Below are 144,179 nucleotides of genomic sequence, written 5' to 3'. Positions count from 1 at the left end.
AGAGTTCGCACTCTGTTTAACCATCCAAAGCGCTTGTTTACATTGTACCCTAAAGCGCCAAAGAAGCTTGCATAGGTATGCATATTCAGATACAGAGATGAGTCAAAAGGCAGAATACGGCGCTGCGATTGGCAACGCCTATATAGGACAACAAGTGTCTGGTGCAGTTGTTAGATCGGTTACAGCTGCTACAGTGGCAGGTTATCAAGATTTAAGTGAGATTGATCGTGGTGTTATAGTTGGCGCACGAGCGATGGAACACACCTTCTCCGAGGTAGCTATGAAATGGTGAGTTTCTTGTGCGACCATTTCACGAGTGTGCCGTGAATATCATGGACCCGAAAAAATATCAAATCTCCGACATTGCTGCGCCCGGAAAAAGATCCTACAAGGACGGGAAGAACGACGACTGAAGAGAATCGTTCAACGTGACAGACGTGCAACCCGTCCACAAATTCCTGCAGATTTCAATGCACCCTTGATGAATGCACGACACAAAGCTTAACACCTTGCTTGGGTCCTTCATCACCGACATGGACTGTTGATGACTGGAAACATGTTATGTGACCGGACGAGTCTCGTTTCAAATTGTATCGAGCGGATGGACGTGTATGGGTATGGAGACAACCTCATAAATCCATGGACCCTGCATGTCAGCACGGGACTGTTCAAGTTGGTGGAGGCTCTGTAATGGTATGGGGCATATGCAGTCGGAGTGATATGGGACCCCTGATATGTCTAAATATGACTCTTGTCAGGTGACACATACGTAAGCTACCTGTCTGACCATCTGCATCCATTCATGTCCATTGTGCATTCCGACGGACTTGGACAGTTCCAGTAGGACAATGCGACGCCCCACACGCCAAGAATTGCTACAGAGTGGTTCCAGGAACACTCTTCTGAGTTTAAACATTTCCGCTGGCCACCAGACTCCCCAGACATGAACATTATTGAGCATATCTGGGTTGCCCTGCAACCTGCTGTTTCGAAGAGATCTCCAGCTCCTCGTACTCTTACAGATTTATGGACGGCCCGGCTGGATTCATGGCGTCAATCCCCTCCAGCAGTACTTGAGACATTAGTCGAGTCCATGCCACTTCATGTTGCGGCACTTCTGCGTCCTCGAGAGGGCCCTACACGATATTAGGTAGGTGTACCAGGTTTTTGGCTCTTCAGTGTAAACTCCTTGTTACAGCTTTAAAAGCTCGAACTGTCGCAAATTTTCCCCACAGTTAATTTTTAACAAATAGCGTCATAAGTAAAATAGACATTTTTGTGATACATAGAAGCGACAAATAAAAATTTGTACAAGGGTGGCATTTGGATCGGATCCCCTGCTCACAAGGCAGATGTGTTAATTACACCTCCCTGATACAGTGGCTTCGGATAACCACAAAATCTGGCTACTGCGCTTCCCTTCTAAATCTAAATTCCCATTCATGTCTCAACATCTTGTTGAACGCGGTCCTCCAAAACTGGTGTACGCATTGTCCGATGCCTCCCTACACGTTTGTATGTCTGAAAGGACCTATATTCAAACAAACATCCAAAAAGGGTTCAAATGGTTCAAATGGCTCTGAGCACTATGGGACTTAACATCTGAGGTCATCAGTCCCCTATAACTTAGAACTACTTGAACCTAACTAACCTAAGGACATCACACACATCCATGTCCGAGGCAGGATTCGGACCTGCGACCGTAGTGGTTGCGCGGTTCTAGACTGAAGCGCCTAGAACCGCTGGACCACACCGGCCGGCTCCAAAAAGGGAATGAAATGTGGTGGTTGGTGTATTTAGTGGTACTTGTTTTGGTATTAGCCGTGCTGCCTCTCGACCGTTTACATCTGCTTGGTCGTACACAAACACAATCTCGGCTTGTTCCCGACATGAATACCGGACCATTCTGCCGCATACAGTTCGTTGCGTCAGTCACACAGCCTGCAACGCACAAGGAACACACGGCACGTGGTCAGAGAAACTTTCATTCGTCAGCGCCATTTACTGTGACAACGATGCATTTCAGGAAGCATTTCAAGGAGCTCCAGAATGAGATGTTCACTCTGCAGCGGAGTGTATGCTGACATGAAACTTCCTGGCAGATTAAAACTGTGTGCCGGACCGAGACTCGAACTCGGGACCTCTGCCTTTCGCGGGCAAGTGCTCTACCAAGCACGACTCACGCCCCGTGCTCACAGCTTTACTTCTGCCAGTACCTCGTCTCCTACCTTCCAAACATTACAGAAGCTCGCAGGAGAGTCGTGCTTGAGCAGCTCAGTTGGAGCCGGCACGGTAGCTCAGCGTGTTCGGTCAGAGGGTTAGCTGCCCTCTGTAACAAAAAAAACTGAATGAAAGGATCAACCACCGAACTTGAACTGGATGTCTTGCGACATCCGCAACGACCAAACACAACGATCAACAACGAACAAAATGCAAAAGAAAAAAAAAAATGGTAGAGCACTTGCCCGCGAAAGGCAAAAGTCCCGAGTTGGAGTCTCCGTCCGGCACACATTTTTAATCTGCCAGGAAGTTTCATTTCAAGAAGCTTTTTTCCTCTGCTTCCAGTCAGGAATCCGTTCCTGCAGTTTGTCGCTTTTATTGATGTTCACCCTGTATAATTATCGAGCAAGTTTTAAGAAACTTCCGTTGGAAGTAAAGAGACCTAGAATGGCAGAAATCGATGACTGGTTACATGAGAACAAGAAGTTCAGGGTTCCAAACGCACGTTCTTTTAAATATAACTTGTGGAACGGGACGAAGGAAGAAGAGCTCTGTCTCTATGCATTTATCTCATCTCTTGCTGTAAACATTAAGCGAGTAGGGGTGTTGCGTGCTTTGAAGATACCTGGCAATACACTGCACCGACAGAGCGAGGTGACGAGGTTAGCACAAAGGACTCGCATTCGGGAGGACGACGCCTGGCCGTCCTGACTTAGGTTTCCCTTGATTTCCCTAAACTGCCTCAGGCAAATGCCGGGATGGTTCCTCTGAAAGGGCACGGCCGACTTCTTTCCCCATCCTTCCCTAAGCCGATGGGACCGGTGACCTCGCTGTCTGGTCCCCTCCCACAAATCAACCCACCAACCATCTACACCGGCTGTCCAAAAAGTTCCGAGACTGATTTTTTTCGTCAGCGCAGTAACTATGGCGGCTGCTTGTACTAACAATTGTAAACAACATATTTGCATTGGACCAGTCAGTTGTGAGTGGGCAGTGTTGAGCAGTGGACGAGCGAACGTAGTGCGCGTACGTAGACTTGGTGTTATCTATACGACCCTACCACAAAACGACGTTCAGAAATTCGCATGCAGTGTCGATGCTCTGACGATATAACCGACATTCGAGCCAATGCGATGTGCTGGTTGAACATCGTCGCAAAGAAACTTTGACGTGGCTGGATCAAAGTTCTTTGTGTCGTACTCAAGGGAGGTGGTGAGATTTGGGAGGGAGGGGGGGGGGGGGAAGGGGGGAGCGTCTCCTCTACGAAGCACACCCGAAGCACTAAAACCATTATCTTAACATATTTGGAAAGCGACTACTAACAGCCGTCAAGTCATGTATAAAATGCATGTTTGTTAAAAGCTAAATATCGACCGGTTTCAGTCACAGAGCAGGACTATGTTTACGTATGTTATTAGTATGTTTGTCTTTCAAAGTCCTGTGTGTTACACTGTGTCGCGTCATCGCCACCGCGCTTTTGACCTGATATGCAGTTTATATGGCATAATATTTTAATAAACAGTATATAGTTTATTGTTGCGAGACAGATAAAATGCGATTCTCACTATTAGCTTCTGCAGTTGAAAATATTTTAACTTTGTGGACCTTGATCTATTACGTGGGGATGCGCACAACACTAAAAGATTTCCTGCTGTGCACGTATGATCTTTAATTTGCAAACTATTTTTATATAATCCTGACGTGGCTTGTTAGAAATGAACACGGTATCATTAGTGTAACTAATTAGGAATTTAAATATGCCCTTCACTACATTCATCTCTGAAATGCACTGAAAATTACTCTTATTACACGTACAGAAGTTACAGTATGCTGTGTTCGCAAAAACGTAAAAGCTGCAGTGGATTTTTTAAAATATGAACACTGTTGATTGCCACGACTAACAGGAGAGCATGAAACTAAAAATGAAATTTGACTTTTGTATTACTAGCCAGAACAGGTTTTATCAGAGCAGTCTTTGATATCATACAAGAAAAATTGTATTACTCTTATTTACGTCAGTGATATTGTAATAGCACCAGCCCAAGTCCCCCTGAAAATGATATAATAAAATCCACCATTCACCCCTGAGGTCTCCGGGAATTTGAAAGAAATAATTTTAATGTACCATTAGCTGCACGCTTAACTGCGGTAAAACTACTTTCATTCAATTTAATTTGATTTTGCCGCGGCAGCGGCTCCCGCGATCGCTGCACAGCTCTGCGTCATGAAAAATTCTAAATATGCTGAAAACGGCTAAAAAATGTGGAATGAAATACTGCGCAAGCCAGCAATAAATTATTAAAAGTATTTCTAACAGTTTCTATATTCGAAAATCAACATAAATTTAAAGTACTTTTTCATTCATCAGCCTCCAATGGCGTCTTTCTCCAACAAGCAACAAAAGAAAGCTAACCAAGCATTCAGTCGAGCGTGACAGGCTATTACAACTTTAACGGCTACAAGAAGACAGAGAGAGTAATTTTTTAATCTCCACTATTTATAGGCAGTTTAATATGGATCTTTGTTATCTTTTTAATTATCATTGTCTGCTTCGATTTCTATACTTGCTGACCAGAGATGTTATTTGCGAAATATAGATGTATAATTATTGCACAAACATAAAAATTAAAAAAGATTATTTCTTTTTTTTACAGAGTCCTCATAATCGACAATCGTTATATACATAAATGAAATAATAATAATAATAATAATAATAATAATAATAATAATAACAATAATAATACAGACAAATGTTTCTTTTTTTCACACAAATTACAACGATTTTGTGAATGTCTTTCCAGGAGACGTCACAACTGTAAATCATGGCATGCTCTACATAAGAGACTTGGCCGTTTTTTTAAGTAAAGGCAGATGTGATGTTGTAGCCTAAACTGTTAGAACTTTTATCCATGAATATGGTCTGTGACTGAAACCGCTCGATATTTGACGGTCAAATACGCATTTCATACATTGTCTTGACGTTTGTCCATCGTTTAGTAATCTAGTCTCGAGACTCTTTGGACTTACGGGGTAATTCAGGATATACTGAATGCCTATTGTTTCCATAAACACAGCGAAATATTTCTCAAAAATGAAAAACTGTCGGATAAAAACAGGTTCTGGGTGTAGCAACTCTCCGTTGCCCTGTACGATCTACTACGTCGGAGACAACAGTGAGAACATATGTGGCAGACTCATCACTTTGGGGCCGACTGCTCACATAGCGGCGGACACACCTATATAGCTGGTGACGCCTCTGTCCTCGCTGTCGACACGAATCCGACCTCGTGAGGGCTCACGCCCACGCCCCACGCAACTGAGGCATGGTGATGGCGACCGCCTGTCTCTCTCTCTCTCACACACACACACACACACTCTCTCTTTCTCTCTCTCTCTCTCGGCAGCTGCTTGTTCCTCGCGGCAAACACACCTCTCGTGTGCCCCTATCTCGCTGTTTACGATGCCCGGCAGACGACATAAATGTGGTCTTCCTAGGCTGACAGGCTCTTACGACGAGAGAGGAGAAATAAATTCTCTCCACAGGAGATAGACTAGGGAACTGTTTTTGTAGGGCTTTTTTTTCATGTCACTAGCGGGTTCATTAAGGACTCACCACAAGCCCAGAGTTGACAATGAGCGGGATACGAGCCAGTGGCTGATGACTACGAACCCAGGTCAGCATGCATACGAGGTCTGTTTAAAAAATTCTGGAACTTTTCCACAAAATATTTCTGCACTTACCTTTTACTTATTGTGAACGGTCTCCTTCGAAATACTCTCCTCCACAATTGTTACACTGCTCCCATCGTCGTTTTCACTTCCGGAAGCAATCTTGGTACGCCTCTTGCTGGATCGCGCGAAGCACCGTCTGCGAATTTTCTTTTATCTCGTCTATCGTTGCAAATCTTCGTCCTTTAAACGGGGGTTTCTACAATAAAAGAGTCCGCAGGGGTCAGGTCCGGAGAGTACGCAGAATGAGGCAGCGCAGTGATATCTTTTTTTTTTTTTTTTTTTTTCTATAGTCACGCACCAAAAGGGATGAATGTGCGATTGCGTTACCCTGATGGGAGAGCCATGAATTGCCTCACCACATTTTAGACCGTTTCCTCCTCTCATTTCCTCGCAGGTGTAGCAACACGTCGTAGAGGCAAGATAATCAAGGACGATCAAGAAAGTTAATATGACAACACTACTTCTGAACTGTAGTAACCAAAAGAATCCAGGCACCTTAAAAAAAAGGTTTTATGGCCAACCTGTCTCAGCCGCTACGAAGCACCTTTAAAAAAATACAAAAAATAAAAGAAACTCTAAACGTGCGTCATTGATACGCGGCAATGCGACATCTCATCTATCTGAAGATCAGCTTTAGGACCAAGAGGTCACTGAGTGCTTAAAGAGGGAATTAGGTGAAAATACGTTGGACCAATTTAGAGAGGGCACAGAAAGGCAGCAGCTTGTTTCGAATGGTGAAATCAATAAATGGGAGAATGTAACTCATACTGTTGCTGAAGCTTGGGAAGAAATGACAGCATCAACACTTGAAAAATTTTGGCGGAGTCCATATCAAAATCACTGTAGTAGTTCTAAGGGTAGCCTGAACGTAGAGACAGAAATCGCGGGGGCAGACTAATTTATAATCTGTATGATAGAAGTAATTGATTGTAGGGCCATATTGCAAAGAAATGTCAAGAAACCAGGAAGCAGAAGAGAATGTCCCACTGGTTGCGTTCTTGGAGAGCACACATCGAAAATATACGCCTTAGATAAAGACGGTCAAATAATTCTATCCCTTCAAAGCCGTTGGAGATTTGCCCAAGACCAAGTGGAGAAGCTAAGGACCTACTCTCTAAGACATTTGTTTTATTTATTTAGCATATGGCTAATACGGACATTTCATGAAATTAAATTACATATACATATGTACATATTGACATACAAGAAGCCGGCCGCGGTGGTCTCGCGGTTCTAGGCACGCAGTCCGGAACCGTGCGACTACTACGGTCGCAGGTTCGAATCCTGCCTCGGGCATGGATGTGTGTGTGTCCTTAGGTTAGTTAGGTTTAAGTAGTTCTAAGTTCTAGGGGACTAATGACCACAGCAGTTGAGTCCCATAGTGCTCAGAGCCATTTGAACCATTTGAACATACAAGAAACTTAAGTTCGTCTTTACAACTGAATATTCAGTCCTTCAATCCAGCGCACTGCATCTGGAGTTGCTAGCAGGAAGTCCTCTTTGGCGGCGTGATGGGCTCGAATCCTGCATTCACTGACGATGGGGAGAACAGTCTGGTATGGAGCCCCGCAGTCACAGGCTAGATCAGGCAGCTTCTTCCACTTAAAGAGAGCATCCCTGCATCGGCCATGGCCGGTACGGATTCTGTTGAAAGTAGTCCAGGTCTTGCGTGGTAGGTCGAATCCACTTGGAAGTTCAGCACCTGAGAAGATGTTACGCAGGTGCACATCTGTCTCTGCTTCCCACCGACGTTTCCATTCTTGAAGAGGTTTGAAATCCTTAGCTACCATATCAGCAGAATCGCACAGAGTTGGATGGCGTGATTTCAGTCTCTTACGGTTTAAAATTGACAGGTTGCTATGCACAGGTAGGTTGGAATTCCTGGAGATCTTGTGGAATTCACTCATAAGGGCAGTACATCTATGTAGATCGGGAGGCATTATACCGGTTAACAGTGGAAGTCAATGAATTACCTGAACGGGACGGAAATCGACAGATGTGATATGTATATGCACAGACAAACAAACGTTTACAGTTTCAGAAATACTGGATAATTTCTTCAAGGTAAAGTGCACCACAAATTGAGCAGGTACTGATTGACTGAGTCGCTGAATGTCGTCCTGAGTGATATCGTGCCAAATTCTGTCCAATTGGCGCGTTAGGTTGTCCAAATCCCAAGCTTGATGGAAGGCCCCGTCCATAATGCTCTAAACGTTCTCGGGGAGAGATCCGGCCAAGGCAGGGTCTGCAAAGCGTGAAAACAAGGCAGAGTAAACTGTCGTCGTGTGCAGGCCGGCATTATCTTGCTGAAATGTGAGCCCAGGATGACTTGCCATGAAGGGCAAAGCAATGAGGCGTAGACTATCGTCGACGTACTGCTGTGTGTTACAGACCATAGAGGTCCTGATGTGGTATCCCACCGCTGCCTGGGGTGTCTCCAGGTACATCATTGTTGGTCATTGGAGCTCAGTTCCAAGCGGGACACAGCACTGGAGACAATTCTACTCCAGTGAATGACATTCCAGGTCGAAGACGTGTTCAAACGTCCCCTTAGAAAAATTTATACACGACTGTGCTTAAACTGACACACAATATTTTTAGCGCAACGCAATCTGACTTCCAAAAATCCCTACGAAAGAATGGCCCTGACTAACATTAACCTATACGTTTCACAAATCACTTACCTCACAAAAATCTTCGTTACTCAAGCTACTGCAATACAGCGAGCGCCACTACTGCCAGCTAAATAAAAGATTCAAACTACGGAAGTCACTAACTACTGATAGGTATAGTTAGCAAATGAAAGATTTTAATAGAGAACAAACATTGTATTTACCTTAATAGTCAAAATATATATGATAGTTCATGACATCCAGTCTTACAAATTACAAAACTCCGCCATCTCTCTCCCCACGTCCACCACTGCTGGCGGCTCACCTCCAACTGCTCAACGCTACCCGATGTTAGCATCCAGCTGCCGCTGCCCAACACTACAATGGCAGACAACAATGCAAACCAGCCACAGACTGCACACGGCACAGCCAGTGATTTTTATACAGAGCGCTACGTGGCGGCGGCGTTACCAATAAAAAAACCTAAACAGCCTACTTACAGTGTCTGCAGACGCCCCGGAGAGCCGTGGAATACCAACCTCACTGCCATCCACCCTGAGGCCTGACAGATGGGAGAGACGGAGTGGGATGACATTTCTTTCATATTTAGACTCCTTTTGGTTGTCATCGACGGCTCCCTAGCACCGAGGTACGTTGACGGTATTCTGCGCCTCGCTTACTTGCCCTTCATGGCCAAGCTTCATGGGCTTAGATTCCAGCAAGATAAAGGTCGTCAGCACAGGGCGAGAGTCTCTATTCCCTTGCCTTCGTGCTTTCCAAACGCTACCCTGACCAGGCAGGTCGCCGAATCTCTCGCTAATTGAGAAAGTTTGGAGAATTATGGCCCAGGCCCTGCAAACATCTCGCTATTTTGACGATCTAATGCGCCATTCAGACAGAATTATATACCTCTCAGGAGGCCGTCCAGCAACTTTGTTAATGCCAAGCCGAACAAATGCTTACATAAGGGCCAGAGGCCGGACCTACGCGTTATTGACTCGCTCCGTATGTTGAAAATGGTTCAAATGGCGGTGAGCACTATGGGACTCAATTTCTGAGGTCATTAGTCCCCTAGAACTTAGAACTAGGTAAACCTAACTAACCTAAGGCTATCACACACATCCATGCCCGAGGCTGGATTCGAACCTGCGCCTAGAACCGCACGGCCACTTCGGCCGGCGCGTCGTCTGTGAAACCCTTTATCTTGAAACAGTAATCATCCAGTATTTGAAACATTTGTCTGTCTGTACATGTACGTCACACCTAACGATTACCGACCCATTCGGATAATTTCTTCGTGACGCGGCGTTTGTCTTAGAGTGTAGTTGCATAACAAATAATGTGGGAGGTGATGAAAGGAAGTGCAACATATTCCTGTCCAGTATCTGTTATGAGCTTTTCGGTCTGGAGAATCCAGATGTGGGTGGGTAACGGCAAAAGATCTTTCAGCTGCTGAAGGCTAGTGGTTTCATGGATCAGAACTTCAGGAAAAAAATCCTCCGCGTGAAGACTGCTTGTGTCGCAGTCATATGTTATTCGACACCTTCTATGAGTTGTCAAGGCTGTACTCCTGGTTGGTTAGGAAGGAATTGAAGTTTGTGTTCTCTGAAGATGGGTGTAATACCGAAACGGGTAACATGTTCCAATAAAAGAGTCAATTGAACATCTCATGACTTTATTGCGATCCTCTAAAAGTTTCGCGTGATAATATGCATGAGCGGACCCAGCACGAAGGAAACTTTTTCCATTTGGTTTTGCCCGGCTTTCACAAGTGAGCCCCTCCAGTTTTTCCCATACTGCGCCTTCCTAGCCCACACGCGATGCTGTTCGCGGGGTGGTCTGCTGCACAAGGACGCGCTAATAGCGCCCAGCAAGTCACTCCCCGGAATGAGCGTCCGCCTTCGTTCCAGCGGCCCTCCAGCGCCGCGGACGCGGGCCGGATGCGCGGACCAGTGGCGAATGTAACGAGCGGCCGGCGGCTCCGGATTGGCACAAATTGGAGGCAGCAGAGGGCAGGGCGAAGCGAAGCGCCGGTCCCTCTGTCTGCCTGTCTGGAGCCCCGCCAGGTGGCCAGCCGCCCAGCTAACGAACTGCCGACTGACACGGCTGCTGCGTTCCGTCTCACTGCCTGCCACGCATCGCACACGCCTCCGACAAACAGACGTAATGTCCCCCATCCCCCCTTACTCTCTGTCGCCTCTGTGCGTTCTATTCCTGGACTGGCATTCGTCAGGTATAGCGCCCCCGATGAGTTTTTGCCTCAGATTACTTGAGTGCCAAGGTATGGCAGTGTCGGAGCCATTCGCATGGAGGCATGTTGGTACACGACATATCAAGATGAGACTGACAAGAGCAAAAACAGCTGACAGCATCTAACGAATAATATTGTTGAGACTACCTGCTAAAATGACAATTATTCAAACCGGTAATTGGTAATAAAAGAAAAATTTGAACATCGACAGTATTAAAATAAACTAACCTTGTCGTGCAAATGCTCACACACAGAAACTATACATTACTTGTCGAGAATGTGTTCACGTCGAATTTATTTCATTTCGCGTCACAAGGTAATCTACTTCCAAATGATTTCTACACTACTGTCCATTAAAATTGCTACACCACGAAGTTGATGTGCTACAGACACGAATTATGACAGGAACAAGAAGCTGTGATATGCAAATGATTAGCTTTTCAGAGGATTCACACAAGGTTGGCGCTGGTGGCGACACCTACAAAGTGCTGTCATGAGGAAAGTTTCCAACCAATTTCAAATACATACAGACAGCAGTTGACCGGCGTTGCCTGGTGAAACGTTGTTGTGATGCCTCGTGTATGGAGGAGAAATGCGTACCATCACGTTTTCGACTTTGATAAAGGTCGGATTGTAGGCTATCGCGATTGCGGTTTATAGTACCGCAACATTCCTGCTCGCGTTGGTCGAGATCCAATGACTGTTAGCAGAATATGGAATCGGTGGGTTCAGGAGGGTAATACAAAACGCCGTGCTGGATCCCAAAGGCCTCGTAATCACTAGCAGTCGAGATGACAGGCAGCTTATCCGCATGGCTGTAACGGATCGTGCAGCCACAACTCGATCCCTGAGTCAACAGATAGGGACGTATGCAAGACAACAACCATCGACACGAACAGTTCGACGACGTTTGTAGCAGCATGGGCTATCAGCTCGGAGACCGTGGCTGCGTTTACCCCTGACGCTGCATCTCAGACAGGAGCGCGTGCGATGGTGTACTCAACGACGAACCTGGGTGCACAAATGTCAAAACATCATTTTTTCGGATGAATCCAGGTTCTGTTTACAGCATCCGTATTTGGCGACATCGCGGTGAACGCACATTGGAAGCGTGTATTCTTCATTGCCATACTGTCATATCACCCGGCGCTATGGTATGGGGTGCCATTGGTTACACGTCTCGGTCACCTCTTGTTCGCACTGACGGCACTTTGAACAGTGGACGTTGCATTTCAGATGTGTTAAGACCCGTGGCTCTACCCTTCATTCGATGCCTGCGAAACCCTACATTTCAGCAGGATAATGCACAACCGCATGTTGCAGGTCCTGTACGGGCCTTTCTGGATACAGAAAATGTTCGACTGCTGCCCTGGTCAGCACATTCTCCAGATCTCTCACCAATTGAAAACGTCGAGTCAATGGTGACCGAGCAACTGGCTCGTCACAATACGCCAGTCGCTACTCTTGATGAACTGTGGTATAGTGTTGAAGCTGCATGGTCAGCTGTACCTGTACACGCCATCCGAGCTCTGTTTGACTCAATGCCCAGGCGTATCAAAGCCGTTATTACGCCCAGAGGTGGTTGTTTTGGGTACTGATTTCTCAGGATCCATGCACCCAAATTGCGTGAAAATATAATCACGTGTCTCCGGCCGCGGTTGCCGTGCGGTTCTGGCGCTGCAGTCCGGAACCGCGGGGCTGCTACGGTCGCAGGTTCGAATCCTGCCTCGGGCATGGGTGTGTGTGATGTCCTTAGGTTAGTTAGGTTTAAGTAGTTCTAAGTTCTAGGGGACTTATGACCTAAGATGTTGAGTCCCATAGTGCTCAGAGCCATTTGAACCATTTTTTATAGTCACGTGTAAGTTCTAGTATAATATATTTGTCCAATGAATGCCCGTTTATCATCTGAATTTCTTCTTGGTGTAGCAATTTTAATGGCCAGTAGTCTATAATTAGGCCCTGATAATGTTTTACCTGCAACGGACGCTCAGTGCTGCTCGGTATCACCTTTGCTGCCGATTACAACGCTGTTGCGACTTAGAGGGAGAGGATGATTGTAATCCAAAAGTAAAATTATATAAGTACTGATTTCATTTTATTTTTCGTTTAGAATCATTCTCTTCTTTTTCTTAAATGAGACCCGTTTTGAATGCAATGACACTAAAAGCACTGTCTATGGGGTGTTGTCTTCCTTGACAAGGTGTAAACTGTAGCATGCAAGTGTAGCGCTTTACTCCTTCAGCTCTTTAAGTCGCAACAGCTCTGTAATTGGCAGCAACGGTGATAACGGAGCAACACTGAGCGTCCGTTTCAGGTAAAACATTATCAGGGCCTAATTATAGAAATTATTTGGAAGTAGATCAGAACTTAATTTTCTCGGAATTGCTAATGTAGCATTTAAACTCCTTTTAACAAAATTCTTTTTAAACCTATCGCAGACACCAGGCACTATCGAAGTATAAAATTGCTATTAGTTATACTTTCAAATTATTAAATCAGAATTACGTTCTAATTAAAATAAATGGATGACACTTGCTAACAGGCCGGCCGCTGTGGCCGAGCGTTTCTCCGCGCTTCAGTCCGGAACCGCGCTGCCGCTACGGTCGCAGGTTCGAATCCTGCTTCGGGCGTGGATGTGTGTGGTATCCTTAGGTTTGTTAAGTTTAAGTAGTTCTAAGTCTAGAGGACTGATGACCTCAGATGTTAAGTCCCATAGTGCTCAGAGGCATTTGAACCACTTGCTAACACCTTGGACGTATGATTGATAAATCATCTCCTTTGCCTAACACTCGAAATCACTGAACAACGAAAATTAACCAACTACAGTAATCACTAAATGCACGGAATGCAGTGCGACAAATACATTTTGGTTTTCTAGGCGTTTCTGCGTCAAAATCAAATTCCAAAAAACTTTCCTCCAATAATATTCAGTTCTTAGCTATTCTCTACTTTTTAAAATTTCTCGTCTTCAAAAGGGAACGACTTACTCTGACTCAGAGCTCCTCTGCTAAGCCAACCGATCACCGTTTCATTTCGTCCAAGACTCAACTTCAATTCGCTCTCCCCGCTACTGCTGTTCCGCTTACTGCGCGGTATTTTGCTCAACAGCGCTTTTCTTAATACTCAAAGACAATACATTCTTTCATGTGTGTAAGCTTTACAAATGCATATATGAAAGTTAATGACGTACCAGTAGCTCTGTTACACAAATGACTGGAAAACTAGCGCAGAGGAAAATTATGTCTCAAGAAATCGACATAAAGCAAATACAGTCAAGAAACTACTCCCATAAATAAAATTTCTTCATGATATAAGTGGCATCAATGTGTTTCTCTAAGATGCTGCTATAGTACAGTCAAACTGGTCTATAAGTTGTTCCTATTTCATGCAAAGTTCATTATTAATAGACAGTAAGTGGTGGACTACCTGTGGCAGCAGCTGCTAGGTTAGGGATGTATTTTATTCATAACATCTCGTCTTTGGTCACAGTATTTTTATTTCCTGATTACTTTCCAATGCATTTCGTAGCTGCAACTCAATTTTCAAGAACTGTATAGACATATTGGGCATAACGTATGCCTCAGTTATTCATGAAACTCTAACAGACCGCTTGTGGGAGACGCACCTTTGAAATTATTATTCAGCCAGGAATCGAACTAAGGCACCGAAGTGAAAGGCCAGCACTCTACTGCAGCGCGACGCGACTCATCGAAGAAGTTAGGCTGATCTGATGTATTAAAGATTCTCGGAAAACTTCAGAGTAGGCTTTCTCAAGAATTTTTGAGAGTTGCACCTAACGATCGATAGTTGCGGTCTGAACTTTACGTACCTCAAATATAAAAAAGTTATAAAAATCCGATTGGCATGTGGTCTCTTCGTGAGATGTTTCTCAGATTGAAGAATGACACAGATGTAACGCTTACAATTGGGCCATGATTACTAAGAAGAGTGCCTTTCAGGTATACAGTGGTCAAAATAAATGTTGCGTACTGTCTTATTGTCAACACTGGACACAATAGAAAACAAAACTGATTTTGTTCTGCCAGGTACAATCATCATAAAACAATCAAATGGAAATATGTTTAACAAAAAATGCAAAAACAAAACGTTAGAAAAAAAATCCACTGCAGAAGCTACAGTTTCCTCTCGCCGTCATGTTGCATAACGCATTGTTTATGAATAAAAAAAAAAAGGTTTAAATGGCTCTGAGCACTATGGGACTTAACTTCTGAGGTCATCAGTCCCCTAGAACTTAGAACTAATTAAACCTAACTAACCTAAGGACATCACACACATCCATGCCCGAGGCAGGATTCGAACCTGCGACCGTAGCAGTCGCGCGGCTCCGGACTGAGCGCCTAGAACCGCTAGACCACCGTGGCCGGCGTTTATGAAACAGTTGGCCCTCCTTGTGACTGGAGATACTTCTGAATGCGGTTAGGCATACTCGTTACCAAATGGTCCATATACAAATAGGCCTGTGGGATATTGTCGAACCCTCAACAGCAGCCTCTATGATGCCCTGCAAGACCTTTGGTGGGACAGGACAATGCGAACCGCTCGCTTTAGCTGCTCCGCTAGGCATATGTTGACAAGATTCTGACGATGGGTTTATGTCACGTCGTCCATCAGGCCTAATCCCGCTCCAATGTGTTCACCAAATGGAGCCACAATGCGCGCAAGCGTGACTTTCCGATTCTTCACACTTGTCATCCTTCCATACATTGTCACAAGGCGTGCCGAGCGCCGATACATGATTCCGCCCCAAAACATGACTAAACTACCTCGATAAGTGTCGCAAACTACGACACGGGGTGTAAACGTTATCTTCGCTGCCTCCACACAAGAACATCAGTATTGTCATGGTGGAGACTGATACGAGTCTCACCAGGAAAGAACGTTGTCTTCCACCGCTGCCAAGTCCACAAAGGCCGGCCGCGGTGGTCTCGCGTTTCTAGGCGCGCAGTCCGGAACTGTGCGACTGCTACGGTCGCAGGTTCGAATCCTGCCTCGGGCATGGATGTGTGTGATGTCCTTAGGTTAGTTAGGTTGAAGTAGTTGTAAGTTCTAGGGGACTAATGACCACAGCAGTTGAGTCCCATAGTGCTCAGAGCCATTTGAGCCAAGTCCACAAAGAGTGGTTTAGTGCCCATTGGACACGAGTCCCTCTCCGAACAAGATTTAAAGGAGGAGCCTAGAGAGGTTTTCTGGTATGTAATCCCTTCTCATGGAGCCTTTTTCGTATCGTTTGTGCTGACGCCTGCACTCCTATAGCTGTTTGTAACTGCCGCCTTAGTCGTGTAGCACCGTGCTGAGGGTTTCTGCTTGCTGTTATATGTAGATGTGCGTCCTGCACAGCAGTTGTTTTCCTTTCGCGGCGACTTCTCAGCTGACTCTGTCACCAGAAGGTTTTCCCAAAGTCTAGGGACATCACTTTGATTGACTGCGACGCCCACCTGTCTCATTCCTTACTATACGGAGCCTAAGATTGTACGTTATTATTGTCTGAACCAACCTGAAGCAATGCAACTCGTAATGACATACAGCACAAGTACTGCAATGTTTGCAGATGAGACGGTTGGCATAGATTGCATGTACTGCCCCCTCAAATGCACAGATGTATTGATATCATAATGTATTTCTGGATAGTTTTGTGTTGATGACGAGATGAGTCTTGTATATACTATTATTTATATATATTTGACGATGAGGTTACCCTCCATTCAGAGGCTGTTGCAGGCAGCGACCGTTATTTTGATTTGTAAATAATAGATTTCAGTATCAGCCGTCCTTTGGAATTTTTATTTGCAGATGTAGATTTCAGCTAGAAAGTAGCCATTCTCAATGCACTATCCTTTTTTGGACAATGCATGTAATGCCTGTTGGTCTGACTTTGTGCACAGTTCATTGAATACTGGCTAGTTTCTAGCTGAAATCTACATCTGCTAACAAAAATTCCGAAGGACGACTGATAGCTGAAATCTATTATTTACAAATATTTGACGATGCTGGCGCCCATTTTGTGTTTGGCAATGGATTATGCCACTATGGATCCAGCATATTAGGTATGCCTCTTCATACTTAAAGAGCAGAGATGCACATGTATGTCAGTAATACTTTAAATTATGGTCTATTTTATTGTTTTATGCTGTAGACATTCTGCTAGTGCATTTGTGTTTTTCCTATATTTTGTTACAGATCAGAGGACGGTCATTATAGACCGAAACCGGTAGTTTGATGCGGTAGTTTGATGACAAAAAATAAAGTTTCGGCAATATGCAACGTTTATTTTGACCAGTGTATTTTGAAATGAAAATGAATGTATTAATTAGTGTAACCAAATGCGCGCACCTCACTAAGAACGCGTCGAAGGTGTTTACACATTTCAGTTTGAATGATCTAGCTTGTCATTGCATTACGTCGGCTGTAAGTTGATCAACGACTCTCAGTTTTGACACGGTGAAAGGGAGATGGCACACTCCGTGTAGAGGCCCTGCCAGACTTGATGCAATGTTTAGACAATTTCCTACCCAAAAGAAAATCCGCTGAGGCCGAAATGTCGGAGTACCTTAGCCCGCCCACTGTTTGCGCCCCTGCAAAAGTTTGCCTCGCAATCCATCAGGGTGTATCTTACCGAAAAGTACAGCACCACGGGCATCATCGCCACGACGATCACTGTCACCGCCACACGTGCTTCGTGGCTAGCACTGCGGGCCTTTGCCGGCCCATTGGCCTGCCTCTCCCTTGATATTCCGAAAAATCTTTTGTTTGTTGGTCGGTAGCGAGAGGTACCAGAGCCACAGTTTCATTGCACACCGTTCTGCAGCGGGATGCTCAACGTTCCCAGCCCTTTGTATGGCCCCAGTGTATCGCCTACTTTGTTGACTCATCGATTTAACTGGACTGCTTAATGGGGGCCCTCGAGACGGGCTGTCTGTCACGGGAGCAGCGCGGCCGAGCGGCCCACAGGTAGGGGGGACAATTATGTAAGCAGCTCGTCCATCATTCGCCCCACTCGATAGCGGCCGCAGCCCGCTAACACAGGGGCCTGCTGTCTGCTGAGAAATTAGTCTGCCGCATCTGATACGACGGGCACAGCCGCTGGCCGACTGAGCACTCTCACCGAGGAGCCAGTGGAGCCGCGAAGTGCAAACACGGCGAAACAGACGCGAAAGGCACCAGGCTGCATCCAAGTATCCATCACTGTGGCGCAGCGCAAGGCATCTGAGTCGCATTCGAGACGACCGGAACTGATGTTCCGGTACGGCTGTTACTTTTTATGTTTCCTGCCGTCTTTCTAAACCAGTAAGGTGATTTTTTAATAAATGCTGGTGCAGATCGCAAATTTTTTTTGTTTTTAATTCTGGTTGCCATTTTCGGTTTTAAGTCCATCTTCAGACCAAGGCTCCACATAACAAGCGGAACCCGTGCACGGACCCTGTGTGTAGTCCCGACTGGTGCTGTCACGGACTGCTTCAAAAATCAAAAACGTTCAAATGGCTCTAAGCAGTATGGAACGTAACATCTGAGGCCATCAGTCCCCCAGATTTAGAACCACTGAAACGTAACTTGGTTCAAATGGCTCTGAGCACTATGGGACTTAACTTCTGAGGTCATCAGTCGCCTAGAACTTAGAACTAATTAAACCTAACTAACCTAAGGAAATCACACACATCCATGCCCGAGGCAGGATTCGAACCTGCGACCGTAGCGGTCGCTCGGCTCCAGACTGTAGCGCCTAGAACCGCACGGCCACTCCGGCCGGCGAAACGTAACTAGTCTAAGGACATCACTCACATCCATGCCCGAGGCAGGATTCGAATCTGCGACCGTAGCAGCAGCGCGGCTCCGGATTGAAGTGCCTAGAACCGCTCGGTCACAGCGGCCGGCCTGACTGCTTCCTGTTCACTCGCTTTGCAGTTCGGGAAACTGAGCCATCCTCTGAGGATGGCGCTTTATCTTCTGAACTACGTGTCATACAGTGATGCAATGTTGCAAGTATTGTGGTACATGTACACTGAAGCGCCAAAGAAACTGGTATAGGTATGCGTATTAAATTACAGAGGCATGTAAACAGGCAGAATACGGCGCTGGGTCGGCAACACCTATATAAGACAATAAGTGTGTGGCGCAGTTGTTAGATCGGCTGCTGCTGCTACAATGATGCGATATCAAGATTGAAGTGAGTTTGAACGTAGTGACATAGTCGGCGCACGAGCGATTAGACACGGCATCTCCGAGGTAGTGATGAAGTGGGGATTTTGCCGCACGACCACTTCACGAGTGTAACGTGAATATCGGGAATCTGGTAAAACATCAAATCTCTGACATCGATGCGGCCTGAAAAGCATCCTGCAAGAACGGGACCAACGACGACTGAAGACAATCGTTCAACGTGACGGAAGTGCAACCCTTCCGCAAACTGCTGCAGATTTCAGTGCTGGGTCATCAACAAGTGTCAGCGAGCGAACCATTCAACGAAAAATCCTCGATGTGGGCTTTTGAAGGCCCACTCGTCTATCCTTGATCACTGCACGACACAAAGCTTCACGCCTCGCCTTGGCCCGTCAGCACGACATTTGACTGTTTATAGATGGAAACATGTTGCCTGGTCGGACAAGTCTCGTTTCAAATTGTGTCTAGCGGTTGGACGTGTACAAGTATGAAGACAACCTCATGAATCCATGGACCCTGAATGTTAGAAGGGGACTGGGGACTGTTCAAGCTGGTGGAGACACATTAATACTGTGGGGCGTGTGCAACTGCAGTGATATGGGACCCATAATACGTCTAGATACGACTCTGCCAGGTGATACTTACGTAAGGATCCTGTCTGATGACCTGCATCCATTCATGTCTATCGTGCGTTGTGCAATCCGACGGACTTGGGCAATTCCAGCAGGACAATGCGACACCCCACACGTGCAGAATTGCTACAGAGTGGCTCCGGTCACACTCTCCTGAATTTGAACACTTCCGCTGGCCAACAAACTCTTCGGATATGAACATATTGAACATATCTGGGATGCCTTGGAGCATGCTATTCAGAAGAGATCTGCACCCCCTCGTTCTCTTACATATTTATGGAAAGCCCTGCAGGATTCATGGAGTCAGTTCCTTCCAGCACTACTTCAAACATTAGTCGAGTCCTTACAACGTCGTGCTGCGGCACTTCTGCGTGCTCGCGGGGGTCCTACACGATATTAGGCAGGTGTACCAGTTTATTTGGCTCTTCAGTTTATATGTCAATAATGTCTGCGAAACATGTTGTGACTGCAATTAGTTGTAAGGAAGTAATAAACTGATACGGCATTTAAGATGAGACAGTTTCTCACGCATCTCATTGTTTCTGACGTCATATCTACTGAACTATCCAACGTACAATGATATATTTTTGCAATTAAATTAAGTGGTATATGTGAATACTATGTTCAAAATAATTTTTTAATCAAATAGTAGTAAAGAATAGCTATTTTTTTCGTTTCTTCATTTTGTGCAACTTGTCAGGGAGGAAAAGCTTCGAAAATATTTGAAATTATGTGCAAAGTTTGTTGCAAGTCACTAAGTTCTCTCATTCTCAAGTAAGGAATCAATAGTCTGGCTCTTTGTACTTCGTGACCTACATTTCTTTTTCTTTCCCACCCGTTAGAGAGGTAGTAGGTTCTTACCATCACAGCCGTTCTTTCCAGGCAGTAAGTGATTTGTATACCAAGTTTGGTTCAAATCGATCCAGTCGTTTATGGAAAATGCGGACCATACATCCATGCATACATCCACTTTTGCAATACGTTCTAGCTGAGAAAACTGGAGTTGCGCAGGTATTTATTTATTCCAGTCTCCACCTGCCTCCTCTCTCTGTCCATCTCTTCCTCCCCCCCCCCCCCCTCTCTGTCCATCTCCTGCTCCTACTCTCTCTGTCAATCTCCTCCTCTCTCCACTTAATCCAGCTCCACCCCCATCTTTGTTAATCTTCTTCTTCCCCTCTCTCTGTGTGTGTCCTCCTCAGTCTCTCTGTCCATCTCCTGCTCTCACCTCTCTTTCCACCTCTTCCTCCCTCTCTTCCTAGCGCACTGGACTTGCATTTAGGAGGATGACAGTACAGTCCCGCGTCCGTGATTTCCCTAAATCGCTACAGGCAAATGCCGGGATGATTCCTTTGAAAGGGCACGGCCGACTTCCCCGTCCTTCCCTAATCCGGTGAGACCGATGACCTTGTAGGTTGGTCTCTTCCCCCCCCCCCCCCCCCCAAACAATGCAACCCTCTCTTCCTGTTCATTCCTTCCCCTTTCTTTTCTATGCCCATCTTCTCCTGTCCTTCATCTCTGTCCTTCCCTTATCTCTCTCTGTCCATATCCTCTTTCCTCTCTCTATCCATCTCCTCCTCTACCCCCCCCCCCTCTATCCATTTTCTCTTCCTTCCCTATCTCTCTACCTGCCTCCTTATCCGCTGCCCATATCTTCCTCTTTCCTTTCTGTCAATCTCCTCACCCCCTCTCTCTGTCCATCCCCCCCCTCTCTCTGCCCATGTATTCCTCCTCCTATTTGTGTCTATCTGTCTATCTCCTCCTTTCCCTTCGCTGCCTGTCTGTCTCTTTCCCCTTTTATGTTTGTCCACCTCCTTGTCTTGCCTTCTCTCTCCACGTTATCACACTCGCCGCAATAGGAGGCTGGTGTTTCTTACCTCTACAGTATTTCTTTCCAGTTGGTAACTAAGATGTATGCCATATTTGCTTGAAATTGTTACAGGGGTTTAGGATGAACTGTTTACCCATGGCTTTGCACATGTAAAATATATTTCACAATTATTTAACATATTTCACACGTATCAGTACACACATCTCACCGGCACGTCTACCGAATTTCACGTTGCAATTTCACTTTCACTCAGCTTAATGTTTATCTCCTGAACTATGTGTCGTATGATATGTTTTTGCATGTATATCCATCGGCAAATGTGGGTAGTGTGTGCAAAAAGTGTTGCGAATAGAGTTAGTAGCAACGAAGTAATAAATTTAAACGCCTTGCATGATGCGGTTGTTTTTCACGCATTTAGTGTTCGTGACGTCATATCACCTGAACTGAGTGACATAAAATGATGTAATTTTTCTGGCACATTCAGTAGTATATGTGAATACTGTGAGCAAAATGTGCCACATATACAGGATGTTACAAAAGAGTACGGCCAAACTCTCAGGAAACGTTCCTCACACACAAATAAAGAAAAGATGTTACGTGGACATGTGTCCGGAAACGCTTAATTTCCATTTTAGAGCTCATTTCAGTTTCGTCAGTATGCTCTTCCATCTACGCTCAATGGAGCACGTTATCATGATTTCATACGGGATACTCTACCTGTGCTGCTAGAACATGTGCCTTTACAAGTACGACACAACATGTGGATCACGCACGATGGAGCTCCTGCACATTTCAGTCGAAGTGTTCGTACACTTCTCAACAACAGATTCGGTGACCGATGGATTGGTAGAGGCGGACCAATTCCATGGCCTCCACGCTCTCCTGACCTCAAACCTCTTGACTTTCACTTATGGGGGCATTTGAAAGCTCTTGTCTACGCAACCCCGGTACCAAATGTAGAGACTCTTCGTGCTCGTATTGTGGACGGCTGTGATACAATACGCCATTCTCCAGGGCTGCATCAGGGATTCCATGCGACGGAGGGTGGATGCATGTATCCCCGCTAACGGAGGACATTTTGAACATTTCCTGTAACAAAGTGTTTGAAGCCACGCTGGTACGTTCTGTTGCTGTGTGTTTCCATTCCATGATTAATGTGATTTGAAAAGAAGTAATAAAATGCACTCTAACATGGAAAGTAAGCGTTTCCGGACACATGTCCACATAACATATTTTCTTTCTTTGTGTGTGAGGAATGTTTCCTGAAGGTTTGGGCGTACCTATTTGTAACACCCTGTATAGTCAGCAGTAGAGAAGTAATAAATTAAAATGTCATACTTCATACGACAATTTTACTGCTCGAACAGCGTAAATATAGAAGTAACATACTTTTCTTCTTTCATTATTAATTGGGGGGTCGTCAGCTAAAAAATCTTTCGTAATGGTTTTGAATTATGTGGTTAGTTTGTTGCAAGTCTCTATGTGCTCTCATTCCCCAAAAACTGGATGACTAAAGCGTGAGTATTCTCGCGTCGTGAGCTACACTGCTTTTTCACTCCAACCCATTTGATGGGTGGGTGATTCTTTCCCAACAGGACATGACACTTTTAAAGATTATTTGAATAAAAATTTGAGATGTAATGCTCTGAGCGTCAAGTATCGGGTAAAAAGTCTCCCATAAAATCACTGCAAATAAAAAGTTAACTCACGAAATAGGAAAACAGAGAAGAAGAACGCTACAAATTTGTGAAAGGTACATATGAAAACTGTGTACGAATATTCATGTTGGAGCGACTGAATAGCATAACATTTGAAGAGACTAATATCTGAACAAAAGGAGAGACGGGGTAGGTGGTGTTCCTCATCAAACTACTAGAGATTGATGATGCAAAAAATACAAAATTTGAAAACAGAACCTTCGTTCTAGTGGTTTATAGGGTGTGTGTATGGAGCACGAGGATGTTAACCTACACGTAATCTCCTTCGGCTGAAGTTATGTAAAAGACTTTTTATAAAATAAAATACATATGAGTCAATTTACCTTCACAGAACAACTAAGAACCTCCCTTAAGCATTTCTCAGTTTCAGTATTCATGAGTGAAATGATTTGTTTCGAAATGCGAAATAAATATCTCAAAGTGGTATCTAAGTCCGCAGCTGCCAGCTGACGAAATGTTATTGCCAGCTTTATCGCGGCAGTTTCCCAAACAGAAAATACGAAATCTCGCTGCGTCGTAATTCTGAAATTTGGAAACACATTGTCACCATCACTTTGTATTTCTCGTACTTCTGTTTCACCCAGAGTCTCTAGTGTTTTCTTCTTCTTTTACCTTTCAGCACAAGAAAGGTAGCACATACTAACGGGCAAGGAAATGGACAGATGGGAGACGGTTCGAACAATGAGGCAACGTATGGATACGAGAATACGCATGCATACGTGCGTTCTTTCTATTAATTTTTGTTAGCTTTTGTTCCCATGCATCAGCGATTGCGAACGAGGAAAGAGGCATCGTATGGACATACCTGAAGTGAACGATTTCCTAGGAGAGGGAAGGAATGAGGAGCGAAAGAACGGATTTTCGTGACATTAGAATACAATTATGTATTAAGAATGTGAGTTGGGAGTCCTCGTAATTGGTTGGGTAGTTGTTTGATCTGGGGGAGGGAACTAAACACCGAGGCTATAGGTCCCATAGAATTAGGGAAGGTTGGGGGAGGAATTCAGCCGTGCCCTTTCAAAGGAACCATACTAGCATTTGCCCAGAGTGATTTAGGGAAACCATGAAAAACTTGAATCAGGACGACCAGACGCAGGTTTGAACCGTCATCCTGGCCAAGATAGATACGAAGCCCACACCTACTACAGTAGTACAAGTTTATATGCCAACTAGCTCTGCAGATGACGAAGAAATTGAAGAAATGTATGATGAAATAAAAGAAATTACCCAGATAGTGAAGGGTGACGAAAATTTAATAGTCATGGGTGACTGGAATTCGGTAGTAGGAAAAGGGAGAGAAGGAAACGTAGTAGGTGAATATGGACTGGGGCAAAGAAACGAAAGAGGAAGCCGCCTGGTAGAATTTTGCACAGAGCACAACTTAATCATAGCTAACACTTGGTTCAAGAATCATAAAAGAAGGCTGTATACATGGAACAAGCCTGGAGATACTGACAGGTTTCAGATAGATTATATAATGGTAAGACGAGATTTAGGAACCAGGTTTTAAGTTGTAAGACATTTCCAGGGGCAGATGTGGACTCTGACCACAATCTATTGGTTATGACATGTAGATTAAAACTGAAGGAACTGCAAAAAGGTGGGGATTTAAGGAGATGGGACCTGGATATACTAAAAGAACCAGAGGTTGTACAGAGTTTCAGGGAGAGCATAAGGGAGCAATTGACAGGAATGGGGGAAAGAGATACAGTAGAAGAAGAATGGGTAGCTTTGAGGGATGAAGTAGTGAAGGCAGCAGAGGATCAAGTAGGTAAAAAGACGAAGGCTAGTAGAAATCCTTGGGTAACAGAAGAAATATTGAATTTAATTGATGAAATGAGAAAATACAAAAATGCAGTAAATGAAGCAGACAAAAGGGAATACAAACGTCTCAAAAATGAGATCGACAGGAAGTGCAAAATGGCTAAGCAGGCATGGCTAGAGGACAAATGTAAGGATGTAAAGGCTTATCTCACTAGGGGTAAGATAGATACTGCCTACAGGAAAATTAAAGAGACCTTTGGAGATAAGAGAACCACTTGTATGAACATCAAGAGCTCAGTTGGAAACCCAGTTCTAAGCAAAGAAGGGAAAGCAGAAAGGTGGAAGGAGTATATAGAGGGTTTATACAAGGACGAAGTACTTGAGGACAATATTATGGAAATGAAAGAGGATGCAGATGAAGATGAAATGGGAGATACAATACTGCGTGAAGAGTTTGACAGAGCACTGAAAGACCTGAGTCGAAACAAGGCCCCTGGAGTAGACAACATTCCATTGGAACTACTGACGGCCTTGGGAGAGCCAGTCCTGACAAAACTCTAGCATCTGGTGAGCAAGATGTATGAGACAGGCGAAATACCCTCAGACTTCAAGAAGAATATAATAATTCCAATCCCAAAGAAAGCAGGTGTTGACAGATGTGAAAATTACCGTACTATCAGTTTAATAAGTCACAGCTGCAAAATACTAATACGAATTCTTTACAGACGAATGGAAAAACTAGTAGAAGCCGACCTCGGGGAAGAACAGTTTGGATTCCGTAGAAATGTTGGAACACGTGAGGCAATACTGACCCTACGACTTATCTTAGAAGCTAGATTTAGGAAGGGCAAACATACGTTTCTAGCATTTGTAGACTTAGAGAAAGCTTTTGACAATGTTGACTGGAATACTCTCTTTCAAATTCTAAAGGTGGCAGGGGTAAAATACAGGGAGCGAAAGGCTATTTACAATTTGTACAGAAATCAGATCGAGGGACATGAAAGGGAAGCAAGGGTTGGGAAGGGAGTGAGACAGGGTTGTAGTGTGTCCCCGATGTTATTCAATCTGTATATTGAGCAAGCAGTGAAGGAAACAAAAGAAAAATTCGGAGTAGGCATTAAAATCCATGGAGAAGAAATAAAAACTTTGAGGTTCGCCAATGACATCGTAATTCTGTCAGAGACAGCAAAGGACTTGGAAGAGCAGTTGAACGGAATGGACAGTGTCTTGAAAGGAGGGTATAAGATGAACATCAACAAAAGTATAACGAGGATAATGGAATGTAGTCGAATGAAGTCGCGTGATGCTGAATGAATTAGATTAGGAAATGAGACACTTAAAGTAGTAAAGGAATTTTGCTATTTGGGGTGCAAAATAACTGATGATGGTCGAAGTAAAGAGGATATAAAAGGTACACTGGCAATGGCAAGGAAAGCGTTTCTGAAGAAGAGAAATTTGTTAACATCGAGTATAGATTTAAGTGTCAGGAAGTCATTTCTGAAAGTATTTGTATGGAGTGTAGCCATGTATGGAAGTGAATCATGGACAATAAATAGTTTGGACAAGAAGAGAATAGAAGCTTTCGAAATGTGGTGCTACAGAGGAACGCTGAAGATTAGATGGGTAGATCACATAACTAATGAGGAAGTATTGAATCGGATTGGGGAGAAGAGTAGTTTGTGGCACAATTTGACCAGAAGAAGGGATCAGTTGGTAGGACATGTACTGAGGCGTCAAGGGATCACCAATTTCGTATTGGAGGGCAGCGTGGAGAGTAAAAATCGTAGTGGGAGACCAAGAGATGACTACACTAAACAGATTCAGAAGGATGTAGGTTTGCAGTAGGTACTGGGAGATGAAGAAGCTTGCACAGGGTAGAGTAGCATGGAGAGCTGCATCAAACCAGTCTCAGGACTAAAGACCACAATAACAACAACCTCCCGAATGTGCTAGCCCTTGAGTCACCTCACCGAGAATGAGAGGAATGAGCCATGATATGTAGAAAGGAGATTATGTGAAGTGGGATTGCAACGTATAAGAGAAAATGTCAGAGTGTGGAGAGTGTGTTGGTATACTGTTCGGAGAGAGAGAGAGAGAAAGAGAGAGAGAGAGAGAGAGAGAGAGAGAGAGAGAGAGAGAGAGAAGAGATATGTTGGCAAAGGCATAGGCCCATCTTAAGTAAAAAAGGAAAAGGCGTACGTAGATGTTCAATCGCCAAGAAGCGGATTGCAAAGAGTGTAATGACACTGATCGTCTATAACGTAGCTCATATGGACGCGGCGTTGTACTCGAAGAGAAGATACGTTCGTGCCTTCTCCTCTTCACCGCTAGAACATCGCTCTTTCGATCAGTGAAGCGACAAGTGCGACGATCTACGGCTTGACGTCATCGTGTGAAACAGACAGAGACCTGTCTGTGTTCTGCACAGATCGATTTGACCCCACTAGCCATTCCCTCCCGAATGACGTCAGCTCTGAGCAGAGCTAACGCGAAGGGCGAGTGGCCAATTCACGCTACACCACTCACACACAATCCGGCGTATCGCCTTCTTCGCGACGCCATACGCATTACCGAATTTCCATTGCGTCAGCTACTGAATATCAAAAGGCGTGTTACAGGCTCAGTTTTCCATAGAGGAATTCGGCGAACACTCGCAGCGAGCTGGAGTTATGCTTTCGACATGAGCTAGAGTATACAAGACGGCATCAGCATATTTTTAAAGAATTCCGATGAATGAATGAGACCTAACTCTACGAAATCATAAAATTAATGGTTAAATGAATAACAGTAAAAACAAAATTTTGTCACTAAGTTAAAAAAAGAATGGGCCAATATGTTTAGCAACAGATATTGGCGAAGCAATAAAGGTAAAAAAGTTTAGTATCTAGGAGCGAAGAACGAATACATTTAAAGGGCATATGGGATAATGAAGAGTATTTAGAGCAGGAACTGCGTCTCTGCGTCTCCAGAGGCGCTAGAGTAGCACATGATAATGTGGCAGTAAAAGCATTGCTTCAGAACTCGTTAGTACAGAGAATTAAAATGTGATAAGGAAACAGTCACTGTAAGCTAGAGTAGAACTCGCGCAATGTGGGTTTCGTACAAAATTATTTATATAGATAGTTCATCGATCCCGGGAATCTAAAATTCCGATGATTTTTGCCTGTTACCGATATCAGTATTGGCAACATATCAAAATGCGTGATATAAATGGCCGTATCTGTTGAATGCATTGACTTAGTAGCTTACATTTTTTACACCGCCAAGGAACCAAGGAATTTAGTATATAGCATAAATTTCTAGCTGTTACATATACCCCTTCCTGAGGAGAAGGAGTTAACAGACTCTCGGACAACATGATCAATATTTTTTTCTTGTGAAATAATTGCAAATTAACAATTTTCGTATTTTTTGCTTTATTTGTACTGTGAAACTTCGCTTCTTGCCAAATTTAATGATTCTAGATTGATACGTCCGCTAAACCCGCTGGGCACAACATGTGATTAGGATTGTGGAAAGGGCCAAATAAGGTTCCGATTAGTTTGACTCAAAACTGTATTTTATTGTAATTTAATAGCACCTTTAAACCAAGGCGGCACATAGCCGAACCTTTACAACTACGAGTTTCAAAATCCAATTCTTTCACGACTGAACGCCGCCAGACAAGAAATCTCAAAAATCAACAAGATAAATTTCAAGTGACTGAAGACATGAAGTTAAATTTGCAAATAAAATAATATATATCAGAGCTAGGCAAAAGTGGATACAACAAACATATACAAGGTGCAATACAAACTGCTGAAGGCCACAATCAAATTTCAAAATTTTAAAATATGTTAACATATTCTTTTATGCCATAAGGCCGCAATGTTTTCTCTTAAGGGGAAATTTTGAGAATAAGGCTTTAAGTGACTGAAGGCCCACAGTTGATTTTCCAAAAATTCAAAAAGACGTTAACCTTTAAGTTTTAATGGTCGAACGCACACTAAATGCAAAAGCAACGAAGCGACAATAACTAAATGTAAGAATTAGGTTTTGAGTGGCTGAAGACCCACAATTGATTTACATAAAACACAATAAAAAATTTTCTTTTAAAGCATTGGCTATAATAGATGACCAACAGACCATTAAACACTCATGAAAAGGACAGTGTAGACAACGGCACTCAGACGCCTCCTGGATGGAGTGGGCCTGCCCTCGAAACATTAACGTTCAGTTACGTTAGACAGGTGGTGGGCGCAACTACATTTGATCCGTCGGTGACCAAGCCAAGAGACAGTCACGGACAGACTGTCCAAACGTCTTGCTAGCCACCAATAGGTACATAAAAGCTGAAAGACCAAACTTTTACGGACGTGATTATCCACAGTGAAATATGTATTAAGCGGTCCAAACTACACACCGTGTTTTACAGCGACAACAGGTGAGGAAAGGACGCTGCCTGAAATTACGTCAGTGGCCAGGGCCCGTAACCGGAACGCTAATGGCCACAAGGCAGAAAATTCCGCTGGTGTACTTCAATTGCAGTGACGTAAATGGCTATATTTTTTTATTACCTGGATTTAGAAGTTTACTTATATTACAACACCAATGGACTATAGACCTTAGTATAAAATTTGACTTGATATGTCTACCCGTTCCTGAGGGAAAGGGATCTTAACAGACAGACAGTCGAATGAGAGCTCCATGGCGGCCAAGTTAATGCTGATATAAATTGAAAGGGTTCCAGCCTTCAGACAACTTAATCCTCTTATTAAATGTATGCGATTACTTCGTTTTCGTGGTTCCACCACCTAAACTGGCTGGGACAGGGAGATCTTTAAACATATGTTATAGCGACGCCAAATTGCTATTCAGAGTGCATTAATCTTGTGGTATACTGCTGCATCATTTTTCAATGACCTGCCACTCGAATTCAAAAATCTTAGCAATGATCCACGCGCTTTCAAATCGAAACTCAAGAGTTTCCTCATGGATCACTCCTTCTATTCTGTCGAGGAGTTCCTTGAAAATGGAAGCCGATTCTTGTTGTATTCTTGGTTGCGTTTACTTCAACCTATGGACTGACTTTTTTCGAGTTCATAAATATTTTATTCTTACCTGTTATTACACTACTGGCCATTAAAATTGCTACACCACGAAGATGACGTGCTACAGACGCAAAATTTAACTGACAGGAAGAAGATGCTGTGATATGCAAATGATTAGCTTTTCAGAGCATTCACACAAGGTTGGCGCCGGTGGCGATACCTACTAACGTGCTGACATGAGGAAAATTTCCAACCGAGTTCTCATACACAAACAGCAGTTGGCCGGTGTTGCCTGGTGAAACGTTGTTGTGATGCCTCGTCTAACGAGGAGAAATGCGTACCATCACGTTTCCGACTTTCATAAAGGTCGGATTGTAGCCTATCGCGATAGCGGTTTATCGTATCGCGACATTGCTGCTCGCGTTGGTCGAGATCCAACGACTGTCAGCAGAATATGGAATCGGTGGGTTCAGGAGGGTTATACGGAACGCCGTGCTGGATCCCAACGGCCTCATATCACTAGCAGTCGAGATGACAGACATCTTATCCGCCTGGCTATAACTGAACGTGCAGCCATGTCTCGATCCCTGAGTCAACAGATAGGGACGTTTGCAAGACAACAACCATCTGCACGAACAGTTCGACGACGTATGCAGCCGCATGGACTACAAGCTCAGAGACCATGGCTGCGGTTACCCTTGACGCTGCATCACAGACAGGAGCGCCTGCGATGGTGTACTCAACGACGAACCTGGGTGCACGAATGGCAAAACGTCATATTTTCGGATGAATCCAGGTTCTGTTTACAGCATCATGATGGTTGCATCCGTGTTTGGCGACATCGCGGTGAACGCACATTGGAAGCGTGTATTCGTCCACGCCATACTGTCGTATCACCCGGCGTGATGGTATGGGGTGCCATTGGTTACACGTCTCTGTCACATGTTGTTAGCATTGACGGCGCTTTGAACAGTGGACGTTACACTTCAGATGTGTTACGACCCGTGGCTCTACCCTTTATTCGATATCTGCGAAACCCTACATTTTAGCAAAATAATTCACGACCGCATGTTGCAGGTCCTGTACGGGCCTTTCTGGATACAGAAAATGTTCGACTGCTGCCCTGGTTTGCACATTCTCCAGATCTTTCACCTATTGAAAAGTCTGGTCAATGGTGGCCGAGCAACTGGCTCGTCACAATGCGCCAGTCACTACTCTTGGTGAACTGCGGTACCGTGTTGAAGCTACATGGTCAGCTGTACCTGTACACGCCATCCAAGCTGTGTTTTACTCAATGCCCAGGCGTATCAAGGCCATTATTACGGCTAGAGGTGGTTGTTCTGGGTACTGATTTCTCAGGATCTATGCACCCAAATTGCGTGAAAATGTAATCACATGTCAGTTCTAGTATAATATATTTGTCCAACGAATAACCGTTTATCATCTGCATTTCTTCTTTCATGTTGTAATTTCATGTACTGACACGTTCCATGACATTGGAGTTTTGCTCCTCAATTTGGCCCTACGGAACTTGACGTGTAAATAAATAAATCGTCGTCCGGGCAAATCCCCACTACATCTCTGCCTCGGAGATGCTGTGTCCTATCGCTCGTGCGCGGACTATAACACCACGTTCAAACTTACTTAAATCTTACCAGTCTGCCATTGTAGCAGAAGTACCCCATCTAACAAATGCGTTAGACACTTGTTGTCTTACATAGGTGATGAGGACCGCAGGACCGTATTCTGCCTCTTTATATATCTCTTTATTTGAATACGCATGTCTATGCCAGTTTCTTTGGCTCTTCAGTGTATACGACGTTGCCACAGCTGTTTCTTATTCTATTATTATTATTATTATTATTATTATTATTATTATTTTACGGTCTCTTCTGTCGCTGACGTGGCGCACTTCCACAACTAACCAAGCTCTTTGTTGTTAATCACAGGCACGCAAGATACTCCGTGCTGCGGTTTTCTTTCGCCGGGATCGAGCTGTACTGGGGATCTAGCGCCTATGGACGTTCTGCTACCATGTCTGCCAGGGCGCTGTACCCAAGTTAGCGAGGAACGTCCTGCTGAGGTCAGTAACCTTCTGAAAACAGTCACCTATTGCGTGAAGCAGAGCTGGAATATTTTTAAAAACATTTCACGCAAAAGCTAATATTTGTTTGCATATTCTGTATTATACCGTCCTTGTGGCTGCTAGTAAAATTTAACGGATTTGGCAACTGTAGTATTTTTGAAGTTTATCCCTAATTAAAATAGGCTGTAACGACTGCTTTTCGTTTTACTTCGATAACCTATCGTTAAGTGTGATGCTAATAGCTTTGTAGTTCCCGTGCACAAGTCTTCACTTTTCTGTTCTCGGTTAGTGTTCTGTCCTTAAAATGAGCTGCCAACTTGTCGTCAAGAACTAATGTGCAAATATCTTGGAGTATGTTAATGTAGAAATAAGTTCATTGTGCATTTAGTTTCAGTGTAGGATTATTATTTGTCATCTTTTTCGCTTACTGTGTTGTTTAGGATGCTGAAACTGAGGTCGAAAGTTTGCGTAGATTGCTCAGCTCTGTAGAAACAAACTAGACTGTTATTGTTTCATAACAAGTTGCCTCCACGAGTGACCACTTTTACCTTGGAAAGATTGGAAGACCACCTTGTCGGATGGCCATTTAGAGTCAAACACTTTTACATAATTACTGGATGAACAGAAGTCAACGGCAAAATTGCCTCGTACGACACCATTTGTCCAATTGTAAGGCACTCGTGGCACATTAGTGACGAACGACCCTCGCATAACACATTCATGCTACGTAATTGTCTTTCTTGGTGATTATGGAATTTGCCAGAAGAGTATGCTCGTTACAAAATGACTAGAAGTGTACATTAATGCAGACAGGACTTTTTTAAGTTCTTTCTTGCCATCATATTCGTCGGATTTTGCGGTCATTTCGACCGCGACCGTGTTTCCTGCATAACGCCCCTTCCACGCACATTTCAGGGTTTGAAGCATTGCTTCCACCACCTGTGCAGAACCATCAGCATGAACTTGTCTTAGTTCCGACTACTCTCGCAACTGAAGCAAAGTATTCATTAATCCGAAGACTGTTTTGAACAGGACTGTTCTTTACTAGCCATGGAGGTGCTATGGCCTTGTCTTCCTCCGAACTTTGAACTGACTCACCCAGCGTGTTACAGGACATTTGCGTTTTAACGTGAGTTTCGAACGACGGCGGAACTCAGCGTTTTTTACATCAACAAACATCGTCAGAAGGGAAAGGAATGATATAAATCCTAGAAGTGAGCGGGGATCGAACCCGAGGCCAGTGGATGTATAGCCTGGCACTTTACGATTGGGACACCGGTTTACACGCTACTATGAAAGGCCATCATTCGGGATGATGATATGACACAACAATGTAGTGAGCTTGCAATTGTCGGAAGATGGAAAACAAAAGCTGTCAATGCCATCAATCATTATGTCTATGTGTCTCCTCCACAGAATCAATACACAGTGAGGCGACGTGCTCAGAACGAAGTAGGAGCCATTTAGTCAGCGTGAACTCCTGAGGAGCACCATCGTGCAAAACTGAATGAATCTGAATCAGATATGGAACTGAAACTGTCTTACAAGCACTTAAGAAAATCTCATAGGTTTTATCGGCGTGATTGTTTGAGGACGTGCTTCCGAGTGTTCTGCCAAGTTGTTGTTTCCATTCTATGCAGTCTTTAATAGCTCGACGACCGACCTAGCGGACTTCTTCAGGTGCTGCGATTTTGCTGTTATGTGTACTCGCGGCCTGGACTCGAACCACGTTGCGAACAGTTATTGGTCTCGCGCCGCTATCTGAGATGAGTTCGATTCTCGTCACGCACTTCTCGTTGGTGTTCTTTTGTTTTTTAGGGCCAGTGAAACGCAAATTCTTTCAGCGTTCTCCAGCTGTGTTGCCCAGCGAGTTAGTAAACTGAGTACCGGATCCCAAGCGTTCTTTAAATCTAAACCTGTGTTTCTGTTTATTAGGTTTGGTGGCATGTTTATATCGATATGCTCATTAGTTATGCTGTCAAAGAGACTTGGTGTTTGCAGTACGATGGGTGGATGATCGTATTCGAGGCACTGCTCGACAACATACGATTTGTTTCGTTAATTCAGTTGGGCGAGTTGTGCATCTCTCCTCGACTGTTCTGACAGTCTGCCCCAGGTCGGACACGCCGCATTCGCACGGGATTGGGTACACACACACACACGCACACACACACACACACACACACACACACACACACACACACACACACACAGCTTTCGGAGACCTAGATCGTGTGCAACATTACGAAAAAGACTTTTATCTTAGTTGAAGGGAGCGAAAAGCACTGTATACCTTGTTTCTTTAGATATTTAACTATCTTTACCGATGTTGGGCCAGCATAAGGAGGAATAAGCGCTTTTTTGCTTCTCTTCCTCTCAACCACGTTGGCCGGTCGGGGTGGCCGAGTGGTTCTAGGCGCTACAGTCTGGAACCGCTACGGTCGCAGGTTCGAATCCTGCCTCGGGCATGGATGTGTGTGATGTCCTTAGGCTAGTTAGGTTTAAGTAGTTCTAAGTTCTAGGGGACGGATGACCTCAGAAGTTAAGTCCCATAGTGCTCAGAGCCATTTGAACCAACCACTTGCTCTGGCAATTTTAGTTGCAACGTTCATTCAATTTGACGATCTGAGTACCAGTTCCTTTTGAACACTATTCGCAGGTGTCGTAATTCTTCGACGAAGCTTTCGTTGTCTTAAACTCTTAGAGCTCTATCGACCAGTGTCTTTAGGGCCTAATTTCTTCGTGAGCGTTACTGGTTGGTGGCTTGAGGTATGGAGGCAGAGGTGAGTTAGTGTGCCTAGGTTTCTATTTAAACTGTCACCCAGGAATCAGACCGTTCTTCTCTTAACTGAGAAGTCTAGGAAAGGTAGTTGGCCCTCTTTTTCTATTATTTTGTGATGCGATGGACAGAGTTTAAATGTTTCAGGAACTTTCGAAGTTTTGCCACTTCACGCCGCCATACCACAGAAGTCTTATCCGCTTATCGATAGAAATACGTTGGTTTCAACTTAGCGGATGGTAGCGACTTTGCTTCTAAGTGTTCCCTGTATGCTTTCGCCATGACAGCCGATAACTCGCAAGCCATGTCGACGCTAAAGAGTTGTTCATAATTTTGGGGTAGATCCTCGCTTACAGGGTGATTTTGCTAAGTGGGGACCAACTGCAGAGAATTATTTCTGAGACGGTAAGGTGGTGCTGGTGGTTAGTGTTTAACGTCCCGTCGACAACGAGGTCATTAGAGACGGAGCGCAAGCTCGGGTTAGGGAAGTATTGGGAAGGAAATCGGCCGTGCCCTGTCGAAGGAACCATCCCGGCATTTGCCTGAAACGATTTAAGGAAATCACGGAAAACCTAAATCGGGATGGCCGGAGAGGGGATTGAACAGTCGTCCTCCCGAATGCGAGTCCAGTGTGCTAACTACTGCGCCACCTCGCTCGGTTGAGACGGTAAGAAGCAAACTAGGTCATATGGACAGATGACCGGAAATGCATGGTGTCTACACAAATGGCTATTTGTTAATGCACGATGCCTATATAGTACTATGCAGTGCACAACATGCTGTGATGATGGCACCGTTAGACAAGGTGTTCGAAGCGAAACATGCGTGACGACGGTGCAGTACCGAATGACACACGCAATCACATTGCGTCACAGGCATCTGCATGACTGGGATGGGCTCCACATACACGACTTCTTGCAGGTACTTCCAGAGGTGGAAATAAAATAACAGGCAGCCGGGCGGGATAAGGCACGGGACCCCCTCGTGCGCTCCATCCGTAGGGGGAGTAGTCGAGGCGCTTCCTCACGGAAATGCTGGAGTGAGCTGGAGCACCACGATGTGGTAGCTACGTTAGTCTTTGTATCAGCAAAGGCACGTCTACCAGCAGGGGTGGCGGAGTAACCCGCAAAAGTGCAGACATGCCTCGCCAATGAGGCATAGTGGAAGTATGACTGGTCCCATGAGACGGTCGCCAATAATCTCCACCCACACATTGAGGCTGACCGCTGCAGACGCTTCGCTGCTTCCATTCAGGGTGATTCTCTGCAGTTGGTGTTGTCCCTCGTACGGGTAGTCTCATCTGTGAATATCACGGGCAAATCCCTGAATCGTTTTGGCTTATACAACGAACAAGCGCCAAAACTATTGCCACGGAGACAAGTCCGTAAATAATAAGACCACCACGCCTTGTAAGTGATACGGATAGAGGCGGTTGTGGACAATGCTTCACACGGTCGTCTGCCTTATTCCATGCTGGCGAGCCACCTATCAGGTGCTGATAATGGAATTTTGTTCTGAATTGCCGGCCGCGGTGGACGAGCGGTTCTAGGCGCTTCAGTCTGGATCCGCGCGACTGCTACGGTCGCAGGTTCGAATCCTGCCTCGGGCATGATTGTTTGTGATGTCCTTAGGTTAGTTAGGTTTAAGTAGTTCTCAGTTCTAGGGGACTGATGACCTCAGCAGTGAGGTTTGTTCTGAATTATTCGACACCTTTTTCTCCAAGCCTTGTGCTATCCTTTGTTCTACGTTCCACCAGTTTAGTAATAGTTTTATAGTAGATGTGACACATGATCTGTGTTGTATCAACACCTGCAATGGTGTGAATCAACAATAAATGTAAATAAAAAATTACGAATGCGCCTGGTGCTGATGCAGTTACATACAGAACGGTGTAAAAATTCAGTCTCCATCCTCTGAGTTTGTCCGCTGTCGGGACGACGGGAAGCTCACGACAAGTTCACGAAGGAGAGGGCTGTGAACCCCACCATTCATAGTTACCACCGCCCGTAAACAAGCCTGTCATACAATCACACATACGATGAAACACTATTGCAAACAATTCATGGTGCGCTTGCTGTCTCGGCAGTGGTACTCATCCCAGTGCAACAGTGCTGCCGCCTCACTCCGTCTGCTCCCATTCTCCATTTTCTGGTCCATATGCGAGTACCAAGTCCACCAGGTCCTGGTAGGTATACCGGGCCATGGTCTCGCACTGCTTAGCTACACACGTCTGCATCAGAGTGAGTCGACAACAGCAACGAAGCGAATGCCCTAGTACCAATGTGTGAGCACTTTGCCGTCCTGTAGAACATTACTCGTCTTTAGAGTGTTGAGCCGGGCGTTGTGGCAGAGCGGTTCTAGACGCTTCTGTCTGGAACCGCGCTGGTGCTACGGTCGCAGGTACGAATCCTTCCTCTGGCACGGATGTGTGTGATGTTCTTAGTTAGGTTTAAGTAGTTCTAAGTCTACGGAACCGATGGCCTCAGATGTTAAGTCCCATAGTGTTTAGAGCCATTTGAATCGAGTGTTGAGCAAAACCACTATTTCAGGCAGCACATTCGTTCTTGCTTGGCCTGTTCTTGTGTGTTCTTTCAGTCACTGAAATTTACGCTGTCAGGTATCTTTTATGTAAATCTTAAAGTGAGTGTGGCTCCGGTCATATGCCCATATGCTCGTCTCAGGGATCGTCTCCTGGAGTTTATCTCCATTTAGCGAAATCATCCCGTATACTACTGCTGGCCTTGATTGTGGAAGATGTCACATTATTGCAGAATGAGGTTTTCACTCTGCAGCGGAGTGTGCGCTGAGATGAAACTTGCTGCCAGATTAAAACTGTGTGCCGTACCGAGACTCGAACTCGGGACCAAGCACTTGCCCGCGAAAGGCGAAGGTCCCGAGTTCGAGTCTCGGTCCGGCACACAGTTTTAATCTGCCAGCAAGTTTCAGTGACATTATTGTCTAAGACAGTCATCTATGTAGGTAGGATCTTCTGACTGTGCACTGTACGCAGGACATAGTGAGCTGCGCCAGTAGGTTGCCGCTGGCGGCTGGTGAAGGCAGGCCACGTGCATCGCTGTTGCCCGCACCTGGTACCAGCCTGCCGGCTCTTACCGCCGGCTATTTACTGCTGGCGCCGCGGTCGCTGACAGCCGTGCCCGACAGGAAAACGGGTCTGGCAAGGGGGCGGGGGAGGGAGGGGGGGGGGGGGGGAGCGGCACGCAGGCGGCAGCGCATCGCCTGTGATCGCATCGTGTGGAGTGCGCCACGCCCACCCCAGAACACGAGCGCCAGCGCCCGCGTTTGCCATGTCTAGGAACACGCGCGGGCCGTGCGCCTTCTCACGTTCACTGCCGAGTCCTACATGTACTTCTCGTGAGCTTGCCGGCTTCCCGACAGCGGCGAGACTCAAAGGATGGGGACTGAATTCTTATACCGTTCATTACCTCACTGCGGAAGCACCAGGCGTAGAGTGATGCATCACGAGAACTTACTCTAGCAGACAAGTTACCAAATTGTAAAAAAAATAATTGTTTATGCAATTCCTGTGAAGATAATATCTATATTAGTACATCTATTCCCGGCCGGTGTGGCCGAGCAGGTCTAGGCGCTGCGCTCTGGAACCATGCGACCACTACGGTCGCAGGTACGAATCCTGCCTCGGGCATGGATGTGTGTGATGTCCTTAGGTTAGTTAGGTTTGAGAAGTTCTAAGTTCTAGGGGACTGATGACCTCAGACGTTAAGTCCGGTCGCGCGGTTCCAGACTGTAGCGCCTAGAGCCCCTCGGCCACTCCGACCGGCTCAGCGGTACGTTGTTTACATTGTTTGGCACAACTACGGTATATTAAGTGCTGCGGAATGGCGTGCAGGCAGAACGATGGTCAGCAAATCTATGCGACGCAGTCTGGAACCGCGCGACCGCTCCAGTCGCCGGTTCGAATCCTGCCTCGGGCATGGATGTGTGTGATCCTTAGGTTAGTTGGGTTTAAATAGTTCTAAGTTCTATGGGACTGATGACCTCAGACGTTAAGTCCCATAGTGCTCAGAGCCACGAAAGTAGTGGAAATCTTCACTTATTTATGCGCAAAACGCTGCATTACGTTTAGGGTCACCTGCCAGCTCCACACGTCACCGAACGTCTACATGTCTTCCGGCAGTTCGCAACAGTGTTGGTAACCTCCTTGCAGGTAAATGCCTCATCTTCGAACAGCCTCAAGAATCTTCCGACGTTATCCACTAGACCATTTACATACAGTGTATACATTAATAGACGTATCACATGTCCCTGCGACACATGTGACATTTCAGTAAAAAAAAAATCATGAGAAAGAACTTCACAAATTGAACAGCAGGTCAAAAATGCTTTAGTCCACCACTGGCCCTAATGCAAGTTATTCGGCTTGGCTTTGATTGATATAATTGTTGGATGTCCTGAGAGATATCGTGCCAAATTATGTCCGGTTGGAGGGACCTGCCCGTAATCGTCCAAACGTTCTCCACTGGGGAGAGATCAGGCGACTTTGCTGGCCAAGGTAGAGTTCGACAAGAACGAAGACAAGCAGTAGAAATTTCCCGTGTGTGGGCAGGCATTACCTTGCTGAAATGGAAGCCCAGGATGGCTTGCCACGAAGGAGAACGAAACGGGACGTAGAATATCATCGACGTGCCGTTGTGCTCTAAGGATGCCGTGGAAACTTTCGATATAATTTAGCAAGGATTCAGAAGTTCTCCTTTTTTTCTGAATCAAAGCTGATTTTTGTACACGAGAGTTCCGCTCTGCAGAAACGTCATCATGTGATAGAACAAAAAATGTTTGATAATTCTGTCATTATATCCACCTGTCCAACTACGCGTCTCCAAATCTGTAGTGACCTGTGCCTTTCTTTTTGCAATCGCTGGGAACCCTACGTTACTTCAACGACTTACGGTAAACTACTGCTAACAGGGAAATAGTTTCTTCCGAATAATCTCTGTAGAATCTCACAGGTTTCTCATTCGATCCAGATCACTTTTCACTATGACAGTCACTCAGAATTACTGAGATCCTTGGGAGGGTAACCATTATAAAATTATTTGACATTGTATGTGAGATATGTCAGACAGATGATACAGCCTCAGAATTAAACAAGAATGTAATAACTCCTATTCGCATAAGAGCAAATTTTCAGAGTTACTGAGCCATTAGTTTAGTAAGTTATGGTTGCCAAACTATGATATGAATTATTTACGGAAGGCCGGCCGGAGTGGCCGAGCAGTTCTAGGCGCTTCAGTCTGGAACCGCGCGACCGCTACGGCCGCAGGTTCGAATCCTGCCTCGGGAATGGATGTGTGTGATGTCCTTAGGTTAGTTACGTTTAAGTACTTCTAAGTTTTAGGGGACTGATGACCTCAGATGTTAAGTCCCATAGGGCTCAGAGCCATTTGAACCATTTACGGATAGCTGCAAAAAGCTGGTGGAAGCCGATCTCGGGGAAGTTCATTTTGGGTACTAGAGAAACGCAGGAACACAGGAGACATACTGACCCTATGACTTATGTTAGAAGATATGTTAAAGAGAGCCAAACCTATGTTTGTAGCATTTGTAGATTTATACATAGCTTTTGACTGTGTTGGCTGAAATTCTCAAGGTAGCAGGGATGAAATACAGAGAGCGGAAAGTTATCCACAAGTAGCAAAGAAACGAGAGCGCAGTTCTAAGAATCGAAGGACATGAAAGGGAAGCAGTAATTGAGATGGGAGTGAGACAGGTTTCTTAGCTCTCACCAATGTTATTCAAGGAGAAATTTGGAAACCAAATTAGAATTGTGAGAACAGAAATAAAATAAACCTTAAAGTTTGCTGAGAACATTGTAATTCTTCCAGATGCGGAAAAGGTCGTGGAATATCAGTTGAATGGAATGGAAAGAAAGGATGTAAACGACGGTAATGGATTGTAGTGGCATTAAATCAGGCAATGCTGAGGAAATTAGATTATACAGTGAAAGTAGTACATGGCTTTTGCTATTTGTGCAGCAGACTAGTTGATGACGGGCGAAATAGGGAGGATGTAGCAAGAAAAGAGTTTCTCAAACTGAGAAATTTGCAAACATAAAATATAAACTGAAGTCATAGCTAGTCTTTTCCGAAAGAATTGGTCTGATGTTTTCCACATATGAATGTCAAACGTGTATAAGCAGTTCAGGCAAGAAGAGAGTAGAACATTTTGAAATGTGGTGTTACAGAAGAATGTTGAAGATTAAAGGGTTAGATCGAATAACTAACGAGGAGATACTGAGTAGAGTTGGGGGAAAACAAAGTTTGTGGCACAATTTTACTAAAGTAAGGGATCAGTTGATAGGACACATGCTACGACATAAATGAAACCGCCAAGGTAGCCTAGAGCGCTAACGCGCTGCTTCCTGGTCTCGCGTAGGCGCGCCGGCCCCGGATCAAAACCGCCCGGATTAGCGACGAGGGCCGGTATACCGGCTAGCTTACATGTGGTTTTTAGGCGGTTTTCCACAACCCGCTAGGTGAATAACGGGCTGGTCCCCAAGTTCTGCCCCAGTTACACGACACACAGGCATTTGAAAACGATCCCACTATTTCATGACTTACACTAGATGCAGACAGCTGGGGTACACTACTTCCGTCCCGGGGGGTTTGGGGTGCCGTCAGGAAGGGCATCCAGCCACTCCCTGCACTTAACACTGCCAAACCCATAATAACAAAGCCGACCCCGCGTTGGAGCGGTACAAAGGCCCTGAGAAAGAAAGAAAGAATGCTATGACATAAAGGATTCGTCAGTGTGGTAATGGTTGGGGGGGGGGGGGGGTAAAAATTGTAGAGAGAAATTAAAGCATGAGTGCAGTAAGCTGGTTCTGCTGGATTTAGGCTGTAGTAGTTATTCAGAGATGAAGAGGCATTCGGGCTGAATACCACAAGAACGACATCATCATCACGTCGTCGTGGGCGTACGGTATGAACACGCCGCACCGTTGCTGAGCACTGAGCGGCGCGGTGGAAATCCCGTCCCGTGGGAAGGCGACTGAGGCCTGCCGGGGAGGAGGAGTGCCTGTACTCGCCTGGGGCGGCTGACACGTGTTCAGCCGGCGACGGGCGCTTCATTTCTCATCCCCGCCGTCCCTCGTTCCGCATGCAGCGCGGCTCTACGCTGCCCAGCCAGCTATACAGTATGTACTGCCTGCCTGCTGCTAGGTGCTTCACTGTCCGTAGTGGCCACAGCAGCTACAGAATACTTACTGTCATCGAGATTGACGTTTCAGCGAATGTAGAGGTAGGAGGCAGCCAACAGCCTATCGTAGATATTTCTCGAGCGCCAGTGCTACCTGTATTACCTGTTTTGTACAATCTGTCAGTCACAAAGTTATTTTATTTGAGCTATAATGGATGGACCACTTGGCTCGATATTTTATTTCTCGTGATGTTTGCAATCGGCCTCAAACATAATAGCCCTCAGGTACATCTGAAGTAGATAATTCTTAACTTATCTATATACTTCGATTAATTCAATGAGGTGACAAAAGTCATGGCATAGTTCCCAATATCGCGTTAGATCTACTTTCGCCCAGCGTAGTGCAGTAAATGGACATAGTATGGACTCAACAAGTTGTTGAAAGTCCCTTGCAGAAATATTGAGCCATGCTGCCACTATAGGCGTGCACAATTGGAAAGTGTTGTCGGTGTAGGGTTTAGTGCGCGAACTGAACTTTCGATTATATCCCATAAATGTTCGTGTCCTTCGGTCTGGGTGGCCAAATCGTTGCCTCTAACTGTCGAGAATGTTCTTCAAACCAAACGCGAACAACTGTGGCCCGGTGACGTGGCTCATTTTCATCCATAAAAATTCCACTGTCGATTGGGAACATGAGGTCCATGAATGGCTGCAAATGGTCTCCCATTAAACGAACATAACCACTTCCAGCCTACTAATAACCATGTAAGCTATAGGAATAAATAAACCATGCCCAGTCAATTATCGGTTCCGTTGGAGACCCAGAATATTCCATGTAAAAACAGCTCACACCATTATAGAGCCACCACCAGCTTGCACAGTGCCTTGTCGACAACTAGGGTCCATGGCTTCGTTAGGTCTGCTTTAAACCTGAACCCTACTATCAGCTCGTACCAACTTAAAATCTGGAGTCGTTTGACCAGGCCACGGTTTTCAGTCGTGAATTCTCTAATGAATTCCGAAATGGAATGTCCCGTGCGTCTAGCTTCAACTACCATTCTGCATTCAAAGCCTGTTAATTCCCCTCATGAGGCCGTCATCACGTCAGAAACCTTCTGACATGAATCACCTCAGTGCAAAAGACGGCTCCGCCATTGCACTGCACTTTTACACCCCGTGTACGCGATTCTACTGCCCTCTGTATATGTGCACATTGCTATCCTATGACTTTCATCACCTCAGTCACTCAACAATTGTTAGGCAATGAACGTTAATAATAATAGTAATAATGGTAATGATAACAAATCGGAGATATATTTACCAGTTACATTTTCGATACTGATTCATTAGGCAATTGTACGATGGCTTCACAACAGGTATCACTCTGGGTGTACATGAGAACATTAAGCACGACGTGAATGTTATTTGTCGGTAGATGATGCAGTACAGAGGAGGTCATTTCTCGACATGCCTCCTATAAATTAACGTTCCACAAGATCTGATAAAAGCATGCAAGTCATCTGACAGTGCCTATGTATATTCAGATCGGTAACGCTACTTTTTCAGTAAAGTAAACGAACACCATATTGTGGCTGGTTGTTGCTGTATGTTACAAACATTCTGTTTCTCATAAACAGCCAAGGTTCTCCATTGTTGTTGTGGTTTCAATCTGAAGACTGGTTTGATGTTTTTTACTATGAAGACTGGTTTGATGTAGTTTACTCTGAAGACTGGTTTGATGAAGTCCTCCATTTTAGTCTATGTTGTGGAAGCCTCTTCGTCTCTAGGTAGCTACTGCAAATCATAGTTATCTGAACCTGTTTACTTCGTCTTTCTCTGCAGTTTTTACGCTCTTCACTTCTTTGCGCTACCAAACGCAAGACCCCTTCATGTCTCTGGACGTGTGCTGTCAACCGAACCCTTCGATTAGTCAGTTACTATACATTTCCCCTTTTCTCTAGTTAGATTCAGTGGCATCTAATTACTTATTCGAGCTGCCCACTAGTTTTCCACATCCTCCTATTTCACCACATTTCGAAAGCTTCTCTTCTTGCCTGCACAGTTTATCGATCATATTTCACCACTACAAGGCCACAATCCAGATAATACCTTCGGAAAAGACTTCCTAACATATTATATTCGGTGTTCACTAAATTCTCTTTCTCAGAAAATCTTTTCCTGCTACCGCCAGTCTCCATTTGTATCCTCTCTACCTATCCATCGTCTGTTACTTTGCTGAGCAAGTAGCAAAACTAATCGGAAACTTCTAGTGTCCCTAGTGCATTGTACTCGCATTCGGGAGGATGACGGTTCAAACCCGCGTCCGGCCATCCTGATTTAGGTTTTCTTTGATTTCCCTAGATCGCTTTAGAAAAATGCCGGGACGGTTCCTTTGAAAGGGCACGGCCGACTTCCTTCCCCATACTTCCCTAATCCAAGCTTGTGCTCCGCCTCTAATGACCTCGTTGTCGACGGGACGTTAAACACTAATCTCCTCCTTCTCCTTGTAATGCCCCATTTGCTAATCTAATTCTGTCAGAATCACCTGATGTAAATCGACTAAGTTCGATTACCCATGTTTTACTGTTCTTGATATCTATTTTACAACATCTCTTCGTGACTCTATCCGTGATCTTGCACGTCCTTTGCAGTTTATAACAGAATTACAGTGACATCGACAAACAGCAAATTTTAATTCATGTTTCCTGAACTTTAGCCCCTTTTCACCCACTTCTCAACTGTTGTTTGCCTTTCAAGGCTTTCGATTCGATTCTCATAACTGCAGTTTGGCTTCTGTATGAGTTGTAGATAAACTTTCTCTCCCTGTGTTTTACTTCTGCTACCTTCGGAACTTGGAAAAGTATATTGCAGTTAACATTGTCAAAAGCTTCTGCTAAATCTACAAATGCTACGAACAATGGTTTGCGTTTTTTCATTCTGTCTACCACGTTCAGCCATAGCGTGAGCATAGCTTCGTGTGTTCTTACCTTTCTCCGTAACCGAAACTGATTTTCCCCGAAATTAGCTTTCTCCTATAATGTCATTATTTGACAAAATAGAATACTGCTAAAGTTTTTATGCTGCAAGCACATACACTCTTTAGTTCTCCAAAGGTGGTTCACTCTCTGCTCTAGTTTGCGACAGAAGTTTAGGTAATTGAAAATTTCCAACACCGTAATTATCGTGACTACAGTACAAGTAAATATAAGACTGGAAAATCCAAAGTTAAGACACTGAAATGTTGGTCTGTCCAAAGATATTTTTCGAAAATTGGTGTGGTTTAACATCTATGTCAGTGAATTGTCCATGATAAAAATGACAGAATCATTATGAATCGAATTTCACGGTCAAATGTAGATTTTACAGTGTGGGACAGTTTTGAAGTCGGAAGCTCTGCCGTACCACATACAACAGAACAGCTGGCGCAATGATTAAGAGGATAGACTTATATTCGAGAGCCGGCCGAAGTGGCCGAGCGGTTCTAGGCGCTACAGTCTGCGAACCGCGAGACCGCTACGGTCGCGGGTTTAAATCTTGCCTCGGGCATGGATGTGTGTGATGTCCTTAGGTTAGTTACGTTTAAGTAGTTCTAAGTTCTAGGGGACTGGTGACCTCAGCAGTTAAGTCCCATAGTGCTTAGAGCCATTTGAACCATTTTTATTCGAGAGGAAAAAGCATTACATCTTCACACAGGCATCTCAAATTATGTTCAAGGTGTCAATGTTCTTGAAACGGCACTTCTTCCTTCCATAAACCATCCCATTCTGTTTATCTTTCCCTTTTCGTTTTCTTTCATTAATAAGTGTGATAGGGCCTGATTTATTAACTTATGTCAACGTGTATTCACCGAAAAACGTTGTTAATACTAGGCTCTGTGGTATGGCGATAGATTCTTTTTTTTCAGGGGCATCACAAGGAAAGTCGTTAGCATCCAAGAACGAAATAACAATTCTGAAGTGGAAATAAAGAGGAGCGTACTTCAGTAGTCTTCTATCCACTTCACCACATTTTCTTTAATGTCGTAAGACACCGTGGACAGAAATAAACTAGGAAGTATAAGTACATTTCGAAAGTCTATAAGTAGTGCGTCTACATGACTACCTTGAAAAGCGCAATTTGGGTTTCACACGGCCAATGTTTCCGGAACCCACGCCGGTTAATTTGGAAGAGGTGATTCTGTTCGAGATACAGCTTTGCATTTGAGGTCAGAATATGTGACCAGTGACCAGTGCTTTATGCAACTACTGAGCACAGCTTTTGGTTCAAATGGCTCTGAGCACTACGGGACTTAACTTCGGAGATCATCAATCCCCTAGAAGTTAGAACTACTTAAATCTAACTAACCTAAGGATATCACACACATCCATGCCCGAGGCAGGATTCGAACCTGCGACCGTAGCGGTTGCAGGTTCGTGTAACTGAGGCGGTTTAAATAGGCTGTTTAGGTTTTTATGTTGGTAACGTCACGTAGCTCTCTGTATGAAAATCACTGACTGTGCTGTTTGCAACCTGTGGCTGGTTTGCATTGTTGGAATATTCGCTATTTTAGTGGTGGGGAGTTGGATGTGAACAGCACGTAGCGTTGCGCAGTTGGAGGTGAGCCGCCAGCAGTGGTTGATGTGGGGAGAGAGAAAGAATAAATTTGTATTACTGGATATCAAAAACTAAGGTAAATACATTGTTTGTTCTCTATCAAAATCTTGCATTTGCTGCCTATGTCTATCAGTAGTTAGTGCCTTCAGTAGTTTGAATCTTATATTAGCTGGCAATAGTGGCGCTCGCTGTATTGCAGTAGTTAGAGTAACGAAGATTTTTGTGAGATAAGTGATTCATGAAAGGTATAGGTTATTGTTAGTCAGGGCCATTTTTTTGTAGGGATTTTTAAAAGTGAGATTGCGTTGCGCTAAAAATATTGTGTCAGTTTAGTATTGATCAGAATAAGTAAAGAGAGTAAAGTCTGAGTACGTTCAGTTTTGCTCAGCTGTTTGAAAATCAAATAACGCAGAGGTTTACCAGCACAGTAATTCATAAATTTTGGCGGGGTGAGATGTTTGATAATTTCATCTCAACTGCTCTACCCATAACACTATCACAGTAGCAGGCAGTGCACGGTCGTCTTGCTGTAACACACAGGGTGGCACGTACCAAGGCAATGTTTTGTAATAGCAAATGTGCTCGGCTGTTGTTAGCGTATGTTATTAAATGTGTGTGAAATCTTATGGGACTTAACTGCTAAGGTCATCGGTACCTAAGCTTACACACTAATTAACCTAAATTATTCTAAGGACAAACACACACATCTATGCCCGAGGGAACTCGAACCTCCGCCGGGACCACCCGCACAGTCACGCTTATGTCACGTACACTGATTGTGTACGGTCCTGATGGACTGACCAATTCATGACATGAGATTTAGACATCAACTTACCGAAACCAATATCGTCCTTTGCAGATCCTAAATGTTAGATTGTGGTCGAAAAACACTTTGCATCGTGTTTCCGCAGAATGCGGCCACTCCTGTTAGAAATGCTACCTGCGTAAGGCAGAAAGGCCATCCCGATTCACGGCAGGTCGACAAGTCAACGCGCGTCTTGTCTAAGGTGACTTCGAAGCGGGGAAGCTCAACTGACAACCTTCCAGGGTCTGAGAGGTGTGGTTACTGCGCCGCGGCTGAGAACTGCTGCGAGGAATGCGCCGCAGTCGCAGATTACGCTGCTGAGCGCGTGCCGTGTGGTCATTTGTGAGAGCGCACCAGGCACGTCGGAATCCGCGACCTCGTGTGGAAAGCACGAGCGCCGTGGGCTCGCCAGCAGCAGCCGCGAGATGTCGCCGGCCGGCCGTAAACAGCGGCTGTCCCACGGCGTGACACGGCGAGGGCGGGTCCGGCCTTGGCGCCCACGTGGCCAGCGTAACTGCTGTCCGGCCGGTGGCTGCTCTGCTGCTGGCTGGCGGCGATCACTCGGCGTGTGTGCGTGTTTGCCTGGGGCGCTCAACCGGGAGCGACCTCGCTAAAATACACTGTTGTTGTTGTTGTTGTTGTGGTCTTCAGTCCAGACACTGGTTTGATGCAGCTCTCCATGCTACTTTAGCCTGTGCAAGCTTCTTCATCTCGCAGTAACTACTTCAACCTACATCCTTCTGAATCTGTTTAGTGTATTCATCTCTTGGTCTCCCTCTACGATTTTTACCCTCCATCTGCCCTCTAATACTGATCTGGTGATCCCTTCATGCCTCAGAATATGCCCTACCAACCCGTCCCTTCTTCATGTCAAGTTGTGCCAATAACTCCTCTTCTCCCCAATTCTATTCAATACCCCCTCATTACTTATGTGATCTACCCATATAATCTTCAGCATTCTTCTGTAACACCACATTTCGAACACTTCTATTCTCTTCTTGTGTAAACTATTTATCGTCCACGTTTCACTTCCATAGATGGCTACACTCCATACAAATACTTTCTGAAACGACTTCCTGACTCTTAAATCTATACTCGATATTAACAAATTTCTCTTCTTTACAAACTCTTTCCTTGCATTGCCAGTCTACATGTTATATCCTCTCTACTTCGACCATCATCAGTTATTTTTCTCCTCAAATAGTAAAACTCCTTTACTACTTTAGGTGTCACATATCCTAGTCTAATTCCCTCAGCATCACCCGACTTAGTTCGACTACATTCCATTATCCTCGTTTTGCTTTTGTTGATGTTCATCTTACACACTCCTTTCACTGAGGAGCCAAAACATTGCGACCACTGAATCAGAGTTTCTCGATGTTGCATCCATGCATAAAATCTTCTCGGTTTTCAGATCGCGTCAAATCGGAGTTAAAACTCCAGCTTTCGAAGAATATCTTCTTCGTCAGATGATGACTGTTGCTGAGAGTGAAGTCTGCTTCCTCAATAGCCGCGCTGAAGGTTTTGTACTTGATGGTCGAAGTAATTTCGATGGACGCCTGTGTCATTCTGTCTACAGGAAGTCGACTCATCTAGATCTTTATGTCAATGAGAGCAGTTTCTATCAACCGGTTCAAAAACAGCCTCTCCTGAGCGCTTTATTATACGGAATGATTCCGTGATGATCTCACAAACTTTCGGAGGCGATGAAGAAGGTTCAAATGGTTCAAATGGCTCTCAGCACAATGGGACTTAACATCTAAGGTCATCAGTCCCATAGAACTTAGAACTACTTAAACCTAACTAACCTAAAACATCACACACATCCATGCCCGAGGCAGGAGTCGAACCTGCGACCGTAGCAGTAGTAGCGCCTAGAACCGCATGGCCACCGCGGCCGGCCATGAAGAAGGCTAAATCTATGAATTTGCGGTCAGGAACCCTGGTCCGAAAACGACAGAGTCGGATATTATCAGCGAAACTCGTTCTGATCAGTTGAATAGGTGTACCGCTACTGTTGTTGCTAAGATTCTAGATTAGGCAACTTTCAGACGTGTCAGAATGAACCAAAAAAAGAAAAAAGTGTATAGTAAATATGGGCTCTAAAATGCATACCTTAAGAGGCAATACTGACTTTACGACTTATCTTAGAATCTAGATTAAGGAAAGGCAAACGTACGTTTTAGCATTTGTAGACTGAGAAAGCTTTTGACAATGTTGATTGGAATACTGTCTTTCAAATTCTGAAGGTGGCAGGGGTAAAATACAGGGAGCGAAAGGCTATTTACAATTTATACAGAGACTAGATGGCAGTTACAAGAGTCGAGGGACATGAAAGGGAAGCAGTGGTTTGGAAGGGAGTGAGACAGGGGCCCCTCCCCGATGTTATTCAATCTGTATATTGAGCAAGCAGTAAAGGAAACAAAAGAAAAATTCGGAGTAGGTATTAAAATCCATGGAGAAGAAACAAAAGCTTTGAGGTTCGCCGATGACATTGTAATTCTGTCAGAGACAGCAATGGACTTCAAAGAGCAGTTGAACGGAATTGACAGTATCATGAAAGGTGGGTATAAGATGAACATCAACAAAAGAAAAACGAGGATAATGGAATGTAGTCGAATTAAGTCCGGTGATGCTGAGGGGATTAGATTCGGAAATGAGACACTTAAAGTAGTAAAGGAGTTTTGCTATTTGGGGAGCAAACTAACTGATGATGGTCGAAGTAGACAGGGTATCAAATGTAGACTGGCAATGGCAAGGAAAGCGTTTCTGAAGAAGAGAAATTTGTTAACATCGAGTATAGATTTAAATGTCAGGAAGTCGTTTCTGAAAGAATTTGCATGGAGCGTAGCCATGTAAGAAGAGAATAGAACTTTCGAAATGTGGTGCTACAGATGAATACTGAAGATTAGATGGGTAGATCACTTAACTAATGAGGAGGTATTGAATAGAACTGGGGAGGAGTTTGTGGCACAACTTGACTAGAAGAAGGGATCGGTTGGTAGGACATGTTCTGAGGCATCAAGGGATCACCAATTTAGTATTGGAGGGCAGAGTGGAGGATAAAAATCGTAGAGGGAGACCAAGAGATGAATACGCTGAGCAGATTCAGATGGATGTAGGTTGCAGTAGGTACTGGGAGATGAAGAAGCTTGCACAGGATAGGGTAGCATGGAGAGCTGCATCAAACCAGTCTCAGGACTGAAGACCACAACAGCAACAAGTGCAATGAGCATTTATTCATGTTCGCCACTCTTCTATTGAAAACGTGATCATAGTTCTCAAGATACGCATTTTAGAACCCATATTTATCTTACTTGTTTTCTTGTTTCATCGGTATTACCGCCTTTAAAATGTAATAACCAAGCAGTCTGCAGAGTATTTCATGGTATCGAAGGTGAAGAATTCCTCATAGCTCTTAAGGTATGCATCTGATGTGCTTTTTCAGCAGCACAATATATATCCACATACGGCTGCTGGGATGCAACTTGGTATTCGAGGTGTACTATATGTGATCAGGCAAGCAAGGGCACCAGAGTTGTTGCCAGTTGAACACGAACGAGACGTTCAACGTTCTCCAGGGACTGGGAGACCCTCTGCCAAATTGCAACAAAAGGCACCAGGTGTCTGGGACAGTCTATTGCCGAATGTCATTCGTCACCCTTATCATCGTTTACATGCGAGAGTACACCTCTGCGATATCACAGTGTTTTGATGCGACTGTTTGGACACCTTTACTGTGACGTGTGTGTTCCTTTTGTAAAGTTGTTCAACAAACAACATCTAAAAGAGTGCTATAAATGGGACAAAACCACCGAATAAAATAATTAAAAAACTCTTTTTTTGCAGAAACAATAATACATACCTAACGGGATATTACAAAACAACTTTTAAAACTGGTCTGAACTAAATACATAGACATGAGCAAACAGGACGAAGGGAAACAGGAATGAAGGAATTAGAGTGGTTTGCGCCATAAAAAGGTTTCCAACAAAGCAACTGGAGTCCCCCACGCACACAAAAAAGAGGAAAAAAGGTAGCTTCAAATGGTTCAAATGGCTCTTAGCGCTATGGGACTTAACATCTGAGGTCATCAGTCACCTAGACTTAGAACTACTTAAACCTAACTAACCTAAGGACAACACACACAGCCAAGCGCGAGGCAGGATTGGAACCTGCGACCGTAGCAGCAGCGCGGTTCCGCACTGAAGCGCCTAGAACCGCACGGTCACAGCAGGTACATTCCGTAAATATGTTTCACAGAACTGTCGGAAACCTGCATTGATGTTTCACATCTTTTTGGACATTAATTTCGGTATCGCTAACGTTTCTTGCAAATATCTGTCAAACTATCTTTGAAATAACTCGTGAGGGCATATTGAGTTGGTCGTATTTAGGAAACTGCGTCTTTATTTACAAAATGGTGTGTCAAGGATCCACGATATTTCTTCCTGTCTAAGAAAATGGAAACCGATATGCCTACTTAACAGTTACAGCACAGAACCTTTACGGCAGCTGTGGGGTAATTTCCCCGCCAGGTGAGCAAGTAAGAGGCTTTACGGAGGCGATGCATTTTTTCGGAGGCGAACATCGTTGTTGTGGCATGTGGTCTTGTTATTACAGCACGTTGATTTCCTCAGCAGCCACGGACTAGTCCGCAGTTAAGCCTTAATTAAACTCAATGAAATGCAGCGAGTTACTATCGCCCTTGGCAGGAGCACAAGCTCTTGTCAACGAGTTGTGTCTAATCAGGTAGCGCAACAGCGCTAATGAAAACCGTTTTTATTGTGAGTACGAAACTTAAAACGAAAACAGGTACAAAAATTACAAACGCTCTTATAAGGCTAGATTCAGACATTAAGATGATGCAGAGTCACTAGTAAGAGTGTGTGCCTCAGAGTCTCTTATGCTGAACAAACTCAGGAAACTACAAAAAAGGATAACAGGCCTATGAGAGAAATTTTAGTACCGCAGAAAACTATGGGTAAACCTTGTAAGAAGAGGAAAAATTTTTGTGAACTTAATGGTACACTGTGGAAACGGAAAAAATGGCTCTGAGCACTATGGGACTTAACATCTGAGGTCATCAGTCCCCTAGAACTTAAAACTACTTAAATCATTCGCTCGAATTCTCCAGAATGTTCTTCAAACTACCCGCGAACAATTGTGACAAGGCTCTTTGTCGTCCATAAAAATTTCTTCATTGTTTGGGAACATTAAAAGTCCGTGAAGGGCTGCAAATGGTCTCCAAGCAGACTAACATAACCATTTCAGTCAATGGTCGGTTCATTTGGACCAGAGGACCCAAACTACTCCATGTAAACATAGCCCACGCCATTACGGAGCCGCTACCGGCTTGTACAGTGCCCTGTTGACGACAACTTAGCTCCATGTCTTTGTGGGGTCAGCGCCACACCCAGACACTACTATCAGCTTTTATCGAATGAAATCAGGACTCATCTGACAGGCCACAGTTTTTCAGTCGTCTACGGTCCCAGGAAAGACGCTGCAGGCACTCGCGTCTTTCATCTGTTGCCATAGCCCATTAACGCCAAATTTACCATACTATCCCAACGGATACGTTCCTCGTATCGCCAACATTGATTTATGCGGTTATTTCACGCACTGTTGCTTGTCTGTTTGCACAGACAACTCTATGCTAACGCTGCTATTCTCGGTCGGCTACTGTTTTGCCCGTGGTGAGAGGCAATACCTGAAATGTGGTATTCTTGGTGCACTCTTGACACTTCGGATCTCGGAATACTGAATTTCCCAACTATTTCCTAAATGGAATGTTCCATTAGTCTAGCTCCAACTACTATTCCGCGTTCAAAACCTGTTAATTCCCGTCGTGCGGCGTTATCACATCGGAAACCTTTTCACGTCAATCACCTGAGTACAAATGAGAACTCGGCCAATGCACTGCTCTGTTACCTTGTAGACGCGATACTATCGCCAACTGAATATGTGCATATAGCTACCCCATAACTGTCATCTCAGTGTATTAATCCTGATAAAAATGTTACTCGAAGTAAAATAATGGGAGCGGATTCAGCGACGGTTAGAGGAAGGTGCATATTTTTATTTAACAAAGCCTTCCGTAAACACTTTACCGAGAATATGTATCGATATATTCGTACTACAGTGAATGTGAGACAGATGTCGACATAATTGCGCATAATGATCAGAGAAAGCGAAGTAGGTTAGAATTTCTGTGGATCAAAAGGAATTCTTCAGTTCTCAACTGGAAAATGAACTTGAGGAAAGTGAGGATCTGCAGTTTGATTCTGGTCCGCAGTTGGCACATACATTCATTGTTGTAGGCTTTACAGTCTTTTCAGACTATTACTGCAATAACTTCTTTAACATGTTGTAGAATTTTGGAACACGTATTATGTTCGAGTATAATGACTTTTCTGGAGACTAGAAATCTACTCTGTAGTAATCAGCACGGGTTTCGAAAAAGACGATCGTGTGAAACCCAGCTCGCGTTATTCGTCCACGAGACTCAGAGGGCTATAGACACGGGTTCCCAGTAGATGCCGTGTTTCTTGACTTCCGCAAGGTGTTTGATACAGTTCCCCACAGTCGTTTAATGAACAAAGCAAGAGCATATGTACTATCAGACCAATTGTGTGATTGGATTGAAGAGTTCCTACATAACAGAACCTAGCACGTCACTCTGCAATCTTCCGAAGTAAGAGTGATTTCAGGTGTGCCGCAGGGGAGTGTCGTAGGACTGTTACTATTCAGAATATACATAAATGACCTTGTGGATAACATCGGAAGTTCATTCAGCTTTTTGCGGATGATGCTGTAGTATATCGAGACGTTGTAACAATGGAAAATTGTACTGAAATGCAGGAGGATTTGCAACGAATTGACGCATGGTGCAGGGAATGGCAACTGAATATCAATGTAGACAAGAGTAATGTGCCTCTAATACATAGAAAGAAAGATCCTTTAACATTTAGCTCCAATATAGCAGGTCAGCAACTGGAAGCAGTTAATTCCATAAATTATCTGGGAGTAGTCATTAGGAGTGATTTAAAATGGAATGACCATATGAAACTAATCGTCGGTAAAGCAGATGCCAGATTGAGATTCATTGGAAGAATCCTAAGGAAATGCAGTCCGAAAACGGAGGAAGTAGGTTACAGTACACTTGCTCGTCCACTGCTTGAATACTGCTCACCGGTGTGGGATCTATACCAGATAGGAGCCATACCTTATAGGATCCATACCAGATAGAAGAGATAGAGAAGATCCAACGGAGAGCAGCGCGCTTTGTTACAGGATCATTTAGTAATCGCGAAAGTGGAAGACTGTGCAGGAGAGACGCTCAGTAGCTCGGTACGGGCTTTTGTTTAAGTTTCGAGAACATACCTTCACCGAGGAATCAAGCAGTATATTACTGCCTCCTACGTATATCTCGCGGATACTAGACTGGAATAGAAGGGAGAACCGATAGAGGTACTCAAGGTACCCTCCACCACACACCGTCAGGTGGCTTGCAGAGTATGGATTTAGATGTAGATGTAGTACATTAGTATTTACGCTTATCAGACGGTGGCAGCTCCATATTTCTCACCACATATGTCTCATGCCTTGAGAAAATTCACTAATTTCAAAAAACGAAAAGACAAGAAACAGAATGGTCCAATTTTGAGAGCAGCATCGTTTGTCTGGAGTTTAAAATTCGAAATACAGCTTTTAATTTATCATAACTTTACATAGACGGCATTTTAGGGTTTTCTACTTTTTTCCGTTTGTTTGCTCACTTCTTGGGTCTTACTGGTACTTGTTTCGAGGCCGCGGGTTGGGCATCCCTGCTCCAGTGTATGCCGCCAATTTACTAGGCTTTGCATCAAAGTTCATCGTGTCGCGCTTGGAGGAGTCTTTGGACCTATTCGTGGGACTCATCATTGGTTTATTTGCGTGCATAGTACGCGGGTTGGGCATCCCTGCTCCAGTGTATGCCGCCAATTTACTAGGCTTTGCATCAAAGTTCATCGTGTCGCGCTTGGAGGAGTCTTTGGACCTATTCGTGGGACTCATCATTGGTTTATTTGCGTGCATAGTACGTCATAGAATCTCACGTTGTAAACCTCTAGCTCCATTTTGAAGACGTATCCCAACCCAAACGGCCGGCCGCTGTGGCAGAGCGGTTGTAGGCGCTTTAGTCTGGAACCGCGCGACCGCTACGGTCGCAGGTTCCAATCCTGCCTCGGGCATGGATGAGTGTGATGTCCTTAGGTTACTTAGGTTTAAGTAGTTCTAAGTTCTAGGGGACTGATGACCTCAGATGTTATGTCGCATAGTGCTCAGGGCCATTTGAACCATGTGACATTTGAACCAACCCAAAGAGTCGTCTTTCTTGCACAATTCCTGTGTTAGACTGTACAGGGTCTGTGGTATCCTTTTCTTGCCCGCCACAACCTTCCACGAGACCCTTGGGAAACTGTAAATAACTCAAGGGGAAAATAGAATTGTAAGAGGCGATGGAAAAGTTTTAGTTCGAAGACCGTGGAGTCCAAAACTGGGATGCCAATCAGGCATAAAGAGCAACTGAGTTGGAGCCTGGATGCCTCAAAACGAATAATTAAACACATCATAACGAGTCAGCCCTGCGAAATCTGTAAATAAAATATTATTGTCAAACGTAGGGTTGCGTACAGCGTGTTATTGCATCAGCTGACGGAACGTTGGTCTAGGATCAAAGTCCGCCTCACTAAGTACCTGAATTCGTTGATTGTGATACGGTCACACTGAAGTGCATGCATTATTCTCCAAACACTAGTACGGCTCATTCTAGAAATTTGTGTGACAAGTTTCCTGTCGAGATTCCTGGAGAGTGTGCGACTGCTTCCACATATTCAGGCATAAGTTTAATTCGGGCAGGCCCATCCATTCCTGCAGCATGTGCAAAGCTCCCGTGTTCTCTGAGGCATTGACGCACCCCTGTAAACGTTCGATTCTCGGGGTGTCCGCTGGCTGGGTATGCTTCTTATTTGGTAAGTGCTGCCTCTCATGCACTGCTGTTAGCCCTGCCATACATGAAACGCGTATCCGCATACTCTTCATTGCTGTAATGCAATGCTGCCTGTTATCACCAAACACTCGTACAGCACAACTGACGCTGCGCAAACAACTGACATGAGTGGCACTCTGTGTACTGTACGCTCGCATCCGTTCTGTTTACACATACTCGTCTCGAAAGTGTAATCAAAGAGCTCATCACGGATCGGCATACGGTATTTACACGGGATCACGTCAGTAGTGGCTGGTAACAACAAAGTCTTCAGTATCTTGCAAATGGTTCGGTTGTGGACTTGCGTTTACTGAGACCTTTTTGTTTCTAGTATTGTGTTTCTTCAACTGCATGGGCTTATGACATTAGTTATATACACCCTGTATAAACTACCTGAACTTGAAATTAATGTTTTATAAGAGAATAAAAAAAAAGACGTACCGGTACGTAATTGCACAGCTACGACAGGTCACCTTGTGGCATTTATGCCACATCTCTGCCCACGTTTATTATATTTTTATTTCTGTGTTTTAATGCACAGTACAGAAAGATTATCTTACGAGAGGCTAGTGAGTGGGTAGAATCACGGAGCAAACTCATCAAACGAGACGCCAGATGGTCACATAGCATGAGAACAGTCGGATGAGCAAGAGCAGTGTATTGCTGAACAGAGAGAGACAATGGGGATTCAGCTACAACCCTGGACACCAAGAAACGAATCTTTTATTATTTATATTTACTGTTTAAATGTTAAGTGACAGATCGAACCGTGCTGTGATGTTGCTCTGAGAAATTATTAATAATAATTTCAGTATCACTCAATTCAATTTTAGTTATCATTTGTGCTTATTGATGGATAGTGTGGACCAATCACAAGTGCTCCCTGAGGAGGTAGGCGCCAATTACTAAGGTAGCTCATTAATAGGATACCAGTTGTTTCCGAAGAAGTAATATATGAAATCTGATATCATGTAAACATGGAACAGTTAGTTGAAAAATTGCCTCGGCTGACGTGGTGGTGGTAAGTTTTTATGGGACCAAACGACTGAGGTTATCGGTCCCTAGGATTAACATTACTTAATCTACCTTAAACTAACTTACGCTAAGGACAACATACACACCCATGCCCGAGGGAGGACCCGAACCTGCGACGGGGCAAGGCGCCTCAGACCACGTGGCTACCCCGTGAGGCTCGGGTGACGTACCTGGATGATGTTGTGTGAAATCCAATGCAGTCTGTGATCGTTTTTCACGGTGGCAACGCTCCAACTAGTGTCTGAGGTGCAAATCCGCGTAAAGACGGAAACATTTTCTTGCGATCTCATGTTGATTTTACGGCTGTGTGGAGCATTTTTGTAACCTTTGCGGTTCTAGAGATCTAATGATTAATGGCGAAATCTTGTTATGAATATTAGTGACAGACTGGCTCTAGAAATCATTTCACTGATTTTGCGAATAAAACAAAATTGATATCCTAACGATTTGCGATTCTTATTAGCATTTAAACCTGCCCACTTGACACATTATTATGCTGTGTTTTTTGCATAAGCGTCATGGAGGAAACCAGTTGCGACAATATCTACGGGACGCGAGGTAAGCAAGGCGGCTACAGTGCAGTTACGAGAAGTGGGGGGCAGACGCACTATATTTCATGTATAAATCACACGTAGCATAACCATGCGTTCCCGTGTACTTACTGTGGCAGACGATATTTCGAACATTCATTCCCCTGTTTGCTGTGATAGTGTTGCAACCTGTACCGTGCCTAGGACGGCAGCAACTGCGTGCCAACGGGAAAAGGATCGGTACGATTAAACTTTCAGTCATGAATAATTCGTCGCATTGCTTGTGGGTGTTTCGGTGTGATGCAAACGGCAATGTATGTAGTCTGTGTAACTCTAGAGACATTCCGCGGAGAGTATAGAGACGGTGTAGGACGGTCAGCGGCAGGCGACCGCTATGGTTTGGGTCTGCAGGACCGGCGCCAGACAAATGAATCCTAATTGGCCGTTAGCGGCGATTTGGGCCTCAGCGAGGGTCGCGGGTCGACCGGAGTGTTTTTGCAGCGGCCTGCCGCCGAGATAAACACTTTGTATCTGCCCCGGGGGCAGCAAGCTGGCGACCGTAACGCAGAACCGTCATTACTCAGACAAACGCCGGAAAGGAGTTCTTTTCGCTAAGAAATTAGGCTGTTTCGACGTCTTCCCTTTAAGGAGCTTCAAGCCCTCTGATCCGTTCCGGCTCCCATCAGTTGAATGTCGGGAGAAGAAACGAAGGCCAAATTTTCATCGACGTTGATATAATTGCATACGGAGAAGCGTGGCGCAAAAAAGAGCTCGTAGTCTGCTGAAGAAACTACCCCAAAATTTGCCTAAACTGGTCTGAGGAAACCAAGGAGATGCACCTCTGAATCATCTAACGAATTTTCGGATCTAGCTTGTCTTTAAATCGAATCCATTCTACAGTGAAGCGCCAAAGAAACTGGTATAGCTGTGCGTATTCAAATAGAGAGATATGTAAACGGACAGAATAGACGCTGCGGTAGGCAATGCCTATATAAGACAAGTGTCTGGCGCAGTTGTTAGATCGGTTACTGCTGCTACAATGGCAGGTTATCGAGATTTAATTGAGCTTGACCGTGGAGATATAGTTGGCGCACGAGCTATGGGACACGACATCTCCCGAGGCAGCGATGAAGTGGGGATTTTCCTGTGCGACCATTTCACGGGTGCACCGTATGAGGAATTCGGTAAAACATCAAATCTCCGACATCGATGCGGCCGGTAAAAGACCCTGCAAGAACGGGACCAACGATGACTGAAGAGGATCGTTCAACGTGACAAAAGTGCAACCATTCCGCAAGTTGCTGCAAATTTCAATGCTGGGCCATCAAAAAGTGTCGGCCTGCGAAACATTCAACGAAACATCATCTGGGCTTTCGGAACAGGAGGTCTACTCGTGTACCTTGAGTGAATGCACTACACAAAGCTTTACGCCTCGCCTGGGCCCGTCAGCACCGACATTGGACCCCTCATGACTGGGAACATGTTGCCTGGTCGGACGAGTCTCTTTTCAGTTTGTATCGAGCAGAGGGACGTGTACTAGTATGGAGACAACCTCATGAATCTGTGGACCTTGTTTATCAGCAGGTGACTGTTCAAGCTGGTGGAGACTCTGTAACGGTATGGGGCGTATGTAGTTGGAGTGATATGAGGCCCCTGATACATGTAGATACGACTGTGACAGGTGACACGTACGTAAGCACCCTGTCTGATCATCAGCGTCCATCTACATCTACTTCACTACTCTGCAACTCACATTTAAGTGCTTGGCAGAGGGTTCATCGAACCACAATCATACTATCTCTCTACTATTCCACTCCCTAACAGCGCGCGGGAAAAACGAACAGCTAAACCTTTCTGTTCGAGCTCTGATTTCTCTTATTTTATTTTGATGATCATTCCTACCTATGTAGGTTGGGCTCAACAAAATATTTTCGCATTCGGAAGAGAAAGTTGGTGACTGAAATTTCGTAAATAGATCTCGCCGCGACGAAAAACGTCTTTGCTGTAATGACTTCCATCCGAATTCGCGTATCATATCTGCCACACTCTCTCCCCTATTACGTGATAATACAAAACGAGCTGCCATTTTTGCACCCTTTCGATGTCCTCCGTCAATCCCACCTGGTAAGGATCACACACTGCGCAGCAATATTCTAACAGAGGACGAACGAATGTAGTGTAAGCTGTCTCTTTAGTGGACTTGTTGCATCTTCTAAGTGTCTTGTCAATGAAACGCAACCTTTGGCTCGCCTTCCCCACATTATTATCTATGTGGTCTTTCCAACTGAAGTTGTTTGTAATTTTAACACCCAGGTACTTAGTTGAATTGACAGCCTTGAGAATTGTACTATTTATCGAGTAATCGAATTACAACGGAACTCATGTGCACCACCTCACACTTTTCGTTATTTAGCGTCAACTGCCACCTGCCACACCATACAGCAATCTTTTCTACTTCGCTTTGCAACTGATACTGGTCTTCGGATAACCTTACTAGACGGTAAATTACAGCATCATCTGCGAACAACCTAAGAGAACTGCTCAGATTGTCACCTAGGTCATTTATATGGATAAGGAACAGCAGAGGTCCCAGGACGCTTCGCTGGGGAACATCTGATATCACTTCTGCTTTACTCGATGATTTGCTGTCTATTACTACGAACTGCGACCTTCCTGACATTTCGACGGACTTGGGCAATTGCAGCAGGACAATGCGACACGGCACACATCCAGAATTTCTACAGAGTGGCTCCAGGAACACTCTTCTGAGTTTAAACACTTCTGGTGCCCACCAAACACCCCAGACATGAGAATTATTGAGCATATCTGGGATGCCTTGCAACGTGCTGTTCAGAAGATCACCCCGTCGTACTCTTGCGGATTTATGGGCAGCCCTGCAGGATTCATGGTGTCAGTTCCCTCCAGCACTACTTCAGACATTGATCGAGTCCATGCCACGTCGTGTTGCGGCACCTTTGCTTGCTCACCCTACACGATATCAGGCAGATACACCAGATTCTTTGGCTCTTCATTGTATTATAGTTCTTTCAATACTCTTGTGACACCCTGCTGTTACTGGTATGTGCAATGCTCTGCTATCTTTCATCCTAGTGGCGAGCTTGTCTCGTATTTATCTTCCTTTTTTTGACGATTATGTTGAAAACGTTTCACTAAATACGTTATTTCATGATATCAGTCATCAGTAATCCCACCACAATTCTTTAAAGAATTGAACTGACGTGTATAAAGGGGCTACAAACGCCTGATCACTTTACAGGTCACCGAGCGAGTTGGCGCAGTGGTTAGTACACTGGACTCGCGTTCGGAAAGACGACGGTTTACACCCGCGTGCGCCTATCCTTATTTAGGTTTACTGTGATTACTCTAAATCACTTCAGGGAAACGCCGGAATGGTTCCTTTGAAAGGGCACGGACGATTTCTTTCCCCATCCTCCCCTGGTACGAGCTTGTGCTCCGTCTCTAATGACCTCGTTGTCGACGGGACGTTGAACACCAATCTCCTACTCCCGTCTCCTTTTCGATTGAGTTACTGTGTTAAATACTTGGCGATAAGCATGTAAAACTTTAATGCTCTCTTTTAGGACAAGCTAGTTTCTCACGCATCTCAGTGTTTACGACGTCCTGTCTGATTATGCACCGTTTCTGGCGTTTTGTAGTACACGTGGGGCGTTCAATAAGTAATGCAACACATTTTTTTCTGAAAGCAGGTTGGATTTATTGAGGATTCCAGTGCACCATATTATTCTCCACTCGTTTGGAAACAAAACCCTATTGTCCTACATAATCTCCGTTCAGTCGTACGCCATCTTACTGGGAGGATCTGTATGCCCACATGATACCACTCCATCGGTCGACGTCGAGCCAAAGTCTTGACCTCCCCACCATCCTCATACTGGTTCCCGCGTAGTGTATTCTTAGGATCCAAACAGATGCAGGTCGGAAGGTGCGATATCCGGGCTGTAGGGTGCATGAGGAGGAACAGTCCAGGGAAGTTTACTGAGCCTCTCCCGCATGCTCAGCCTAGTGCGAGGTCTTGCGTTGTCAAAGGGAAGGAGAAGTTATTTTGCATTTTTGTACCGACGGACATGCTGAAGTCGTCCCAACAACGCAGGAGTCACAACTATGTGCGGTCGGCCTACACGCGGAGATCGGACAGGTTTCCGCGACCTAGTTGAGAGGATGGCAGACGCCTCGCCCAACGACTCACCGTTCTTTTGTTCGCTGCCAGTTCTCCGTAGATATTCTGCAAGAGCGTATGAATACCTGGGACATCTGGTTTTCCGCCAAAAGGAACTCAATGGTAGCTCTCTGCTTCACATCCGTTACAGACGCCATTTTGAAGGTTACGTGTAGCGCCGCCACCTATCGGAACTTTATGGAACTAGAGGGGATAAAGCAGGAATATTCCACAATGTCCTCCAACAATTTCGGACTTTTTTTCAAACTAAACTGGCAGAGAAACACATACGTTGCATTACTTATTGAACATCCCTCTTAGATGGTGGAGGGTATCTGTCCCATGGCATATATGTTCATCCAAACCCAATTTGTTGGACTTTTACATGTGGGGCTACGTATACCAATTGGTCTAAGCATCACACATTGCTAATGAAAAAGAGTTTATCAGCGTGCCACGGAAGCCTGCGAAATTCTTCGAGTTAAGAGAGATTGGGATTCAACGACTCATAGGCGTCGGCGTCATTAGAGACGGAATATAAGCTCCACCTGAAAACAATGCCAGAAGCTCGAGATACGGAGGACGGAGAAGGAAATCGGCAGTGCCATTTCTAATGAACTATCCCTACATTTGCCTCAAACGATATAGCGAAATCACGGAAAACCTAAAATTGAATACCCGGACGGGGATTTCAGCCGTCGTACTCCCGAAAAATTACGAACTCAAATTGAGAAAGGACGGAGAAGTGATTCGACCGTGACCTTTCCAAAGGAACTATGGCGACATTCGACTAGATAAAAGCCGGAAAACCTAAATCTGAACAGCAGGATGGGGATTTGAGCTTGCGGCCGTCCCAATACAAGTTCTGTGCCTCACCCTTCCATCTCCCGCGGTCAGAACGTTGGAGTCAGTCCAGCTCCGCGCTTGCATGGGGCCAAGCAAAGAGAGAACATTTTGAAAGTTAGTTGTGAGGTTCTGCCTCGAAAGCTCTGCAATACGTTCAGTAATAACTCATACACACCTTTTCTATGAAAGTGTTTGTACACTTTTTTCTCGTTTTCGTAAAAGGAATCGTGCTCTAAAAGTTTTGAACTTATAAAATATAGTGATTTGGCTATCAAACATCGTACAACCACTTAGCTATCAGCTACCAAAAGTGAGGTTCGAATTCAACTTGTTCGAGAGGTTTTGTTTTAATTAATTCGGAGCGCACCTTTCATTCGTGCGCATACGGCATGCCTATGCTCACGTTCGTACGATTTGACTCTTTACAGAATCCACGAGTGCGACACTTTTAAAACATATACCACATATGTAAGCTGGGCCCGTAACCAGCGACCTTTCCTCTACGACCCAGGGACACTACACCCAGGTAACGAAGGCTCACAATAAATACTTAATTAAATAAATAAAGCGTATGTATTAGAAAAAAAACGGAAATAATGTAGGAAACGTAGCTTATACACTGAAGAGTCGTACACCTGCCTATATCGTACATTGCCCCGCGAGCACTCGGAAGTGCCTCCACACGACGCGGCATGGACTCGGTTCATGTACGAAGTAGTATTGCAGGGAATTGGCACCGTGAGCCCTGCAGCGCTATCCATAAATCCGTAAGAGTACGAAGGGATGGAGATCTCTTCTGAACATCACGTTGCAAGGCATCCCAGATATGGTCAATGATGTTCATGTCTGCGGAGTTTGTTGGCCAGCGGAAGTGTTTAAACTCAGGAGAGTGTTCCTGGAGGCACTCTGGACCTGTGCGGTGTCACATTGTTCTGCTGGAATTGCCCTAGTCCGTCGGAATGCACGACAGACATGGATGGATGCAGATGATCGGACAGGATGCTTACGTACGTGTCACCTGTCAGAGTCGTATCTACAAGTATCAGGGGTCCCATAACACTCCAACTGCACACGCCTCACACCATTACAGAACCTCCACCAGCTTGAACAGTTGCCTGCTAATGTACAGGGTCAATGGATTCATGAGGTTGCCTCCATACCCGTACGCGTCCATCCGCTCGATACAATTTGAAACGAGACTCGTCCGACCAGGCAACATGTGTGTTGATGGGCCCAGGCGAGGCGTAAAGCTTAGTGTCGTGGAGTCACCAAGAGTAACCGAGTGCGCTTTCGGCTTCGAAAGTCCATGTCGAAGATGTATCGTTGAATGCTTCGCACGCCGACATTTGTTGATGGCCGAGCACTGAAATCTGCAGGGTTGCTCTTCTGTCACGTTGAACGATTCTCTTTAGTCGTCGTTGGTCCCGTTCTTGCAGGATCTTTTTCCGGCAGCAGTGACAACGGAGATTTGATGTTTTATCGGATTTCTGATATTCACGGTGGACTCGCGAAATGATTCCCACTTCTTTGTTACCTCGTAGGTGCTTAGTTTGGTTTGGGGGGCGCTATCTGCGCGATTACAAGCGCCCTTGAAAAGTCCCAACCTTCACAGAGTGCAGTCTCGTTACGTTCGCGAATGATGTTGAAATAATGAGGACGACACGAACACCCTGTCACGGGCCGAGAAAATCTCCAACCCGGCTGGGAATCGGACCCGGGACTCAGCGATGCAGAGGCAGCAACGCTAGCCACAAGACCGCGAGCTGCGGACTCGGAGATGCTGTGTCCAATCGCTCGCGCGCCGAGTGTAACACCACGTTCAACCTTACTTAAATCTTGGTAACCTGCCATTGTAGCAGCAGTAACCGATCTGACAACTGCGCCAGATATCTGTGGTCTTCCATAGGCGTTGCCGACCTCAGCGCAGTATTCTACCTGTATGCGTAGATCTGTATTTGAATACGCATGTGTTTACCAGTTTCTTTGGCGTTTTACTGTATTTTGTGCTGTTGGCACACGACCGCAGTGAAGTTTTCAAGACCACAAGTTGGATCCTACATCATGCTTTTCTCTATTTGCTGCATGCAGTGAACTGCAGAGTCTTCATGCTCTATATGGAGTTGTTACTGAAAAAAGATTATTCGATATGTTAAAAGCACTGTAAAACTATAACATGTTGACACTTCCCATTAACACATGGAAATGAAATTACAGCATTCGAAACACAGTGTTGCAGTTGCGACGTAGATGGTGTTCCTTTTCAAATTTCAAATAAGTAGTGTGAAGCATTATAAATCGTGGTTAAGCCTATGTTGCCACCATTTCCAGGAATGTTCAAAAGCTGTGCTCCAAATATTTACTGAAGTTTTCTTTATGTATTTCTCCTAGCAAAAATCTGGCATAAAACTTTATTTACCTATAGCTAGTTCCGACCCTCTGCAAAAGTTGACGTAATAGTTTGAACTAGCTGCAGCAAAATAACGTTTTATATTAGCTTCTTGCTGATAAATACATATAAAGAAGTCTTCTTAAAGCATCACATGTCGAAATGTGAAGTCCCTGGTTGTTATGGTTTTGTACGGCCACTCTAAATACTGTGTCTCAGCTACAGACCAAAAAACCTGTGAAAATTTTTAAAGCCCCAGCTGGTTCATTTTATGGGCTCGTTACAATAAAGCTCTTTCATTTTCGTTGGCAGATAGTCGACACACACATTTCATCATTTATCTTTTGTGTTGCGGTGTTAATGGCAAGATTACGCATGAGATGGTAATTTCCCAGTCCAGCTGCTGCTGGTCTACGACCAACGGTGCAGGATGGCACACAGATGTCGCAGGGAGTCCATTGCTGAGTTTCGGATGGGATCGAAGCAGGTATGAAGGGGTTTCGATGTGCTCGGTGCAAAGTACGGTGATCGTCTCTCGTGGTGGCCAACGCGGTCAACCCAAATCTTGACAATGTATGTGCCTGCCTTGACATTCCCATGTAGTCCAATAATGTGGCACTGTCACATACGAACGCACCACAAATCTGGATTTTGCACGATTCGATCAGGAGGCCAAATTAAGACGCACAGTGCTATAAAGCTTTATTTACCTATAACTAGCTCGCACCTTTAGTCAAAAGTTTACGTAAGAGTTGGAACTATGTCAAACTATGTCAGAAGGTAATAATGCTATCTCAAATGAGTTCGCTTCATTTCCGTATCCTCATTAGTGATGAGTCAACATTCGACACAATTCACGCTCCTTCTATATCCTACCGAGCCTGGTAACAACACTAAACTAATGCATTATAGTGGCTTTTGTACGGCTATCAGACGATTGCAACCCTAATCATTTACGTAACTTCGTCTTAAAGTGTCACATCTGGCAAAGTGAATCATCTGATTTTTGCTATTTTTTAGAACCACCCTACATACTGTGTCTCAGCTACAGGCGAGCAAATCTCTACAAAAATAAAAAATAAATTACTTAACACGAAGTTAATTCTTTTTTGTTTGTACACAGTAGGCACGCACATGTAGCTATTTCAGTCATTTAATGCCATCAATGTAGGGAAATCATTTTTTGAAATTATTTCCTTTCCTTGACTTCAAAGGTAGAGCAGACAGTTTGAGTTCTGACACATTGTGTAGTGATAGGAAATCGCAATTGGGTATATTTTGGGAAGGGATTTATTGGCCGGCGTTTGTCTTACAACCGAGGCAAGAACTACGAAAACTCGAGCACAGCACCACAGTAGCGAATCCAGAAAGCATGTATGCTAGCGAACCTCTAGTACTGAATTGGAGGTGTGAAAAATTAGAAATATTGAAAAAAAATTCCACGTAAAAGATTAGAGTGTTAGAAATATGTGGCACGCTGCAAATTAAGAAGTATCGATGAAATTTGTTGTAACCCAGAAAAATATCAGAAACAATAAGGATGAGGACATCACTATTTTTGGCCATATGTAGGGGACAGACGACAATATACTCTCCAAGTGCAATTATGTCACATGGTTGGAGGTCGTCGCTTTTATATAGAGTAAATTGTTGATGGTGTACAGCAGCCAGGTACCTGCTAATGCTAATGCATCAGATGGACATTCCACGGCAACTCACAGGAAACCAGTGTATAATATCTATTGATGAAAGCATCAAGAAACCGTCTGGTGATGAACTGTAAAAAATTCTAAACGTGTAACGGTAGTTTTTGAACAAAGTAGCCTAGAACCATTTGAGGCTAGTTACTGTACGCCATCAAGACCTTTAAATATCTTAGGGAAAAGAAATTAAGAAGGACTTGGATTCAAGAGGTTAGGAAAGAGAGATTTTTACGGAAATAGTTTTAAAATATGGCAAGGAAAGCGTTTCTGAAGAAAAGAAATTTGTTAACATCGAGTATAGATTTAAGTGTTAGGAAGTCGTTTCTGAAAGTATTTGTATGGAGTGTAGCCATCTATGGAAGTGAAACGTGGACGATAAGTAGTTTAGACAAGAAGAGAATAGAAGCTTTCGAAATGTGGCGCTACAGAAGAATGCTGAAGATTAGATGGGTAGATCACATAACTAATGAGGAGGTATTGAATAGAATTGGAGAGAAGAGAAATTTGTGGCACAACTTGACTAGAAGAAGGGATGGGTTGGTAGGGTATATTCTGAGGCATCAAGGGATCACCAATTTAGTATTGTAGGGCATGTGGAGAGTAAAAATCGTAGAGGGAGACCAAGAGATGAATACACTAAACAGATTGAGAAGGATGTAGGTTGCAGTACGTACTGGGAGATGAAGAACCTTGCACAGGATAGAGTAGCATGGAGAGCTGTATCAGACCAGTCTCTGGACTGAAGACCACAACAACAAAAGTTTTAAAATTGGAAGGATTCCGAGGCAGGAGGGAAAAGAAAACTGTCACAAAGCAGTCTGAAGGCAGGAAAAGGAAACTTTGAATGAAACAGGAAGGAAAGCAAAGAATAACAAAGGATTAAGAATTGGAATTGGAGCGTTGTCGTTAGACGGCCTTCACGCAAGAAGAATTAACTCTTTGACTTTCTCGATGTCTATCGAAGACCAATGGCGCCGCCAACTGCACGCGATGCGATAGACGGCTGGGACGTGACAAGAAGGCATACAGTAAAGGCATGTTTGAAACTCGAACCTGTGACCTGTTCTTCTTCTCTAGGAAGGCAGTGGTGTAGCATCCATCCTTCTGAACGTTCTATAAACACGGAAGTTTACAGACAAGAGAAGAGCCGGGTTATGTTTTGTTGTACAGCAGCGCGCTTCCGTGAAATATTGTAGTTCTCAGTTCGCGTACGTAAGCGACAGTGTTCCGTGTACTGACTAAAAACAGTTTTACGGCCTGACGGGCGTCCATCATACGACAGAGAGCCCTGTGTACCGTTCTTTAGCGGAGAACGTGGCGGCTGAGGCCGCAGCCGTGACGTCAGCAGCCTACCCGGCGCCTGTTGGCATAAATCCCCGGAGAGGCGGCAGATAAGTCCGGAGAGCAAGCGCAAGAAGGCCGCTCCTAGCCCAGCCCCGTGCGCCACACCAGCTAGTAGCTCGGGAGGCGGCCGGCGACTGCAGCAGTTCTCCGTCCTGCTCTCGAGATCGCCCCGTGGGCAACAGGTAGGCACAGCAAACCGGCTCCTTGTGTCAGTCTCGTAGTATTTCATGACATTAACCACCTATAACAACAGGCGGCGTCGCGTAGGAACTACAACACCGGTACCCCAGTAGACAGTAGAGCTGCTCTCTGCCAGTACTACACTTCGGTAGTTTTGCTACAGTACATGAATGACCTATTAAGTGGTAGGATTCGCACGAAGTAATGGCCGCTATCGTCAGGGGATCTGAAGTTGATTCCGTATTTCTAGATTTCCGGAAAGCTTTTATCACCGTTCCTCACAAGCGACTTCTAATCAAGCTGCGGGCCTATGGGGTATCGTCTCAGTTGTGCGACTGGATTCGTGATTTGCTGTCAGGAAGGTCGCAGTTTGTAGTAATAGACGGCAAATCATCGAATAAAACTGAAGTGATATCAGGTGTTCCCCAGGGAAACGTCCTGGGACCTCTGCTGTTCCTGATCCATATAAATGACCTGGGTGACAATCTGAGCAGTTCTCTTAGGTTGTTCGCAGATGACGCGGTAATTTACCGTCTAGTAAGGTCATCCGAAGACCAGAATCAGTTGCAAAGCGATTTAGAAAAGATTGCTGTATGGTGTGACAGGTGGCAGTTGAAGCTAAATAACGAAAAGTGTGAGGTGATCCACACGAGTTCCAAAAGAAATCCGTAAGAATTCGATTGCTCGATAAATAGTGCAATTCTCAAGGCTGTCAATTCAAGTAAGTACCTGGATGTTAAAATTACGAACAACTTCAGTTGGAAAGACCACATAGATAATATTGTGGGGAAGGCGAGCCAAAGGTTGCGTTTCATTGGCAGGACACTTAGAAGATGCAACAATTCCACAAAAGAGACAGCTTACACAACACTCGTCCGTCCTCTGTTAGAACATTGCTGCGAGGTGTGGGTCCTTACCAGGTGGGATTGACGGAGGACATCGAAAGGGTGAATAAAAGGGCAGCTAGTTTTGCATTATCACGTAATAGGGGAGAGAGTGTGGCAGATATGATACGCAAGTTGGGATGGAAGTCATTAAAGCAAACACGTTTTTCGTCGCGGCGAGATCTATTTACGAAATTTCAGTCACCAACTTTCTCTTCCGAATGCGAAAGTATTTTGTTGAGCACAACCCACATAGGTAGGAACAATCATCAAAATAAAATAAGAGAAATCAGAGCTGTTAGGGAGTGGAATAGTAGATAGATAGTATGATTGTGGTTCGATGAACCCTCTGCCAAGCACTTAAATGTGAATTGCAGAGTAATCATGTAGATGTAGATGTAGGATTTCCGATAGTATTGGTAGCATTGGTAGGGAAAGAAACATGAATGTGTGAGAGAGAACCTTGGAGCCGACGACTTCTTGTTTTTTGTATATTTGTTTGTTTTCCACATAATTAGAACCGCACTCAGTAGAACATTTTTCACAATAATCAAAGGCAAGAATTTCCTATTGTTATTGGTAAGTTCGAAAGTTATTCAACAGTAACAGAAATATGTTTTATATAAGCTTGATGAAGTACTGAAGTGATGTTTGATATGTTTTTGTTTTGAGTTACTTTTTAATTTTACCTTCTTTTAGGAAATTGTGTTTTCTAACACTATAAGATACTTACTCACTCACTGGTCATATCGGACTCGAGAGTCCATTACCGCAGCAACGTATTTTCGCCATCTGTCCCTGTCTTGTGCTATTTCCTTCCATTCACCTTCAATACCTAGGGTCCTCAAATCAGCCTTCACATTGTCCTCCCATTTACGCCTCGGTCTCCCCACAAGACGTTTTCCCTCTAGGTGCCCTACCAGTACTCTGCGCGCTGCCCTGCCCTCATCTATTCGAGCTACGTGACCCGTCCATCGCAGCCTACGTGATTTAATAATACTGGTTATGTCAAGGCTTGAATAGAGTCCGTGAAGCTCTTCGTTAGGCAGTTTTCACCACTCTGCGCTAATGTCATCCCTTTTGCTCCGTAAAGTTTCCTCAAAATTTTGTTTTCAAATTCTCGAAACGGCTTTTTATTTTGCACAGTGAGAGACCAAGTCTCACACCCATACAGCATAACTGATAAAATAATAGTTTCGTATATTCTAATCTTTAAATTCCTAGACAATATCCGTGATGAAAGTAATGTATTCAATGAAAACTAGCACGCATTTCCCGCCCGTAATCTCTTCTTCAGTTCGGATTCAATCTCATTTCTCGAAGTTATGTCCACGCCTAGATACTTAAATGTCTTCGCTTTTTCAAACTGCATGTCTCCAACTCTTAACATTTTCTGATCTACTGCTGATGGCATTCTAATAGTAACCAGGTATTTAGTTTTGTCTTCAGTTATCCTTAGACCTACATCTTCACTAGCCTTGATTAACGCATTCACATTAGCTGTTAGAGTCTTTCCTATCGCTAATGATGTTTAGATCGTGTGCATACCCTAATATCTTAATATTATCTGCTGCCATTCGTACAATATATTCTAGGACCAAATTAAAAAGTAGCGGAGACAGGGCATCTCCCTGCTTAAGTCCGTTCTTTATTACAAATTCTTCTGACTTCAATTTCCCCACGTGTACTCTACCTTTCATCTATAAGATAAACACACTTTTATTACATCCCTCTGTCTCGCATTACAAATCAAGAATACTCGAATTAAACCTGAAGTAAACATTGACAGTTTCAATTTTGCTGTAAATACTGTTTATTTTTAAGTAACAGGTAGGAGGATACCTATGCATGAGAAAAATGTTTCATGCTCTTTTATGTATCCTCGCTCTAGATGGTTCACGGCTTCCAGTTTCTAGAAGAACCTGCTAAGACACCGTCGAAACGAGGTAACGCCTGATAGATATGCAACACACCTAATGTACAGGTAATGCGGTTGCAAACGCCCAGTAGGTCTGCAACATACCTAACGTATAGGTAACGTAGTTGCGATCTTACCGTATAATCAAGATATTAATCAGGTTGTGATAATGTATTGGCTCGTCAATGTGTATTCAGATAAAAATAAATCGGCAATAACTATAAGGATATCCTCTTATTTTCTGTCGCTGAAAGTAGCAAAAAAAAAAAAAAAAAAAAAAAGGCCTATTTTATTTGCCTCACGCTCGCATGTTCGACAGGTCAAATGACACCTCTCGTTGCTATTTTATAGCTAAAGGGATCAGAAGATGCCGATAGTAGTCGGAAGTTGTCATGTTAATCGCCACGTTCAAATATCGAATGTGGTACGATTAACCGCTGCACACAGTTGCCAACTCTCCTTTACACGCCGGCCGCGGTGGTCTCGCGGTTCTAGGCGCGCAGTCCGGAACCGTGCGACTGCTATGGTCGCAGGTTCGAATCCTGCCTCGGGCATGGATGTGTGTGATGTCCTTCGGTTGGTTAGGTTTAAGCAGTTCTAAGTTCTAGGGGACTAATGACCACAGCAGCCCATGGTGCACAGAGCCATTTTTTTTCTCCTTTACACATCATCAGCATGAATCTAATTCAAGACACAAGTTGGTGTTTGCTACTTACATGCTGGCAGGTACGGGAAGTGACAAAAGAGAAAGTAATAATCCTAGAACCCAAAATTACGGAAGATGCTGGAAATGACCTCCATTGATATTGACGTCGACGGTGCGCTGTGCTCGATTTATCAACTGTGACAGAGGTAGCAGTTCTGCCTGAGGGTCAGAAACAATAGCGTTTTGAGTGTGTGGGGGTCATTTGCGTACATTTGATTCTTTCAGTTTACCCCACATGTAAAAATCATGGGAGGGGAGGAGACCAGGCGACCGACGTGCATGGGAGATTACACTGCCTCTGCAAATCGTCGTCTGCTCGCCGACCACCTCATGGACTCTAGGGGTGTGCGCTGTTGCTCCGTCTTGCTGAATATATCGTTACAGTCGTTCATATTCTTCGAGTTGATCCACATAGGGATTAAACACTTTCTCTGTACACCGGTTAGCATTATCAGTTGGTGAATGAATCGTATTACGGTAAAGCGACGAGGCACTGCCCACCAAGCACCAATACTGAGATCATGCAAAGGCTCTTCAACTACTGACTACAATTTTCTGATACATAATGGCGCAAGTTCCATGAATTCACATAACTCGAGAGGCTGAAACACGCCTCATGTGAAGGAATCAAAAACTGAGGCACGAAAAGTCCCGATTCGACTTCACTCACAAACCACCAGCAGAACTCAACACAACAAAGTCCGTGTGGGCAATTTAACTCACGCAGAACATTAAATTTGTGGGGATACCAATGCGGATTTTTTTTATTTCCACTTCTACAGAAAGAGGGCGTGGAGATTTTAACGGACTTTGTTTACTGGTGTTCGAGCTCATTTCGGCAATTACGGATTTTATTCTCTTGAAAGCCCGTTTCACGCCATTTTCACACTAAATTTATCATTGAAGCATTACTAGAGGGATCACCCTATCACTTCCTGCCTCAAACTCTGGCGCAAAGTAGTTCTGCTTTCGTTATCCACGAATTAGGCTTCGTATAACACTCTACAATGACCACGCGTCGTTTTGTCGCGTGCACCATTTTGTGTTACATTCAACTGGTCACTAAGCTAATCTGCTCCTCTCACTCACTGAAACGAATTACTGGGAGATGTGCTCGGGACAGAACATGCCAGAGATGTGCATGAGCGGACACGTGACACTAACAGATCTGTCCATCTAAATACAGTTTCCCAGCGTTTTCTCTGATGGGGTGTTCTTATTTTCATTAAGAAGAGTTAAGTCTGTGTCAGTCTTTTAAATGTTTTCCAGACGAGTTACATTTTGGTCATCCTGTTCAGTGCCAAAGAGTATTTACATAATTTATTGTAATGATTTGTTTCACGAGTTATTCGAGTAGTCACAACTGCATCTATGACAAGAATCCGATGGCAGCACGACATTTTTCTCTTGGCAAGCTTTATCAGCTTGACTAGCAAAATTTTTGTGAAGACGTCGCAACCTAGCAGCGGTGCCTTTCGTTTCACGTACCTGTGCGTACCTCACAGCTGCTATTCTTTATTGCGAAGTTCTCCTTGTCAGGCTTTTAAGACTCTTAACCTACATATGCAGTGTCCCACACGCTTTTATGAGAGCAAGAGCTCACGAGGGTGCGTGCATATCCACGCCAGAAAAACCATGTCTGCTTCGAAATTCCTTTGTTACATTAAAATGTTTCCTGCGCACGTCGTCCTTCGACGAAGTTTCGGCAGTCACTCAGCAAACCACCAAACCACACACACATAGCACGTCAAGGATCTGTCACGTCTGGACAGCCAGTGGTGTTACCACTTGCCACTGTGGGTGCGCGCGCGCCGGGTCGTGTGTGTGTGTGTGTGTGTGTGTGTGTGTTTGTGAAGACGGAGTGGTGGGAGGGCGTGTGTAGTAGAGTCTGGAATTCCCTGCAAATATTTGTGCAGCTAAACTCTCGTGTTACACGGCGCCATGTGAGTTGTTGCCGGCGCCAAAGCAATTCTTGTGAGCGGCAGCCGCTAACACGTGACGAAAATCCCGTTTCCACGGGTCTCGTTTACGATCAGCTTATACTAATAGCCAGATAATGTAGCCATCAAAAACACTGTCCCTAGATAGTCTCGGATTACAGGTGTATCAGAAAGCAATTTTCCATTTCAGTCTACATCACAGCCACGTTACCGGTTTTTAGTTCGTTATTTCTCCGCAGAAACAGATACAAATCTCAGCAAATTGTAAATTTCCTTGATAAATAGTATAGGTTCATTTTTCAAAAAGAAGATAGAAACCTGACCACTACCGACAATGGTATTTATCTACCAAAATAGCGTCGTAACCGGTTTTCAACCGACAGGTTCATCTTCAGACGGCTGTTCATGTCAAGATGCAAATTTGCTCAAGTTTACATACGTTTTTGGCTGTTTATCCTCCTTATTTTTGGAATGGTGGTGCCATACAGTAAAGAGGGATGTTAGAAAGTATAGGAGAGTACGTGCAGCACTTACTTGATTTGTACGTAACCACATTGTGTAAAACACCACACATACACACACATACACACACACACACACACACACACAGACACACACACACACACACACACACACACACACACACACACACACACACACACACACCAAAATGTATTTGCTACAAAGGTAAAAGGAACACAAAAATATACTCCCTTTGACAAGAACATACAGTCAGTAATCAAATATAAACACTAAGCTAAAATATGCAGCCTACTCAGTCACTTATTGTTAATATAATTTCTACTGTTGTAATATTTATTTATTTCACACGATTTATTCTCTTCTTATATTTAAATAATATCATTTAAGTAAGTTTTCCTAACCATCTGGTAGCTTGATTTGTTGACTTCAATCGTCATTAATGCTCACTGAATGTTGAATGCATAAAATATAACGTTTATTCCTTATAAATTTTCTGTTGTCAAATACAAGTAAATATTGTAAGATCTATGAGAGAGAATTACTTTGCTACTGATTTATTTGTGATCTCGCCATCTTTGTCTACATTTTCCCATGTGGCAAAAAAATTTTGGTTTTGTGTGGTGCTTAGCGCAATATGATTATGAACCAATCTCATAAGTCCTGCATATTCCACAGTATTTCGTGAATACAAGCCAACAACGTTCCAACAAAATGGTTCTAGTTTTTCTACATAAGTAAAATAAGAACACCGTGAATTCATTGTCCCAGGAAGGGGAAACTTTATTGACACATTCCTGGGGTCAGATACATCACATGATCACACTGACAGAACCACAGGCACATAGACACAGCCAACAGAGCATGCACAATGTCGGCCGTAGTACAGTGTATATCCACCTTTCGCAGCAATGCAGGCTGCTATTCTCTCATGGAGACGATCGTAGACATGCTGGATGTAGTCCTGTGGAACGGCTTGCCATGCCATTTCCACCTGGCGCCTCAGTTGGACCAGCGTTCGTGCTGGACGTGCAGACCGCGTGAGACGACGCTTCATCCAGTCCCAAACATGCTCAATGGGGGACAGATCCGGAGATCTTGCTGGCCAGGGTAGTTGGCTTACACCTTCTAGAGCACGTTGGGTGGCACGGGATACATGCAGACGTGCACTGTCCTGTTGGAACAGCAAGTTCCCTTGCCGGTCTAGGAATGGTAGAACGATGGGTTCGATGACGGTTTGGATGTACCGTGCAGTATTCAGTGTCCCCTCGACAATCACCAGAGGTGTACGGCCAGTGTAGGAGATCGCTCCCCACACAATGACGGCGGGTGTTGGCCCTGTGTGCCTTGGTCGTATGCAGTCCTGATTGTGGCGCTCACCTGCACGGCGCCAAACACGCATACGACCATCATTGGCACCAAGGCAGAAGCGACTCTCATCGCTGAAGACGACACGTCTCCATTCGTCCCTCCATTCACGCCTGTCGCGACACCACTGGAGGCGGGCTGCACGATGTTGGGGCGTGAGCGGAAGACGGCCTAACGGTGTGCGGGACCGTAGCCCAGCTTCATGGAGACGGTTGCGAATGGTCCTCGCCAATACCCCAGGAGCAACAGTGTCCCTAATTTGCTGGGAAGTGGTGGTGCGGTCCCCTACGGCACTGCGTAGGATCCTACGGTCTTGGCGTGCATCCGTGCGTCGCTGCGGTCTGGTCCCAGGTCGACGGGCACGTGCACCTTCCGCCGACCACTGGCGACAACATCGATGTACTGTGGAGACCTCACGCCCCACGTGTTGAGCAATTCGGCGATACGTCCACCCGGCCTCCCGCATGCCCACTATACGCCCTCGCTCAAAGTCCGTCAACTGCACATACGGTTCACGTCCACGCTGTCGCGGCATGCTACCAGTGTTAAAGACTGCGATGGAGCTCCGTATGCCACGGCAAACTGGCTGACACTGACGGCGGCGGTGCACAAATGCTGCGCAGCAAGCGCCATTCGACGGCCAACACCGCGGTTCCTGGTGTGTCCGCTGTGCCGTGCGTGTGATCATTGTTTGTACAGCCCTCGCGCAGTGTCCGGAGCAAGTATGGTGGGTGTGACACACCGGTGTCAATGTGTTCTTTTTTCCATTTCCAGGAGTGTATAACAACTATTTAGTCTTAAAGATTTATTTACATTTTTTGGGTCGTTACAACGGATTGTTAGTTTAAATAGGTGGTTTCTAACATAGTTTATTACTTTAGTTTACCACCATACCAAGATTCTTTCACCTCAAAGAAGAATAAAAACTTGTGTAAACTTTAACAGACATGCATCGTCACGTGAACAGCCATCGGGAGATGAATATGTCGATTCGAAATCGGTTACAGTGATATTTGTGTAAATAAATAGCATTATCAATAGTGGCTAACTGCTGGTTTATTAAGAATCAACCTATATCTTGTCGGATCACAAAGTTAAGCTAATAAATATAAAATCAGCTAAATCTTGAAAAAATGGTTCCCGACTAGACAAGACAAACGCTAGGGAAAGATACGTTAGAAATCTACTGTACCATGCTTAAAATCGCTCTTAACAACCTAGATATCAGCTTGAACCGGTAAGCTAGAATTACAGACCTAGTAAGGTGGTGCTGGACTCGCAGTCGGGAGGAAGGCAGTTCAAATCACCGTCTGGATATCCGTATTTACGTTTTCCGTCATTTTCTTACATCTGTTAAAGATTTGTGGTATAATTCCTTTCCCCGTTCCGAAAGAACTCGTCGACGGGACGTTCATACGTAATCTTCGTACCTTCCTGTTTTCGGTCGCAGCTTGTTCTTGCAGAGTGTAAACAAGCTCTGCGAAAATATGATTTAATTTTTCATTGTCTCCTAGCATGTATACCACGCAAGTCACTGCCATACACGAAGACTTCCTGGCGTAGGTATTGGAATGTGTATAGATGCGCTGGCCCGAAGACGGGAAAAGACAATGAAGTCACTGGCGAGTCTCTGGAGTACCAATTGTAGCACTGTAGCTTGTTCCGTTAGTCTGCAGGTCAGCAAAAATTTCACTATCCCGTCAGAAATATTCGAATACCGCTGTATTTTGCGGAATTCAGTAGATATCACGAAAGGTAGACCCGCCATAATTATAGGAGTCGGGAATCATTCTGGTGTCAGCACAGATGCAAGAACAGTAGAATGGGTTGGTCAGGCGCGCTCAATGACTTCGAATGTGCACTAGACATTGGATGTCACCTGAGTGGAAATCCATTAAGGACATGTCAATACGTCTAAAGCTCCCCAGGTCGACTGTTAGTAATTTGCCTGAGACGTGAAAATGGGAGAAACAATAACAGCCAGACGAAGACAATGCAGCCTTAATTACGGATACACAGTGACCGTCGAGCACAGCGGAAGTTGGATGTAAAAAATCTTATGTAATCAACTGAAGGAATCACTAGTCAGTTCCAAAGTGCTACGAGCAGTTCTTGCACAATTAATGTTCATGGTCAGTTAAAACAATGGGGTACAACAGTCGAGCTACACACATTTCTTAAGTGAACTCTAAGCGACGTTGGAGGTGGTATAATGTGGGACGTCATAGTTCAGTATATGACTGGAAAGGAGTGATTTGGAGTGATGACCCACGTCTATCCGATGGAAGGGTTAGGATTTGGAGAATGCATGGAAAACGTAACCCGCCACATGTTCACTGCCAATGATGACGTACTGAAGAGGTGTTATTACAATAGCGGGGTGTTTTTCGTAGTTAGATTGCTGTCGATTACTGCGTTTGAAAATCGCTAAATGTGGAAGGATATGAATTTTTTTGAGCATTGCGTCTTGCGTACAGTAAAGAGGTAGATCGAAGATGGTGACTGTACCAGCATGACCATGCACCTTGTCATAAAGCTGCAACTGTGTGACAATGGGCTGTGGACAATAACGTTCCCGAAATGGACTGGCCTGCCCAGAATCCTGTTCTGAAGCCAGTGGATCACCTACGAGATGAGTTAGAACGTTGACTTCGCTCTAGACCGCAATGTCCAACATCACTACCTCCTCTGGATTTCTGTTGCGAGGAAAAATGGGCTGCCATTCCACCACAGACGTTGAGACACCTCACTGAAAGCGTCCCCAGCAGAGTTCAAGTAATCATAATGGCAAATAGTGTACACGCTATATATTATCGTCCACCAGTATGTGTTCGGGCACTTTACATAAGGTACTGTATGCACAACGAAGCTTCCGGATTATGCCATGTAATGCAGTAGGACATGGAGTACGCAGATTATGGGAGAGATATCGGCTAACGAAAGATGGCCCTGGAATGCTTTAATTGAGATCTAACTCAGTCAGGACTGCAGAGTTTAAGAAATCATAATGGCAAATAGTGGACACGCCATTTATTATCGCCTGCCAGTAGGTGTTCAGGTACTTTACATAAGCTGGGAGGGACAGCTACCGAGGGTTGCTGTTAGTACTTAGAGAATCCATAACGTCCTCTGTCGTATGCACAATGAAGCTTCCGGATTATGCCATGTAATACAATATGATATTGAGTATGCAGATTATGGGAGAGACACTGCGTAACGAGAGATGACCTTGGAGTGGTTTAATTGATATCTAATTCAATCCTGACCATGGAAGCTAATTAACTTCATCTGTATTTACAGGGTATTCTAACTAATAAGGAGACTGAAGAAGGTCAGCCGGGCATTCAGCACTAATAAAACAGGCTAATGTTTAAAAATTAGATATATTCTACTCAGTGTATATGTATCTGAGAGCAGCTTTCACTGCCTTTCATGCTTCTTAAGTAGAGAGATAGAAATCCGTAACTGCAGAGATCAGCATATGGATTACAAAAGCTCTCAGATGACACCATGATTATTAACGTGTTGGAGGGAACTGAATCCATGTGAGAATCCTAACAAGCTAGAGTGAGTGATTATTCTGATACCGCTGGTGTGAAGAGTAGCTGGCCAACTAGGATGGAGCGGCTGCTCTCTGGGATTTTACGAGTGTGGTGAGCTACCGACCTAAATAAACAGGGCTGGCGTCAACTGCTGGGAGGGACAGTTACCGAGGGTCCCTGTTGGCACTTAGAGAACCCATAACGTCCTCTGTCCGTAGAGGTTAATATCCTGTCGTAAACTCTAACCGTCGGAACATGGTCGCCTTTGTATCACTGTGCTTCCTCGAGAAACAAAGTCGTTTGAATTTTTATTCAAATTTAGCATTTTCTGCCATCTTGAACAAATAATTACAGTCTCTCAAAATTAGCGCCTCTGAAACCAGATTAAGGAATAATGTTTCTCAGAATGTCATGAATCTGTGTATTACCGTGTGTTTTTCTCGTAAGTATGGCGAAATTTGCATTTACTGTTTCGTGGAATCTTGGAAAAGACTGATAACTTGATAGTAAGTTTACCAGTTAGTCAGTTATTAAGAGTGGGATCTGGGATCTGAAATGATACGTATTATTTAGTCATAATCTAGGGGTCTCTTTCTCTGTTAGTGGCTTCTCACGAACAACCATTTTGGCTGGGGTCGTTGTGTTAAAAGATACGAGGGCTATTCGGAAAGTAAGGTCAATCTGTTGTGAAATGGAAACCACTGTGAAAATCAAACATATTTGATTTGCAACAGTTGGCTACACTTTCCAGCTATTCTCTACATAGTCGCCGTTCCAACTCTTCCATACACTCGTCACAGAAGCTTTCTGCCAATTCTCTACATTGGTCAACAACTCGTTCTATGCACCAGAATGTTATCTTCAGAGCCAGCGGTGTATATGAGCAGAAACGAAACTCAGGGGGAGCCAATTACGAGCTGTGTTGTGGGTGACCAAAAAATTCCCATCGAAAACGCTGCAGGAGCGTCTTGATCGCCCCTGCAGAATGCAGCCGAGAATTGTCTTGAAGAATGCAACGCATGACAGGTATGTTACTTGGGCTGCATGAGGCAAGGCGACATCTTTCACCAGGTCCTCACACGTGGCGGGAGGCACAGTTTTCTGGGCACGCTGCGCCCTCACAACTGAAGAGAGCGACGTGGCGCGATCGACGGGCATACTAGTGGCACTGCCCAACACACGTGCGCAAACCTTCGTCGGATTTACAGGCTGGTTTCCATTTCGCACCCGGTCGGACCTTTCTTTCTCAACAGTCCTCGTACATCCTTCTAACGAATAACAATTGGACACATCCTTTTCCGTCCATGGATTAGGTGAATACTTGTTCTTATCAACAGGGTACAGCCACCTCTCCCGCGGTCTACCCCTCTGTTGTGTACATAGTTCCGCGTAGTCAGCGCGTTCACAGCTTTCCCACCAGAGCGCGCCCCGCTAAGCACAACAGCGCAGGTGCAGCGCTCGTCCGTCTCCGCACTACGAGATGGCGCTGTCTTAGAGACGGACCAAATTCTGCTTCCGCCGATCCGCGTATTGATATGTAACGCAGCCAATGAGATTGCTGCTAACTTAGAACCTTTTCTCCTCGCGAATCACACTCGCGCAGTGATACTTGAACGCTCGAGGTATTATAAAGAGTGTACGGACCTCCAAGTAATCAGTCTGCATCAGTCTGCATTTGTCTGTACCAGTATATAGTCAAGTTTCAGTCTGCGCCTAATAAGATGATCATATTCCTGTACATAACCATGAAGAGAAATGTATAGACGCTTTGTCAAGTATCATAGATATGTGAGAATAAGATTAACGTACCAAGACCTAAGGAACTTCAGATTGTCAGTTGTAAACAGCATCCAGAAACAAGTTACGTAATATCTATGATTTTCATTATTTTAATAAATGTGTGTGAAAATTAATCAAGTTCTGTTTAATGTTGTTCACCGTCAATCTGCTACTCTAATCGTGCAAGTGGCATTTCTATCGTCTGACCTAACGGCAGAAGATAAACACGCCATGTTTTGAGCGACAAGTCAAATAATGTGATGGTGTGTCTGTACCGAAGGTCTTACAGTACGCACACCACACCCTCTATCGTTCTCTCTAGGATTGCAGTCAAGGAATTTGTCTTGAACATCTATTTTCATGCATTCTATGAACTTGTTACCTCCATCTGCTTCTGTTTAGATCTATTTTCTTGTGGACTGAATCAAAATGTAATACATTTATAATGTCTTCATGCCTATGGCAATCTTCTCTAGTGCATCTTTTAATACTGTGGAGAAATCTCATTTCTGTAGCTTGTTCCTTTTGTTTAGGAACTCAGGATTCAGATCCATAGGGCATAGCATGCAGAACTTCGTCTGTTCCTCTTCCGTGGTCTACTTTGTAGCGTATTTTTAATTGTCCCATAGATTACGTTAAAATTTAGTATCTTGTTATCAGTTTCGTTGTCGAAATTTCGCCCCTTGTCACACTCGAGAAAATGGGCTGTCTGTTTCAGTATTATATTATTTACTATAATTTCAGATATTTAGTAAATTTTCCCTAAAATGCTATAACCTGTGTTTTATTAGTGTTATAATTCGACTCCAACAAATTAAGGTAATAATCAGGTCTTTGAAGTTTATCTTAATTTACATGAATTTCTATTTGATCATCTACGTTTAGCACAATAACGAAATATTTCTCTGTTGACCTTTTAGCCGTAGCTAGTAGTTTGTTTCCGAACCCTGTCCAGGTCGCCTGTGTAGATGTTCAATAGAATTAGAGACATCACGTCTTCGTAACTTTGTCATTAAAAGTTCAGACAACTTAAGTTCATCTTCGATTATAATTTTTGTCTCTTTTGCAATGAGTTTTAACAGAGCTGATTAGAGGACTTGGGAAGCCTTTCTTTCCCTAATCTGCTGTAGTAGGCTTCTACTTCGTGAAAAGCATTTTCATAGTCTACAAATGCATCATGCGTCTCTAAGTTTAATTCCCTCTTTTACTCTGACAGCTTTTCAGACTAAATATACCATGAATGCAGGATAGTCCTTTTCTAAAACTTATTTGCTCTTTTAATAAAATTGCATCACAGATAGGATGCAGTTTATTATTTACATGTTCTAGCCTGTATTAACGAGGCTAATTCCTCTATTATTAATTGGGTCGTTTCCGTTGCGTTTCTTGAACTCGGAGAAAATTTTGCCCAGCTTCCATTTCTCAGTTGCCTTAACCGCAATGCGACATAGGGTTGTAGCGTTGGTTCATTCAGTCAGAGATCTGTTTTAACAAATCAGCATTTAAACTTCCTGGCAGATTAAAACTGTGTGCCCGACAGAGACTCGAACTGGGGAGCAAGCTGGGGACGAGAGACTAGCCAAGGAAACAAGTAGAATTTAACAAGTAAATGAAAGAACATATAACGAATCACTTATGTGGTGTCACCGCCAGACACCACACTTGCTAAATGGTAGCCTTTAAATCGGCCGCGGTCCGTTAGTATACGTCGGACCCGCGTGTCGCCACTATCAGTGATTGCAGACCGAGCGCCGCCACACGGCAGGTCTAGTCTGGAGAGACTCCCTAGCACTCGCCCCAGTTGGACAGCCGACTTTGCTAGCTATGGTTCATTGAGTACATACCCTCTCATTTGAAGAGACGACAGTTTAGCATAGCCTTCAGCTACGTCATTTGGTACGACCTAGGAAGGCGCCATATTCTACAAGAATTTAATCTGAACTGATAGTGTTGTGAATCATGTACCGTCAAGAGCGACGCTCACCATTAATGGATTAAAGTTAAGTATCAAACTAATTACGTCCGCATTTCTGAATTCTCACTCCTTGTCATGTTCCAGACCTCACGTCAGTATAGTTCTTCCCTGCTCACGCCAGCCTGCGTGAGCTAAAACGCGTGCATTTCGGCCTCCATTCATAACACCGATGTCGTAGATTGACTCCTGTTGCTCTCGCGTCGGCCGCGAAGCCACTGCCCCTCGCTGTACGGCGCGGGCCACTGGACTGACGTGGCGACCTCACATGCGCTGACGCTCAAGACGGTCAAGTCATCTTGTGTCCCAGTGCGCGACCGACCAACCGATCGATGCAACCGCCAACGACGACTGCCTGAACAAACTCGAGCAGACTGGCGGCCTAAGACATACTCTAGTTCAATTCTTTTATCTTTGCGGTTCGCGCATGCCCTCCCAAACGCGGGAGATTGCTGCGTTGCCAGTTGTACGCGCCAAGAGAAGTAGCGCCATAGTATAGTTCGCAAACTTACATTTGGGGGGGAGCGCGCAGTTTATGAAGTAAAGCCACCACGGACTGCTACAGAGACGTGCTCCCCGCATTCCGCGATGTGCGTGATTTTGTCATTCTGCACTGCTCGGCCTGTGCAGACACATGGTGTTTCGACTGCTTTGACACACTTTATCATTCGATTTCATAACAACTATTTTTATACATCTTCTTGACTGATACCTTCTCCCCATAAATGACTTAATTTTGTTTCGATATTCAAAGCAGTTATTGTGCAGCATTAGATGTAGTAAACCATTGCACGAAATTTTGAAGAGTTTGCAGAGGTAAAAGTCCATAGCGTGTACTTTCCATTTGGTCGATTTTCGTTGCCTCTAGAAATTTCAAAAAATTACATTCAAACGAATAAAATTCATGAAGTAAGACACTTCGTTATTGTTTTTAAATAAAGTATTAAGCACTAAACAAGGTTTTAACTCAGAACCTTTCGCTCAGCAGCCATTCACTTTAACCATCACCCTAACGCAGTTCGTCGTTCAATGCATCTAACGGAGGACTTTAAAATATCACGCAAAATACAGACAAATACTGTTGGTATGACTATGAATTACTCACGTTTCGTCGAAGTACAACAGGAAATAATAATTATCGCTGTTCTTTACTGCGAAAAAACGGTTAGTGAGAATGATAGAAACGCATTTCCTAGCTATCGCCTGAATTAGGAGGCTTATTGCTTGTTTGGTTTAATTAATTAATAGAACATGAAGCAATTGGTATAAAGAATGCTTTTTCCAAACTTTCTATAAAAGAAATTCTGCTATCAAGACGTTGTTTTCGTTCAATTACTTTATTTATGACTGAATGTTTCTGAAACTGAAGACACTCCTCCGTGCTCTGCACTGCATTCGAACTCTGGCAACGTCGTTCTCTGTTCATTGGTTGACTGTGTTTTGTGACGTCAGATGCGCAGAACGAACCTAAACTCGGCCGCCGTCATAAATGACCCGCACTTTAGCACTCCGGACGACAGACGGACACTGACTCCCCACACTGACCCGGCTGACCAACTGATCGACTGGCGAGCTCATAGCGCCCCTTAAATGCACGTCAACAGGCAACTTTTCCGCTTTCCCACCAGAGGGAGACACCAAAGCTGCGATTGCCACAGCGGCACCACCGCCAGAAACGGAGGGTGACTGCTTCACACTAGGCGCTGCGGCGCTCTCTTCATAACAGCTATTTTTACAACGGCTCACGGTTGTTATACAGGGTGTTACAAAAAGGTACGGCCAAACTTTCAGAAAACATTCCTCACACACAAAGAAAGAAAATATGTTATGTGTACATGTGTCCGGAAACACTTATGTTCCATGTTAGAGCTCATTTTATTACTTCTCTTCAAATCACATTAATCATGGAATGGAAACACACAGCAACAGAACGTACCAGCGTGACTTCAAACACTTTGTTACAGGAAATGTTCAAAATGTCCCCTGTTAGCGAGGATACACGCATCCACCCTCCGTAGCATGGAATCCCTGATGCGCTGATGCAGCCCTGGAGAATGGCATACTGTATCACAGCCGTCTACAATACGAGCACGAAGAGTCTCTACATTTGGTACCGGGGTTGCGTAGACAAGAGCTTTCAAATGCCCCCATAAATGAAAGTCAAGAGGGTTGAGGTCAGGAGAGCGTGGGGCAATGGAATTGGTCCGCCTCTACCAATCCGTCGGTCACCGAATCTGTTGTTGAGAATCGTACGAAAACTTCGACTTAAATGTGCAGGAGCTCCATCGAACATGAACCACATGTTGTGTCGTACTTGTAAAGGCACATGTTCTAGCAGCACAGGTAGAGTATCCCGTATGAAATCATGATAACGTGCTCCATTGAGCGTAGGTGGAAAAACATGGGGCCCAGTCAAGACATCACCAACAATGCCTGCCCAATCGTTCACAGAAAATCTGTGTTGACGACGTGATTGCACAATTGCGTGCGGATTCTCGTCAGCCCACACATGTTGATTGTGAAAATTTACCATTTGATCACGTTGGAATTAAGCCTCATCCGTAAAGAGAACATTTGCACTGAAATGAGGATTGACACATTGTTTGATAAATCATTCGCAGAAGTGTGCCCGTGGAGGCCAATCAGCTGCTGATAGTGCCTGCACACGTTGTACATGGTACGGAAACAACTGGACTCCCGTAGCACTCTCCATACAGTGACGTGGTCAACGTTACCTTGTACAGCAGCAACTTCTCTGATGCTGACATTAGGGTTATCGACAACTGCACTAAGAATTGCCTCGTCAATTGCAGGTGTCCTCGTTGTTCTAGGTCTTCCCCAGTCGCGAGTCATAGGCTGGAATGTTTCGTGCTCCCTAAGACGCCGATCAATTGCTTCGAACGTCTTCCTGTCGGGACACCTTCGTTCTGGAAATCTGCCTCGATACAAACGTACCGCGCCACGGCTATTGCCCCGTGCTAATCCGTACATCAAATTGGCACCTACCAACTCCGCATTTGTAAACATTGCACTGACTGCAAAACCACGTTCGTAATGATCACTAACGTGTTGATGCTACGTACTGATGTGCTTGATGCTAGTACTGTAGAGCAATGAGTCGCATGTCAACACAAGCACCGAAGTCAACATTACCTTCCTTCAATTGGGCCAACTGGCGGTGAATCGAGGAAGTACAGTACATGCTGACGAAACTACAATGAGCTCTAACATGGAAATTGTTTCCGGACACATGTCCACATAACACCTTTTCCTGAAAGTTTGGGCGTTCCTTTTTGTAACACTCTGTAGATGCAGTATGGCTCAATATTTCTGCAGAGGACTGTGGCCAAGAGGGGGTCCGACGTGTTATCAGGAGGTATCCTGTGGCTTTTATCACCTCAGTGTATTTCTCATGTTAGCTGAGCACGGCAGCCAGTGCTTCGCTGTGTGTGACGGTGGCTGGTGGCTCTTCCGGCAGGCGGCACAGTGATGTGGCGCCGGCTGCTGCTGGCGGCCGCCGCCCTCGCGTCCGGCGCCGCCTCCGTCGCGCCCGCCTCGTCCTCCGCCTCCGGCGCCGCCCCCGGCGCCGCCCCCGCGATGGCGTGCGAGGAGGCGCGCCTGCGCTGCGGCTACCGGCGCGGCTGCCGCTCGGCGCTGCAGCTCTACCTCATGCACTGCCCGCCCAACGCCCTGGACCCCGACTCGCCGCAGCCTCGCTGCCCCGACGACTGCCAGCTGGCGCTCGTCGCGCTCACCTCCACGCCCGAGGGGCACCATCTCATGACGGTGAGCCGGCGTCCACTTCATCCCGTACACAGGGGGCGGTGCTAGTTACAGGGTGGGAAAAACAAAACTGGTCGTCAAAATATGCTACTCGCCATTAAAACTGCTACACCAAGGAGAAACGCATATGATAAACGGGTATTCATTGGACAAATATATTATGCTAGAACTGACACGTGATTATATTTTCACGCAATTTGGGTGCATAGATCCTGAGAAATCAGTACCCAGAACAACCACCTCTGGCCGTAATAACGGCCTCGACACGCCTGGGCATTGCGTCTAACAGAGCTTGGATGGCGTGTACAGGTACAGCAGCCCATGCGCCTTCGACACGATACCACAGTTCATCAAGAGTAGTGACTGGCGTATTGTGACGAGCCAGTTGCTCGACCACCATTGACCAGACGTTTTCAATTGGTGAGCGATCTGGAGAATGTGCTGGCCAGGGCAACAGTAGAACATTTTCTGTATCCAGAAAGGCCCGTACAGAACCTGCAGCATGCGTTCGTGCGTTATCCTGCTCAAATGTGGGGTTTCGCAGGAATCGAATGAAGGGTAGAACCACGGGTCGTAACACATCGGAAATGTAACATCCACTGTCAAAACTGCCGTCAATGCGAACAAAAGGTGACCGAGACGTGTGAGCAATGGCACCCCATACCATCACGCCGGGTGATACGCCAGTATGGCGATGACGAATACACGCTTCCAATGTGCTTTCACCGCGATGTTGCCAAACACGGATGCGACCATCATTATGCTGTAAACAGAACCTGGATTCATCCGAAAAATGTCGTTTTGTTATTCGTGTACCCTGGTTCGTCGTTGAGCACACCATCGCAGGCGCTCCTGTCTGTGATGCAGCGTCAAGGGTAATCGCAGCCACGGTCTCCGAGCTGATAGTCCCTGCTCCTGCAAACGTTGTCGAACTGTTCGTGCAAATGGTTGTTGTCTTGCAAACGTCTCCATCTGTTGACTCAGGGATCGAGACATGGCTGCACGTTCCGTTATAGCCAGGCGGATAAGATGCCTCTCATCTCGACTGCTAGTGATATGAGGCCGTTGGGATCTAGCACGGTATTCCGTATTACCCTCCTGAGCCCACCGATTCCATATTCTGCTAACAGGGATTGGATCTCTACCAACGCGAGCAGCAATGTCGCGATACGATAAACCGCATTCGCGATAGGCTACAATACGATCTTTATCAAAGTCGGAAACGTGATGGTACGCATTTCTCCTCCTTACACGAGGCATCACAACAACGTTTCACCAGGCAACGCCGGTCAACTGCTGTTTGTGTATGAGAAATCGGTTGGTGACTTTCCTTATGTCAGCATGTTATAGGTGTCGCCACCGGCGCCGACCTTGCTTGAATGTTCTGAAAAGCTAATCATTTGCATATCACAGCATCTTCTTGTTGTCGGTTAAATTTCGCGTCTGTAGCACATCTTTATGGTGTAGCAATTTTAATGGCCAGTAGTGTATTTTGTGTGCCTCAAGGTAGGCAACCCAACGTGCATCATCCTTACCTTCAGGTAGGCAATCCAATTTACATCATCCTTAAATTAGGCCAACCAACCCAACTTACGTTATCTGCATAGGGAAGGATGTTGCATCATGGGTTGTCTATCTTAAAGCAAATATAATACTTTTGCAGGCAGCTTTGTTTTGCACGCCTTGCTCAAATTACTCTGAATAGTCACAATGTATTTTTATTTCCACTGACCGTTTCGGAGGGTTAAACCTAGCCTCTATCATCAGTTAGATTTATGTCTAATAACCCTTAACTCAGGTAGTGGCTTTTCTGTAACCTATACTACGAAGTATGGTTTCTGGGGTCAGTGTCGTAATAAGTTCAAAGACATTACCTGCTCTGACACTGCCATATAAGTCCAGGCGCTTTACACTGCTCATTTTGTTACAAATTAGTGTCCTACAAAACACGACCCGATGTGTTAGCAAGATTATGCCTGAATAACAACTGTTCACTTCAGTTAACTTCGTATCGACTCCAGATTTCGAATATCCGTTGGTGAATCTACGGGTACGTGAGGGAATGGTAATGTAAACTTCACAAAAGTTAATTGTTTTTGTAATAGTGATATAGTAATGTTTGCACATATTTCCTTCACATATCTTCTTTTATAATTATTGGCTTTAGTTCCTAATTAACAAGAAGTGTTGTCGGTTCTCAAATAGTATTATTAAATGCAATTTTCATTCTGCAGCGGAGTGTGCGCTGATATGAAACTTCGTGACAGATTGAAACTTTGTGCCGGACCGAGACTCGAACTCGGCAAAGGTCCCGAGTTCGAGTCTCGGTCCGGCACACAGTTTTAATCTGCCAAGAAGTTTCATATCAGCGGACACTCCGCTGCAGAGTGAAAATCTCATTCCGGAAACATCCCCCAGGCTGTGGCTAAGCCATGTCTCCGCAATATCCTTTCTTTCAGGAGTGCTAGTTCTGCATGGTTCGCAGGAGAGCTTCTGTAAAGTTTGGAAAGTACGAGACGAGGTAGTGGCAGAAGTAGAGCTGTGAGGACTGGGTGTGAATCGTTCTTGCGTAGCTCAGTTGGTAGAGCACTTGCCCGCGAAAGGCAAAGGTCCCGAGTTCGAGTCTCGGTCCGGCACACAGTTTTAATCTGCCAGCAAGTTTCAGTATTATTAAATGTTTCTCACAATAGATCATAGTTTCTATGCTCGCTACTGGTTACCACAGCTTGTTTCTAGCAAGTTCTATGACAGTGGGTCCTGTTTCCTTAGTCACCATAAAACAACAGACAAATAGAAATTAAAACCGAAGCTGAAGGAAGGAATTGTAACTTTTTCTCGTATCAACACCCTAAAATTGAAAACTCGAAGGTGAGTCAAATCTCATCTGTCGTTAGCTGAAGCGGTACCGAGCTATATTAAAAACTGTTAATGATTATATTCTGCATGTACGCGTAGGAGACTGTGACACCAGTCAAATGTATCGTAAGCGATTCGAGGCACAATAAATTCTTGCACTAGATGCTAATAGAAACGCATTTTATTTCATGAGATTACTTACTCGTAAAACGTGGGGAATTTATATTTCCAACCTCCCCCCTCCCTCAGTATGACTGCCCAATGAAAACAACGGGATACGGGTACTTAGAAAAATCGGAGCTGTAAAGATGGAGACAGACGAACAACAATTGTTCGCCACGCACTCTTCGCCTTGCACTTTACTGTGGCTGGTATTATGTGGTCATAAATAAGCGATCAACATTTGACTCCATAAATTCTCTCTCGGTTTTACTACTTACTGGTTTTGTTTCCTCACGCGTCATGTTGAGGTGCTGTAGCATGGTATCTTTACGTCCAGAGAGCGTTCCGTAACGTGTTTATAATGTCAGAAAGTGCAGCTTAACGGCGGTAAATGGCGAGGTCGCGCTATAAATTTTTGTACGTCGGATGACTCACGCGGAGAGTGGGCCCCAGTCAATAGCGTGTCGCATCGGAGGCAGTTCCGAAGCTGTAGAGCGCGAGCGAGTGACAGTTCAGCTGTAACAGTACAGGGAGTGGGGAGGTATGAGCACTGTGTAACTACCAGCCTTTGCCCACAGCCTATAGATTTTTAAGGTGACCAGTAGTTGGCCTGTCTGGTCCATGTTAATTTTACACTAAACATTTGTCCCCTGTGTGGGAAGGCTAATGAACGTACAGAAATGAAATTTCTACTAGACATCAAGTACGTGCTGTACATTGTACTGAACTAAAAATGGTCTTTAAGTTTCTTTTCTCCAAAAACGTTTAAAAGACGAAAAGATCCAAAATTTTGACACATTTTTCCTCACTTATAATTTTATTTAGACGAAAATATTACGAAATTTCACATTATATGAAGTTCCATGGTTGAAAATGCTTTTTATCTAGTTGCACTCTAAATTTCAGTGAATTATCTGGAATAGTTCTTCCGAAAAAGGGTCTTAAAGTAAAAAGTATTATATCAGGGAAATCACTTGTAAAGAAACTGAGCTCAGCTGGAACGCTTACAGATGATTAAAATATGTCTGATGCATATGTTTTGTCTTCATCTATCTCTAGTATGTCCTCTCACTTTGTTTTCCATGTAGCTAACTGTCTTGCATTTTGGCCATCGCAGATCTTTCACCATCTTACATTGTAAAGTTATAATTCTACTCAGAAATAATTCCTAACTCTTGTAATGCCCAACACTTGGTAATATTTCCACAGTTGTATGTGAGAACAGCGTCATTGTCTATGTTTATCGGTATCAAGACATTAAAAATAGTTAATTTCAAGCAAAGCTGTTGAAACACTCATTTGAATTTGTGTTTGCCCATGCAAACACTTCTTCGGTAGCTCAGCCCTGGTCACATCTCTTTCGATTTATAGCACCAATTACATCTGCCGGAAGACTATGCTTAGGCATGTAAGGTTCTCCTGTCACTTTTGCCCTGTTAAATTTGTGCCATGATGTGTCATCATTTCGGGAGAGACAGTGACATGGGCTTTCATCGGTCGAAGATGTAGAACTAAGTTGCCCAAAAAAAAATCTCTGTTTACATTTCAAAAGAACGTATAATTCTGATTAAAAACATCCTGACAGGCTATTGAAATTTCCTGTGCTGCCGCCGCGATAAACGCCTTTCTTTTAATGACTGTCAACGGCAATTCGCGTATCATTTCTGTGGCAATCTATCCCGTATTTCGCGATAATACAAAACGAACTGCCCCTCTCTGAACTTTTTCTATGTCCTCCGTCAGTCCAATCTGTTGCGGACACCACACCCCACAGCAGTACTGCAGAAGATGGCGGACAAGCGTAATACAAGGAGTCTCTTTAGTAGATCTGCTGCATTTTCTAATTATTCTGCCAATAAATCGCAGACTTTGGCTTGCTTTCCCATAACATTATCTGTGTCATCGTTCCAATCTAAGTTATTCGTAATTGTAACCCTTGAATATTATTTTCATTAATAGCCTTTAGAAATATGTGATTTATCGTGTACCCGAAATTTTTCGGATTCCTTGTATTACTCATGCGGATGACTTTACTTTTAATTATTTAGAGTCAATTACCACTTTCTGCAGCATACAGATATTGTGTCTAAATCATTTTGCAATTAGTGTTGATCATGTGATGACTTTACAAGACGGTAAACCACACCATCATCCGCAAACAAGCTAAGAGAGCTGCTCAGATTGGCCCCTTAGTCGTTTCTGTATAACTGGAAGAGCAGGTGGCCTATCATGTTGGTGATCTCCATATAGTACTTCTGTTTCACTCGATGACTTCCTGTTAGTTAGTACAAAATGTGACCTTTCTGACAGGAAATGACGAATCTAGTCGCACAGATGAGACGGCAGTCTATAGGCACGTAAGACACATTTCGTCAATAGCACTCATTACTTCGTGAGAATAAAGAGCGAGTTGTGTTCTTGCGAGTTATGTTTCACAAGAACGATTTTTCTAAATCCGTGTTGGCTGTTTGTCAATAAATCGTCGAGGTAACTCATAATGTTTGGATACAGCATATGTTCCAAAATCCTACAGCAAATCGACGTTAGCGATATGGGTCAGTAATTCAGCGGATTATTCCCATTTCTTTCTTGGGTATTCATGTGATTTCTGAAACTTTCCGGTTTTGGGTACGAATCTTTTTACGAGCGAGCGGTTGTATATCATTAGTAAGTATGGAGGTATTGTGTCAGCATATTCTGAAAGTAATCTAATTTGTATACAGTGTGAACTGCAGGCCATGCCTTTATTACGTGGTATAAGCTACTTCGCTAAACCGAGGATATCTACTAAATTATTCATGTCTGCAGTTGTTTTTGATAGAATTCTGGAATATTTACTTCATCTTCTTTGGTAATGAAATTCCGAAAAACCACGTTTAGTAACTCTGGTTTAGTGGAACTGTCATCTGTAACATAGCCAATGTAATCCTACAGTGCAAGCATTGATTGTGTCTGTCCGCTGGTGTTCTTTACATATGACCAAAATCTCTTTGGGTTTTCTATCATCTCGCATGCAAGATGGCGCTAAATTTCGAGCTTCCGTAAAACTTCGCCAATCTTCGGGTTTTTGCGTTCTTTTAAATTTGGCATGCTTTTTTCGTTTCTTCTGCAACAATATTCTGATTCGTTTTGTGTTCCATAAGGAATCAGTACCATATCTTATTAATTTATTTATTATGCAATATATCTCTCCGTTGCTATCGATACTATTCCTTTGAATTTACACCAAATCTAGTCTACGCTTACATAGATTGGAAGGGGTCAAGCGAACTTTTATCAGATTTTTTAAAATTGATGCTCTTTTGCATTGATTTTTGTTGGGTTTACGTGTTACGGTATTCAGTCTCGCTACACCGACATTGTGATCACAAATCCCTGTATCCGTCATGATGCTCCCTATTTGCTCAGGGTCATTCGTCGTTACGAGGTCCAGTATGTTTACGCAACTCTTTACAAATCAAGTGGGCGTCTGGGATAATTGTTCAAAATAGTTTTCTGAGAAACCATTCAGTACGATTGTGGACGACGTTTTATGCCTTTTTATGCCTAGCACCGTCTTTAAAACTGTATATTCGCTAACATATCGTTGTTAGATTGAAGTCATCACCAATTACAATTGTGTGAGCGGGCTACGTGTTTGAAATGATAGCCAAGTTTTCTTTGAACTGTTCAACAACTGTATCAGCTAGTCGGTTGATCTGTAAAAGGAACCAATTATTTATTTATTCCGGTTGTCAAGAATATCGCAATGGTTTTGAGGTGGAATAAACTCCTGTAGAAGATACAAATAGAAATGCATTTTGTTTAACGCGAAATGTTGCTCGTAGAACTGAGAGACCTTATATTTACCTCGTTCATACTGTGCCGTGACATCAATGGTATACTTGTACACAGAAAAAATCGGAGGTGTAAAATTGGTTGCAGTTGTGGTGATAAATATACGATGAATATTTCGTGCCGTAAATTCAGCCAAAAGTCTTAGTCTCTCATTCTTCCTTCGGTTCGATTTTGTTACCTCACACGTCATGTTGAGATGCTGTAGCTGGTATCTTTACTTCCAGACAGCGTTCCGTAGCGTGTTTATTATGTCAAAACATAAAGCTTAGCGGCAGTAAATGACGAGGTTACGCTGTAAATTTAATGCAGCGCATGAATCACGAGGTGAACGGGTTCCGGTCGATAGCGTTTCTGGACGAGTTCCGAGGCAAACGAGTGCACCATTCAGCTCTTACCACGGTAAGGGGGAAAGTCAGCACTGCACCGCTACGAAGGTTTGCCCTCAACCTCTGGGTGCTTAAAGGCTCGATGGCCAGCCTGTAGCTCGCGTAAGTTTTGATAGTTACCTAATAATTTCTAATGGTTTCGTAATATATTTTATTCAGAATGTAAGTATCTTTCTCTAGCTCGTATATGCTTTCCTCATGTGCTCACTGCTCAAGATATTTTTGAGTGGTGGAACACGCATATTTTAACGTGCTGTAGGCTTTAAAGCTACCTAACACAGCCGTCGCGTGGCGAAATGTATTCATAACGCTGAAAATAAGGCCCGTTTCATGTGTACAGTTTTTGCAAAAATGAAGCAACCGAAGGAAATTTTATTATCCTCGCCAGGCTCTGTCAAGATGGACGCACCACCGTTGGTCATCCAGAACTGTTTCCTTTCAAGATCGCAATACATGCTGCGTGGACTTCACGTCAGCTGGCGAGGTCCTCTGGCGTCGTAAGCTACCAGGACAGCGAACGCGCTTTCTGCGTGCAATTCCGTTGATGTTCGCGAAACTTTCCGATCGTTGACGTTATTTTCTCATATAGCTGCTCACTTGATTTTGGGTTTTCTCTCGATTTACTGTTGTACGCTGTTGATGATTCTTGGCTTTCACGTTTTGGATTACTCGCAGTTTGTTTGAATTTGTGTATTACTTTCACCATCGACCGATTTGTCCTGGTTTTCTTTGAAACCGAATGGTGGCACTTCCACACTGGGTACTGCGTTGCTAAAGAAATCTTGGAACATTATGTGTTCCTTATTTTGTATGGCGTCAATTCTCCTCTAAAAGTAGGAAATTGCTCGCGCCGTAAATATAAAGACCCAGCGCACATGGATTCCGCTCAATGTGGCCACGATCCCTCCACAAATCTGTTAAAGTATATTATCTCATTGTCTCTCATAGCAGGCATTTGTCTATGTCAACGCTGTGCTGCAATATTTATTCCTGTCACTCTTGTAGGTCTATCAATCAACAAGTCCCAATTTCCAAGTGAAATGAAAGTGGGACGTACGAAGAACGTATCCGTCAGCACAGCGCTGCGAAATTTGGCGTTAATGGGCTATGGAAGCAGCCGACCAAGATGAGTGCCTTAACTAACAGCACGACATCGCCTGCAGCGGCTCCCCTTGGTGGCCACGTAGTTTGGATCCTACACGACTGTAAATATACGATGAATATTTCGTGCCGTAAATTCAGCCAAAAGTCTTAGTCTCTCATTCTTCCTTCGGTCCGATTTTGTTACCTCACACGTCATGTTGAGATGCTGTAGCTGGTATTTTTACTTCCAGACAGCGTTCCGTAGCGTGTTTATTATGTCAAAACATAAAGCTTAGCGGCAGTAAATGACGAGGTTACGCTGTAAATTTAATGCAGCGCATGAATCACGAGGTGAACGGGTTCCGGTCGCTAGCGTTTCTGGACGAGTTCCGAGGCAAACGAGTGCACCATTCAGCTCTTACCACGGTAAGGGGGAAAGTCAGCGCTGCACCGCTACGAAGGTTTGCCCTCAACCTCTGGGTGCTTAAAGGCTCGATGGCCAGCCTGTAGCTCGCGTAAGTTTTGATAGTTACCTAATAATTTCTAATGGTTTCGTAATATATTTTATTCAGAATGTAAGTATCTTTCTCTAGCTCGTATATGCTTTCCTCATGTGCTCACTGCTCAAGATATTTTTGAGTGGTGGAACACGCATATTTTAACGTGCTGTAGGCTTTAAAGCTACCTAACACAGCCGTCGCGTGGCGAAATGTATTCATAACGCTGAAAATAAGGCCCGTTTCATGTGTACAGTTTTTGCAAAAATGAAGCAACCGAAGGAAATTTTATTATCCTCGCCAGGCTCTGTCAAGATGGACGCACCACCGTTGGTCATCCAGAACTGTTTCCTTTCAAGATCGCAATACATGCTGCGTGGACTTCGCGTCAGCTGGCGAGGTCCTCTGGCGTCGTAAGCTACCAGGACAGTGAACGCGCTTTCTGCTTGCAATTCCGTTGATGTTCGCGAAACTTTCCGATCGTTGACGTTATTTTCTCATATAGCTGCTCACTTGATTTTGGGTTTTCTCTCGATTTACTGTTGTACGCTGTTGATGATTCTTGGCTTTCACGTTTTGGATTACTAGCAGTTTGTTTGAATTTGTGTATTACTTTCACCATCGACTGATTTGTCCTGGTTTTCTTTGAAACCGAATGGTGGCACTTCCACACTGGGTACTGCGTTGCTAAAGAAATCTTGGAACATTATGTGTTCCTTATTTTGTATGGCGTCTATTCTCCTCTAAAAGTAGGAAATTGCTCGCGCCGTAAATATAAAGACCCAGCGCACAAGGATTCCGCTCAATGTGGCCACGATCCCTCCACAAATCTGTTAAAGTATATTATCTCAATGTCTCTCATAGCAGGCATTTGTCTATGGCAACGCTGTGCTGCAATATTTATTCCTGTCACTCTTGTAGGTCTATCAATCAACAAGTCCCAATTTCCAAGTGAAATGAAAGTGGGACGTACGAAGAACTATCCGTCAGCACAGCGCTGCGAAATTTGGCGTTAATGGGCTATGGAAGCAGCCGACCAAGATGAGTGCCTTAACTAACAGCACGACATCGCCTGCAGCGGCTCCCCTTGGTGGCCACGTAGTTTGGATCCTACACGACTGTAAATCCGTGGCCTGGTCAGATGAACCCCGATTCCAGTTGGTAAGAGCTGATGGTAGGGTTCGAGCGTGGCGTAGACTCCACGAAGCCATGGACCCAAGTTGTCAACAAGCCACTGTGGAAGTTGGTGGCGGCTCTATAGTGATGCAGGCTATGTTTACATGGAATGGACTGGGTCCTCTGGTCCAACTCATAATTCATAGGAAATGTTGTGTTCGGCTACTTGGAGGCCATATGGAACCGTTTATCGACTTCATATTCCCAAAGGACGACGATATATTTATGTGGAGGACAATGCGCCACGTTCGCGAATTGTTCATTCTGGACATTTCGAGCGAATTCTTTGACTACTACATCGTCCGTCATGAATGCCATAGAACATTTATGGGACATACTCAAGAGGTCACTTCGTGCACAAAATCTCACACCGGTAACACTTTCGCAATTATGGACGGCTATAGAGCCAGCATGGGTCAATATTTCTGCAGGGGATTTCCAACGACTTGCTGAGTCCATGCTGCCTCGGATTGCTGTACTATGCCTGGCAAAAAGAGGTCCGGCACGTTATTACGGTGTATCCCATGACTTACGTCATCTCCGTGTATTTACATCAACTTCAATTGTATCGTTCTTCGTGTGGTGTCAAAAACAGGACAGATATCGGAAGTCACTGAAAGCGGCTACGGTGAAACATCCATGGCCGAAAGTGCCGTAGCTGAAAATGCATGCTTTTATAAAACTGTGAATAGTTTTAGTAACCTAGGAGTTTTGTTCACCAGAGTAAGAAAAGGAAGAGTGATGTTGAAGTAGTCTAGTTAATTTTGTTGTCTGATGACGATCAGTTGTTTGAAACTGGTAATGAAAAAAGGTGGGTTTCATGAGAAACTCTTGGAGGTTTCTTAACTTCGAATTTTTTAAAGTAGAAGTTACAGTACCAGAACTATCCTTCCGTTGTTTTGGTACAATACAAAAGTGACGTAATAAACGGTAGGATTACCAGTAGTATTGGTAGCTTTGATAGAGAAAGAAACATAAATGAATGCGTTAGAGAAAAACTGTGAGGCGTCGACATATCTTTGTTTTATGTTTTTTTTTGCACGTAATTATGTCTGTGCTTTTAAGCCAATGAAGCTATTAATTTTGATGCAAAGACAGTTTTTCACAAAAACATAAAAAATCTATGTTGTTGGTTATTGTACTCAATGGAAAGTTCTTCTTCATGATCAAAGGCGAAAGTTGTAGTTGAATAACAGGAGGATAGTTTTTATAAGGTCGATGAAGGGTTGAAGTGATGTTTGATATTTCTTTGTTTTGCATTTGTCTCAAATCTCCCTTTTTTGAAGTAATTGCATTTTATGTAATTTTTGTTTTACTTTTGTTATAAAATCTGTCGGATTCACGTTAGAAAATTAGCAGTTTTCGAATAAAACCTGAATTAAATATTGAAAGAAACGAAGATGAGGATAACTATGTAGAACGAAAATGTTCCATGCGTTACCCATCCCTTTGTACGGGGTGATCAAAAAATCAGTATAAATTTGAAAACTAAATAAATCACGGAATAATGTAGATAGAGAGGTACAAATTGACACACATGCTTGGAATGATATGAGGTTTTATTAGAATAAAAAAATACAAAAGTTCAAAAAATGGCCGACAGATGGCGCTTCATCTGATCAGAATAGTATTTATAAGCATAACAAAGTAAGACAAAGCAGAGATGATGTTATTTACAGGAAATGCTCAATATGTCCACCATTATTCCTCAACAGTAGCTGTAGTCGAGGAATAATGTTGTGAACAGCACTGTAAAGCATGTCCGGCGTTATGGTGAGGCATTGGCGTCGGATGTTGTCTTTCAGCATCCCTAGAGATGTTGGTCGATCACGATACACTTGCGACTTCAGGTAACCCCAAAGCCAATAATCGCACGGACTGAGGTCTGGGGACCTGGAAGGCCAAGCATGACGCAAGTGGCGGCTGACCACACGTTCATCATCAAACATCGCGTGCAAGAGATCTTACACGCGTCTAGCAATATGGGGTGGAGCGCCATCCTGCATAAACATCGTACGTTCCAGCAGGTTTTTATCAGCCGGGCTGGGGATGATGCGATTCTGTAACATATCGGCGTACCTGTCACCTGTCACGGTATCAGTTACAAAACCAGAATCACGCATTTCCTCGAAGAAAAAAGGCCCGATAACGGTAGATGTGGTAAATCCAACCCATACCGTGACTTTCTTGTCGTGCAATGGAGTTTCCACGGCAGTTCTAGGATTTTAGGTAGCCCAAATTCTGCAGTTGTGTTCGTTGACAGACCCTCGGAGCGTGAGATAAGCTTCGTCGGCCCATAACACGTTACTCAACCAATCGTCATTTTCCGCCATCTTTTGAAACGCCCACACCGCAAATGCCCTCCGCTTCACAAAATCGCCAGGTAACAGTTCATGATGCCGATGGATTTTGTACGGATAGCATCGGAGGGTACGCCTCAGTGCCAACCAAACGGCAGTGTATGGAATGCCGATGCGACGTGCTACTGCACGATTGCTGACTTCCCTGTGCGTAGACGAACCCACTACAGTCTCCATTTCTTCCTGAAATGTCTCAGTAGCATTACACCTAGTGCTCGGTCGGCCACTATGGGGTCTATCGTCTAAACAACCCGTGGCTTCGAACTTCGAAGTCATTCTCGCCACAGCTTCATTTGTCAACGGACATTTACCCGTTCGAATCCCGTTCCTATGGCGATATGATCGTAAGGCTGAACTAGCACATTCCCCAATCTGATAATATAGCTTCACTAAAAGCGCCTTTTGAGGTAACTTCAACATACTGCGACTGCTAGCCATCTGATTCTCTCTGTCAGTACAGCTCCTTTTATATACGATTGTCATGCGCAGTCACTGACGTTTTGCTGTCCAGCGCCATCTGTCGGACATTTTGTGGACCTTTTTTTTGGTTCTAATAAGACCCCATGTCATTCCAAGCATGTGTGTCAATTATTACCTCTCTCTCTACACTATTCCGTGGTTTATTAAGTTTTCAAATTTATGCTGACTTTTTGATCACCCGGTATATTCTGACTGAGTTTCTAGACAGTTCACTGCTTCTGTTTTCTAGGGGAAGAGAGATACTGGTCTCATACACAAACAAAACTGTCGAAATGAGGTAACACCTGATAGGTATGCAACACGCCTAACATACATGTAACGCAGTTAAAATTAACTGACCAAAGCTGCTAGGAGAACTACCGTAATGTACGTTTACTTGTGGTAGCGTACGGTAGTTTTACAACGGTAGTGAGGAAGTCGGGTAGCAGGCGTGGTTCGCCAGAACCAGCGCCCTGCGGGACGGACCCCGGGGGTCGGCAGGCGGCGCCGGGCGCTCCCGGCCCCGACCGGTCGCTCTCGCCGGCCGGCTTTTTGCAGGCGGGCCGCCATCCGTCAGCGATATCTCAATTTATGGCGCATTCGGCGCTCGCCGCCGCGGCCCGGTATAAATTCGGCTTACGAGCTGCCGTGGCCGGTGCTGGCGCCGCGTGTTTTTGCGCGGCTGTCGCCAGCGAGCGCCACCGCGATTGAGTCCTTACCGGGCGTCTCCAGTGGGTAGGGCAGCGCCGCGCGGAAGCGGCCGCCGCCTGCCGATGCCTATCTAAATGAAGCTCCCCTACCCTGCCTGCTCAATCTGCAAGTTTAATTAGGCGCCCACAGCGCCGTCTTAATCAGGGACGTCTGCGGAGCGCAGCGCGGGCTGCCGCCTCCGCAGCCGGGGTCGCTGGCGCTCGCCTGTGCCGTGGCACTCGACTAGGAGGTGCGTGGTTCGATTTCTCGTAATAAATCCATGGAGAAGAAATAAAAACTTTGAGGTTCGCCGATGACATTGTAATTCTGTCAGAGACAGCAAAGGACTTGGAAGACGTGTTTAACGGAATTGACAGTGGCTTGAAAGGAGGGTATAAGATGAACATCAACAAAAGCAGAACGAGGATAATGGAATGTAGTCGAATTAAGTCGGGTGATGCTGAGAGAATTAGATTACGAAATGAGACACTTAAAGTAGTAAAGGAGTTTTGCTGTCTGGGGAGCAAAATATCTGGTGATGGTCGAAGTAGAGAGGATATAAAATGTAGACTGGCAATGGCAATGGCAAGGAAAGCGTTTCTAAAGAAAAGAACTTTGTTAACATTGAGTATTGATTTAAGTGTCAGGAAGTCGCTTCTGAAAGTATTTGTAAGGAGTGTAGCCACGTATGGAAGTGAAACATGGAAGATAAATAGTTTAGACAAGAAGATAATAGAAGCTTTCGAAATGTGGTGCTACAGAAGAATGCTGGAGATTAGATGGATAGATCACATAACTAATGAGGAAGTATTGAACAGAATTGGGAAGAAGAGGAGTTTGTGACACAACTTGACCAGAAGAAGGGGTCGGTAGGTAGGACGTTTTCTGAGGCATCAAGAGATCACCAGTTTAGAACTGGAGGGCAGTGTGGAGGGTAAAAATCGTAGAGGGAGACCAAGAGATGAATACACTAAGCAGATTCAGATGGATGTAGGTTGTAGTAGGTACTGGGAGATGAAGAAGCTTGCACAGGATAGAGTAGCTTGTAGAGCTGCATTAAACCAGTCTCTGGTTTGAAGACCACAACAACAACAACAGTTCAAAATTTCACCATCCGCCGGCAAGGGGAATCGTAACGTTCCTCTCCTCTCCGTGAGTGGAGAGAGGGCATGTAACAATGTTGATGATGGCTCGTCTGTCGATGGAGATATTCAGCCCGCCACCTTGGTGCTATTTCAGAGAAGTAAGGAGCATGCCATTCCATTCGAAATTATGTTCATCATCTACATCAATATGAGGTGTGACGATCGGGTACGAATACACTGTTTTACCAGAATGAAAAATTCTCCTATCGTAGCACAGAAAAGGCGAATACGTCCTGGGAACACTTACGGATGTAAAAGGAAGGGAATTATCTTTCCGACTTATCAGGCGGCTACGACGACATTTGAATCAAAATATCTTGACATGCTCGCGCTTTTATAATTGTTAGTATTGGTATACACGTCGTCTCTATTTACAAAATGGAATTTCTCGGTTGACTGACTCACTCACTGACTCAGCATCACCCACCGCAAACCGCTAAGGAAAAAAACTTGAAATTTGCAAACTGCGTTGATCTAGTACAACCGTCCTTTAAAAAGAGATTTTTCGATATTCGATCCTTAAGGGAGCGAAATAGGGGATCGAAGGTTTCTAAAAATAAGTCTCTACTAGGACATTTTTGAAAATCGGTATTGACTACTAGAGCACAAATAAAGTAATACATGGTTTCAGGTTTTTGGTGATTTAGTCGCTATGGGAGGTGAAATATTGGGTGAAATGCCTTTTTTAAATAAATCATTATAAGAACTACTAAAGTATTTTTAAACCTACATTATCAAAATTGTTATTTGACTCCTCGGTTAGAAATAAAAAATACGTGTTTCAGTGTTTTTGGAAATTTAACACCTCAAGGAAGTGAAATAGAGGATGAAAATGTTATGAAATTGTTTTATTATGAAAGCATTTTCAAACCTAAATCTGTGAAATTTCCATTTGGCTTCTCTGTTAGAAATAAAAAATGCGTGTTCCGAAGTTTTTGGCAATTCAACCCGTTTTCTTTTTGAGTCCTCAGTCTTGTGAGTGTTTTGATGCATCCCGCCACAAATTCCCTTCCTAAAGAGGTGAAATAGATGAAAATTTTTAGAAACTTAAGAAAGATAACTTAAATCTATGAAAACTGTGTGTTAGAAGATGAGTTTCCATGAAAATATCAGCTCAAAAACTGAAAAAGCGTGATCGACAAAAACCTTGGACTCCAGCTACCAGAATTCTTTTCGGTCAGAAGTGCATTCGGCAATTACCATCCTTCTGCGGCTCTAATTAGCGTGGAAAGTTCAGGTGTAGTAATTTGTGAATAATATAAAAAATCGATTAAATAAAACAAAAAAATCTGTGTAGACCACAGTCTACGAAGGTTAAGCAGCGGGCTCTAAGCTAGTATAATATAGTATCTAGTATAATATAATATGTATAACATATAGTTTCGAGTGAAGTTAGATGATACATGTCATATCGCATAACGTGTGACACGTGCCATCATGTCATCTAACATGGCATTTGTTATGTCATGCAGTATGCCACAAAGTGTTATTAAAGTTTAGGATGCATGCATCCCCACTCTGTAATACTTCCTATTATAGATACACCCCCACTCTCGGCTACTTCCTATCGTACATGCATCCCACTCTATAGCAGTACATAAATTTGTGTCTGTCCTTTCTTACACCTCTCACCATACATTTAAAATGGGTTGAGTCTAAGAGAGCTCTCTGCGCAAGGGTAAGTAGCGGTTAACACGTAAAATAGCACGAAGATGTCAATATAATTTGATTTAAATGTCTGAAGCTGGCAGCTTAGTCGAAAAGCTAGCTCCATTCATTTACATCCGCAACTCTGGCAGTCGATGTAGATTTTTGTTTCCGCGGGCAACGTCTGATGCGGTATAGGTTCTCTTACTGTCTTTCGAACCATGTTGCTTACATCGAGGCAACGGATAAAGCTTTAACAAAACAAAAGGACAACCATGAACTACATGCATTTGTCTGGTTTCTTATAAAATTTGAAGCCATTCGTATAACACTGAAACAAGGAAGTAGCGGCAAAAAATATCGTAATAATGCATTTTTTAAATTTATTTGATTAACTATAAAACATTTCCGCGCATCCAGTTCACTCAAGAAAGAATTTTACGTGCTACATTTAACTCGACTTTAAACAACTGTATCTCGACAAGTGGAGGTTATGTGTAAAGTTTGTTGCAAGTCACTAAGTGCTGTCATTCTCAAATAATGGGTGAATAAAGTCTGGATATTCACGCCTCGTAGGCTACATTTCTTTTCACTCCCACCTTTTTGATAGTTAGACGGCTCTTATCCCCACAGTGACAATTTACCGACAGTAACTGTATGTTCACCCAGTTTGGTTGAAATCGTCTCAGTGGTTTAGGAGGAAATGTGAACGTACACACGTACAAATGGCTCTGAGCACTATGGGACTTCACATCTATGGTCATCAGTCCCCTAGAACTTAGAACTACTTAAACCTAACTAATCTAAGGACATCACAAAACACCCAGTCATCACGAGGCAGAGAAAATCCCTGACCCCACACACGTACATTTTAATAATACACTGAAGAGGCAAAGAAACTGGTACACCTGCCTAACACCGTGTAGCGTCCCCGCAAACACACAGAAGTACCGCAACACGATTTGGAATGAACTCGATTAATGTCTGAAGTAATGTTGGAGGGAACTGACACCATGAGTCTTGCAGGGCTGTCCATAAATCCGTAAGACGTTCCATGGTACCCCAGATATGCAGAAGAGTGTTGCTGGAGCCACTCTGTAGCAATTCTCTACGTGCCCTGCTGAAATTGCCGGAGTCCTTCGGAATGCATAATGGACGTCAATGGATGCACGTGATCGGGCAGAATGCTTACGTCCGTGTCACGTGTCAGAGTCTTATCTGGATGTGTCAGGGGTCCCATATGACTTCAACTGAGCACGCCCCACACCATTAAAGAGCCTCCACCATCGTGAACAGTCCCCTGCTGACATACAGGGTCCATGGCTTCATGAGGTTGTCTCCATATCCGCACACGATCATCCTCTCGATACAATTTCAAACGAGACTCGTCCGACCACGTAATATGTTTCCAGTCATCAGCAGTCCAGTGTTGGTGTTGACGGACCTGGGCGAGACGTAAAGCTCTGTGTCATGCAGTCATCAAGGGTACACAAGTGGGCCAACGGATCCGAAAGCCCATATCGATGATGTTTCGCTGGATGGTTCGCACGCTGACACTTCTTCATGGCCCAGCACTGAAATCTGCAACAATTTTCGGAAGGATTCCACTTCTGTCACGTTGAACGATTCTCGTCAGTCGTTATTGGCGTGTGTGAAGTCTTATGGGACTTAACTGCTAAGGTCATCAGTCCCTAAGCTTACACACTACTTAACCTAAATTATCCTAAGGACAAACACAGACACCCATGCCCGACGGAGGAGTCGAACCTCCGCCGGGACCAGCCGCACAGTCCACGACTGCACCGCCCGAGACCGCTCGGCTAATCCCGCGCGGCAGTCGTTATTGGTCCCGTTCTTGCAGGATCTTTTCCCTGCCGCAGCGATGTCGGAGATTTCATGTTTTACAGGGCTCCTGATATTTACGGAGCACACGTGAAATGGTCGTACGGAAAATGCGCACTTCATTCGCTACCTCGGAGGCACTGTGCCCCACCGCTTATGCGCAGAGTATAAGACGACGTTCAAACTCAGTTAAATCTTGACAACCTGCCACTGTAGCATCAGTAACCGATCTAAGAACTGCGCCAGACTTTTTTTTTGTCTTATATAGACTTTGCCAACCGCAGCACCGTATTTGAGTACGAATGCCTATACCAGTTTCTCCGGCGCTTCAGTGTAGGTATGGATAGTATCCTATTTTGTATAAGAGACTTATTTTCTGCAATAGCTGCAGTATGTACTGTAGCATTTGTTTTGATTCGCAAGCTATTAATATGTTCGCTAAATTGACGTATATCGTTTGAAAGTGAAGTGGTGCTTAGCGGGGACAAATTGCACACGAGCGCGTTATCACTGGTAGTCAAGACTAAGGTCCACTGCAAAAGACTGGAAGGTAACGCAGTGAACAGAAACGCCTAGAAAGCTGTATTACTGCGGGCTGGGCAGCTGGCTCCGCGTGCGGTCCGCCTTCTGCCTCCTTCACTCCTCTTCTTCCGTCTGCCGTCCCTCATTCTCTCCGGGCGGGGAACGGTCGTGCTCGACGTGAAATTGGATAATGACGGCCGCAGCAAGGACAACACAGTCGCAACTTTGTGATTACGCTAAATTGTATCGAATTAATACGAGGGGTCGGGGGTGGGTCGCGTAATGGCGGATCTACCGGTGGCGGAGCGGGACCAGGGAGCACCCCCAAGGTCGCGTGGCTCCCCACCGCGGCCTTCAGCACTTTATCTCCCCGCGTCTGCAGTTTTCCTCTGTGAAAGATTATCGTTACCTTAGCCGCATAAAGCTGCGTACGCAACGTTACGACCGCAGCCGCTATCCGCTCTTCGTCAAGAGTACGACTCACAAGCAGGGCTGCTGCACAGTGTGTCTACAGGGTGATCCATTGACAGTGACCGGGCCAAATATCTCATGAAATAAGCGTCAAGCGAAAAAACTACAAAGAACGAAACTCGTCTAGCTTGAAGGAGGAAACCAGATGGCGCTATGCCTGGCCCGCTAGATGGCGCTGCCATAAGTCAAACGGATATCAACTGCGTTTCTTAAAATAGGAACCCCCATTTTTTACGTAAAGAAATATGAATGTTTTAGTTGGACCTCTTTTTTCGCTTTGTGTTAGATGGCGTTGTAATAGTCACAAACGTATAAGTACGTGGTATCACGTAACATTCCGCCAATGCGGACGGTATTTGCTCCGTGATACATTACCCATGTTAAAATGGACCGTTTACCAGTTGCGGAAAAGGTCGATATCGTTTTGACGTATGGCTATTGTGATCAAAATGCCCAACGGGCTTGTCGTATGTATGCTGATCGGTATCCTGCACGACATCATCCAAGTGACCGGACCGTTCGCCGGATAGTTACGTTATTTAACGAACAGGAAGTCTTCATCCACATGTGAAACGTCAACCACGACCTGCAACAAATGATGATGCCGAAGTAGGGTTTTTAGCTGCTGTCTCGGCTAATCCACACAGCAGTAGCAGACAAATTACGCGAGAATCGGGAATCTCAGAAACGTCGGTGTTGAGAATGGTACATCAACATCGATTGCACCCGTACCATATTTCTATGCACCAGGAATTGCATGGCGACGACTTTGAAAGTCGTGTACAGTTCTACCACTGGGCACAGGAGAAATTACGCGACGATGACAGATTTTTTGCACGCGTTCTATTTAGCGACGAAGCGTCATTCACCAGCAGTGGTAAACCGGCATGATATGCGCTATTGGGCAACGGAAAACCCACGATGACTGCGACAAGTGGAACATGAGCGACCTTGGCGGGTTAATGTATGGTTCGGCATTATGGGAGGAAGGATAATTGGCCCTATTTTATCGATGGCAATCTAAATGGTGCAGTGTATGCTAATTTCCTACGTAATGTTCTACCGATGTTACTACAACATGTTTCACTGCATGACAGAATGGCGATGTACTTCCAACATGATGGATGTCCGGCACATAGTTCGCGTGCAGTTGAAGCGATATTGAATAGTATATTTCATGACAGGTGGATTGGTCGTCGAAGCACCATACCAAGGCCTGCACGTTCACCAGATCTGACGTCCCCGGATTTCCTTCTGTGTGGAAAATTGAAGGATATTTGCTATCTTGATCCACCGACACCATCGACAACATGCGTCAGCGCATTGTCAATGCATGTGCGAACATTACGGAAGACGAACTATTCGCTGTTGAGAGGAATGTCGTTACACGTATTGCCAAATGCGTTGAGCTTGACGGACATCATATTGAGCATTTATTGCATTAATGTGGTATTTACAGATAATCACGCTGTAACAGCATGCGTTCTCAGAAATCATAAGTTCACAAAGGTACATGTGTCACATTGGAACAACTGAAATAAAATGTTCAAACTTACCTACGTTGTGTACTTTAATTTAAAAAACCCTACCTGTTACCAACTATTAGTTTAAATTTGGAACCATATGTTTGTGACTATTACAGCGCCATCTATCACTAAGCGAAAAAAGTGGTCCCACTAAAAGATTCATATTTCTTTACGTACTACATGTAATAAAAACGGGGGTGCCTATTTTAAAAAACGCAGTTGATATCCGTTTGACCTATGGCAGCGCCATCTAGCGGTCCAACTATAGCGCCATCTGGTTTCCCCCTTCAAGCTAGCCGGCCGCGGTGGTCTCGCGGTTCTAGGCGCGCAGTCCGGAACCGTGCGACTGCTACGGTCGCAGGTTCGAATCCTGCTTCGGGCATGGATGTGTGTGATGTCCTTAGGTTAGTTAGGTGTAAGTAGTTCTAAGTTCTAGGGGACTAATGACCACAGCAGTTGAGTCCCATAGTGCTCAGAGCCATTTGAACCATTTGAACCTTCAAGCTAGACAAGTTTCGTTCTTTGTAGTTTTTTTTGTTTGATGCTTATTTCGTGAGATATTTGGCCCGGTCACGATCAATGGACCACCCTGTATAAACTGAAGAAGAGCGAACACTGCTGAACGGAAGCACCAAGAAGTATTCATTCCAGCACGCTTTCCTTAACATCGATCTACATTATCGGCAGAGACACTTTGTAAATATAGTGACCGATTGCCTGTTAACCGATGTGGACACAGTATTACGCCAAAGGGCGACTGACACTGGTTTTCGGTACATGTCAAAAGACGCATGCACCGTTAAAGATGGCTCTAAATCTGCTGATCATGTGGAGTATGCCATCACGTCCTCTGTTGGAACGGAAAATCATCTGCTGGCACCTGCATGTGGGGTGTTTACTGTGGAATTGATGGGAATTTCCCAGGCCCTTACCTTTATTAAACAGTCCCAGCACAACCGCTTTTTGTTATGTATGGACTCAATGAGTGGCCTTCTGGCTATTGACCGGTGTTTTTCGCGCCATCCCTTGGTCTCTGCCATCCATGACCATCTCGCTGATCTTCACCATGCTGCATGTTCCGTTGACTTTCTTTGGGTGCCTGGCCATGTGGGTATCGCAGGTAATGAGCTTGCTGATCGTTTGGCTGGGGACCAGTCCCTTACCCCTCCTTGTCTCCAACCCCTCCTGCAGCGGATTTACGGCTTCACATCGAATCCCACTTCGCACAGTCGTGGGCCAACTCTTGGGAGGCTGCTCCCCTGTCTAATAAACTTCGTGCGATTAAGGTGACACCAGGCCCGTGGCGTTCTTCCTTTCGCCTCTCCCGAAATGACTCGACCACACTGTGTCGTCTCCGCATTGGCCATACCAGGCTGACCCATGGTTTTCTTTTGAGTGATGAGCCACCCCCACTTTGTGGTTGTGGAGCCTTCCAGTCAGTAGCCCACAGTTTGGTTGAATGCCCCCTTCTTTTGGCCCTGGTGCTAAGTACAGACTCCCGCGCACTTTACCTTTGATGTTGGCTGACTATTCCCGGGTGGTCTCTCTGGTTCTCGGTTTCCTCCGGGAAAGTGGTTTTTATTCTCAGTTTTAAGGTTTTTAATCTCTCTCGGGTGTTGAGGCAGGGCGGTGAGTGTTGGGGTATCTCCCACTGTAAGCCATGTTCCCTGGGATAAGGGAGTTTTGTCCAGTCTGGAGACAATTGGTCTCTGCGTAATGTTTCTAGATGGGTTGTAGTCGGGTCCAACTACTATATGCTGCCTGAAGGTATAAGACTTATCCATTACAGATTACAGCAAGTGTTTCTATGGTCTTTAGTTGGACATAAAATTCTGGCAGCGTTTTGCACTGGACTGTTATTAGCGTGAGTAGGAAAGAAGCCCGTGAACATGGCTGCATTTCTGCTCCTTAAACTAATGCTCTGAAGACCTGAATGTTGGAACACTTATGTGATGCGAATTTGAGCTCACTAAACTCAGCTGTGAGTCGGAAGACCTCCCAGGTGCAGGAAGAAAGTAGTGGGATACGTGGGGCGGCGGTCGTATTTGAAGAGTGTTGCGTGTATCGAACCGTGCGTATGATCAGAAAAGTTGTTCTTGAGAAAAAGAGAGTCTGCCCACGCTTGGGGGTAGAAATTCTGCCCTATCTTCTGGTTTTCTAGCGCAGTGTTGCAGTTATGGTGAGTGTGTGCAAAGTCTCCTGATAACAATGCGTGAAGCCAGTAGCTAGCTGCAGGTGATGTTCAGTCAAAGCGAAGGACATGGTGAGGTTTAATTGAAGTCAGTTAGTTCCATCTGATTCATCAAAAAAACGAAGTACGACATAAACACATAAAAAAAAGTTTTACATTACCTTGGTTCTGATAGTTCCGGAAACTGTACAGAGAATAGGACTAGAGATCAACATAAAGACCATTTCCGCCCTTTCTATTGCTCATGAAAACCACACATTGCATGTTGTACCGTCATACAGCGAGAGTTTCGGAGGTGGTGGTCCAGATTCCTGTAGACACCGGTACCTCTAATATCCTCAAAACTTCACAGAAGCTCTCCTGCAGATCTTTCACAACTAGCACTCGTGGAAGAATGGATATTGCGGAGACGTGACTTATCCACAGCCTAGGGGATGTTTCCAGAATGACGTTTGAATGGTAGGAGGCGAGGTACTGGAGGAGTGGTCGTGAGTCGTGCTTGGGTAGCTCAGTCGGCAGAGCACTTGCCCGCGAAAGACAAAGGTGTCGAATTCGAGACTCGGTCCGGTACACAGTTTTAATTTGCCAGGAAGTTTCATATTGAACATATTTTATATTGTGAGCATATCGTAATAAAAGTGGCAAAACCACCGTTAGGATCTATCATGTGTTTTATAGTTCTTCCCCGTTCGCTCCCCTCACACCGCATTACGACAGCTAATAGCGCCATATTTTTACCTGATGGCAGAAACTGGAACTATTATTTTTTTCTGCGTGCTCCACTAGGACACCCATTAATGGACGTACGTACGGTGTTTCAGCACCCTGCGATGTATACTGCCCGCGCTACAGCACTCGCAGCACCGTCAGGTTAATAATAACCACCCGCGCATCTCCGACAGAACACCTAAAACGATACGTGGTGTGTTGTGTGTGCTCGTGCAGACGCGTGTAGTGCCAGAGGCTGGCTGTGTAGCGCTGTATGTGGTGAAGAACAGCGGCTGACTGTGCTGCGGTGAGCGGCCGCTGTGGCCGGCACGCCCTGATTTACGGCGAGGCGGCAGTCGGCTGCCGACCGCCTGCTCCCGGTGATACGTCCGACCGCGGGGCGCCTGCGCCTGCGCAGTATAGACGTCCCGTCTGGACAGCGCCTGCGGCTCGTCCCTGCCAGAGGAATGACGGCGTCCCCGCCGTACGCAGACGGGTCTTAAACCAAACCACCGCTCTGGTAACAGCGCCGGAGACGGCTACTGCATCCAGCGCAGTTCCGAGCATCTGCTCCTCTCAGCCACGACTGTATGCACTCAGCACGTGCATCAGGATCGCTCGTTCCTCGATAACTTGACGGCTTCTCGGGAAGTGCGCTGGCTAGAAACTCCTGTACTGGCGTCCATGAGGGAGGCGACTCGAACAAGTCGTAAGGAAAGAGATACCGGCCAATAATTTGCGACGAAAGTAGACGACTGATGAATATATTTTAATCTTTGCAATCTCTTCCCTTCTTGCTTATAAACGTCGCAGTATTAGTTGGTGAAGCACATGCCTAGAAGCACTTATGAAGTGATTTAGACTGTTCAGTGCAAGAAATTATATTCTTCAACAGTTGCGCTACAACTAACGAACGCTTCTCAGCCATTCCGTTTGGCACTAAACATAGCCGTCAGAACTGCGAGTACTATTTTCACCGATTGCCTGAAATAAAAAAAGAGATTAGTAAAGATGTAGTTTCTCGAATAGAGCTCAGCCGGCCGCGGTGGTCTAGCGGTTCTAGGCGCTCAGTCCGGAACCGCGCGACTGCTACGGTCGCTGGTTCGAATCCTGCCTCGGGCATGGATGTATGTGATGTCCTTAGGTTAGTTAGGTTTAAGTAGTTCTAAGTTCTAGGGGACTGATAACCACAGATGTTAAGTCCCATAGTGCTCAGAGCCATTTGAACCATTTTTTTGAAAAGAGCTCCCTATCTTATTCTCTTGCAATTTGAAATAAACTGAACACATTTTTTTCGAAATGAGAGTGCACCAAAAAAGAAATCATTACGCCTATTATTCCGATAACGGTCCAAGGAGTGCCTGTCTAATCTCTGGAACCGAATGCCACGAAGTGGTTCCTTCATCTTCGGAATCAAATCAAATGGTTCAGGTGGCTCTGAGCACTATGGGACTTAACATCTGAGATCATCAGTCCCCTAGAACTGAAAACTACTTAAACCTAACTAACCTCAGGACATCACACACATCCATGCCCGAGGCAGGATTCGAAATTGAGAGCGTAGCAGTCGCGCGGTTCCGGACTGCAGCGCCTAGAACCGCTGGGCCACAACGGCCGGCGGAATCAAATTAGTCACAAGGACTTTAGTCCGGGGAGTATGGTGGATGGTACAGTACTTCCCAGTCCCATCGACCGAACAGAGCAGCCACAACTTGCGCTGTATGCGCCCGCGCATTGTCGTGCAAAATGATTGGTCGGTTGCGCAGAAAATGTCGCCGCTTCTTTCGCAAAGCTGGTTGCAGGTGATGCTCCAAAAACGAAAAGTAATATTGTGCATTGATGATCTGTCGTGGAGGAACGTAATGCGATAGGATAACACCATCACAGTTGTACAGGAGAATCACCATAACTTAAGACGGCTCCATTCGCACCACAAACAGAACAAGCTCTGCTAACGGTATACTACGCCTTCCACACCGCTGGCAACGAGTTCTACACAACGCTAATGGCTACTTTGAAGGACAGTAATTGGTGCAAACATGTAACTCTTTTGTATCGGTTGTGAATAAATAGTTGCTACTATGTAAGTTCCAACTCTCGTACACAACGTTTAGCAGATGGTTGTTACATCACAAAAAACTCAGTACAGAATAAAAAGCACAGTAGGTCATCTGTTTACTTTAGCTGGACATGTTGCAATCAGACGGCGTATAAGGTACCTTGTAACACTTTAAGATGACAGCCCAGTTCGTCGAAACAAGATGTCTATCAACAAAGAAATTTGTTGCGATCTTAGCTTTAGAAACTTTTTATTGAGTAAAACAGATCGCTCCTTCTGATTTCTCAACATGAGAAATGAAGTCTGTTTATCATTCTTTAGTATATTGCAGTGCCTGTGTTGTATTGAAGTACGACGCAATTTAAAAAAAAAAAGTTGAAATGGCTCTGAGCACTATGGGACTCAACATCTGAGGTCATCAGTTCACTAGAACTTAGAACTAGTTAAACCTAACTAACCTAAGGACATCACACACATCCACGCCCGAGGCAGGATTCGAACCTGCGACGGTAGCGGTCGCTCGGTTCCAGACTGTAGCGCCTAGAACCGCACGGCCACCCCGGCCGGCGACGCAATTTTCGTTCGGACATGCATGCGGCGACTGCAGCCGTTATGAAATAGATTAAATATATTCGCAGCTGTGAAATCGAAAGACGAAAATGACAAGTTGTGTCGGGCAGGGAAATTTTAATTTAAATACGCTTGCCCGGTGTCGGAGTATACGTACGATATTGCAATGCCTGATTTCTTCAGAAGTACGATGTACTGTTCCTTCGGACATGCATGCATGTCTGCCCTGTACGGGAAAATACGTAAAGAATGTAGAACGCAGGCTGAGACGCTCGGATGACGACATGTGGAGTTTAAATCTAGCCCTGAGCTGTGCTCAGTTAGCCTAATGTTAAGGCGACCGCTTGCGATTAGTGGGAAGCCGGGGTTCGAGCCCTGGTCCGGCACAAATTTTCGTTGTCGTAATTTCATTATGCAGCTGATGCTTCTTCATGGCCGTTTCACAGTTTTCTGCTTGTTTGAACAGCCAAGCAGCCGGTGTGTGGCATGCACATTGTAACAACTCGCCTCACGAGGCCAGTTCTGTTGTCGATACAGTCCACGTAGGACCTTGGCACCGCCTCCTCTTCTGCATTAGATATAGTTGCGCCACAGTCCTGGATAGGTTTATATTCAGCACATAACTTTTCCGGTCGTTAATGCAGCCTTGCGACACAGGAGCTGCTCCTGCCTCCCTAGGTAGGACCCCAGTTGTTCGCAAGAGGCTGGGTGCCCCCATTCCAGTCGTCACACTACCTGCAACAGCGCCGCTGACACCAGGAATCGAAATTCGGTCCCCTGTGTGGCAGCGACACGCGCGCCCACAGCACGGCTGTGGAGGCGGCTCGCACGTCTTGTACGCTGGAGGATGTGTTGACCTCTGCCTGCATCTCGCAGCCGCCGCAACGGGTAATCTTTATAACGAATGTTAGGCCGAAGTTAGTATTCGATGAGAACACGACTGTTAAATTAAACTCCCATCAGCGGCGGTTTATTTTGTGCGCAAATGATGACAGCTAATTAAGCAAAGGTTATGAGAAGACCGCCCGGGACTGGTTTCTACGAGCGGGGGATCGGCTCGTGAGGACGGGAGGAAGCCTTGCGGTAACCGGAAACCGTTTCGCTTACGGTCGTCGCAGGAGAGTTAATATCATTAGAGGCAGCTGCTCAGCAGCAGCGTTTAACGAAAAGGGATGGGTACTGTGGACTAGCAATGGCTGTCGTTTCCTCTCGTATGCAGCGACGATGTAATCGTGCTAATTACTTCAGTAGAAAGAGATGTCATCTGCTAATTTCGAGCCACGTAGGACAGCTAATACTTTAAGAAATTACACGACTCTATTGCCACTTACTTGATATCTTCGTAGATAATATTAAGAGGTAATTGCCAGTTGCCTGAAAAGTTACTGTTTCCTGTAGAAACCAACAGTAGGTACTCAGAATCCGTTACAAAGGTTGTTAGTTTGTTCTGTACAGTTTAATCACGCACTAGGTATGCTAGAAACTTACTGAGATGGCGCTGTTGCCGCAGTCTTCGCACGGCAGTTAGATCGAATCTCGCTCTTCAGAGCTGGTTTGAACTTGCTCAAGTTGCTAAGAACTCCACTGCAAAATTTAGTAAGGGGTACTACTATGGATGGTAGTGTGGCGTAATGAATCAAGCCACCGAGGCCCCCGAGAAAGACAGGCCGTGGCGCGTACGTCACAGCACGTGACACTGCGTGTCTTACGAGAGCCAACAACCGTCACTATTTCAGGCGAATTTATTTACACTACTGGCCATTAAAATTGCTACACCAAGAATAAATGCAGGTGATAAACGGGTATTCATTGGGCAAATATATTATACTAGACCTGACATGTGATTACATTTTCACGCAGTTTGGGTGCATAGATCGTGAGAAATCAGTACCCAGAACAACCCCCTCTGGCCGTAATAACGGCCTCGATACGCCTGGGCATTAAGTCAAACAGAGCTTGGATGGCGTGTACAGGTACAGCTGCCCAAGCAACTGTCAGTTATTTTCATGTTTACAGGATAGTTTCTTAATGACCGATTGACTTGCCTACCCCACAAAACCCAGCGCATGGACCCACACATCGACTGTTTCTTCTCCCTGTCAGATTTTGAATGCCTTTATTTATTTATTTACGATTCAGCTAATTCATCCTATGCGGACCACAGCCTATTTATTCTTAAGCTAAAAAACAGAATTTCATTCGCTTTTTTCCATTTCACTCTAGTTCCTGCTGTCCTCTGCCAGTGTAAACCTGCGACTTTCTTTCAGTTCTTTATGCCAATAGTCGGGTGGTCTGTCTTGTGGTCTTCGACTTTCTCTGGTGTTCCACTCTAGTACTGTCTTTGTTGATCTTTTGTCATTTCTTTGTGCGATACGCCCAGCCTATTTCCATTGTACAGCCTGTGACCATCGGACCTCCACAATATTCTGAATCATGTTCTTAACATATTAAATAACTAAAAACCCGCCTCGATTGCGAAAAAAGCTGCTAGTGTTAAGTGTTAACCCAGGTTTCGGCGTAGATAACTACACCTTCTTCAGAACAACAATAACACCCCAAGTGCCTAAGATGACCTTTGTCAATGATTAAAAGAACACCATGGCTATACATTTATAAACGAAAAAGAAAAGGAAAACACGAACGGTACGTATGTACAAAGTCAAAACCACTACTTAACTTAATGGTGTACGCTGCCCCTCACAACAGCCTGTGTTTGATGGGCCATGACCCGCTATAAACTCAGGCGTGATGTGGAGCGTACACCATTAAGTTAAGCAATTAAAAATGGTTCCAATGGCTCTGAGCACTATGGGACTTAACTTCTGAGGTCATCAGTCCCCTAGGACTTAGGACTACTTAAACCTAACTAACCTAAGGACATCAAACACATACATGCCCGAGGCAGGATTCCAATCTGCGACCGTAGCGGTGGCTCGGTTGCAGACTTTAGCGCCCAGAACCGCACGGCCACCCCGGCCGGCTAGTTAAGTAGTGGTTTCGACTTTATACATATGTACTGTTTGTGGTTTCCTTTTCTTTTTCGTTTTTAAAAGTATAGCTGTGGTGTTCTTTTAGTCATTGACAAAGATCTTCTTAGGCGCTTGGGGTTTTATTGTTGTTCTGAAGAAGGTGCAGTTATCTACGCCGAAACCTGGGTTAACACTCAACACTAGGTGCTTTTTTCGCAGTCGAGGCGGGTTTTTAGTTTTTTAATATATTAACAGACGATTGCTGACGCGCTACGATGTTGAAGGTTCTTATGTTCGTAACTACTGTTTTGCTATTGTCCTCATCTACTAGACAGGAACATATATTACCCCGAAGTCGTAACACGACACATACACATCATTCTGAGCCACATAAGTCCACATGATGATGGAGATTTAAACTTGTGAAACGCGTCTTGGAAATACGCATATGGTGGCTGATAACAAGAAAATTGTTCTTTCATTCGAAGAAGATTGAATTACACAATAATCCTTTTAAGATAACTACACATAGCCAAGAAACTTATATCGATATTAATTGTACACAAAGCGGTGTTTCCGGCATATCGGTGAACTGTAACCCCTGTGGTCCGCTCTGGGACGCCAGGATGAACGGGCGTGTTCTGTGTGTGGGCAGTGCCGGTGCAGCGACGACGAGTGCTCGGAGACGAAGCGCCGCGTGGAGGTGTGCCGGCCCTGGGTGGAGAACATGACCCGCACCTCGCGCCTCAGCTGCCGCGCCGCGCAGGCCGTGTGCGACGCCGACCAGCTGTGCTACACGGCGCTCGACTTCTACCACCGCAACTGCCGCGCCATGTTCGCCGGCCGCCGCTGCTCGCACCGCTGCAACAACTCCATCTCCATCCTGCGCCGGCAGGTGAGTCAGCGCCGCTCGTACCTCCCGCCGACTTCTAACCCTTCAATGTCCCTTATCTACCTGCTTCCATCCCTACATCTCCAATACCCCCTATCTCTCCATCTGCTTGCACTTTTACATCTTCAGACTACCCTACCTATTCACCTTCTTCCATATCTACACCACCAATACCCCTATCTATCCACCTGCTTCAATCCCTAAATCCCCAACACCCCCTGTTTATCCACATACTTCCATTCTACATCTCTGGTACCCTTATCAGTCCACTGCTTGCAATAAGTACAGTACCCACTATCCATCCACCTGCTTCCATCTCTACACCCCCAATATCCCCTATATGTCCAAGTGCTTCCATCTTTACACTTGCAGTGCATTCTACATATTACCTATCCACCTGCTTCCATCTCTACACCTTCAGTACCCCCTCTCTGTCCACTTGCTTCCATCTCTCTCTCTCTCTCTAATACCCCTAACCCAGCTGCTTCTAGCTCCACATATCGTATACCTCCAATTCTATTTCTAAACGAATGTGTGTTCCTTCATAAATGTCTAAAAGAACAGACACCATACGGAATCCAAAGCTGTTGTTAATATTATTAAAACTGAAAGTGGAGATGGGGGATAGGGAAGGAAAGGAACCATTAATGTCTCCTGCATTGGGACTTTCATCTACATCTACATTTATACTCCACAAGCCACCCAACGGTGCCACTGTCATTACCTTCCTTTCCTGTTCCAGTCGCGTATGGTTCGCGGGAAGAACGACTGTCGGAAAGCCTACGTGCGCGCTCGAATCTCTCTAGTTTTATATTCGTGATCTCCTCGCGAAGTATAAGTAGGGGGAAGCAATATATTCGATACCTCATCCAGAAACGCACTCTCTCGAAACCTGGACAGCAAGCTACACCGCGATGCAGAACGCCTCTCTTGCATAGTCTGTCACTTGAGTTTGCTAAACATCTCCCTAACGCTATTACGCTTACCAAATAACTCTGTGACGAAAAGCGCCGCTCTTCTTTGGATCTTCTCTATCTCCTCTGTCAACCCGACCTGGTACGGATCCCACACTGACGAGCAATACTCAAGTATAGGTCGAACGAGTGATGGACTACATTTTCTAAGGACTCTCCCAATGAATCTGAATATGGCACTCGCCTTACCAAAAATTAATTTTATATGATCATTCCACTTCAAATCGTTCCGTACGCATACTCCCAGATATTTTACAGAATAAACTGCTACCAGTGTTTGTTCCGCTATCATGTAATCATACAATAAAGGATCCTTCTTTCTATGTATTTGCAACACATTACATTTGTCTATGTTTAGGGTCAGTTGCCACTCCCTGCACCAAGAGCCTATCCGCTGCAGATCTTCCTGCATTTCGGTGCAATTTTCTAATGCCGCAACTTCTCTCTATACTACAGCATCATCCGCGAAAAACCGCATGGAACTTCCGACACTATCTACTAGGTGATTTATACGTGGAAAGCAGGTGGAATGTGTGCCAGACTGGGATTCGAACCTGGGATCTCCGGCTTACTAAGCAGCTGCATTGACCACTGCACAAACCACACACAAATACAAAAGAACAGATTCCACACGTTCATATAACTGACTTGCCGTGATGGGCAATGGGCAATGAATGCATCACCTTCAGTGCAGATGCATAATTGTGATCGCCCTTCTGCTTGAATCTGAAACTAGCGAGCAAAGAGGACACGGATGGGGACTTCAGATAGGTGACACTACGTGGGAATGTGTGTCAGTAAAGGAGTATGTGCAACTGCGATAAACACTGTGGCTGGGTGGCGCAGTTGTTAACACAGGTGCCTAGTAAGCAGGTTGAAATGGCTCAAATGACTCTGAGCACTATGGGACTCAACTTCTGAGGTCATCAGTTCCCTAGAACTTAGAACTACTTAAACCTAACTAACCTAAGGACATCACACACATCCATGCCCGAGGCGGGATTCGACCCTGCGACCGTAGCGGTCGCGCGGTTCCACACTGTAGCGCCTAGAACCGCTCGGCCAACCGGGCCGGCAGTAAGCAGGTGATCCCAGGTTCTAATCCTGGTCCATAACACATTTTCACTCGTTGCTGCTGACTCCATATTAAGTCCTTATGTAACTCAAATTATTGGTTTCTTCCCTTTCTTTTCCTTTTTCACCCTTTTGCCTTTAATTTATATAACATCTACATCTCCAGTACCCCGACCTAACAACCTACTTGTACCTCCACATGTGCAGTACCTCCTATCTATCCACAAGCTTCCACCTGCACATGTCTAGTACACGCTACCTATCCACCTGCTTTCATCTCATCTCCAATACTCCCTATCTATACATCTGCTTCCACCAGTACAATACTCCCTATCTATATTAATAAATGGCTAAAACGATCACAAGATACAGTTGCAGACTTGCTAACTTAAAAGCTTCCAGGGGCTACAAAAATTGTATTTTCAGTATTTCATATTTCATGTGTTATTTGACCAAATTAAAAATTTATAATGCTGTCATGATCTACTCAATAAGAGAAATAATCTTATCTTAAAGCTTTAACACGTTAAGAAACTGTGTATACAGAGTGAAACGGGCATAAATGCAGGTATTTTATATGTTGTTAGTTACTATGTCTACACATCATTGTATCTGTTGCTTTCTCTCTGTGTCAAACAGTCTTCCAGCAAACACATCACGTAATGTACCAGCTGATGTTTTCTGCATAGTCATAACTGCATCACGAAATGGACTATGCCTGCAGTATAGACCTACTGTTGTGCATCCACATGTCCACGCTTCAGTACCTGACATGTTGTCCAAATGAAAATACGCATTAATGAATTACTGTTTCCAAGTTTACTCGTAGGCAGTAAACACCTGAAAACATACAAATCCTAATAGCTATGAAGTAAATACTGATGCAATATTGTTCAGTACAGTGTTCTCAGTCGTGAAGCAAAATGTCTCCACTTATACCGCACATACCCTGTATATCTTGAGGCAGAGTAACTCACAGTGCACGAATTATCCATACTATACTTATCCATGAGTGCACTTAGCTACTTCTAACGAAGTGTACATGTAATTGAAACATTTTCGAAACTTTTTGTCGCTGACATCCGCCATAAAATAATAAAATCAAAAAAGTTGTCACCTCGTATATTTTCGCTGTTCATATATTAAAACTTCAGCATCAGGTATGACGTTTTATTTTATTACTTCTTTATCACTATCTCGTGAAAGATTTTGCAGACTGTACATCAGCCACTATATGTACCTACAAGGGTACGCCACTGTGTGCTCATACTTCAGAACGTATGAAGTGATAAAGATTGAGATGTGTGAAATAAAGTTTTGACTTTTTTCGTTAGTTTGCGAGTCAGTATTCCGGAAAGTAACGTAATTACGACTTTTCGACTTCAACCGTAAATGTTTCACATGCTCATTTAACGCATTAACTAATTTGTAAAGCAACTAGACGAATAAATCTCGTTTATGTATGGAAGACTTAAGACGCTGGAGGTGTTGGTAGTATCCACTACAACCCGTTTCACGTAACTTAAATTTTGTCTGTTTCTGTAACTAGAACGCACACTATAAATTAATATTTCGCCGCCCTCCAGGAGACATCACTCTAATACCGCAAAACACAGCCTGTATCCTTGATAATGACATCAGTACAGGGGACAAGAGAGACAAGTTTCATCGCGTGTATCATATCCGGGACTAAAGCAACCCGTTCATAGTTAAATCCTTCAGAGGTAGCAAATTGCAGAGATCGCACTGTTCCACATCTTGGGGTTTAGGGATCGTGATGTATGACCGAACGAGCGGACCGCGAGCACTGCTGTGGTGTTGCCGCGTGGGGTAGCCGCGAGGTCTAGGGCGCCTTGCCACGGCTCGCGCGGCTGCCCCCGGCGGAGGTTCGAGTCCTCCCTCGGGCTTGTCCTTGGCGCAAGTTAAAGTTAGACTGAGTAGTGCGTAAGCTCAGGGACCGTCGACCTCAGCAGTTTGGCCGCACAGGAACTAACCACAAATTTCCAATTTTTTTGCGCCGTTGCAGGAGAAGGCGGCCAAGCTGTCGGACTGCCGGTGTGACGGCAGCGAGGGCTACGACTGCGAGCGCGTGCGCGTCAACATGAACCGCCTGTGCTTCCCCGCCAGCGCGCAGCCGCCCCCGCGGGAGCTGGCCGGGCCGCCCCCGCCGCTGCCGCCCACCGCCGCCGCCGCCCCCGGCGCCGCCCCGCTGCCCGCCGCCGCCTGGCTCGCGGCCCTGCTGTGCTGGAGGCTGCTGCCCCTCGCCACCTGACACAGGTACCCACTGCCACACACACTGCCATCCCTCTACCGCTCTCCTTGGGTCGCGAGCCCAAACATCGAAGTGCTACGTGCACAGAGCATAGAACTAGGTAGAGTGACCTTCGGGCGCATTTTCAATGACGCGTTTCGCCTTATTTATGCATCTTCAGGTTATCTTTATCCTTACTACCTGAGCTCCCATCTTACTGTTACTCGCTCCTGTGTACGGGAACGCTTTATGAAGATCTTGGTGCCTCTCACGTCCATCTAGAAAAGATAACCTGAAGATGCCTAAATAAGGCGAAACGTGTCGTTGAAAAGTGAAATTGCTCTCCGCTATGTAGTTTTTCTCATTCAATTTTGAGGAAACTATACGGTAAAAAAATCATTTTTCCACATCTTGTAGCGACACATCGCAGCTTCAAAATGAACTTGTTTTCTTTTCTTTATTGACCACAATCACTGTGATACTTCAATGTAAAGTATGATGTTTTGAAATGTATTTGGTAATCCATCAAGGAAAGAGGGGACGAAGTACTTGAGTAACGATAACAAAACCAGCGGCTGTATTTGAATCTGCGTTATTTATTCTTTTTAACACGTGCGATCAGGTACTATACCAAAAAAATCAGGTTCGATACCAAATGGCGTCATCCTCAGGCCGCAGGCGTAAGTTGCCATCCACAGTCGTTCTCATGTGCTTTGAACAGAATCGTATGCAGCGGGGCAGTAGTAACTGGATTCCATTCCTTCCACACTGGTTTTGTTATTGCCACAAAAGGTACGGAATCCAGGTAATTTTTTCCAGCTGCATACGATTCTAATCCCTACAGGGTGGTGGATGGCTGCTTACGCTTGGGCCCTGAAGATGGTAGCTTGTGCTAAGAAGAATAAATGACGTAGATTCAAATACAGCCGCTGGTTTTGTTATCATTGTTCAAGTATTTTGCAATGTAGCCGCTGGCCAGTTTACGTTTGGTGCGTTTTATGCCACACGTTACAGCGTATGAAATACAGCAAACGTTCCGAAATTGTTTTTAACTTTGGAAGCAGAGTCATATCTTTTCCGCTGTCGAGAAAATACGTGCGACACATTGGAGATTGTCCGTGATGAGTTCGCCACTTACGCGTCGCACATGCGGCTATTGTCGCCTGCTGTGTGCAGTGCGGAACTGCCTCGTATTTCTCTTCTTCGAATGCTGCCTGTAAAAATAGAAGATGAAAATGACAGAAAAACGAAATCAAATGAAGAGACACCGACAATAATCAGCTCATGGCGCTGAAGGTATAGTTTTAGCGTTTCGTATCTCAGTCGGTAAAAACATAGAAACCTAATACGATCATTTTTGGCTATCCGTCTGTCTCTCCAATAACACTATTGTTTCTCAGGAACGGGTAGACGTATCAAGCTGAAACGTATTCAAGTCTACGATCCCCTCACGTCCGAAAAAAGCTTCTGCGTCAATGCAGGCAAATGACACAGCCATTTACGTCACATATTTTGATGTCTTTCCAATGTAGGTGTGGATAACAGGCAAAAATCGTTTAAATTCTGGAATCCCCGGATGGGTGAACTATCTGTACACATAATTATGTTTCTGTTGAACCATCACCGCGCGAATCCTACTCGCATTAATCCAGATTTTCTTCAGTCTGTGCTACCTGGTCTCAGGAAGGAATGTTACCTGCATTATTTTGTTCATAACGTTCCGTTTATTGTTGAATTTATTCGCTCACTGGGTAAGTAGTCCGTTTGCCAATGTAACTAATGGAAATTACTACCACTGAAACAGTTTTCAAGTAATTGCATCATTTGTACGGATTAGTGTTTGTATCCATGGCTCTTGTTCTGTAACTAGCTCTAAAAATTTTCTTCTTAGCGTCGGATTTTCACAGTGCAGAGCTAACCGAAGTATGCCATCAATAATGAGCCAGATTACTTCCACATCATAATGTTGCTGTTCTTCTTGCCTCGTTCAGTTCACAAGATGCGAACACGTCGACTGCTAGGCACTGACTGACTTGTCATAAAGGAGCCTCGCAGTTCGACCGCCAACTCCACGTTTCTTATTCCTGCCAAGCCACTTTCACACCAGAGGGGCTTCCCTCCAAGTATTACCTGATTACAAATCTACATACCCTACGCATGAACCAGAACTACAAGTGAAATTTTAAAAATTCCATTTTTACAGCATATTAGTTCTGAAGTTACACTCATAGATTAATTACAGTTCCATAAATAGTCATAAATAGTGAATAAAACATTAACGACATTAGAGAAGGAAAGTTGCGACTCACCAGATAGCGGAGATGCTGTCGCAATAGGAACAACAAAAAGATTCACACAGTTATAGCTTTCGGCCAAGAAGGCCTTTGTCAGCAATAGACACACATACACACACGCACACACACACTTACGCAAACGCAACTTGCACACACGTCTGCAGTCTCAAACGTGGTTTCAGTGTGGTTTCAGTTGTCTGAGACTGTAGACGTGAGTGCAAGTTGCGTTTGGGTGAGTGTGTGTGCGTGCGTGTGTGTATGTATGTCTATTACTGACAAAGGCCTTAATGGCCGAAAACTATAACTGTGTGAATATTTTTGATGTGCCTATCGCAACTCAGCATCTCCGCTATATGGTGAGTAGCAACTTTTCTTCTCCAATATTGTTACATTCCATCCTGGATTTTCCGTTGTTTGAATAAAACGTTAACACAGATGTTAGATTAAAGAGCTTCGTTCACCTTGGCCTTCATTGGCTTCGTGAGGACACCACTCCAGTCTCGCTCTAATGCTTTCAGTTTCACGGCCTTTGCATGAAACTTCGCGAGAGTACCTTTCTGTAAACTGATGGCTGTCGGACTGACCGTGGTGTCGGGTTTGTCTTCGTCATTAGCGCCGCCGGTTTTTCGGTATCGGCTTCCACAACACTGCTCAGTATTTACAGACGAGCTCTTCGCCCTGCATCAGGCCACGCAATACATCCGGTGACACGGGCTTTTCAATTGCGCCATCTGCTCAGACTCTCTCAGCGCCCTTCAGGGCCTTCGTGTGCTGTACACCGTCCATCCCTTAGTGCAACGAGCTGTCACTTGCTCACTCTTGATGGAGCCGCTGTGATGTTTCTGTGGGTCCCTGGTCACGACGGTATGACAGGAAACGAGGCTGCTGACGTTGCTGCCAAGGCTGCAGTCCTCGTACTTCAGCCCGCTAGTTCTTACAATCCCTCCCGCGCGGTCTGGGGCGCCTTGTCACGGTCCGTGCGGCTCCCCCCGTCGGAGGTTCGAGTACTCCCTCGGGCATGGGTGTGTGTGTTGTCCATAGCGTATGTTAATTTCAGTTAGATTAAGTAGTGTGTAGGCTTATGGACCGATGACCTCAGCAGTTTCGCCCGATAAGACCACAAATATCGAAAATTAACCTTTTCCCAGCGACTTGGACAACTTCCTCTGAACCCTCTCGCCGCGAGGAGGTCATTTTAACGAGGTTGCATATTGGGCGCTGTTTTTTTACTCACCGCCATTTGGTAAGTGGTGCTCCCCCACCACTTTGTGCACATAGTATCCAACTTTTAACTCCCCGCCATTTCCTGACGGAATGCCCTTTTTTTAACCGGTTTACGTTCCCGATTCTGTTTGCCGTTTGAGTTATCGTCCGCTTTAGCGAACCACATGCGAGCTGCCGACAGCGTTTTACTTCAAAATGTTCAAATGTGTGTGTAATCTCATGGGACTTAACTGATAAGGTCATCAGTCCCTAAGCTTACACACTACTTAACCTAAATTATACTAAGGACAAACACACACACCCATGCCCGAGGGAGGACTCTAACCGCCGCCGGTATCATCCGCACAGAACATGACTGTAGCGCCTTAGATCGGCGTTTTACTTCTTATCCGTCGTAGCAATATGGCGAATGCGATTTCAATTTTAGTTCTGGACCCAGCTTCTCTAGGGCGTATTTTATTGACCTATCTCCACGTCCCTGTTTTTAGCTGTCTTCTCTTCCGTCGATTGGAATTGACGTTTAGTCATTTTCAGCTGCTCCCTTTGTCTTCGTGTTTTACAGTTTTGACATGGTTGTATGTGACCCTAGTTGTTTCTGCTCCCTGAAAGAGTGTCGTGATACCAAGTCACGTTAGCTGAAAACAAAGAATTTAGAAAAGATAATTGTAGGTAATACCGTTAATAGTGTTACAAGTTGAGTAGCTGGGTATTAAGTTATTGCACTGAACCGCCAGTTCAATTAAAACTCTCTGTCTAGCAGGGAAGACTACCAACCGCACAGAGATGGCACTTTAATGTCCACATCAACATTTAGCAAAGTGTAAAGCACTGTACTACAAAGTTTGACAAGTGTTGCTGTTTGACTTCTCTGGCAGCAGAGCTGATACATGGTGGTACACGGGGTGCCGGCCAGTCTCTTTGTCGCCCGCAGCGCCTTGTATTGTGTCTGAGGTCTGCGGCGGCTCTTTTGTGGACCCGGCGGGACGGCTGGAGTGGCCGTAACTCACGAGCGGCGTGGCGCCGGCAAGACTTCTGGAGAGGCGTGGCCCGAGCCTCAAGGACGCCGGGAGCGACTCCTCCAGTTTCCGCCTTTCGCAGCCCTCGCCTGAGCACACCACGCACTCGGACTCCTCCCCGTACAGGGCAGAAAGACGTCCACCGGACAAAATGCTGGTCACTCTCCCAGTAGAGCACTGTGCAAAATAAAAGACGGCTGAAGGTTTTCATCGTGAATTTCAATACACTTATCGCTTTGAGCCAACAGCCTTGCCGCAGTGGTAACACCAGTTCCCGTCACATCATCGTAGTTCCATCGCAGTTAAGCACTGTATGGCTTGGCTAGAATTTGGATGGGTGACAGTCCGGTTTGGCAAGCAGGATGCACTCGGCCTTTGTGAATCCAAGTGGGGAGGTAGTTGTTTCAGAAGTAGCGACTCCGGTCTCGAAACATGACAACGATCACGAAAGCGGTGTGCTGATGCCCCTCAATATCAGTATCCAGAGACGCTTGTAGTCTGAAGATGACACGGCGGTCGGTCGGTCCCGCTGGGCCTTTCGAGGCCTGTTCGGACGGAGTAGCCGAACATCCAGTTCATTCCACGTAAGCACAGTCCACACCATTATGGAGCCAACACCGGTTTGCACAGTGCCTTATTGACAACTTGGGCCCATGCCTTCGTGGGATCTGCACCAGACTCGAACCCTACCATCAGCTCCTACCAACTGCAACCGGAACTAATCTGACCAGGCCACGGTTTTCCAGTCGTCTTTGGTCCAACCAATACGGCCACAAGCCCAGGACAGGCACTGCAGGCGATGCAGTTCGGGAAGGCACTTCCGTCGATCGTCTGCTGGCGTAGCTCATTAACGCCAAATTTCTCCGCACTGCCCTAACGGATACGTTCGTCGTACGGCCCCCATTGATTTCTGCTGTTATTTCGGACAGTGTTATTTGTCTGTTAGCACTGACAAGTTTACGCAAACGCCGGTGCTCTCGATCGTTAAGTGAAAGCCATCGGCCACTGCGTTGGCCGTGGTGAGAGGTAACGCCAGAATATTGAATTCCCTAACAATTTAGAAAACGGAATGTCCCATGCGTCTACCTCCAACTCCCATTCTGCATTGACAGTCTATTAATTCCCGTCGTCTGCACAAAACTACGTTGTAAATTCTTCACATGAATCACCTGAATACAAATGACAGTTCCGCCGATGTACTGCAATTTTATGCGGTGTGTACGCGATATTACCGCCATCTGTATATACGTGAATATCGCTATCGCATGACCTTTGTCACCGCAGTATATTGCTGACTCTTTATATCGCTTCATTCTAGATGTATTTCACGACGGCGATGCTATCTTCCAGCAGGATAAGTGTCCGTGTCACTGGCCGGAATGTTTTGAGAAGCATGATAGCGAACTCATATTGATACCTTGGCTACTAAATTTATCTTCTGCGAAACCGATGGAACACATCTGAGACACTATCCACGCCCAGTAAACACAAGCTAGTAATTTAGGAGAACTGCGTGACCTGTGCACATCCAGGACATTGTGAAATTCATGCCACGCTAAATTTTACTCCACTGATATTATCATCTCAGCCACTTATCCATTCACCTCAATTACCAAGAAGAGTGACTCAAAAATAATTGCCAAGAGAAGATTAATATCATAAACGGCAGAAGATCATCTACAGGGTTGGACACGAAAAACCAACTCCGATTACTAGACTGCTCACTGTCGCGCGCCAGTTCTCATCTATGGTTCCCACTACGTTTTATAGTGTCAGTACCAAAGTCGTTGCAACTTCGTTAAGACATGTGAAATAGATATCTCAGCAATATGTATCCCCTTCATGATAGAAGTACAATAGTGTCGACGTACGTATCTACCGGTTCATTTACGAATAAAAAATGGTTCAAATGGCTCTGAGCACTATGGGACTTAACATCTGAGGTCATCACTCCCCTGAAACTACGTAAACCTATCGAACCTAAGGACATCATACACGTCCATGCCCGAGGCACGATTCGAACCTGCAAAGTAGTTTTTGCAAAGAAGTTTCCTGGCGTCTCCATACCAGCAAAGAGCAGTATGCAGTAATTGGTGCCAAAGTGGCGTACTACAGATTTAGTTGCAAATGCAATAAAAGAACCGAGCCTCGTCCGTTCGTATACTTGCTGCGATCGCGGATATTCGAGCACGAATTATCCAGAGCCCAAGGACGTCGACACGTAAGCTGTACCAAAAAATGAACGTTTTACGTAGGTCCTGTGAACATGTTTTGCAACATGTAGATATCAAGCCCTACAAAAAGACACGTATCCAAGAAATGATACAGGAAAATAAGGCAAAACGTCTGAATTACTGTACGTATTGAGAGTATAATGTTGAATCAGCTGAGGGTAAAAAAATCTGAGTGTGGTGTGCCGTGTCAGCAAGTCACATTATGGGTCTCTGCTTCCTGTATACGAATCTTGATGGGCTTTACGGACAGTTCACCCTCTGAGCGTACGCATGCTGTCTTTCAACAGGACGGGGCGACCTGTCACACTTCTCGAGAGTGCGTTTCACGAATTAATGAAGTATTCACAGAAAGAAAGGATTGTAAGCAAAGGATTGTGACCGCCGCGTTCGTCGGACCTAATCACTTGTGACTTTTATCTGTGCGACAGTCTAAAGCGAAAAGTGAAATAACGTAAGAAGAAAAAAATGGTTCAAATGGCTCTGAGCACTATGGGACTTAACTTCCGAGGTCAGAACTTAGAACTACTTAAACCTAACTAACCTAAGGACATCACACACATCCATGCCGAGGCAGGATTTGAACCTGCGACCGTAGCAGTCGCGCGGTTCCGGACTGTAGCGCCTAGAACGTAAGAAGACTTGAAGTAATATATTCTTAATAAAATTTTGAGAATCGATGCGGCAGGGTTAGGCAAGAGCGTATTGAAGCACAAGGAGGTCATTTTCAGTTCCTAATCTGACAGAATAGATTCAGTAAATAGACATCTTTGCATCAGTTTATTTGTTATTGAAATCGAAAGACTTGCACCAGGCGAACGGTCTACCCGATGGGAGGCCCTCGTCACACGACATTTCATGTCATTTCCATCCCATCACTACATGTTTATTTGTTTGTTATTGTATCTACTCGAAGCGGGCAACAGTTCGTGCGTAATTGGTGAGCAGTCTGTTCTCGGGGCCAGTTTTTCGTGCGCCACCGTGAATATCATTCATGGTTGAGTTTCTGCTTTCACAAGGAACCCTATATTCTTTTAACATGTCGAAGTAATTTACACATACCCGCATTCAGGAGGGCAATGGTCCAAATCCCCATCCGGCGATCCACTTTGTGGTTTTCCCTGATTTCCCGAAGCCTCATAAGGCAAATGCCGCGACGGTTCCTTTTAAAAGAACATCCGGTTTCAATTTGTAATCGAGGCGAATTCCTTATAATCAATAAATTATCCACGATGGCTGCAATGTTAAAAGTTCTAAAAGAACACAGCCGACTTCTTTCGCCACTTTTTTCCAATCACAGCTTGTGCTACATCTCTGATGACGCCGTCGGCTACAGGGCGTTAAACGCCAAATTTTCTTTATCCACTCGTGGTTTACAATCTTGTAGGTAAACCTCTCTTCAATATGATGCTAACCAGAAACGGCTCATTAATTCATTTGAACAACGGAATCATTTGAAGAACGGAATCAGCCGTGGATCTGTTTTTAGAATAAACCCCACATAATGTACTGAAACCATCGAAGTTTCCAGAACGGCCGAACAAGCATTTGAACTCAACAACTCTTAACCACAGAGCCACGTCACTCAATGATTCTCTGGAGAGAGTGTGTCAGGTCACGACACAATATTAAGTATATGTTCCCCAGCCTGTCGAAACTTTAAGAACAGTTCAGAACGGTTCCCAACATAACATCATCATATGTAGCATATGTTACCTATTCCGTGGACGCCTTTCAAACGAACTACCAAACTAATCATTTTCAATAATAGCCACAGCCCTGACGTGACTGATAATATTCTACGAAAAAATTACACCACTTCTGCAGTTTTACCTACAGATATTGGTCAGCAGTAGGTAAGAAAAAAGAAAAATAAATTAGTACACTAGCCCAGCCGTCCTCAAACCCACCCCCTCCCCTTCTGTATGTCTCGAATAATATTTTACCGAACACTGAACAACCACTAATGACAATAAGGCGCTTGACAATGCGACCCCCACTTCCTTTCAACGCTGACTACTAGAATATGTTGTTAATCACAGCCACTCTGACTGTCGGCTCGATTACATCCAGGCTTCCGGAGTCAGTTCGAAGGTAATGAGTTAGTCAAAAGTTGAATTCCAGCGCATTTTCAGTGGAAGTAGTTAACCGCAATGTGGTACAAGTTCCTCCATTCCCGTGGGTAACTGACTGACGAACAGTGATAACAAGAGATCCCATGAAAGTGATTCGCTGTCTCTTCTCCTTCGACAGTATGCAGTTCTAATAAGGGAAAACATTATTTAATCAAAGATCAAAGTAGACGCTTCTTTCACATCTTCCTCTACACGCAAAACGGATGTGCGTAAATACAGAGTTGATTGTATGACGTCCGACCTTACCTGCATTCCTTCCAATAATGAGGAACGAGCACCCATTGTTCTTTCTTACGAGATTTTAGCCAACGAAAGCTTGGAGCCCATAAGACTAAAGAGACACCTGCAGACAAAACATCCAGCCCGTGTAAGTATAACCTATGAATTTTTTAAACGTCATGAACAACAACTAAAAGAAAATGTCAGAATGTAAAAAAAAAATTGCAAAATGCAAACCAGCAGACATTATTACTGACGAATTACTCCTTCCGTCAAAATGTGCGGAATCATGTATGGGCAAAGGTTTGGCGAGAGTATGAAGTCGGTACCACTCGATACTGTGGCTCGTGATAGTGATGCAGTAACCGCTGACTTCATGGAAGTCTAAAATTCGCCCTGTAACACTCTTGCTATCGGGAATCTTCCCCAGCTTGTTGTTTTTGTGCGCTACTCTTACGAAAATGAAATGCACGAAGACTTTTTTCCCATGCTAAATGAAGTTGCAGATGTTAAGTTGCAATAGCATATTCAACTTTATTATCTTTCTTTAAATATAACGAATCCCACATAACGTAAAAAAAATACCATTTTCTTAGATGAAAAGATTCTCGCGTGGCATAAAACAGTAATACTTTCTTTAAGACTTTAATCCATTATGGGTGTCGAACGCTGCGATTCTGAAATAACGGTTTCCAGAAACAGTTGCAACTAGTCATCTTTTATGATCTTCAGCTTTTATTTACCATGACGGTTTCGAATCACTTAGGAACTCATCATCGGGTAGTACAAATATGTTGAATCCTGTGAAGGACATGGAGGTTGCTGCCTGTGGCAAAGTTTGTGTAATGCTACATATTTAATGAAACTGGAAAACGTAAATTATGTTCTCCAGAGTAATGTGTGCACCAGTAATAAACTCATGGTTGCTAATAACTGTAATTAATGCCTTTAAGTCGACCTTACGGCTACATTCAGTGCTGGCTTGTTTCGTTTTTCTACTTTCCCGCAACTACACACTCTCCACAATGCTCCGAACGGTAATTAAAAGTGTTTACCGTCTGATGGTGAGTCGCTTGGCTATTCGAAACAGCTCATAGGAATATAAACTGAAGCATCACAAAAGGCAACTGGTTACAGTTATTTCTGGAACCAATACTTTCCTTTGTAAACCTCTGTCTCATCATTTTATATGTCTGTGGAAGTGTATCAATAATATCTTTGTAAGTCGCCCTTCATTTATCTATGGTTGCGACCTTCCATTGTCACCTGGCCGCTTAAGAAGCCAAAAGCCATCAAATAAATAATTTTTTTGCGGAATTTCAGGAAAATGTTTTCTGTTTGATATTTTCCAACGAAATCTTTCATTAACCTGTAGCTTTAATGTTCACAGGTCAAAAAAGACACAGACTGCAGTCCGCTCGGGCGTTGCGGACATCAGTGGCCTAGACACACATCTACCTCATGAACGCCGAGCAGTATTCTTCCTGCGTCTTCTTCCTTCCTCGATTCCTCAGGTTTGTTCCGTTGCGGAACACTGCGACAAAGTGCTGCGGGACATTTGCTTTGTTGTGGCCTGAAGAAGCGGCAGGCGTATACCAAGTACAAGTGTGAAACGAGAGGCTGCGGGCGGGCGTGGTTGCAAAACTGCTGAAATGTGATCGTGAGAGAATAATGTACAAAATTATATTTTATATACAGATATATACACAAGCTTTAAGCTTTCCCGTGTTCAAAGCACGGGTGCCACAAATGAATTTTATATAAGATAACAATCTGATTGCCGAGTGGTTTTCAGAGCTCCCAGCCATACTGGTAGCTATACATACGAATCGAATGTACGCTGTTGATATCTCTGTGAAAGCCTCAGCACGGCTTAAATTATTATATGGTAAGAAGAAACTTTGCAAAAATTGTATTCCTAAATCTGTGAAATACTCATAGTACACAGACGCCAAAGAAACTGTCAAACCGGCCTGGGTTCATTTCAGTATCTCGCAGCTTGCCATCACCAAACAATGTTCTGAATACAAGATGCAGGCTCTACGGTACTCGGTTTACATAAATAAAGTAGTCTTATTTTCAGTACGTACACCAAAGGATAAATCTCAGTTCAAAAATATTGAAACTGGACTGATATTTACTATAATTTACATGCAGTAGTTGTGTTGCAGTATTACAACATTTCCACGTCGGGAACTACCATTTTGTACTATGATAGTGTCATCTATGTCGTCCACAAAATGTACTGTTATGTAAAAGAGGTAATACCTATGGAATACTGTTGTCTACATTTAAATGCCGTTATGTGTGATATCGGTGGTGATAAAAATAGACTAGGGGTGCCAACTGTCTCACAAATATTCAATGAGTTATTCATTGTCTCTGATCTCCACAAACTTGGCTACGATTGGACACGTCACAGAAGTGTAACATATGTATGTATGTATGTATTTATTATAGATTAAACGATGTGACACTTCGAATCGAATTGCCTGTTGTACATTAACGTTTGACCATACACCTAGAAAAAATAAATAAATGTTTGATAATTTTAAAAAAAGTCAGCTCCTCTGTCTTTTGTGCTGTTCACTGAAACTGGTAATTCCTTTTCCTATAGCAAACAACAGCTTTTATGGTAAAGTATTATTCGCATAGTAACACTATTAAACACGATACATTACGAAAATTATCTGTAAAGGAAATGTAAAGTAACTGTAATAGCTCACATCACTCTTTCACAGTTTTAATTTCAATCCACTAATTAAAAAAAATTATAATTTAATGGTATGGTTACACAAACCAGATTTATACCATTCCTTCCCGTTAACAAATAACATTAACATTAATGTTTCTGACTAACTCGTTTTAAGGAGATTTATTTATTTAAATTAGAAATTTGTATTCATTACACACTTCTAATGGAATACGTATAGCTAAACAACAGCTAATCGCAGTATGGATATCAGTTCACGTGTATAAATCACACTTTCACTGCCCACGAACCGCCTACGTTGATCGTAAGAACGTCGACACCTTCTAGTAACATAGCCGATCCACAGTATCATGACATTTTTTAGTAGCTTACCCGTTACACGGTGTTTCGTCATAACAGAATATCGGAACAACGTGAAACTTTATTGCAGTACATTTAACAAAAAATGCCCAAAATACGGAATTATAAAAACGAAAGATATACAATGAAAACAAAAAAAACTCGAAAATGTTTTCAACAACGAAACAGAGAACAGGAGAAATAATTACAACTAGCCGCTACACCATGACGTAAAAGCGTCTGTTTGGCGGTTCTAGATCTTTATTGGCAGTCAGTCTCAAACCTGAAAAACAGGTGCGTAGCAGTACTCACTGATGACTGATGGACAGCAAGTTTCATAGTCTACAGTATTTAGTGGTCTCTCCATAAGGCAAACAACTTTCCAAACTAAATAGTCATTCACCACAGCTCACTGAAGGGACTGAGAATAATCGTCTATGAAAATATCTGTACAAATTGAACCACTAAAAAAAAGGTAGATGTGGTTACGGTACCTCATCCCTACACTACTGGGCCTTAATAGTAATCCCGTGACCACTAACTATGATGTGGTGCTGCGTATGCCCATCCAGCCTGATACCTTCCAGCAGAGAGAATTACATCCGCCATGGTGGTTCTTCCCCAGGTATTCGCGTGATTTTACCGGTAAACTAAAAGAAGGACACATTCATCTGTTCATTCAGCGTCCGATTTCAATGTTGCCGATTGCCGACTCCACAATGAAACAACCCCGCCTCCGAACTGAATGTAGATGGACATACACTCTGTCATCTATCGAAGAACAACGACTCTGGCGAGACATGCAACTCTTGGAGGCAGCGCACAGTACTTCAAACGCCGTTCGATTCGTGCAGAGACACCAAAAACAGCCAGGTAAGCTTTCTTGTAATAATTTTCTTAACATGATTCTTTTTCCATTTAAAACTAGGTAATATTTTACCTCCAGAATGGTCAGAGATCCACTGTTACATGTACAACGCGAGTGTTCTCTCCAGCATTGCGTCCATGCCCCCATAGGTAGGCTCTGACCATCACAAAACGACCCGTCGCTGGGACACTGTGGCAAGTGGCGTATAGGCTTTAGACGAGATGTACGAGTGAGGGGAGACTTCATAAAGAAGTCCGAGAAAACCGATGCCACTTGACACTTCAGACTGATGTATTTGCTCACACAGCTGTTCATGCTCTGCTTGGAAACGGGTTCGTTCAATATTTTTATCTCAAGCCATCGACACTATCCACGTAGCTATTTGTTTGTCGCTAGGAGAGGCGGGGGCTCACACGTGTGACTACTACCGAACCATTAGTTTAATAATTCATAGTTACAAAATACTGAGACGCATTTTTTACAAATGTGTGAGTGGCTCGAAGAATTCTTAAGTAATAGATTCCGGTGCGTAGTCTTGACAGTCAACAGGTCATCAGAGGGCCCCAGGGAAGCGTGTTACCACTCTTGCTCTCTGCATACATAAATGATCTTATATGTAAGGTCAGGAGCAATATGGTTGGTTGGTTGATTCTGGGGAGGGGACCAAACAGCGAGGTCATCGGTCCCATCGGATTAGGGAAGGATGGGCAAGGAAATATGCCGTGTCCTTCAGTCCTTCGGAAGGAACCATCTGGAATTTGCTTGAAGCGATGTAAGGAAATCACGGAAAACCTAAATCAGGAAGACCGGATGCGGGTTTCAACCGTCGTCCTCTCGAATGCGAGTCCAGTGTATTAACCACAGGGCCACCTTGCACGGTGGAACAATATGCGACTGTTTGCTGATGGCTGGTATGGGGAAGCGTCTTCGTTCAGCGACTGTAGGTGGATACAGGATTACTTTGACTGAATTTCCTCTTGGTGTAATGAATGGCAGCTTGCTCTAGAAGTGGAAAAATTTAAGATAGTGCAGATGAGTAGGAAAAATAACCATGTAAGATTCTGATGCAGTTTTAGTGTGTTCCATTTGACTCTGTTACGATGATTAAATATCTAGGTGTGACGTTGGCATTGCGATATGAAATGGAACGAGAACGTAGGGTCGGCTATGCGGAAGGCGAGTGGTAGACTTCGGTTTATTGGGAGAATGACGGTAAGTGCTGTGGCTCACCTATAAAGGAGACAACGTGTAGAACGCTAGTGCGAGCTATTCTCGAATTCTGCGTAAGTGTTTGGGATCCCCGCCGGGTCAAGTTAAAGGAAGAAATTCAGACAGTTCACGAGCATTCTGGTAGATTTGTTGACGGCAGGTTCAATCAACACACGAGTGTTACAGAGATGCTACGTGAACTCAAATGTGAATCCATAGAGTAAAGAAACGCTATTGAAATAGTATAGAGAACCGGTATTAGCGGCCGACTGCATAACGATACTTCTGGCGTCAATGTAGATATCGTGTAAGGACGACAAGGTAAGAGGAATTAAGGATCGTACAGAGGCATATAGATTGTTATTTGGCTCTCTCTCCATTCACTTGTAGAAGAGAGAAGGAAATGTCTAGTAGTAGTACAGTGTGCCTTCCGCCATGCACCATGTGGTGGCTTGCGGAGTATGGATGTAGATGTAGATGTAGATGCTGTCGATCGAAATGTGCACGTCTTGGGACCAGTTGTTAGCACTGTTCCCTCCCCTGCACTTTCTCCGTCTTCTGCAGACCACGCCTGAGCTATGCGTTACTTAAACATCTCTAATTCACTCGCTAGTGTCTGCACTTTAGTATCATGTGTCCGTGAACAACTTGTAAATTCGAGACTTCCTGTGCGTATCAGTGTAACATATCAGCATGTCATCATCATCTACATTTATGTTCCAAAGGCCACTGCACAATGTCTTTTGAGGGCATTCTGTAGCAGAGCTAATGTGGAGCGAGTGGAATATGTTGTAACATCTCTTCGGGTGCCTTATTTTTTCTACTCTCATCATACCTACGCGACATTTATGATGGAGGCTGCAGAATTGCTGCGCAATCACTATCGAATACGTCTTACTGCGGCATTTCTTTCGGCTACGTCCATTTACGTAACTCGTGCTTTTCTGTTTTATTCTCATATGTGGTTACATAGAAGCACGTCTCTGATTTCATTCTATCCTTTGTCATGCCTACATAATACGGTCGCAGTAAACGCTATTTATCTGGTTTCCTTAACATAAACACTGCTCTTTCCCAGTAATGTAACAACAAATTTAGGTCTTCCACCAGTACTGTAGCATACTTTCTGTTGTATATGGGTATTAACTTCCATTTATCGACATTTTGAAGAGAACTGCAATACAGTACACCAAGTGGAAATTTAATTATCATCATTTAGGGATGATACGGAACAGCGCAGGCTGGAATACGATTATTGGAGCCATCTGGAGGACTATTCTTGTATACTGAAGAAATCAGCTTCTTTTACGGTTCCTTGGGGCTGACTCGACGACACTTAGTTTCTCTCGAACATCCTCCCTCCAACAAAGCGAACTGCAAAAAGTTTTCTATGGCTCTGAGCCACATTCATGCAATATTCTTCGAAAGAATGAACCACCGTTTGACTGCGTATTACTGTATTTATCTTGTCTACTGTCTATATTTCGGATTTTATGCGATTATCGAGTACAATGTTAAAAGATCTTAGACTATTAACACGTCACATTTGTTAAGGTAGTCCAAAATATGTAAACAAGACGCGCCCTAGTCTGTGGCCAATTACGAAATGTTTCTCCCTCCAGGAAAGTGAAGTGCTGCCAAATAGGAAATTATTAACTCGAGCCCTTATGTGATAAGACATTGCTTGTACCCGTATCTTTCAGTTTCGATAGAGGCTGGGAAAGGAGTGAGACAGGGTTGTAGCCTCTCTCCGATGTTATTCATTCTGTATATTGAGCAAGCAGTAAAGGAAACAAAAGAAAAATTTGGAGTAGGTATTAAAATTCATGGAGACAAAGTAAAAACTTTGAGGTTCGCCGATGACATTGTAATTCTGTCAGAGACAGCAAAGGACTTGGAAGAGCAGTTGAACGGAATGGACAGTGTCTTGAAAGGAGGATATAAGATGAACATCAACAAAAGCAAAACGAGGATAATGGAATGTAGTCAAATTAAATCGGGTGAAGCTGAGGGAATTAGATTAGGAAATGAGACACTTAAAGTAGTAAAGGAGTTTTGCTATTTAGGAAGTAAAATAACTGATGATGGTCGAAGTAGAGAGGCTATAAAATGTAGACTGGCAATGGCAAGGAAAGCGTTTCTGAAGAAGAGAAATTTGTTAACATCGAATATAGATTTATGTATCAGGAAGTCGTTTCTGAAAGTATTTGTTTGGAGTGTAGCCATGTATGGAAGTGAAACATGGACGATAACTAGTTTGGACAAGAAGAGAATAAAAGCTTTCGAAATGTGGTGCTACAGAAGAATACTGAAGATAAGGTGGATAGATCACGTAACTAATGAGGAGGTATTGAATAGGATTGGGGAGAAGAGAAGTTTGTGGCACAACTTGACTAGAAGAAGGGATCGGTTGGTAGGACATGTTTTGAGGCATCAAGGGATCACAAATTTAGCATTGGAGGGCAGCGTGGAGGGTAAAAATCGTAGAGGGAGACCGAGAGATGAGTACACTAAGCAGATTCAGAAGGATGTAGGTTGCAGTAGGTACTGGGAGATGAAGCAGCTTGCACAGGATAGAGTAGCATGGAGAGCTGCATCAAACCAGTCTCAGGACTGAAGACAACAACAACAACAACAGTTTTTCAGTCGACAGAAAGGCGTTGTTTCCATGTTGTTTAGTTAAAATAAGAAGATGGAATCCCGTTTACCTGTATCTACTATTTGAAGAATAACTCTTGAGGAGAAAAAAGCGCTGTTTCACATGCATGATGTTTATTATATACAGACTATTTAATTTCTCATTTATTGCCGCTATCAAGCCGTTTCAGTGAATTCCGGAGCGTGTGATACTCCGAATTAAGTAAGTAGTTACTGCACATTCACTGACGTGCATCGGTGTGAGTGGATGCCAGTAACTCGATTGTAACTAGTTTGTTATCGGTTAGTTTCCTTAACCTATACCACTCATTAAGAGCATCACTCTGTGTGACACACGGCTACTGTCGAAGTAAAACACCTTGAAATCGTTACTGGAAGAACTGAACTTAAATCTCACACCATCTTCTCCAAGATAATGCTTTCAATTACATTACCAGGGACAATACTTCATTCTGAATTGTGATCGACCCATTTTGTTATGTACTATCTCTCGCAGATTCTGTACGCTACTGTGTATCCATACAAGCTGCAGCCATTTCAGGGGCACACACACACACACACACACACACACACACACACACATACCCGAGAGGTGTCCTCTGGTCATCAGCCGAATGCCGGAACTGGAAACTCCCTGCAAAAGCATATCGATTTGGGACACCTTCTGCACATATTCCAGTCTGCCGATATCTTGATTCTCCGAACTCGAAACGATCACATAAATTGTAGGGCTGTCTCTGCCTTTGTGACAGCTGTGTATATTTGCAGCCATATTGTTACGGAGTGCTATGGAGTAAACACGGCTTTTCTAAGGAGGTCAATGATAAGCACCGCGAAATTCGCTGGAACACGTCATTTCGGTAATTAATAAAAAATAGATTCGCCAACAGCTACTAAGTGAAATGGCTTTAATTTTAAAACCGTTTCGGCATTTGATCAGGCAGTAGTTGGTGCGTTCACATATTATGAGTTTCATACAGTACTTGACAGGTATGGAGTCACACTTAGCAAAAACATTTCCGCATGCTTGGGTTTAGTGTATTGCGACACAGAGATTTTGAGATGGACTGGTGCGAATGTGGATTTAGCGCTAATGGAGACAGCCGGTCAGTTGCCTGGGTGGTCTCGTACGCTCGGAATCCGGCAAGCGGCGCTCGCCAGCTAAGTGGAAGATCTCCGTAAATGGACCTGCTCTACGAAAGCATTGCAGCCTTCTTAAGGAACGCTGCAGAACAAAGCTTAAGAGAACCAGTATTCACTCTACAGTGGATACCTAAGGCCTGTTGTAGTTTCGCTTACAATTAGCCGGGATTTTCGACCTAACCATAATTTTTTCTGCTATGTCAATAGAACCCCTGCTATGGTGGGATCCGTTGCGAGGATTTCGAAAGCTAGACGACAGCTTACACAGAGAAGTTTACCTGGTCGCTATGGGACTAAATAATCCATCTTGAAAGCTTAGTTTCACTGGTGTTGAATATTGATGGTGCAGTGATCTTGCTGAGATATTGCGCGTTACTGTCGAAGTTAAATAGCTTGAGCAGCGAATGGAGTTTAGAGGAACTGAAGTCTACGTAATGACGGCGCATGGAACACAGGATAGCTGCCCACTGTGGCAGAGCGGTTCTAGGCGCTTCAGTCCGGAACAGGGCTGCTGGTCCTTAGGTTAGTTAGGTTTAAGTAGTTCTAAGTCTAGGGGACTGATGACCTCAGATGTTAAGTCCCATAGTGTTTAACGTTATTTGAACGATTTGAACACAGGACACACTGTCGGAAGTGGAGTGATGCAATTGATCAAAAGTCGACAATGGTGAAACAGGCTTAAGTGACAACGAAGCGACAAGAGATGGTGAAAGAATCTTGATTCGGGAAAGGACCGCTTGACACGAGCAGATGGTGAGTGGCGTATTGGCGTCCATAAAGAGTAGATGATATCAGCTATGGATCTCAGCTCTGAGAATTAGTGAGATGATGTAATAAATTATTAATCGACACCAATCTCAGTTGGAAAAGAGGCTGTGGCAAGTGTACAAAGTTGCATTTGAACGTGTAAAACATACAGTATAGTGGTGGTGGTAAGTTCCTATGGGCCCAAACTGCTTAGGTCATCGGTCCCTAGGCTTACACACAACATAATCTTTAGGTTAGTTAGGTTTAAGTAGTTCTAAGTCTAGAGGACTGATGACCTCAGATGTTAAGTCCCATAGTGTTTACGTTATTTGAACCATTTGAACACAGGATACACTGTCGGAAGTGGAGTGATGCCATTGATCAAAAGTCGACAATGGTGAAACAGGCTTAAGTGAGAACGTAGCGACAAGAGATGGTGAAAGAATCTTGATTCGGGGAAGGACCTCTTGGCACGAGCAGAAGGTGAGTGGCGTATTGGCGTCCATAAAGAGTAGTTGATGTCAGCTTTGGCTCTCATCTCTAAGAATTAGTGAGCTGATGTAATAAATTATTAATCGACACCAATCTCAGTTGGAAAAGAGGCTGTGACAAGTGTGCAAAGTTGCCTTTAAACGTGTAAAACTTACAGTTTGGTGGTGGTGGTGGTAAGTTCCTATGGGCCGAAACTGCTTAGGTCATCGGTCCCTAGGCTTACACACTACATAATCTAACTTAAACTAACTTAGACGAAGGACAAAAGGACAACACACATCCATGCCCGAGGGAGGACTCGAAACCTACGACGTGGGGACGGGAGGGGGGTGGGGGTGGGGGGAGAGCCGCGCGAACCGTTGCAAAACTCACAGATACTTAAATTTCAAGAGACTAGAGAAAAAATAAAACAATTCTATGACAAATGTTGATACATTTATTTTCGTATAGCCTGGTGCTCTAGAAATGTTTCTATTTTTTGTATGTATAGCGACTATAGAAAGCTTTGGTGTTCCTAGGAGAGTGTTGTTCAATGTGTGTGGTTACTAAAATCATATCTTTTGTAGTCCGACATCAGAGTCAAATCCCGTGTCACACGGAGTAAAAGCTGCAATCAGTTAAGTTAATGGACCGCACGGTGGTTCCCAAACAGGCATCATTTACTGTTACATACAGGTTGCTTGCCAGTAGCGATCTCCGCATATTTTCGGGTGGTAATCCGGTGCTGATTTTCTTGAAAGAGGTTGTGTGCACTGGCCAGTGAGGACTTCTGTCGGCTCTTGACAATACGAATGCGCAGAGACGTTAGAAAAATGCTTTGCTGAAAAGAGAATGGCTCCAAAGTGGAGTAAGAAACTATTACTGCTTGAATTGGTTCATATAGGGCGTAGCTGTGCCCATACACTGTAAACATTTCCATCTACTGTAGCTCTGACAAGAGTTTCGAGTAATGTGTCTATATTGGGACTAAATACAATGTTATATCAAAGCGTCATTAGTTACAATCATTTTAACATAGAATGCCAGTCCTAATAAAGTAAGCTCACTGGGAAATATATTAGTCGCCTCTTAAATAGCACACTGGTCGCTTTGGAGGACGGTAGATGAAGTACAGGGGTGGATAAATGCACGTCTGAACATAAAGAGAGACGATAGCCCAGCCTACAGTTTGCAGTGTTGTATTTGACCACGAACGGCACCTGCGGAATGTCATCAATACGTCCAAGTGTTCTGTGTGATTGTGAGTACATTACGTTGGAGCTAAGTCAGTTCGAACGTGGACTCATACGGTGGTTGCTTCCGTAACCGAGGTAGCTGAAGTGTTTGGTGTTTCAAGATGCACCTCTTCTAAGAATTACACAGTATACAGAGAAAGCGGAAGAACATCATCCGCTAAGTCGCAACGTGGACGGAAGATGTGTGTTGCGCGATCATGACAGGCGGTCATTGAAGAGTATTGTGACGAAAAATAAGAGGGCGACAGCTGCAAAAGCTACTGCAGCACTGAATGTCGTACTCGTGAACCGTGTGAGCACCAAAAACAACACGAAAGGAACTCCATCGCAGGACGAACTGAAATCCCAAAACCACTATTCAGAGATGCAAATGCTCGTGCTAGGAAAACGTGGTGTCGAAACCATAAAACGTGGACTATGTACCAATGGAGGAAAGTAATTTTGTCGCACGAGTGTCATTTCACACTGTTTCCAAATTATGGTCGAATGTGCATTACAGAAGTAAAAAATGGCGTGAGTTCTATGACGATTTGGGCATCCGTATCGTGGTATTCCATGGACTCCTATTGATACTTTGCCTGGTCTCACCATTGCCAAGGATTATGTGATTATTTTGGCTGTTTACGACTATCCGATGATACAGTGTTTGTTCCGGAATGGTGATGCTGTGTTCCAAGACGGCAGGACCGTTTTCGATCAAATCGTATCGTCCAGGACTAGTTTTATGGGCATGACGATGAATAGCCGCATCTGCCCTGACCGCCATGTATTATCGAGACTTTGTGGTCAGATATGGAGAGAAGGGAACGTGATCGCTATCCACCTCCATCGTCATTACCCGAAGTTGCCACTACTTTGCATGAAGAATGGCATAAGATTCTCTTGAAAGCCATACAGGAACTGTATTTATCCATTCCGAGACGATTGGAAGCTGTTTTGAATACCAAAGTTATTCTACGCCGTATTAGGCATCATAATGTGTTTTCGGTGTTTTCATATTTTTGGCCGCCCCCTGTGGTTCTGCACCAGCAGATGATTTTTCGCTGCTAGCGTTAAGTCGTAGAAGAGAAATAGTGCATAGGTGTCAGTGCGTTGCGTGGAACCAGCACAATAAGATGACTCGGCGTGGTAACACGATGAATGGCAGAGGGAGCTACGTAACGTAAAAGATCGAAAACAACAGCTCCGGAGAGAATATTGCAGGCGGAACTTAACGCAGCAGATATTCGGAGTCAGGTGCCTCTCAGATGGTCATTCCTCACAGCGGCATGTAAAGTTGCATGTGTTCAATCCACCAAACAAGACATACTGGAGTCGCGACGTTGCCTCTTTCCAAATAGTGCAAAGCGTCGAGTGAACCGACATCACAACGATGCGTTTAACCAGCACTGTGTTGGGGCTGTAGGTCGTTCTGTGATGCTCTGTGGCTGTCTCTTGTACCACGCCATGGACCAATTCATCCAGGTCACCACGAAAATGAGTCAGGATGAAACCTGCTTGCTGTTTAGAACTGTGTGTCAGACTGGGAATCGAATCTGAGACTTTTGCCTGTGGCTAAGCCATTTCTCATCCTTTCTTCCAGGAATGCTAGTCCCGCAAGGTACATAGAAGGATTTCCTGTAAAATTTGGAAGGTAGAAGACAAGGCACCTCCGGAAGTAATCCGGAAGGAATGCTAAGCAGTGGGTGAGGGGGGGGGAGGGGGGGGGGGGGGAATCGCGAACCTTGCTCTCGAATAGCTCAGACGGTACAGCACTTGTTTTCTTGAGGCAAAGGTCCCAGGTTTGAGTCCCAGTCCGCTACTCCCGTTTAATCAGACAGGAAGCTTCAGATCAATGCACAGTATGTTGCAGAAGATGAAAATTCTTCCTATGAACCAAGATATTTACTTCAACATCGGTGTCTTTTTCATAATGAGTATGCTGTGAACACTCTAATATGACAACAGCTGTGTTCACAGAGCTGCAAATAAAAGCCCCGAGTTCGACAAACACTCACGAGCCCGCTAAAGGATCTGATCTTAATCCGAACGCCGTATAAGTTCTCTAAGATCAGTAATGAGGTGTCTGCAACGAAATGCGGCCCAGAGTGTGTCTCTCTGTAGTTTCGTGGGCGCAGAAAAAGCGCAATGGTGCGTCTAGTCCGAGAGAATGCAGTTCCGGTAGCCGCCTTTACGGGGGGGGGGGGGGGGGGGGGGGGACAGTTAGTTACGCAATCTTGTGGCTTTCTCAAATTAACCGTATGGATGGTACTCAAATTGATCCGGTCCCATCGCTCGTTGGTCCGG

The 144,179-nt window shown here is 44.5% G+C and overlaps 1 protein-coding gene across 1 annotated transcript; it reads left to right on the top strand.

The window, feature by feature from the left end:
• The first annotated feature begins 31,956 nt into the window (after nt 1-31,956).
• On the top strand, nt 31,957-133,049 carry LOC126272894 (growth arrest-specific protein 1-like). The gene is made up of 5 exons (XM_049976150.1): nt 31,957-32,045; nt 86,719-87,026; nt 116,835-117,074; nt 121,146-121,396; nt 131,880-133,049. The coding sequence occupies exons 2-4, from the start codon at nt 86,730-86,732 to the stop codon at nt 121,389-121,391; spliced, it is 783 nt and encodes a 260-aa protein (XP_049832107.1). The 5' UTR covers nt 31,957-32,045; nt 86,719-86,729; the 3' UTR covers nt 121,392-121,396; nt 131,880-133,049.
• The last annotated feature ends 11,130 nt before the right edge of the window (nt 133,050-144,179 follow it).

Source organism: Schistocerca gregaria, chromosome 5 (genome assembly GCF_023897955.1).
Source record: "Schistocerca gregaria isolate iqSchGreg1 chromosome 5, iqSchGreg1.2, whole genome shotgun sequence".
NCBI lineage: Eukaryota > Metazoa > Arthropoda > Insecta > Orthoptera > Acrididae > Schistocerca > Schistocerca gregaria.
This window is presented reverse-complemented; position numbering and strand designations above follow the sequence as displayed.

Bases quoted from the DNA above. Each gene is read 5' to 3' on its own strand.
- LOC126272894 (XM_049976150.1), top strand. From the start codon at position 86,730: ATGTGGCGCCGGCTGCTGCTGGCGGCCGCCGCCCTCGCGTCCGGCGCC. The intron at 87,027-116,834 runs GTGAGCCGGCGT...GTGTGTGGGCAG, and splicing joins AGGGGCACCATCTCATGACG to TGCCGGTGCAGCGACGACGA. The intron at 117,075-121,145 runs GTGAGTCAGCGC...GCGCCGTTGCAG, and splicing joins TCTCCATCCTGCGCCGGCAG to GAGAAGGCGGCCAAGCTGTC.